The sequence below is a fragment of the Acomys minous genome (assembly GCF_964271855.1).
Source record: "Acomys minous genome assembly, chromosome: 16".
Classification (NCBI taxonomy): Eukaryota; Metazoa; Chordata; class Mammalia; order Rodentia; family Muridae; genus Acomys; species Acomys minous.
In genome coordinates, this window is record NC_140498.1 from 39,725,156 (window position 1) to 39,832,060 (window position 106,905).

At 54.9% G+C, this 106,905-nt stretch overlaps 3 protein-coding genes across 5 annotated transcripts in view; 1 reads left to right on the plus strand and 2 right to left on the minus strand.

Moving 5' to 3' along the window:
- The first annotated feature begins 35,820 nt into the window (after positions 1 to 35,820).
- On the plus strand, positions 35,821 to 95,587 carry CACNA1H (calcium voltage-gated channel subunit alpha1 H). 3 transcript variants are annotated; one of them, XM_084763137.1, is made up of 36 exons: positions 35,821 to 36,623; positions 36,906 to 37,222; positions 72,120 to 72,231; positions 72,317 to 72,450; positions 72,614 to 72,711; positions 74,672 to 74,831; positions 76,142 to 76,457; positions 76,616 to 76,708; positions 77,670 to 78,459; positions 78,755 to 79,194; positions 80,776 to 80,927; positions 81,342 to 81,527; positions 81,957 to 82,074; positions 82,229 to 82,384; positions 82,575 to 82,665; positions 82,964 to 83,172; positions 84,177 to 84,599; positions 85,074 to 85,174; positions 85,334 to 85,457; positions 85,538 to 85,606; positions 85,701 to 85,885; positions 86,081 to 86,207; positions 86,400 to 86,525; positions 86,629 to 86,718; positions 86,921 to 87,113; positions 87,453 to 87,470; positions 88,650 to 88,801; positions 89,224 to 89,333; positions 89,471 to 89,604; positions 89,826 to 89,896; positions 91,016 to 91,094; positions 91,973 to 92,094; positions 92,177 to 92,422; positions 92,506 to 92,692; positions 92,850 to 93,010; positions 93,718 to 95,587. In XM_084763137.1, the coding sequence occupies exons 2-36, from the start codon at positions 36,924 to 36,926 to the stop codon at positions 94,762 to 94,764; spliced, it is 7,119 nt and encodes a 2,372-aa protein (XP_084619263.1). In that variant the 5' UTR covers positions 35,821 to 36,623; positions 36,906 to 36,923; the 3' UTR covers positions 94,765 to 95,587. The 3 variants fall into 3 exon arrangements, with proteins under 3 accessions (XP_084619263.1, XP_084619262.1, XP_084619264.1); XM_084763136.1 differs by having other exon boundaries at positions 36,906 to 37,215; positions 72,113 to 72,231; XM_084763138.1 differs by lacking the exons at positions 35,821 to 36,623; positions 36,906 to 37,222; positions 72,120 to 72,231 and having other exon boundaries at positions 72,375 to 72,506.
- An 11-nt stretch (positions 95,588 to 95,598) lies between these two features.
- Positions 95,599 to 98,239, minus strand: TPSG1 (tryptase gamma 1). The gene is made up of 4 exons (XM_084763139.1): positions 97,288 to 98,239; positions 96,461 to 96,726; positions 96,014 to 96,159; positions 95,599 to 95,910 (listed from the first exon to the last, which is right to left on the minus strand). The coding sequence occupies exons 1-4, from the start codon at positions 97,356 to 97,358 to the stop codon at positions 95,608 to 95,610; spliced, it is 786 nt and encodes a 261-aa protein (XP_084619265.1). The 5' UTR covers positions 97,359 to 98,239; the 3' UTR covers positions 95,599 to 95,607.
- A 7,618-nt stretch (positions 98,240 to 105,857) lies between these two features.
- The window catches only part of LOC311586563 (tryptase beta-2-like), a 1,815-nt gene continuing 767 nt past the window's right edge, over positions 105,858 to 106,905 (minus strand). Inside the window, exons 4-6 of the mRNA XM_084762629.1 lie at positions 106,636 to 106,901; positions 106,350 to 106,513; positions 105,858 to 106,258 (exon numbers count right to left, since the gene is read on the minus strand). Coding sequence (XP_084618755.1) covers positions 106,094 to 106,258; positions 106,350 to 106,513; positions 106,636 to 106,901 — 595 coding nt within the window. The 3' untranslated portion in view covers positions 105,858 to 106,093. The remainder of the gene's footprint in view (positions 106,259 to 106,349; positions 106,514 to 106,635; positions 106,902 to 106,905) is intronic.

The following is a 106,905-nucleotide window of genomic DNA, read 5'->3' on the forward strand; positions in this document are numbered from 1 at the left end:
TAACTTTGTAGACCAGCCTGGCCTCGAACTCACAGCGATCTGCCTGCCTCTGCCTCTCAAGTGCTGGGATTAAAGGCATACACCACTACAGTCCGGCTAGAAAAGAAACTCTTGCCAGGTCTGATGGTGCTTGTCCAGAATTCCAGCTACTGGGAAAGATAGGGCAGGAAGGAAGATCACAAGTTCAAGTCCAGCCTGGGCAACTTAGTAAAATATGAAATGTAAAAAATAGGGTCTGGAATGTAGCCTGCTGAGCAGCTGTCCAGCATGGACAGAGAGCTGAGTTCTGCCCCTGGTACTACCAAAACAAAGTACAATCCTAATAAATGAAAATAGAGAAATGTGAACTAGAAATGATCATAATGAGTGAGTTAACCCAGAAGCAGAAAGAATCAAATGGTACATACTCACTTATATCTGGACACTAGCCCAAGGGGCATGTCCCATGAAGGTCTTCACTTATAAGGAAAGTGGGACAGAGAGGAGGACATTCTATTGGGACTCTAGGTGAGAGAAGCATGGGAGAATGGGGAAATAGAAGGATCCAGGGGGCCCTAGAAACCTACAAGAAGAACATTATGACAGGCAGATCTGAGCCCAGGGGTTCTGCTCAAACTATGGCACCAGCCAAGGACAATACGTGCAGTAAACTTCGAACCCCTACCCAGATCTAGCCAATGGACAGGACATTCTCCACAGTTGAGTGGAGAGTGGGGACTGACTTTCATATGAACTCTGGTGCCCCATATTTGACCACGTCTCCTGGATGGGGAGGCCTGGTGGCACTCAGAGGAAGGATAGCAGGCTACCAAGAAGAGACTTGATACCCTATGAGCATATACAGGGGGAGGAGGTCCCCCTCAGTCATAGTCATAGGGGAGGGGAGTACGGGGAAAATGGGAGGGAGGGAGAAATGGGAGGATACAAGGGATGGGCTAACAATTGAGATGTAATATGAATAAATTAATAAAATATATTTAAAAATAGAGAAATGAAACACAGAAGTTCAGTGAGAAGCTTTGAGCCACTTCTTTCTATGCCTTAAAATAATTACCTAAACAACTACCACCACGCTCGCCAAACAGGAGAAAATGTCAAAACATGGAAACCCAGTGTGGACAGGCTGGGGAGAGCCTTTCATGAGCATCTCAGCAGCCATCCAGCTCTTTAGGCAAGATGCACAGGTTCACCCAGCCACTGAGCAATGCTAGGCTTTGAAATACAGCCACAGGGAATGACTCCAAACCAGGGAAGGAGGTTCAAAAAGAACAGGGAACAACCATTTGCAGCAAGCTTTGTTCCAGCAACACATCTCCAGAAACAAAGCTAAAACCCACACCTAAGAGGAAGGCAACCAGACCCACAGTGAGGATTCCTTCCTCTCCAAGGACATAGAGTGTCTGTGATCAGAGACACACATTCGGAACACATGGAGAAGCCTATCTGGGAAGAGGCAGGCAGGGAGCAGGTGTCCCGGGTAAGCATTCTGTAGGAAGTGGGCCTGCCATCACAGGAGGGGCACAGACAGCTACTTATCAGGATATTGTAGACAAACCACCAGGGACAGGAGGAACAAGAGTCTAAGTTGACACCCAGGAGAGTCTGAGGTTTCAAATACCAAGCCAACAGAAGGCCTGGCCTGGCATCAGCTGTGGGTGCTAGGCAGAGGCTAGCCAGCCAGGAAAGATGCTGCCATCCTGAAGAGGAAGGTTCTTCCAGAGATGACCTGCCTGGTTTCCATGAGAAAATGGGCCTTTGGGTTGCCTGTACGACAATGAGGACTCCTGGGGACAGAGTATCACAGGACACAATTGCCCGTTCAGCCAGGAGGGGACTATGGAATGTATAGAAGCCTAGAGATGACTGGGCTGGGGGACCAGGGTCTGACCCTCATGTGCCCTCACCAGGGGGCTTCCTGTGCTGGGGAGCCTCGGGGAATACACCCCGATGGTTGTAGCCACCTCATACCCTGCAGGCCTGTGAGACAGTGCCCAGGGCCTACTGCCTTTGAGAACAGCCAAATCCCCCACGTTATCAGCTCAGCTTTATCTGCAAAACCTCCTACAATTCCCCGAGAAGAAAATTAAATAGAGGATTTAGCAGAGATTCTGAGTCGGTCCGGCCCGGGCAGAGCTGGGATGGGTTAGCTCAATGGAGGCTGCTGGGCTGGGTCCTAGCCAGTGGGCAGTCACCCCACCTGACCCTGCCTGGCCCTGCAGGCTCAGAGGCCAATGGAAAGGACAACTTCAGCCAGCACGTCACAGAGGCCACCAGCCTCTTCCCTAACCTTCCCCACCCCAAATGCCTAGATGGGGGAACAAAGGTTCTGAGAGGTACCATTAGTTTACATAGGACCTGGGTGGTCACACTCCCAGGCACCCCTAAGTGTGGCTACAGTGCCCAAGCGCTTGCCCCAGGGACAAAGTGTAAACTGTCCAGGGAGATGGGCATCATAGTCTTTCCCCAGAGGCTGGGGGTGTTCTACAAGTCCCAGGGCAGTCTCGATAGCTCTCTCATGGAGGGGAAGACTAAAGTGAATAACAGCTGGTTTCCAGCAAGGGGACACTCTCCTGTGGGCCCAGGGAACGTCTGCTTCCTGAGATTCCAGTGAGCCCTGACTCACTCTGTTGTGTTCTTCATGCAATGTTCCCCAACCTCAGCCTCTGTGACCTGCTGGAACTGTGTTTCTCAGCTGTGCAAGGGAGGGGCAGTGGTGGGGGGTGGGGAGGATACGCCCAGAGGTCAGTTCAGCAGTTGGGCCTAGTTATCATGGGTATGTGTCCCTCTAGCCTCACCACCCCCACCCAGGGCTGTAAATCAGAAGTCTGGCCACCCCACTGTCATGTCCCCCCAAGTCTCAGAATAGAAATTCTTGCCACTTGGTCACTCCTGCTGGAGGGGACTACAGATAGGCAGGGACCATGGGGACAACAAGAAGGAACTTTCTGTCCCTCCATGGTCCCCAAGGAAAATCCCTGTGCAGAGCGGGGGGAGAGCATATTGGTATGCAGTGGGTTCCCATTGGTCTTTTCAGGGCCTCAGTTTCCCCTCAAGGTAAAGATCTGTAGGTGAAGGGGCCTGGACACCCCTGTTGCAGCTCATATACAGGTCCTAGGCGGTATCTATGAAACTGCGTGTTGGTGGGGGCAGCCTTTAAAAACTCCCCAAGGGCACCAGCTCAAGATCTGAATCCACTCAGCAGAGTGGACCCATGTGGGCTGAGGGGCCTGGGTCGGGCAGGGAAGAGCCATCACTGTCAGCAGCTGGGTAAGGTGTTTGCTCCAAGAACCATCTATCCATGGTCTGGTCTGAGACAAGCCTCCCATGGGAGCATGAGAAACACACACACACATACATACACACACACACACACACACACACACACACACACACACACAGAGGCATGCATGGATTTTGCACACTTACACACACTCACACATACACAGGCATGCACGGATGTGCCCACACTCACAGAGGCATGCACGGATGTGCCCACACTCACGGAGGCATGCATGGATGTGCACATACTCACACCAGATGGCTCTGGTCCAGAAGGAGCTGACAGAGCCCTTGGAAACCTCCCAGAAGACCTATTGACCACGAAGAGCCAACGGCATGCAAAGTAAAGATTCTCTATGTTGACCAGAACTGAGTGGTCACACTCCTGTAGTGGAGACCATGCAAGATGAGCTGGGCCTCATTTTACAGATTGTCAGGTGCCTGGGTCATCCTGGGGCTTGGAGACATGGGATTTGCCAGTAGAGCTGAAAGGCTGACCTAGTCTGGAAGGCTTTGAGAGCTCGTGGCACCTTCCTAGGACAGACACTATCAGCGGGGTGTGCCCAGCAAAGTTAGAAAACGGCGCTACTTGGTGGTTAGTCCAGCCGGATGGTCTCCAGGGACCATCCTCCAAAACCGTTATGTGCTTGAGCCAGAGGGCATTGGAACAGCGACTCACGCTTCTCTGCTGCCTCCCCAACCAGATGTCCCTAGGGGCTTGTCAGATCCCAGAATCTCCCACTGTACCCTGCCCAGAGAGCTACATGGGGGTCCCCGGAGAGTGGTGGGAAAGAGGGACACACTTCTGTCCCTGGGCTTAGTAGGGAGAACTAGAATGGAACCTGTCCACAGTGGGAACCGATGGCCTCTGGCCCCCTCCATCGTCGTGGTATTAGTTTTTAGGGGTGCCCTCATCCAGGCCTCTGATCAGCCAGCCCGATGCTTCTTCCTAGCTGACTTCAGGGGCCACCACGCTGGCCAGGCATGCCTGTGGTTCCAGCAAAGGACTACAGCCCGGTGACCTTGATCGGCTCAGCTGTGGGGGATGGGGCGGCACTGGGAACTCTCAGCCCCAGCGATGCTAAGAGGCCCACATCTTTCAAAAGATGCTGCCGCAGCATAGCCGATTAGGGCTGTGCTGTGAGAGATAAGGGCCTGAGGGTCGTTTGGAGGGCAGGAACTGAGAACAGACTGGGATGGTGGGGTTCTCTCTACTGTCCTGGTCTCTCCCTGATGCCCCAGAACTTTCTTTATCCTATCCTCTGGTTCTACCCTGTGAGGAGATGGCAAGAGAAGGGCACAGTGCTACCTTGAAGTCAGGACACCCTGCCAAGAGTATCTGGGAGTGGTCAGGCCCACGAATGATGCTGGTCCAGGAGCCTAGCCCAGCTCTTTTCTGCCCACCACCCAGGGACAGAAATAGACTAGAAGGGTCTGGGCTCCACCCACCGCTTAGTCCAAAGAGCCCCTGAAAATAGACACAAAAAAATCAACTAGACTCACATGCTGTGCCCCCAAAGGTCCTCTTCGGAGCCGTGGCTGCGGCCTAGAGCCACTTAGCTGATGGAGCCAGGAGCACTCAAAGTTCAAGTCCCCACCAGGAGGGAGCAAACCACCCATTAAGTGCAGGAGGAGACAGCAGGCCACTGGAACAATCTCTGCCCTCCCGGCCAATCTGTCCACACCGCCCGGATCCCCCCGCCCCCGTTCACATTCTCACTGCCTCCTCTCCACACCAGCCTCTGGACATTTTCTGGCCTTGACCTCCACACAGGAGCCCCCTCCCTGCACTTCTTCCCTCCCACAGAGCCAGCCTCATACTCTCTTCCCTGCTCAGGTGGCTCATGTCACCCTGTACTTTCTGGATGAAGCCACAGGTTGAAGATGCTGTCCCCAGGGCTCACCTGAGGGCTGCAGAGGCCACCCTGATGCCTCTTTAGCACCTGCCTGAAATGAGGGAACACAAGACAGGAAGGAGCTCCATGCTCTCTTAGGGGGCAGGGGAGTGGTCAGCACCTCACAGGCGGCTCTACTTCTTGGCCGCTGGACCCCAAGCCAGAGCTGTAAAAGGGTAGGTCCAGATGCAATTTGCGCCCTGAGCTCTGCGTTGGAAGGGACACAGAGAGGAGACCTGTTAGTGACAGGCAGAATGAACTATTTTCCTTACATACATTTCTTGGCTGTTTTTAAGTAGAGAGCAAAGCACAATATATAATATATAATATATAATATATATGTATATTTGAGACAGGGCTTCTCTGTGTAGCCTTAGCTGTCCTAGACTCACTTTGTAGACCAGCCTGGCCTCGCACTCACAGAGATCTGCCTGCCTCTGCCTCCCTGAGTGCTGGGATTACAGGCATGCGCCACTGCGCCCAGCTGAGCACAATATTATTATTTAGGAGTTGGTCAGAGGATTAGCAAGGCCTTTCACACTGTAGTAAGGATCACACAGCCATGTAAATAGCCCTGCACATAGCTATACACTACCCTGAATGCAACCTTGAACATAGTCACGCAGACTTGTACGTGGTTATATAAATGGCTCTGCTCACAACTGTACACACAACACAATAAATGAGGGTCGCAGTGCTCCTGAAAGGAGAGGCCCAGGCAGCCAATGCTGCAGAGGAGCAGCCCACTGGAGGTTTCAGGACCTGCGGGGGCTACAGCTAAAGGAGAGAGAGGCTACAGGAGCAGGAGGGCTCAAGGCTAGGACCTGGTCACATGCTCCTACCAGGCAGACATCCAGTCCCAAGCAGGACCCTGGGAAATGACCAGGGATGTCAGGTGGCCATCCCATAATTCCTAGGCTGGCTTCCTCCTCCCCTACTGGCTCTGAGCTCATGCACATCTTCCCTCTGCAGTCTTTCAGACTTTGAGTCTGTACTTAAGATGGTCTCAGGTGTCTACTTAGCCCCAAAATGTTGGTATCCCTTCCAAACAGCAAGGTCCTGGAAAAGCAGGGAGAACTTCAGATGGAAGAGGATGAGGATGAGGATGAGGAAGAGGCCGGCTTCCAGGTGTCCGAGGAGCAGCTGCAGATGGCTACACACCAGGTGGTGAGAGATGCAGGGAGAACCCCAGCCTTGACCCCGAACTCTTTGAAGCCTGAAAAGAGGGGAATGACCACAGAAGCACACCCAGGGCCACTGAGCTTCTGACTTTCCTCCAACAAGGCCAGGCTGCCCAGTTGCCACCTCTAGATGCCCACAGCCACGCCCACCTGCTGAGACTGAAGAGCTGCCCAAGAGACAGTGGGTTTTTGCCACATCCGGGGCAATACAGCCTCCCTAAGGCCCAGCCTCAAGGCCAGGAAGGGAGCAGACCTTGCTAAGCAGTGGAGAAGCACAGAGCTTCCAGCCAATGAGCCCTTAGTAGGTCATAGCCCAGGATGGAGATGACAGTCCCGCAGCACAAAATACCTACCTGCCACTTGCACCAATTACTGGAAATAGCCAATTCTCTGACTAGATACTCACTGGGCACCAAAACTAAAGGCAGCAGTGGGCTGCCCTAACTCCCAGATCCACGCAAGACCTCACTTTCTACTTGATGTGCCCTCGAGCCATTGACTGTGGACTAGGCTGACATGCGCCCTCACAAGGGCAGGTAGGCCCCTGCGCATGGTGGTTAAATGCAGACACAGCCTCATAAGCAGCAAGTCAGGGCAGGGAGGGCCTCTCACCACCAGGGCCAGGCTAGGGTGGAGGGTGGAGCTACCACAGAGGCATGGGGGTGTGGCCTTGGCTGCTCCCCATTAACAAGAACTCCCCCCTGGAGGCCCCTGACCGGGCTTGAAATAGCCCAGCGGCAGCCGACACAAAGGGCCTGTAGAGACGCCAGGGCGGGCTGGCAGCAGACCCCTCCCTGGCGCTAATGCACTGTGCATTATTGTAAATGGAGCTTTTCTGCACAACAGTGAGGGTGCTGAGGAGCCAGCCTTGGCTGGGAATAGACTCTGTGTCCTGGCTCCAGATTCACAGGGGCTGCTGTCCTGGGGGCACCTCCAGCCACAGGGTCACCTCGTATCTGCTCTTCCCCGTCTTCCCTGTTCCAGTCTACCATGTCCCTACTGGTCTCTTCCTTGGCCATTATGACCCCGTGACTGCACCTCTGTTGGAATCAATCTCCCTCTTCTCGATCTGCAAGGACCTGCCCAGGATCCCTATGGGGGAGGGGCCCTGCACACCCCTCTACCTCCGGCCCTCCTCTACCATCCTGCCTGCCCCCGGGTTTCCCCTCCCATCCTGTATTCTAGCTCATCATGTTAAAGATCGGGGTGACAACCATTAAGGTGGCACACCAGTTCCTAGAGACATTCTAGGCCAGCCCCCACAGACTTGGGCCTTAAAACTATTGTAATAGTTGATTCTTCATGGTTCTGAAAACTTAGGTATGGCAGGGCCCTGCAGGGTACACCCTCCTATGGTAACCAGAGGACATCTTCCCTGCCCCTGTGGTTCCTGGGTGCTCCCTGCTGGCTCAGAGCTCAGTCTTGCCTGGGATGGGCTAGGGCTTTGCAAATCCATTGGGAGGGCTATGTGGATTGAAATCCAGAGGCCTGGGGCTTGCCTGAGCAGTGAGCTCTGCTTGCTGCACAGGTAAGGCAAAAGTGCTACCTGGAAATGCCTCTGATGTTCTTTTGACAAACAAGAAGAGGCTTCCCCTCCCTGAGCCAAAGCACTAGCCAGAGAGGGGACACAGAAAGCCATGGTGCACTCTGGAAATGTAGCCTGGTTCTAAGACAAAGGGCCGTCCCACCTCTGTATCTCAGTGAGAAACTGCTCACCGGGCCTGGAGAGTCTAGGGTGGAAGATCAATCTAGGCGTCCCATCGCCACTCCTCCCCAGACTCCCCAAGATCCCCCGTGTTGGGGGGCACCTTCTCCTGCATTCCACATCTACCCATGGATCTTCCGTGCCTTGGTGTCCCTCTCTGATAGTCCTGGAAACCAGAGGTCTGTCAAGGATAACAGGCACCTTCTTCAACACTGGGATCTGACTGACAGTCCCTCGCACCTCAGCCTGCTTGGACTCAAATTCTTGTCCCCATCTTCCTACTCCTTGTGAGTGGCAGGAGGCTGAGACCCCGCCCGCCCACTTTAGAAGCCCAGTAGCCCAGAGAAGAGAGCATCGAGCACACTGACTCACCTGAAGGATGCGTGTGAGGGCTGAGAAGATGCTCGGTGGGTGACGTGCTCCTACGCAAACATGAGGATGTGAGCTTGATCACTCATCTCTGCACCTGGACATGGATCGCTGCACCCACAGGCCAAGACCCAGGGTTTGGGAGTCATTTTTATTGAGTCCAATTAAACAGTTCAGCCGTCAGCTTGGTCAGGCAGCTCCTGCACTGGCCCAATCTAAGCCAGGACAGATTCTCACACCAGACACAACCAAAAGAGGAAGTCAGGGCCTGGAGAGATGGCTCAGAGGTTAAGAGCACTGGTTGCTCTTCCAAAAGTCCTGAGTTCAATTCCCAGCAACCACAGGGTGGCTCACAACCATCTATAATGAGATCTGGTGCCCTCTTCAGGCATGCCAAAACATTAAATTTACAGAACAAAGAAAAAAATACTGAAAGTTGCAAGAGAAAAAAAAAAACATCAGAAAAGCAGCTGGTTTGCCAATGGAAATTCTGAAAGCTAGAAGAGGCCAGAGTAATGCATTCCAACTTCTGAAAGCCCAAGATTGCCGGCCTAGACTACCATACCCAACAAAACTGTCCGCCATCATTGAAGGAGAAAAAAAAACTTCTTTCTTTTCCTTCCCTTTTTTTTTTTCTGTTTTTTTTTTTTTTTTTTTTTTTGGGAGGGCAGAAGTTTGGTTTTTTGAGACAGGGTTTTGCTGCAGTATTTTGTATCCGTTCGGCCTACAAAGTAAATAACTGACACAGAGAGTCTAAAACGTACTTTAAAGCTGCCAGCACTTCTCCAGACAGAGTCTGAACTGATTCTAATCTACTCGTAAACTAAACAAACTACTCTAAGCCGTATAATATACATATATTCCAAACACTTGCCACTATGACCCCTGGGCCGGTCCAAGTCTAGTTCCCACCCTCCTCCTCCAACCGTCCAAAAACCTCTTCTCTCCCCAATCATCATATGTTTCGCCTACCTTCCAGGAAGTCCCGCCTTCCACTTCCTGTCCTTCTGCCCTGCTGATTGGCTAAACAGCACTTTATTGATGGTTAATACATTCACTTAGCATTCCTCCACAGGGTCTCTCTGTGTAGTCTTGGCTGGACTCGTTCTGTAGGCCAGGCTGGCCTTGAATTCATGGAGATTCCCCTGCCCCTGCCTCTGGAGTGCTGGGATTAAAGGCGTGTGCCACCATGCCTGGTGAAAGAAGAACTTTTCATGATCCAAACATCCTTAAAAATCAATCCAACAACAGCAAAATGCTAAACAGAATACTAAATTAAGCAATATTTCAAACCAAAGAAAGGGATAAGTACGTTCAGAAGACCTCTCGAAAAAAAAAACAAATGAAGCCATAAATACAAAGCATAAGAACTCAAACAGCAAAAACCCAACAAAATGTTTGCAAGCCAACACACACCGTTTAATAACAGCATTAAATATTAATGGTCTCAGCTCTCCAATCACAAGACATAGACTAGATGGATAGATTAAGAAACAAAATCTGATGGGCTGGAGAGATGGCTCAGAGGTTAAGAGCACTGTCTGCTCTTCCAGAGGTCCTGAGTTCAAGTCCCAGCAACCACATGGAGACTCACAACCTTCTATAATGAGATCTGGTGCCCTCTTCTGGCCTGCAGGCACACATGCAGGCAGAACACTGTATACATAATAAATAAGAAACAAAATCTGTATCTCTGGAATTCATCTTAGATTTAAAAAGAGGCACTGCCTTAAAAGGAAAGGGTGGAAAAGGTACCCAAGCAAATGGGACTCAGAAGTAAGCAGGAGTTGCCATCCTAATATCTGACAAAACAGACTTCAAACTAAAAACCTGGACGAGGTGGGTGACATGCACCTATAATCCCAGTTCTGAGGAGACAGAGAGTCTACCTGAATTGATGAGTCCTATGTCCACTGAGAAACTCTGTCACAAAATACGGGGGAGAGTAACCAAGGAAGATACCAGACATTGATATCTGGCCTCCACGTGTCCACATGTGCACGCATAACTGCACACACACAACATAAACTCATACATGCATACACACACATACACACACACACACACACACACACACACACACACACAGAATGGATGTGGGGGAAGAACTCTGAAAGATGATACCCTTCCACAAGTTGGGGGCATTCAAGGGCTCTTCCTGTAACCTCCCGGGCCCTAGAACGCACAGGGGTTTCCCAAGGGACTCGGAAAGGGAAGAATCTGCTTCCCACTCTCTTGGGCAGGTCAGTGTCCCCCACGTTGGGCAATTCCCCAGTCTTCGCTAAAGGTGAGCCTCTCACACAACAGAAGGCTGATTCTCAATAGAGTACATAGCACCTGCCTTGAACTTCAGCCAACAGGATCTGTGATGAATTATTTTTAAACTCTTTAGTGGCGTGTGAGAGATCTAACGGGGCTTGTCATGGGATAACTATCACTAGGAAAGCCAAGGCTCAGTGAGGCAGCTGCCAGGCCAGCCCCCTCCTCAGTCACTGCCAGGCACAGGAGCCTTGGTGGCCAGCAAAAGTAAGGTCCGCAGTTGCTGGATTGGGAACGCACAGGATGCTTGAGGCTGTGGGACCCCAGCACAGGAGCAGGATGTGTGTCTAACAATAGTTATCACAAGGGAGGGGGTGCTGAGGGGGTGTAGGTGACCAGCGTCTGCCACCACAGAGCTTGAGGGGATGGCTAAAGAGCTCAAGCCATTGGGAGGCATTCACTCTGGCTGCAGAATGAGATCAGAGGCATAGAGTCCTGGACACAGGTCCTGGACGCAGGGGCTAGCTGGGGCCTCCACTCTATGGATAGACATCATGGCCCAGCTTGACAGTTCTGCAGGTTCACAGGACAGATCTGCACAGACACGGTACTTGAGAGTCTTACCCACGCTGTATATACAGTGAAGGGAACCCCCTAGCTTCCTGGGGAGCGTGAATCCGTGTGCATCCACACCTCTTTGTCTCCTTGTCGCTACTGAGAAAGCATGTGTGTTAGGGCTGCTCCTGAGACCCCAGTTCCCATCCTCAGAATCCTTAGGAGGCCTCAGCTGCTGATTTTAGGGTTCTCAGTCATGACAGACCATCAAAAGGGGACCTGTGACCCTAAGGACTTTAGGAGGAGAGATGAGGTGATATACCCAGCCCTCACTATCATCCCAACCAATCATCAATTGTAGACATACCTGACACCGTTGCAGCAGAGCGGGATAGCTAATGAAGCATTACATCCCCCAAAGTGACCCGTCGTCCCCAGGCTTAGGTGATGAGAAAGTCTCTCCCCTAAGCCAGGTCCATGGCTTAGACTGCAACAGAATGGTGACTTCCTCTGGTGGGGGGGGGGGGCGTGTCCAAGCCATTCGGCCCTGCTGAGACTCCGTCCTTGCTGTGGGCTGGTTCTCCAGCATGTCCCTGCCCTCCCAGAACCCTGGTGTCTCAGCAGGGCCCAGTCTGAGTATCTAGACAAAGCCGCTGGCAGTTCTGCAGACCCTCCTGAGCAGGCATCTTTCTGGGCCAGGGGCTGTAGAGATTGGAGTGGGAGGCAGGTGGGGGGCGGGGGAAGAGTTGGAGGGGGAGGGGCTTGGTTCTAGACATTGCCCCGAAATAGAATGGGTCCTGGAGTCACAGGATTTAAATGTCATAGCTGGGGATAAGGAGATGAGAAGGAAGGAGCTTTGACAATCAAGTGGAAAGAGAATCGCTGGTCACGGCTGCTCACTTCTAGCGGCAAGCAGTGTTTGCTGACCAAAGTGCCAGGGGCCTGCAGATACCCTACCCAACATAGCTTGTGCGTAGAAACCAGGGACAGCCAGGGCCTCTGGTGCACTCACTGACTTCCTTCAAGGCCAGCTCTATCCCAAGCTCCTCCTACCCACACTGAATCTCCCAGATGGGGCGTGGGGAAAGAGGCCCAGCTTTGCCCATAGGGTGTGAGGTATGTTCGAGAGGGAGCAGTGAGGGCCACAGCCCTGAGCTACACCCACACAAAGGGCCCAGCGTCTAGTTCCGGACACATGTCAGGGGGTCAACAAGACTGGAAGTGTGGGGAATTCTGGCCATCTTGGGTTGGAGAGTACACAGACAGCCTGCCTGCCCAGTCCCCGCCCCCCCTCACCCCCCAGTGATCCGCACTTCAGTTCACAGGGGTTGGGAGTCCGTTCTGTGAGTTCAGCATGCTATAATAGTCACACACCTTGACTTCTACAGCAACTAGCTGGACTCTCAACTGCCTTCCCCCTAGAAGATTTCAGATATGTTTTCTAGTCCCACATTTCTCTTATAGCTCAGGGGTTCCAAGACTGACTGACTGCCAGTCAGTCCCTGGGTTTTAGGTTACCTAGATGGTCGGAGAGCCACCAGGCCACCTTAGATGCCCTGTATACTTTGTGGAGACTGAAGCTGACAGGGGTCAGGAGCTGTAAAGTTCCATTGTAGGCTCCTCATGGCATAGTTCAACTCAAAGAACGTTTCGGGGTGTGTGTGGGGGTGCCTACAGAGCCTTGATCTCTACTCCAGGAAACCCAGGATAGGCTGGATCCCTTCTGTGTTTCTTTTCACCTTGGTCCAGGCAGAGAGACATCAACATCTGGTGTCATTCTGGGTCCGATGGAAGTCTCTGTGCCCCACCAAGGTTGGGGGTGTGAGCCATGGAGTCAGGCCATCATCCTGCCTCTGCTCCCAACTTGGAGCTGCAGCATCTGCTCAGGGAACGTGGTCCCCTCTGCTGAACTTGAGGGGAGCAGTGGGTATATCTATCGGGACATAAGACTATATATTTTTACTGTCCTCCAGGGTGGTCTTCCTGAGCACCAGAAAGCCATCAGGAATTCCTCCTGCCCCTGCTGCCCTAAGAAAAAGCAAGGCTCGGCCAGCAGCAAGGCTCCTACATTTGGTTGGAACCTGCGCTCCTCCAGGCCCTCGGTGCAGGAGACAGGCCGGATGCGCGTGGCTGTTGCCTGGCAACCCCTGCCTGTGCGCCGCAGCCCCTGCGCCCACGCAGCCATCTCTGTCTCCGCTCAGCTCAGCACTCCTGCCCATGAGCCCAGATGGCCAGACCAGGAGGGGACAGTGGAGGGAAATTGCCCTAATGTCTGCCCTGGTCAAGCCCTCAGAGTGGATTCTGAGCTGCAGGGCTCAGTGGAAGAGGGGCAGGGGATTCAGTCATGTTTGCCAGGTTGAGAAGGAGCATCTATGGCTCCATTCCCCTACACACAGCATCCTGTTCTCCCAGTATCTGCCCTGCCCCACCTAGAGCTCCTCGGGCCTCATGTATGCCTCCAAAGGAGCCCTGGGGATGGGCAGAAGCCTTTTGCCATCCTAGGTGAGGAAACTGATGCCCAGAGGCTCTGCTAGGCTAATATGCAGCTCTCTTGGCCCCAATCAGAAATTGCACAACTCTGAGAAGTGAAAACCCAATTTTAGACCGGGTGGCATGCGGTCCACCCGTGTGACAATCTAAGGATCACTGGATGGGTGTGAGGCTCCAATTAAAGACATCATGACATCACCCACTTGGGGGGCGGGTGGAGACTGCAATTGACTCTACTCCAGGAGGTGACCCCATTGCCACTTGAGGTTCCACCAACTGGCCCCAAACCAGGACCTAGTGTGACATATCTAAACCACTGTGAAAAGCTCTGGGGACAGGGGCAACCTTCTCCCTGCAGGACCCACCAGCTGGAACTCCCTCTGCCATGCTCCAGCCCTGCAGCACTCTATGACCTATGAACCCCGCTTCCCCGGCCATCTGGGAGAAAACAGTTTTACCTGCTTCCTGGCCATTTGATGCTTTTGTCACTGGAGAGGCAAAAATACTTCAGGTGACAGCACATCAATGACCACAGGAACCAGTGAGTCTCTGAGCATAGTGACAGGGAAGGTCCTAGGGGACAGGAGATTGGGGGCGGGGGGGGGGGCAGGACGTGCTGCAGTGTGGGAAAAGGTAGCAGATGCAAAGGCCCAGGGCCAGTCTACACTTCCTATGTGAGTGCATGAGAAGGACCACCATCAGGCCCAGAGAGAGAGAGAGAGAGAGAGAGAGAGAGAGAGAGAGAGAGAGAGAGAGCGAGCATCGTGGTATCAGCAGATCCCAGGAAAGCTTCCTGGGTGAGGAGGGGTCACTGTCTGAGGGACTAGCCTGCAGTGAGGGTGGAGAAATGAAGTGACTCATTACTGGCTGTGCCCACAGACTCAGGCTGCAGGTAGCAATCAGTGAGCACCTACTGTGTACAGCAGCCGTACCTACTCTTTCTTCTATAGCCTGTTCCCATGGGGGCAGGGACAGACCACAGCACCCATGAGACGGAGTCGAAGTTAACGGAGATGGAAATTCTAAGTAGCCCCTGTACCCCAGACTCTGCATCCTGGGTCCCTACTGTCAGGCTTGGGCAAAGGAGTAAGAAGATGTGAAAGGAGCCAATCCCAGGCCACTTGGCGTGGTCAGAAGTTGTGTGTCTATGTCTACCTCCACAGCCTTTTAAAGTCCTTGCCCCCATGCCCTGGACCTAGCTTCCAAGAGGCCAGAGCCAACTCTAGGCTGTGCTTTGATCTGTCTGTTCCCTGTCAGGTGACCTGGAGTAAAGAGGGCTCAGATTATGACTTCCGTCTCAGTCCTGTAAAAGGAAGCTGGGACTCCCTCCACTCCGCCATACCCTGTCCTGGGAACTTGATGCCCCTTGGGCAGACCCTTGGAAGCCCAGGCTGACCCGTGCAGATCCAGGCCTCACTGTGGTCTCCCAGGCCCCTGGTTTGTTCCCCAGGGTGGGGGGGGGTGTCACAGGTGACTCTGGGGGTGAAAGTGAAGAGGGGAGGCACCCTGATCTGCAGCTGACTCATGGGAGGCAGTGGGTGTGGCTGTCTCACCAGGGCTTCTGGGCTCCTCCAGGCAGATTGCGGATTGCCGACTGTTTTGTTGGAAACAGAACCGACATTTGCATTTCCAGGCCCGCAGCCCTGGAAACCAAACACTGTGTTCTGAGCTCAGGCTGCGCCAGGCCAAGCAACGCCTCTGCCTGTCTGGGGGGGGGGGGTGCTGGGGGGCTGGAGACCTGCTGGCATTTACCCCCATGAGAGGATGAATTATCTGTGTAGCTCTAAGGGTGCTGCAGTTTAAGGCGATATGACCTCTCTCCCAGGGGTGCAGAGAAGACAACTGGGGGCAAATTAGAGCTTTGGCCCTGTTTCTCTGCCCCAGCCATCCTGTGTCGCATGGGGATGTAGGCTCAGTAGACAGTGTACAAAGGACTATCCTGGGAGCCTGGGAGTCTCTGAGGAGCCTCTCAACCCCTGAGCTCCAGATGGTGTCAGCTTGTCCATGTCACCACTCCCCAGCAGCCAGCACAGCCTCTGGCAGACAGGGATGCAGGTCACATGTTTATGAAACGAGTGGAAGGCTCCAGAAGAATTGCTCCAGGGCACTGCTCTCAAGAGCCTTCTAAGCCGGGATGCCTTAGCATCAGAGCACAGGTTGACATGGGGACACTGCCTGCTTGGCCAGACCCTTGGGCCTGGAGCCAAAGGCTGCATGTGGAGTGGGTCCACTTCCTGCCTCCAGCCTGTGGACCTAGTGTCCTTTGTTTAAACTGGTGCCTAGCCTCTGGGCAGCAAGTCCTGGGTAGCCCTGCTCTAGCCAGCCTACTGCCTCTGTATAGTGTCAGGAGGCACTGGGCATAGCTGCCCACAAGCTGGTCATCATGGCTGTTTCCGTGGAGATCTCCCTGCCAGGCCACTCAGGCTCTGTATGTTTACAAAGAGCTAGGATGAGCCTGTGGGGGAAGATATGATTCTAAGCACCATTGTCAGACAGGCCATGCCAAGCACAGTTCTCCTGTGGTCACCAATTCACGGGGGTGATGTAAGGGGGGCAACTCTGGAAACAGAAGCACCCCAAGGTTAAATGTGAGATGCTCCCAAGATGTCTGTGTGCCTGAATAGAAACTGAAAGATCTCCAGTTTCCTAGAATCCACTTCATCACTGACCCTGTTCTGCCTATACCAAGGCAATGGCAGGGGGTGGGGGATGGTCATGGCACCCAGAGCTGGACCATGCTCCATCACTGTCCACTGAACATGATACAGGTTGGAAGCCAGAGGCTACCTCTAGCCCTGATGGATAGCCACATCGTGCACATTTACTTCCAACGAGCCTGTGAAAAGTGAGTGCTGGGATGGCAAGAGTACAGGGTGGGGGTACCAGTGGCCTCCAAAAGACATGTGTGTGGCTTGACCCCTGGGTTTGGGAATGTGATCTTATGGGAAAGGGCTCTCAGCAGATGTCATTATGCTTGAAGCTCCTAAGCCAGGATCATCCTGGATCATCACATGGATTATCTGAGTGGCCCCAAGTCCAGTGACATTGTCCTCCTAAGAGACAGGAGGCACAGGGAGGGAGGGCTGGGTATGACAACAGAGGGGGGGAAAACAGGGTCACGTGGGCACAGGTGAGGCTGGGACTCTACTTGGGCATTAATTTGTTGTGAAGACCTGCCACACCTATGCTGGACTTCTGGGTTCCAGGTGTGGGGCAGCAGGTGCCTGCAGTTCCTGCCCGTTTGTCATGGGAGCCTCAGACGTCCTGCACATTGGCCTTGGTCTAACCCAGGGACAGAGACCCCAGCTGCAGGCCTGGAGTTCCTGCCCACGGACAGGGTCAAGCCTTCTCTGGGAAGGGCCAGAGGCTGATAAGGCAAGGTAAAGGAAGAGCTGCCACAGCTGCCTCATTCCTTCAGCTCCCTAAGGCCCAACTGCAGCCCCCTCCTTAGGGCCACTTGGTAGCTTGGAAAATTTCTACTAATAGGTGGTGTTCAGGGATTCAAACCCCGCAGAAGGTGAACATGGGTGAGGCTCCTCCCTCTTGGACCCGGCATGAGTGTCTCTAGCCATGAAGGAGCCTCGCAGCTTTCAGACCTCTGTATCTGCACTAACACAGTCAATTTCAACAGGAAAGCAGCATCCCTTGGGGGACGGGTGGCATCCGTTCTCAGAACTCCAGTAGCTCCATCATATGATAATAAAACCTGAGCCCCACAGATTCCCACAGAGAACAGCCTCTCAGCCATGCCTGGCCCAGCTCTTCCCTTTCTACCTCTACCCTGGCAGCTGAGCCTGCGCAGGAGAGACAAACTAACTGCATGTGGAGTTCCTTATGAAAGCTGCGTCCTCACTGGATCGAACACCGTGAGTTAACTCAGGAACTGTGGGGGCAACAAGTGCAGACCAGCAACAGCAAGACAGGCCTTGACGCAGAGAAAGAGCTTGGTGTGGGGCTGCAAGGTGAAATGTGCACACATGTGCAGGGTCACAGCACCCACACGCTCACTGAGCATGGGCCGTGCAACACGAGCAATTCTAAGCATGCTCTAGGGGTTTACCAATGCACACATACTGTGAAGACCTCATAGCTTCCTCCTTAACCTTCTGGGGGCCATCTGAGTACCACAGTCTCTGCTTATCAGCTTTGGTTGTGACAAGGATCTACCCAGAAAAGTCCAGACTGCAGCCTGCTCGGCAGGCACCCACCATAGCCCTCTAGAAACATGGCTCAAAGCGGGCTACTGTTGTCACCAAAGCTAGTTGAGGTGTGCTGCTCACGGCCAAGCCAAGCCTTGCTATACAGCTTAGCGGACCAGCAAGTGGCTTGGGCTGACCTTTCAGTCTGTCTCATCTGGCCTTTTACTCCTGCCTTAAAAACTCAGGAAACTGCCGGGCGGTGGTGGCGCACACCTTTAATCCCAGCACTCGGGAGGCAGAAGCAGGTGGATCGCTGTGAGTTAGGGCCGGCCTGGTCTGCAAAGTTAGTCCAGGACAGCAAGGTTACACAGATAAACCCTGTCTCGAAAAACAAAAAAACAAACAAACAACAAACAACTCAGGAAACTGCCAGGTATAGTGGGAGAAAGAGGCAGGCAGATGACTGTGAGTTTGATACCAGTATGGTCTTCAAAGTGAGTTCAGGACATCCAAGATAACGTAGAGAAACCCTGTCTCAAGAAGCAAAAACAAACAAACAAACAAAACCACCTCAGGAAACTCTGATCAGTCTGTCTGTCTGTCTGTCCGTCTCTCTCTCTCTCTCTCTCTCTCTCTCTCTCTCTCTCTCTGTGTGTGTGTGTGTGTGTGTGTGTGTGTGTGTGTGTGTGTGTGTGTGTGTGTCTCAGACTTTATCCTTCACCAGGAGGGACCAGGGGCTTCGGCTCTCAGGACCACACATCTCAGCTCACAGGCCAGGCTGCCATTTGTCCCCTGTTTCCCAGCAGACAAGTTTGCTGTCTATCCTCGTTTGCCTAAATGTAACCAAGGCTGGGTATTCCCCGGGTTAGCCTACAGCCAGGGTGGCAACAATCTAGTCACTGCCCACCCATCCCATCTTCCATCCACCTGCCCATCCACACAGCGTAGTCCCACCTACTTGCCTTAGCTGGTGTCCTGTGTCTGCTGACCAGGCAAGATAGAGTAAATAAACACAGCCTGGCCATGTCCCCTAAGCAAGCTGAGGTTCAAGTCCTAGGGTACCTCCTTGCCATGAGTCACAGTCCTGCCCATGATGTTGTCCTACCTGAAGGACTCTGACTTAGTCTCCCCACCAACCCCAGTACCTCTCCTATGTGAGCCTTGGCCTCCAACTGCTTGGGCCTCACCCCATTACAGCTGACTGGACAGGTACCTTGGGGGGTGGGGGGAGGGAACAGAGCCATTCTCATGCCCGGCCAGATGGCTGCCCAGCAGATAATAGAAAAAGTCGGGTAGAGGCCTACCTGGCACCCCCTCCCCATTAGGCCCGGAGCCGGCCTCCCTCCCACCTGCCTGTGTGTGACTCTAGTCCCACCACCACCCCTTTCCTGTAGCCTCTGAGAAGGCCTAGGGCAAGACCTTGGGGCTGGGCCTTTGCTCAAAGGTCAGAGCCCAGAATGAGGACAGATATTCCATAAAAGGCACAGACCTCCAAATGCAAAGGAACCAGCTGTTGGGAGTGAAGCCGCTGGGGCGAGCAGCATGGAGGAGGAATGTGGGTCAGGCCCTTCTCCCAGATGCCCAGTGCCTTAAGGGAAGCTGGGGTGAAGGGGGGCAGGTCACAGATACCTCCCCCAACTGCCTGGCCTCCCTTCTGCCTTCCCTGACTTTGTCTTGCTTTTTGTCCATTTTTCCCTTAGCTGGAAACCCTGTGAAGATGACCAAGGCACCCTGCACATGGGCCTCCTCTACACAGGAATGACTAGCAAACCCACTTACAGTGGGAGAAAATGGAGCCTGGGTGTGAAAGTCATCTGCCGAGGTCACACAGCTAGGAGGTCCAGCGTCACGACCTGTCACCTGGGTCTGCATCCCAGGGGCCTGATATCCGCTGGGGCTCTCTCAGCTTCTTATTTCTCTCCCTGGTACTTCTTCAGCCTTGGTCATGCTCTGGGGTCTAAACCAGTACCCTCAAACCCAGGTGGCCCAGACCTAGTGTACAAGCTTTGTCTCCCCAAGACATCAAGACCGTGACCACCTGCTCACTTCCTCCTCACAGAGCTGACAGTTCACATAGGGTGTGAGGTGCCGAAGCAGCTGCCAGGGAGACCAGAGCAAACACCATAGGGCCCCACAGTCACCATGCCCAGCTGCTGGGCAAGCAAGGGGAAGTGTCCACTAGTAGGTGCTACAGAGGCCATGGTGACTTGCTAGCTCACGGGGAGCCAACCCAGTAGAGGTGGTGAGGCCCAGGAGAATCCTAAACACGTGATGGACAGCTTTCTCCACAGAGCAGGCATTGGACCTTGCAGAGTATGGGGACATGTGGCCAGGATGCTGTAGGGTCCTGTCCCGCTATGCCGTCTCTTAGGGATGTTTCTGAGATCAGGCTGTCCTTCCGAATCCAGAGGTGAAAGCATTTCCTAGTCTGTGAAAGGGAGTTTAGAGACTAACAGTGAAGTCTGGTGTTGGTCTTTTTCATAAGAGAGACGCAGACCATGGCTTGGATTATATGTATGATGAAGGTCTAGACTTCACCCAGAATAGTACTCAAACCTCCCAGCGTTCCTGGCTCCAAACTCAGGGTGCTTGCCCATCCTATGCCATCTGTCATCTCTGAGTTGAAAACCGGCACATGGGGGTCACAGACTGAATTGAAGAGGGGTCCTGTCAACTGTGCTCAGTCAGGGAGCCAAGTTAAGCTCCAGCGACTGCCTGAGTCAAGGCCAAATCACCCCTCAAAGGAACCTCAGAGAGCCTGCTGTTTACAGGGAGGCAGGGCCCTAGGATCCTTTCCAGAGAAGGGGCAAGGGGTGGGGTCACTCCAATCTCAGGACCTGTCCCCCACATCTTCCGGGCTGTCATGCTGGCTGCCAGCTTGTCCTGTTTAAATATTTAATCCAGTTAAATATTAAACCTCTTCCAAGTCCCAATTACAATTGGATCGATTCTCTGCGGCTGTGGGGACCCGGGGCTGGTGCTGGGCTCCCTTATCCAAGCCCATCAGCTTGAGTGGGTGGGGGAGGGGTAGCGGGATGGATGGAGGAGGGGCTCTCTGAGCAGGGGAGGGGTCAGCGAGGGGTGAAGCGGGTGAGGGGCCTGTAAGTGGAGGAGGGGTCTGGCACGGAGGTGGAGTCAGTGATGGGCCTGGAAGAGGAAGAGATTGGAGGCAGGGTGTTGTAGCCTCTCACAGTGCTCCCCTGGCTCTTAGGGGGTCCCCTGCCTCCCAGCGCTGCTTCCCATACTGAACAAGAGGGGAATGTCCCCTCTAGTCCTTAAAGACCTTTGTGGTGGGAACAGAAAAGAGAAGGAAGATCTGCTGCTGCTCCAGGCAGTTCTAGACTGTCCCTCAGGATGGGGGGTGGGGGTGGGGGGAGCCTGTGTTTCCTTCTATGGGCTCTGCCTACAGTGATCAGGAGGAGGGGGGTGGCAGCAGAGGACAGTAACTTCCAAACATATATTCCAAATATATGTATATATCTTACATATACTAAAAAGTGAGGAAAGGGCACCTTGCCGTCACTGCCCTTTGCAGTAACGCAGCATCCTAAGGCTGTTGGGCTGTTTGCAAACTTCTGGAACTGAGGCGCACTTGGCATACTCTCTGTGAGTTGCCACTTCAGTGTAGGTGTGAACACCATCCCAGGCAAGCATCTGCACGGGGAGCTCGCTCCGTAGCTTCAAGTGGGCCCTGAGATTTTAAACCACGTGTGCCCAATACTTGAAGGCTAGTAAGGCAGTTTGGGACGCTCTGGGTCTTAAGTCCCAACCGGGCCTGCTGAGTCTCACAGAACACCTCCCTTGACTTTTGCCCACCCCGCCCCACAGTCTGAGAGCGGGTCCTACCCCACCACGCGAGCTCTTTCTCCAACAGGTGCGCGCTCACTAACTCAAGACGCGCGATCCGCACTTGAACTGCTTCTCACCCTGCCACAAATGATGCTCATCAAACAGAGACTTCTTTCTCGACTCCAGCACTAATTGTAAGTTTGCATAACGTAATTCTTACTGGTGGCTGTGTTTAACAAGCAGCTTACTAATTTCCTGAAGGTTTACCCACCGGCTCAAAGGAACCTGCTCCCACACAGGGCTGTGTCACCTGCTTAAGCACCTGCTGAGCTGGTGGCACCTCCACTCCCCTGATCACAGTGTGGCTTCTCTACTCGGGCCATGTGCCTGGCCTGTGGAAACTGCCCTTGCTGTTGATTCTGCTGCTTGCCTTGCTCTCTGTTTTAGCTATCTCGCCTTGACCACAGAGCCTCTGACGGGAAGTCTCTTCCCTTGCTATTCTTTCTCAAAGGCTTGGCTACTCTCGGCTCTTTATTCATGCAGCTAAAATGTCCTTCCCATCTTCTCAGAGCCCAAGAAACACCTGCTGGGGATTCACTGGAAAGTGCATTGGATGTGTAAATTAACTTGGGCACAACTGTCACCAAGCCTCTGCTTCTGAGAGTGGCTTGGCTCACCGGGGCTCCAGGTCTTTCTTTGCAACTTTGAAGAACATGTTTTTTGCAGTTTCCTGGCAGTGTCGTGTGCAGCTTCTGCCTTGTGTAAGGAGTTCTTGGTTTGTGTCAAGCCTCTGGGTTGCTCCTTGCAGTTGTGTGATGCTGGCCATGCATTCACTGGCCGTTTTGTCCAGTACTGGAGACTGAACCCAGACTCCACACGTTAGGCAAGTGCTCTACCAATGAGCCGCATCCCCTGGTCCTCTTTTGTTTTATTTTTCATTTTGTTTAAGTAGGGCCTCACTAAGGTGCTCAGGCAGGCCTTAAACTCACGAGTCTCCATTTTTAGCCTCCTGAGTAGCTGGAACTTCATGACCGCAACCCCAGGCCAGGTTCACCCGCTGGTCTCCAGGCCATAGGCTTTCCTCAATACTTAGCACTCAGTTCCCTTAGAGTCCTGTAGCTCCTCTTTGTGAACCTGCATGTTTATGGTGTCTGGGACTCATTATGTGTCTCAAATCTGAAGACTCAGAGGATTCATTGATTTTTGGATAAGTCTCAGCCTTCACTTCAGCAATTGTCTCCACTGAACTCTTTTTTTTTCTTTATTAATTTATTCTTGTTACATCTCAATGGTTATCCCATCCCTTGTATCCTCCCATTCTTCCCTCCCTCCCATTTTCCCCTTATTCCCCTCCCCTATGACTGTTCTAAACCCCTACCCAGATCTAGCCAATGGACAGAACATTCTCCACAGTAGAGTGGAGAGTGGGATATGACTTTCTCACATACTCTGGTGCCTCAACTTTGACCATGTCCCCTGGAGGGGGAGACCTGGTGGCACTCAGAGGAAGGACAGCAGGTTACCAAGAGAGACTTGATATCCACTGAAATCTTTATCCTCTTTCTAGAACTTCTAGAGCAGCCCTGGAGAGGAAAAAACAAACAAACAAACAAAAACCCCAAACTTTCCCTGGAAAGATCCAGCAGAAAACTTTGCAGACTTTACGGTGTAGATGGCCTGTCACGGCTTTTCAACTCCTTTAGTTTCGTATATGCAAACCATTTTTCCTGTGAGTGGTGGAGCATGTGTGAGCAGCTGGGTGAAGATTGTCGCAGCCAAGCACTATCACATAAACATACGGTGGCCCCCAATTACCCTTTATGGTCTAGAGGCATGTGGTACCCAGTCCTCATGCCCTAGGTCTCTGTGTGTGTGTGTGTGTGTGTGTGTGTGTGTGTGTGTGTGTGTGTGTGTGTTTAATGTTCTAGCTCTCCAATGCTCTGTGGTGTGTCCAATGATTTCCTATCTTTATCTTCCAATTCACTAATTCTCTCACCAGCCGTGCTCGGTTAGCTGACTAGCCCATCTGTTAGCTTTTTTACTTCAAAGATTATAATTCAATTATCTGTAAGATCCATCCCTCTTCCCTTATGGTACTTTATTTCTGTCCTTAGTTATTTGAATTTGTGTCTTTTTCCTAATTTTCTATTTACTGCTGGGATTTCCAGACTAGCTGGCTCTTATTTATGGTGAATACGAAGGAGATGACATCAGTCCTGGCTACACAAGGAAGTCGTCTGCCACGTGCTGTGAGATCAGGCCTGGCTGAAGGGTTGTGCCTGAGAAGCCATGACATCACACCTGCCATGGCTTTAGGTATCGCTGGCTGGGACTCAATTTGGATTGAGTGGATTTCTCGATTTCTTAGCTGGAGGAGTTCCAGCCCTAGAGGTGTGAGTTCATAAGCCTTCGTGAAGTACAGGCTGACAATTTCCCAGAGCCCACATTCTCCCCCACTCGGAGTCTGAGGAAAACAGACCACGCCTAAGTGTGAACCCCTCCCCAGTCTGCCCATCACTGAGGATCCCAATTTCAGCTTTTGACTCAGGTCTACTCGGTCATCCATTGGAATAGACACCAGGCTTTCTGCCTTGTTTTGTGGAGGATATTTCCTTCTCTTTCTGATAAACCCAGCTCCTGAGCTAATGTTTAGATGCTTATCCAACATGTCAGGCATTTGGGGGGCATTTCTGGAGTAGATTTCATGGCAACCTTTTCCTGCGGTTCTGTGGTCCGTTGGGACTCCTAGACTTGTCCCCAGGTATCCCCGCAGGCCCCAGACTTGACTGGCGTTCTCCATTGAAGCCTTAAAAGTTCCAGGGGGGGACACACAGCTAGCAGCATGGCCACTCCCCCAACCCCTGGGCCAAGCACATGCCCTGTGGACACAGAGCAAGCTCGAAGCTTGTCTTGGCACGGACATTAAACATTGATGAGGCTGCTGTCCCTGTTCCAGCTAAGGCAAAATAAAAAGAGGGAGAAGACGCCAGTCCTGGCAACACAAGGAGGTCATCTGCCAGGTGGCTGCAGCAGCCGCTCAATACAGCTATAAGGAAGTGGCAACAAAGACAATCTATATACATCAAGCAAGAGCATTTCCCCGGGGAAGCCTGTGCAGCTTCCGGCCCTTCCTGAGGCCACAGACCAGACTTGTGAACCACTCTGAATGGGGCCAGACCTCCGTGGATAGCGTGGGCAAACCAGGGGTGGGAGCCTCAGGCTGGAATCGGACGGAGTAACTTCCTGATGGGGTGCTGAACTGCCACAATGCTCTGGCAAGAGTCTTAGGGAGGCTGCTTTCGAATGAATGGTGGTCCCTGAGACTCACCCCCACATGCTAGCCCTGCTAATCTACTGAGATCACTGTGTTGGACACAGGATCTGGGCATGTGTAATTAAGGTACAGATCTTTAGGTAGGGCCACCTGGGAACATCTGGGAAGGCCTTTAGCAGAGAGAAGGCCAAGTGCTAAGAAGGGAAGGCAGAGCTTGAGTCATGAAGCTTCAAGATGAGGTATACTGAGGCTAGTGGCCACACCAAAGAGGAGAGAGGCAGAAAGCATCCCTCCTGAGGCACGGTGCAGCTGACTTCTGTTGTTCTAAGTGCCCCGGTTTGTGACACTATATTACAGACACAGGACAGCCAAAGCAAGGGCTCCTGGAAGGCACCGTGGTAAATGGCAAGACGAAAAAGCTTGGTTTCACTACCTTCAGATGGGATCCTGCTAATCAAATGGTTCCATCTGCATTTCGTAAAAGGAAAACCAAGGCTCAGTACTCCTAGCCAGGTCTGGGGCCTGCTCTGAACTTGAATTTGGGTCTCTTGCATCCTTTATCTCATAGAGCAGCTGGATGATGCCTCAGCTGGGTGGAAGGAAGGAACCCTAATTTCAGGCTGGAGAAGTGTCCAGCTTCAAAAGGCAAGGTCAACCTACTGAGATGAGCACACAGATGCCACTGGCTGATGACAGGAGAGAGGAAGGGTTAGGCACCTCCCCATTTGTCCTTAGGTAAGACTGCTCCGAGATCTTCTCTGGCTGTGAAGGAAGGGCAGCACAGAGCAAGCATTGGCTAGGTGTCTCAGGCACGCTCAGCTTGCCTGCTGCCCACACCGTCTCTGGGATTAGAGGCCTCAGGCAAAGAGCAACCCTTCCCATTCAGAACATTGGTCCTCCAATCATCAGCTCACAGAATGGCCCTGGGACAGCTCCTTCTTCTCACTGGGCCTCAGTGTCCTTTTAGGGGAGCAAGAGGCTGGCGTATTACTGAAGAGTGGAGCAGGCTAGTGGGTAGGAAGAGATGGGGCTTTTGGGCGGAGGGCCAGTGGAGCTGCTGGCTCTGCCTGCAATTGCCTCCCAGGGGTGTGGCCTGTGGTGGGGATATTCTCTGGTGGCTCACACTGTCACTCTACGTAAGCCAAAGAACAAACACGAGGGACTAAGAGACACATAGAGCTTGGAGCCTCTGCCCCTAAGAGTGATGATCTGGAGTTCTGGGATTCTGTGTGGCATTGCTCAGGCCTGATGTTGCCCCCAGCACAGGCTGCGTCTTGAGTCTGCCATCAGCAGAGGGGTGAGATCCGGGAAGACAGACGACACTGTGCAATAAGAGGATGTGTGTGGTCTATGACCAAAACATCTCCAAGAACTCGCTGTGCTGATCAGGAATCCAGGGCCATGGCTCAGGCCTCTGGGGGGGGGCCCCCAGCAGAGCAGGCAGGATGGGCCTGACACATGACTCAGGACACAGGCAAGGTCAGCCCGCTCCTGGAACCTGTGTGAAATTCTTTTCTCCCATGTGATGAGCCTGAGGAAACCTCTTTTTGGACTCTCCTTAACATTGAAGAAAACTTTACATACTCAGAAATGCATGAATATAAGGCATCCAATTCTTTGAATTTGGGAAGCTATTTTTTTTTTCTTTTGTGTGTGTGTGTGTACCCAGCATCCTATACCCAGGGTCCTGCCTATGCTAGGCAAACTTCCCACCCCTAAGCAGCAATCCCAGCCCTCTATTTTTGTTTTTCTTTTTCTTTTCTTTCTTTCTTTTTTTGTTTTGTTTTGTTTTAATTTGAGACAGGGTTTCTCTGTGTAGCCTTGGCAGTCCTAGACTGGCTTTGTAGGCCAGGCTGGCCTCAAACTCACAGAGATCCACCTGCTTCTGCCTCCCAGAGTGCTGGAATTACAGGTGTGTGTCACTGTGCCCACCTGCCTCTTTCTATTTTTGATTTTAAGGTGTGTGGGGGGGGAGGGTCTCACTAAAAGTCCTAGGCTGGGCTTGAACTCCCTCTATAATGCCCACTGGCCCAGAACTTAAGATCTTCCTGCCTCAGTCTTCTAAGTAGCTGGAAAGACCAGCCTAAACCACCAAGCCTGGTGAAGGGGATTTTTTTTTTAAGCACATGTATCTTAAAGAGCTTTGCTGAGATGTAATCAAGTGCACTGTACACATGTGAAGTTTGACACGTGGGCATCTGCAAAACCATCACTTCAATCAAGATGGTGGAAACATCTGTCACTCTCGAGCTGTGATGCTTCTCTTCCTGACCCTGAAGCGGCTGTCCACCTGTTTCCTGTCACTGCGGGCCGCTTTGCAATTTCTATAATCACACAGAAGAAACTAGCACACGGTGCACTTTCTTGATTGGCTTTTTTCACTCAACACGATTGATTGCTTTGGGTGCCACCTGTGTTTTATGCCAACAGCTCAGTCAATCCTTGTGTGCTGCATTCTGTCCTGTGCCACAGAGCTGTGGCTTGTTGGGGGAAACCAGGCATTGGGCACTGACTCCCTAAGGGGCCTGCCTTGGGTATTTAGACAAGTCTTCAGGTGACACTGTGTGTCTAGGCTTGTATGGTGAGGAAGTGTTTACTATCCTAAGAAACTGCCAGATGAGTTTCCAGAGCGGCTGCAAAGTGTTGCAGACCCCGCTATGATGGTCAGATGTTTCTGTCCCTGTGGTGAATACTTAAAACGGACTAAAGGAGGGAGATCTATTCGGCTCACGGTTTCAGAGGCCTCAATCTCACACTCAGTTGATTCTGTCTCCAGAATCGACGTAAGGGAGAGTGCGATGGTGGGAGGGGATGGCAGAGCAGAGCTTTTCTCCTTAAGATGGCCAGGATGGGTGTGGGAGGGAGAGGGGAGACAGAGAGAGAGAGGACACAAGCAAGCAGGCACATCCAGAGTCACATACTTCTTCCAACCAAGCCCCTTCTAAGTTTGCCCACCTCCCAGTAAAGCCAGCCTAGTGAACCCATCGGGGGATCAACCCACTGATGACATCACAGTCCCCAGGATTTAATCTCCTACTCTAGAGACCAAGCCTTCAATATCTGGACCTTGGAAGGACACCTTAGATCCAAATCACAGCCCCTCTCGGTGTGGGGACGTTCTCCCTTGCCTCCCCTCACCCAGTGTCTCTAGCCTTTAGACACTGCTTTTTTGTTTGGACTTCTCCCAAGACCCAAGCCACACCAAGCATCCTTCATTCACCACCATTGTCCCTGATAACTAGCCTTCCAATTCTTTGGTCATTTTCAAGGTTATAACATGAATGAGGTTTTGGGTTTGTTTTTTTTGTTTTGTTTTGTTTTTGTTTTTGTTTTTGTTTTTTCACACCGTGAGTAGCAGCTGGCAGGCTGCCACTTGCCTCTGTTGGAGGGGAATCCCCAGGACAGGTTCTAGACTCTGGCTCTTCTATCAACCCTACTCAATCTGTTGGAGGAAGAGAGACCTAGCAGGGGTCCTGGCCATAGTGTGGTCACCATAGGATCCCGACACAGCTGGAACTGGGTAGCCAACACATGACATTTGTTCCTCGAACCCAGTACACCCAGGGGAAAAGCCCATTGTGCTTGTCCGCATCTGCTGTGCTGGGCACAGCTCTCTTTCGCTGAACCTACTGTCTGCATCTTACCCAAGCAGGCCGGCTGAGGAAACCAGCATTAAGTAGAATCAACAGAACATTAAACAAAGAGCAAATGATTTACAATAAATTATGTAAATGGTGTCGGAGTCCTCAAACAAGGCCAAGGAGCAGGCCTCAGCAGTGGCTGGGCCGGCACAAGATCTGCTACCACCTCCCTCTGAGGCCGCAGCTGGGTGGGTGGGGTCCCCAGGTGCTGACCTTTGTCACAACTGGATGAGGGCATCCCTAGAGAGGCTGTTCAAATATTTGACAGTTGATGACTTAACTCAGCTAACTGTAAAGAGACAAAGCATCCCTGGGGATGCCCGTATGAAAGAGAGATGAGTCAGAGGCACTCTGCCTAGACTCCCAGCTGGGCATAGTCTTTGCAGACCTGGATCCTCCTGCTAACCTCGGACTGCTCACCTGGCCTCTTAACCTGCCTATGGGGCCTCTAAATTGGTTGAGCCTCCAGATCAGTCTCTATAACAAAAGTCAAGCTATAAAGTGTTACTCAAACCCCCATGCACTTAGCCGAAGCACAAGCCTGACTCCCTACCCTTTGGTGCCCTTCCAGGAGGCCATGGGATAATGTCACCCTTTGACTGCCCCAGCTGTCCTTCCAGTATCACAGGCAGAGGTGACCCTTCTCTGTCAAGCTCTCTTCCCAAGTTTCTTGGCCCAAGTGGCTATCACTAGCCCAAGGGTCTCAGCCAGGTTGGCTATCTGACGTCAGAGGAGCTAAGAACCTAGGTCCACGTGCAGACACACATTTCAGGGATGTCTCCAGTGTGTGTGGTACCTTCTCTGGGCACTAGGCCAGTGTCTGGAGGATACGGAGCCCTTCCCAGAGCACTGGTGTCTTGAGTCTTGCAGAGGTATGGCAGTCTGTCTGACTTGTGACTGAGGGGTATGTCATGTGTACCTCTGGGCATCCCTCTGTGAAAAAGGTCCCTCTCAGGAAGAAGGAGCTCTGTAAGTGAATCTGCAAGGGCTCAACCTTCCTTTCTGCTGTGGAAAGGCTGGGCAGGGCCTGGCATCTGCCCTGTGTTTCCCTCAGGCCCTACAATGTCTGCAAGCTCACAGCCTGCGCTGAATTCCCAAGGCTCCGCCCCATTTGGCTTGCCAGATTTTTCTGCAGCTTATCTCCCAACTTTCAGAACCCCTGAGACCCCCCAAAGACCCACAGGACAGGCAGCAAAGCCTTGATCCCTTGCCCAGGATAACAGCTATTCCAAGCAACTCCCATAGAGGCTGCACCCCAGGGGCTCCAACTCACCCATGGGTACTTGAGTCCAGCCTGCCCCTTTTCCTGCTGTGCCCACAGCCTCACAGAGACAAGATGCTTTCAGAGACACAAGCTGTGGGCTTCAGCATGTTTGGTCATCATCACCCTTTTAGACCCACTTATCACTCACAAAGGGTCCCCTACCCACGGTTGGCACTCCTCCTCCTCTTTCTGGAAGCCACAGCTGACGGTGTCTCTGTCTTTACATGTTCTGATGACCTCATATACACAAAGCCATGGATGTCATCTTCTGTCTTTGGCTATTTTCTTGAGGTAGGGGAGTCATCATGAACTGTTCCATCCGTCTTAGGCTCTACCTTCTAAATAATATGTGAGCATGCAGAGAGGCCACATTCCACTTATTTCTATGTCTACTGCACATTTGGCAGTCTTTACCTCCCGGCCACTGTGAATTGTGCTGTAGTGTCTGCTCATGAGCACACTGCTGTGTGGGCATGCTGTTGTAGATCCATGCTGAACTGTTCTCAGGCCTGCCATCTTACCTCTTTACTTGTCATTTGATGTGAAAATGTTCTCCAGCGCAGTGGATTTAGTCTTCGGGTCTAAACAATTGTGCAAGGACACACAGCCAAGATGTGATAGAGCTGGGTCCAGCCCAGAGATTAACATGGCTTGCTGCTTATTCCCAAGATCCGTTCCTACAGGAAGCCCAAGCGGGCCCCCAGCACCTGGTCATCAAGCAGAGCAGTGTTGGCCCGGTTTCCTTAGAGCACCGGGCTAGGACAGACCTTTGGTGACAGTGGCCTGCCCCAAGTCCAGCTTGCAGACCAGCTAGCGGGGCAACAGGGTATCTGAGTTAGAGTTACTACTGCTGTGGTGAAATAATACCATAATCAAAAGCAACCTGGGGAGAAAAGGATTTATTCGGCTTACACTTCCACATTGCAGTAGGAAGCCAGGACAAGGAACCTGGAGGCAGGAGCTGAGGCAGAGGCCGTGGAGGGGTGCTGTTTACTGGCTTGCTACCCATGGCTTGCTCAGCCTGCTTGTTTATAGAATCTAGGACCACCAGCCCAGAAGTAGCCCTATCCACAGTGGGCTGGGATCTCCCACATCAAACACTAATTAAGAAAATGCCCTCAGGCTTGCCTATAGCCTGATCTTCTAGAAACATTTTCTCAATTGAAGTTCTCTCGTCTGATGACTATAGCTTGTGTCAAGTTGACATAAAACTAGCCAGTACAACTATCTGACCCCTTGTCAACCTGACAGACAAACATCACATTTCAATTAGAACCTTTCCTTTCTCACTTACTCCCAAGATAGCATGTTAACATTAATGTAACAATATAAAACATAAAAGTCCCACAGTTTTTAGAAATTCAAACACATCAAATGCTAAGCCTCTTTTAAGGAATCCAAAATCTCTTTTAAAAGTTCAAAATCAGCCAGGCGTGGTGGCACACGTCTTTTATCCCAGCACTTGGGAGGCAGAGGCAGGCAGATCACTATGAGTTCAAGGTCAGCCTGGTCCACAAAGCGAGTCCAGGACAGCCAAGACTAACACAGAGAGACCCTCTCCTGAAAAACCAAAAAACAAGAACAAAAAACCAAAACCAAAAGAAAAAATTTGAAGTCTTTCAGCTGTAGGCTACTGTAAAAATCAAAATAATGTGAAATACCTTTTTCAAGAGGGAGGAACCGTAGCAGTCACACCCTGAACAAGGCAAACCAAACTAACAGTAAATAACTCAATGCCCAACTATTTGAGGGGCTCACTCATGATCTTCTGGGCTCCTCTGGGTAGCTTGGGTCACTTCTCTGGCTCCGCCCTCTGCAACACATGCAGCTTGTCTTCTAGGCTCTGGCTGGCTCCACTCCACTGCTGCAGCTATGCTTGGTGGTCCAACGGTACTGGCATCTCCAAAACTGCTGGGGTCCCTTGCTGCAACGGAGCTGCACTTTCACCAACAACCTCTCTTGGGCTCTCTTCAGGGACTCCAGCCCTGCTACACAGTGCCAAGCCTCAACTGCTCTCCATGACCCCTTCATGCCTTCAAAGCCAGTTACCACCTGGGATACTCTTAACAGTACCAACCTTGGCTGCTTCTGGAACATAGCTTTTGTGTGCTATGACCCTGAGGAAACACTTCCCAGAAGACTTCACTGCAGTGCTGCTGGTCTCTTCTTAATTACAGTTGATTCTTCAGCCCCACGGACCAGCATCCACTGTGCCAGCAAAGCAAAGGTTTTTACTTCCGCGGTGCTGGTCTCTTGTTGATCACAGCCGACTCTGCAACTCCATCGGTCTAGACACTGAAGATTCTTTGCACAAATGGGCTGGTACAGTCTTCGCTCTTTCCTTCGGAAACTTCACAAGCCAGGCAGGCCTCCATCATCTGCGCTGCTCTCAACACTCTTAAGTTGCCAAGCTCTCACAAAACATCCCACTGAGCTCTCAACACTCAGGGGCTGAACTATGAGCAGGTTGGTCAGATCCTACCATCCTGGTACCAACTTGTCTTAGAGTTACTCTTGCTGTGATGAAACACCATAACCAAAGCAACTTGGGGAGGAAAGGGTTCCACATAGCACAGTTCCATATAACAGCTCAGCAAAAGCATCGAGGACAGGAAGTCACACAGGAGGCAGGAGCTGACGCAGAGGCTATGGAGGGATGCGGTTTACTGGATTGCTTCCCATGGCTTGCTCAGCCTGTTTTCTTACAGCATGCAGGACCACTAGCCCAGGAGTGGCCCCATTCATAACCCCCCAAAATTGATGTGGGTCCTCCCAAATCAATCAATGATTAATAAAAAGCCCTACAGGCTTGTCTACAGCCTGATCTTGTTTGTTTTTGTTTGTTTTGAGACAGGGTTTCTCTGTGTAGCCTTGGCTCTCCTGGACTCACTTTGTTGACCAGGCTGACCTCGAACTCACAGTGATCTGCCTGCCTCTGCCTCCCGAGTGCTGGGATTAAAGGCATGAGCCACTACACCCAGCATTACAGCCTGATCTTAAGGAGACATTTTCTCAATTGATATTCCCTCCTCTAATGATTCTAGTGTGTGCCAAGTTGACATAAAACTGGCTGATACGTCTGGGTATGGTGACGCACCCCTTTACTCCCAGCACTCAGAAGGCAGAGGTGGGTGGATCTCTGTGAGTTCGAGGCCAGCCTGGTCTACAAAGAGAGTTCCAGGGCAACTGGGACTGTTACACAGAGAAACCCTGTCTCGAAAAACCTAAATAAGTAAATAAATAAACTGGCTGATACACCAAGCCATCTCAGGGCCATGCAGAGAATATACTACCCTTAGTGCCTTGCTTTACCCCACTGTCCCAGACATCCTCCTTTCAGAATCGTAAGGAAGACAGAATCAACAGCAACCTTGAGGTGTCCACCCCCACCTTTGAGTTCAGCACTCCAGAGATGTATGGAGTTGCTTGGCATCCCTAGAAAAGGGAGGGTGTGGAATCAAGATCTTCAACTCTATTATAGCTCAATGGACACCTGTTTGAGGCTGTTCACCTCCTTGGTAATGCCACTAGCTTCTCTGAGCCCTCGGGTTGCTGTACAATCACTTACCTATGGAATAAATACCTCCTGTCCACCCACCTGGGGATAGGAGCGTGCCTGGGGTCAAAGCACAGCCTTATACATAAAAAGGCTATCACAGGACTATCACAGAGAACCTGCAGACACATCTGGCTAGTAGACATGTAGGTGACAGCTACAGGGCTGGGAGGCTGGGTGACAGAAGCTGTGCGTGGTGTAATCCAACCAAGGCCCTCTGAGTTTGAAGGACCTAACTGTAGGCGAAACCAGGGCTGGGAACTTGGAAGGGCCAATGTGGCAGGCAAAGGGTGCCTGTGGTCTGATGGAGACAGTGAAGAGAAGACTGGATACTTGGTGCCTTGGCATGGGTACCCACTCATTCATGGAGGATGTAGGACCAAACTCCAAGCTCAGATGTGATCTCAGCAGCATGGGAACCACTGGGATGCTCAGGAGGGACATGGGACATAGGACATAGGACATGGGACATGGGACATGGACATGGGTATATGGAACAGAGAAGAAAGCCACATGGAGCTAGAATGGAAGGTCTTGAGGGTCTGTAGCTGGGGCGGGGCAGGTGACCAAGAGTATCTTCTGAGCTGGATACGTGTCACAGGCTGCTCTGAAGGCACTCTTACTGCTGACTGCCCTATGGGCCCCCCTTGCCTTCAGCTGACAATGAATGGCTAGGTGGAGGGACCAGTGATCTCCAGGATCATGGCCCTGAGGTTCTCATTGGCCAAATTCCCAGGTTATTTATCCCCTTTCCAGTCCTCAGCTCTTTGTCAAACAGCAGCTCTACACACACACACACACACACACACACACAGAGAGAGAGAGAGAGAGAGAGAGAGAGAGAGAGAGAGAGAGAGAGAGAGAAGAGAAAGGAAATAGCAAAAAACAGAACCAAATTTTCCAGAGGCCTGGAGGATTTTTAAATGCATCCGAACACTCTGTACGGTTTAATTAAACAATTTTAACGCCAGCTTCCAAGTTGTCCTATGCTTGTCTCTCTCATTCTTTGCTCACCACATGGACGTATTACGTGTTCATTGTGTTGAACCTGATTTTCTCATCTCACATCTGAGTAGTGTCTGCTTTTCATTCCCTCCCCTGAAGGCAAGTCTGTGTCACGTGGGTATGCTCACCCCCTGCAGCGAAGCGGACATCATCGGGCTGATGGGTGCTCAGGTGCGGAAGGCCACCATGAGGGACCACTGCCACAGGATGCTGAGCGGCAGAGTCTCACAGCCAGGGCTGGGGAAATGGCTCAGTCATACATACAGACACAAACACACGAGTCCTTCCCACAGCAATTTGAACAGCAGTGTGTAACAGAGATGGGCGAGAGACAGCCCTCAAACCTAGGGTGTATGGAGCTCCGTCCAGGCTCCACGGCGGCGTCCAGTAGGAATCCAGCTCTGGTCCTCTCCTTCCACCTTACCGATTTGCCCCCACTTGTCTGTGCTCCTTTTGGCTGTGTTCAAAGCTCTAGGCTTCTCCGTGGTCCCTCTCCTGGGTGGCTAGGTCCTTAATTGCTCTTCCGAGGACCTTAATTATGAGCTGCAGCCACCCACTGGTAAGTAGGAGCATTAAATAGAGTAAATGTTTTCCTTTTCTTGAAAAGTTCACATATACAAGAGGAGGTGCTGCTGGGCCCAGGGACCTGCCCTGCCTGGACCAACATACAGAGCACATGGTTCTTGCTTGCCACCATCTTTCTCCAGTCTGTGCCCTTTCCAGGCCCAGCTGTGAGATCCTCCCTGAGCCCCAGAGCCATTTCTCTACAGCTCACCCTGCCAGTTGCCCATCCAGGCATTGGTTTGCTATGCAACTACGGCCCTCCAAAGAGCCCAGCTGCCCCAGAGCAAAGAGAGGGAGGCTGGTCTTTGTCTAGTACAGGAGTGGACCAATAACAGGGCCGAAGGGAAGGTGAAAGAGCTCCTTGTTGGTTGAAATTTGAGTGCACACACACCTAGGAGCTGGAATTTTATGACCCTAGAGTAGTAATTGTGAGAAAGAAAGAAAAAAATCCCTGCATACCTTCAGCGGATGGAAGAGGGGGAGCAGCCCCTCTGCTCATGCCTTCATGGGACAAGGGCCATACAACCCCTGGAGTATGAAGGGAGATTCAACGATATGCTCAGGGTATACCCTCTGTGTGCCAGCGGGTGCTGGGAGGCCCCATTCAGCTTGCACTCCCTAACCAGGTCCTTCAGTGCGCCCCAGTCTCCACGAGGGGCGGGGGGATGGGCACCGGCAAGTTTGCGGAAACTGGGGGGAGTGTGGGGGAGCTGCGTACCGGAGCACCCGGACTGCCCCAGGACAATCGGTTCTCGCGTCGTGCATCGCGCCCCATGTCGCCCACGCGCGCGCTAGGACACTGGTGCCCCGGCACACCCAAGACACACGCGGTGGGGGAAGGGCACGCGCCTCGAGGACATGATCACGGCGTGCCTCCCACGCCTGCTGAGCCCCGCCCCCCTAGGCCGACCCTAGCAGTGAAGGGAAGGGGCGGCGCGCGAGGAAAGGAGGGGGTCCCCGCCGGCTCCGCGCCCCCGCAGTGGGGGCGGGGAAGGACGTTGGCGGCGCTTCCCCCGCCCCTCGCCCGAGCATCCCTGCGAGCGCCCCCTGCTGCCGTGTTCTCCCACGAGATGGTGTGGGGCGGGAGGAGAGGTCGGGGAGGGGGGCGCGGACCGGGTTCGCCCAGTCCTGGACTTGGGGCAGGCGGGGAACCCGCACCGGAGAAGCGCAGACCACGGGGTGTCGTGAGATAGCTTGCGTCTGGGCTGGGAGCGGGCTGGGCTGATGACCCCCGCCCACTCTCTCATCCCTATCCCGGTCCCTGCGGGTCGCCCCCGTCCCGCCCCGGCTCTTCTGGCCCCGCCCCCTAGGCCGCCCCCGCCGCCCCGCCCCCCGTCCCTGCTCACTCCGAAGTTTCCTGCGCTGAGCGCGGACGGGCTCCAGGGCTCGCTCGCTCCGTCTCCGTCTCGGCCGCGCCCCCGGCCCGTGCCTGCGGTCCGCGCCCGCCCCGCCGTGCATTTAGCGGTTTTCCGCATCGGGACACCGTTGCTGCTGCTGGGCGGGCCGGAGCTAGAGCCTCCGCAAGAGCTGGTGCCGGGTGGGCCGGGGGCGCGGGCCGAGGAGGCGGTACTGGCACAGCTCTGGGCTCCGGACTGGGTCCCCAGTGACAGCGTCGCCCGGGGTATGCCCGCGGGGACGCCGCTGACCGCTGGAGCGAGGTGAGACACGGCGGGTACGCGCGCTTACTGCGCGCCTGGGACCCTTTGAACTTGAGCTCTGTGGGCGCGGAGCCCCTAGGGTTCCCGCAACCCTTCGCCTCGGCCTTGGGGGTGGGGCTGCCAGCCTTTGCCGGCGGGAGGGGGCGGGGGGCGCATTTGTCTCTAATAAGGAGAGACAAAGACATCCCGGCGTCCGCGGCTGTTCCCGTAGCTCCGCTCCGCCTGAGGCGGGGCGGGGGCGTCGTTCCTGGGCCAGGGTCACCGCCTGCCCTCTCTCCGCAGGTGCTGCCTTTTGCCACCATGACTGAGGGCACGTTGGTTGCGGACGAGGTCCGGGTGCCCCTGGGCGCTTCGCCTCCGGCCCCTGCGGCGCCGGTAAGGGCTTCCCCAGCGAGCCCTAGGGCACCAGGGCTCGAGGAGCAGCGAGGATCCGGGTCCGGCGTGTTGGCTCCGGAGAGCCCAGCGACTGAGTGTGGTGGGGATCTGGGCGCCGACGAGGAACAGCCCGTCCCATACCCGGCACTGGCGGCCACGGTCTTCTTCTGCCTCGGGCAGACCACGCGGCCGCGCAGCTGGTGTCTCCGACTGGTTTGTAACCCATATCCTTACAGGGTTGGCAGGGCGCTGGGGACTGGGGTGTGGGACTCCCTCTGCGAACCCTGGCTTGTGGGATCCGGCGCGGGCTGGGTAGGGGTGCGAGGGCAGCGTTCTTCTCCGAGATGGTTAAGGTTACGCTTCGGAACTCGCCAGTGGGATCTGGGTTCGGAGGTAGCTCGGGACGGGAGAATATGGGCAGAAGCAGTGAGGATGCCGCCGGCTTGGAAGAGAATGAAAGGTAGTTAACTCCTGCGATCCTACCGTCTGGGGATTGGGGTGGGAATCCCCGCCTTCTTAGCTTTGCAAAGGAACACCTGAGCCTGTGTGGAGACCCTCACTGGAGACGGGGAGACCGGAAGGGGAGAAAGTTTTCCACCTGCTCTGTGGGCGCCGTGTACCGGGCAGGGCTGGTCCCTGGTTGTTCTCCGCGGAGAAGCAGTGACGTTGGTTGAGAACTCACTCTTCAAGGCTGAAGTCCGTTCAGGGCCTGATTTAAGCCATGCGCAGCTGGGGGTGGGGAGGGCAGAGAGGCAGCTAGCCCCCTTCTCCACATCCACAGTTGCCTGACTAGAGAGGAAGGGATTGTCTCTCTCTCTCTCTCTCTCTCTCTCTCTCTCTCTCTCTCTCTCTCTCTCTCTCTCTCTCTCTCTCTCCCCTCTTGGCCCCAAGGCCACAGACTTTCACAGAAGCTTCCAGAACAGGCTTGGGTCAGTGCTGAAGGCATTTCTAGGGTGCAAAAGGAGACTTCTTCTCCCCATCCCCACTCCTGTAGGTGGCCTTTGGGGGACTGGCAGTCTCTGAAGAGCCGAAAAAAATGCTTGGTATTACTTGCTCCTTTCTTTCCTCCCCCCCCCCCCCAAACTCATTGGAGCTGGTCACCAGGGTAGGCTGGGCTGTGGGTGCTGCAGCTGCCTTCCTGGCCTGGGTGGGTGGAGGGCCAAGGGGAGTTGACATGGGCCCATAAACACTCTTCGGCAGAGTCCGAGGCAGAGGCAAAATGAGCAATGTGTGTATATGTTTCTCTACCTTGTGTGTTTAACTGTATAAATATTAAATACAAAAGAGAAATCTGTACCAAAAAAAGTAATAAAGCCCGTGTTTCTTTTCACTCCAATCCAAACACTGGGTGAGTCAGATTTTTCTCTGCTTATAAAGGAGGATGGTGGTCCCAGGGCTTTGGCTGTGGCCTCCTTGGAGCCAGGTTGGGCTCCAGTGCCTACCGTCTTTGTCCTCTGCAGCCAACTGTGGTGACTGTTGGTTGGTGGGCATCCTCTGGGTTGGCTGGCCCTCTGTGCAGGAGGAACAGGGTGACCTTGTATGTCAGCTGTCAGTTTGCCCCCTCTACAGGATCTAGACTGGAGGTGATGTGGCTGGGAGTGGTGGTGAGCCATTGGGTAGGGCCACTGTGGACTTTAGGAGGGGGGACAAAGGCCAGCCCCGAGTTAAGGCCTGAGTTTGTTGTTCCCAAGAGGTACAAACTAGGGGAAGAATGGAGTGGGTCTAGGCTTGCTGTCCTGGCAGCCAGGCATAGGAGGCTGAGGCTGACCCTGCTTCTCCAGCTGCTGTGTCCCTGAGGACTTCTAACAAGGTTGTTTGCGTTGCTGTGTGCAGGGAAGGGTGGGGATGAGATGGCTCCAGAAAAGTAGAGTTAGTCCTCAAGGGTCGTGGAACCAACATTGCCACCTGGCCTGAGCCAACTTTGTGACCTAAAGTGGAAAGATGCCCTTGGAGGCCTGAGAGAGACTCAGGTGTTACCAGTCCTGGAAGAGAGGGCAGGAAGGTGAGGAGAGCTCTCAGCTGGGCAGAGAATGCAAGTGGGTGCTCCCCTTCCTGCCCTCAAGTACATCCCTCCTCTCAGAGCTGCCAGCTATGCCTGCAGCCCTGCCACACCCCCCATTTTCTTGGCGTGTGTACCTCAGAACACAGCTTCATTCTCCTACCTCTGAGAACCAGGGATTCTGAGTACCCCCAAGCTAGGGAGATGCCTTGCACAAAGAGCTGGTTTCCCAGCTTATTTGGCCCTGTCAGCACTGTGCATCTGTCCAGTGGGGTGGGTTCATTAGAGCCCTGGCCACATGGAGATGGGTTTGACCCCCCAGCAGATGCCAGGCTCTGGAGTAGGGGTGTGAACCTGGGCCTCAGGGAGATCCTAAAATAAGTTGCATGCCTGGACAGGCGGGGGATCAGCTTACTGGGGAAGCCCATGTGCGCCGAGGCTTTCCAGCTCTTTGAGGCCCTTTACATTCCTGGGAGTTGGGAGGGGGTGGCTTCGTATGAGGCAGGGGGTGGGGTGGGGGTGCTGGGTGATTGGTGTGGCCAGGATTTTTACAAGGGACTGTGTAGTGTCCTGTGGCTAGAGTGTTTCCTGAGCCTCAGTTCTCCCTGTAGGTAGACAGTGTCAGCAGGACTTTTTGTCTTTCCCAGAGGGAGGAATGTCAGTCAGCTCTGCTCAGGTGAACCTTTGCTCTGAGAAGCAGCTGCTGGCTCCCCGCAAATGCCTACTAGCCATAGCTGGCCTTCCATTGGCTGTTGGAACATAGGGAAGTACCTTCTTCTTATCCGGGACTTTTCTGGAACTCTCATATGGCTAGCCGTGCTTCCCATATACACCGCAGTCCTGGTTCTGCCTGGATGGTGTCTCCCATCCGCGTGGCAAAGGAGCCTCCAAGGACAGCTTTTGTCTTTATTGATTTAGTTTGCTCTTTAAAAATACAATTGGGCTGGAACTTTTGGGGGAGAGCGCTGTTTCTCCTACACAGGCTTATTTATAGAGGAAGGTGGGTGGGACCCGTGTGTTGTAGCCTGCTCTGCTGGGTTATGTTCTGCCCCGGCTCCCCCACCCCACCCCAGGCTCCTGACCCAGAACTGCCTGCAGTGCAGTTGCCTGTCCCAGCAAGGGAAGGTGGGGCCTCTCAGGGGTATGACGCTCTGGAGTGGGCACCTGGCTATCCTGTTAGCAAAGGAAGTGAGCTATGGGTGTTTAGGGTCTAGGAGGAGATCTGAGGTATTCAGAGGTGAGAGTCTTGAGGAGGAACCCCTTTCACCTTTCCTTCCCCATTACTGACAGAGTGAAGGGCATGTCAAGGTCATGTAGTTGAAGAGGAACTGGTTGGGCCAAGCTCAGCTTGGAAGCTCACTCGTTTGCTGTACCTCTGACTTGACAAGCCTAAGTAAGTCCTTATGACATCTTTTAAAAATGAATGCTTTGAGATGTCCAAGGGCATGCTGCTCCAAGGTGCCTGCCTGCCAGGACCTGGCTCACCACTGGCATGCATGTCCCCTGTGGGGACTCTCTGGGTGCTGGTCGTGGGGGGTGGGGAGACAGGTCTTTGTCCTTGCTCTGCTTTGCCTGCACCCTGTGCTTTGAGAACGAGTCCATCTCAGTTGCTTCAGAGCATCTGACTGGCTCTCAGGGGACCCACCCATTCTTGATTGTTGGGGGTCACTGGGCCTCTAGGGGCTCTTGGGCCTGAATTCTGAGCCACGAATATTAAGTAGCACAGGTTTCTGTGGCCTTGGCTGGTACTCTGCCTGAGGAATGTTGTTGTCTCTTGGGGGGCCCTTTAAGGGTTTTCTTGGGTCCTAGGTGGGGATGGTTATTCCGCCCTTCCCTGCCCCCACCCTCTCTGTCCATAACCTGACACCTTGCTGGGCTTTTCTCTTATTGTCAACTGCCCATGACAGCTTCTTTGGACTCCGGAGACTCTGGCGGGGCAGCTGCTGTCTCCTTTAATGTCCACCAGTCTTACCCAGTTAGGATTATGGGATATGGATGAGAGGAATACTGGCTTCCTGTGTCCTGACAGGCACTCTTCTCTACCTAGGGATGCTGGCCCTGCATTTTAGGAGGCAGCCTTCCCCAAGGTCCTAGAGCTGAGCATCCAGTGTGTGCGCAGGTCATTGCTGGGAGAAGAGTCGCAGGGCACACGCCCCACACCTTGCATGCCACTCTCTAACATCTACCAAGTGGGAGTCGTGTGTTGATTGATGCCACGTCTGGGTGAGGGTGCACCATGGCTCTGGCACTCAGTTGGTACAGTGGAGGTAGTGGGATGTCGGGAAGGACCCCAGATGGATGCCTGCCAGAACGGGGTCCCCTTAAACATCAGGGAGCCGACATACCCACGATGTCACATTTCCTGTCTCATCCCTCCACGAAATGGGCCCAATGCCAGTGAGGCTGAGCATGTCCTGCTGAAGGACTGCAGGGTACAATACCCATGAGGAAGGGGGGGGGTGGGAGGCTTGGCCTAGGACAGGCTTTGCTCTGGCAGGAACTGTGCCTCCTAGACTTGCTTGTATGGCTCAGGAATGGCTGTTATCTTAGTGTATTTGGGTTGGGGCTGTGGAGAGAGCACCATACGGTGGACAGGTGGGCTGACAGTTCTGCCCTCTTAATGGAGGCATCACCTTCCTCACCCACATGCTGCCCACCTGTATACTGGCACCTAGCGGGAGGTGGCCCTAGGCTCACCTCTGTAGCCCGTGGCTGCTGGCTCCTTTTGGTAGGCCTTACCCTGCTTGTACCTAATCACTCCTGGTGTTGATCAAACCCACTGCCCCTTTCTGATAGTCTCAGCACCTCAAATGGACACAAGGGCCTGGCCACCAGCTACATGGGCACCGTGGCAAACCCCCACACACTTCTTTTCCATGTACACCTTCCCTGATTGGTATAAGGAATTGTGAAGGGATGGGGCTCCTAATACCAGTGACCTTGGCTACTTCATTAAGCAAAAGTCTCTCCAACAAAACCACCCAGGATCCAGCTATCTGTATGTCTGTGGCAGGTGGGTCCTTTAGAGGGTACAGGGTCTGGACTAGAGGCTGCTGGTACCAGGACCAGGGAGGTGGTAGCTACTTGGTGACCACTGTGTGAGCGGAAGCCAGGAGCAGGAACCAGACTGGCCAGCAAGTGCCATGGTTCTGCTCCTGGGGTATGTGGGGACCACAGTTGATCAGAAATACAGGGGAGCATGCTGTAAAGGACTCAGGCCCCCCAGGGCCTGCTGTTAGGGGTGTGGGATATGGGGTGAGATAGAGAATTGGGGTATCATAGAGGAGCGAGCAGGCCAGCCTGGAGACTCGGGGAGCGCGTGTGCTCCCTGTTATGGGCTTTGGACCGTTCCTCGGGAAGGAGGCAGTGTTGGAACCCTGCCGGATGAGAAACTGAGGTAAGGCAGGAGTGTAAGGGCACTGCCGGACAAAGAGTGAGAAGTGGGTGCCGATGTCCTCTTACTTTGGAGGCTTGGCCTGTATAGCATGCTAAGACACCCTAGCTCCATGCCAGCAGAGTAAGACACTGGTGCAGGCCGTGGGTGTCTCCGTGGCCTTCAGCAGCAGACAGGGTGGTCCGGGAGCTCCCTTTGCTTCCTCGTGTGTGCAGTGGGCCTGGCTCCCAGTGCTGCTGGCAGACGCCCCATTCAGGGTCAGGATGTGGAAGAATGCGGGGGATGGGGCAGTCTGTCAAACAGGCATGAATCCAGAGCAGCGGCCTGTGGCCAAGCCCAATCCTCGGTCTTGAGCAGTCAAGGTCAGGCGTGCAAATCCGTTACCTTTGTTTATGCAGATGTCGGCCCTGGTGCTGAGCTGAGCCTGCCGCTGAGCCTGCCGGGGGAAGGGGCAGCAGGATCCGACTCAAAAGTTCTTTTCCCTCCTAGTGAGCCTTTAACCATCTCTCTTCTCCTGGGTGGCTAGTCCTGGCCTAATTTGGAGCATCCCTAAGAAATGTTGGCCTGCGTTAAGTTTCGAAGCCTGAGATGAAAGGCAGGCCACAGAGACAAAGGCTGGGCAGAAACAAGGTGTCTTGTGGTGGTGTAGGGCTGGATCTTTGATTAGAGATAGGGGACAGATGCAGTCTGGATGCAGTCCAGGGAGCCGGGGATGCCGAAGAAAGGAACCTCCCAGACCTCGGTCCCATCCCCAGCTGAGAGTTGGCAGAAGGTCTGGGTACCACATCCCCAGAGTGTCTGGCTGGAATGACTGCTAGGCTCAATGCTCAAGCCACTCACCATTTTATCAGGAAGGGCTTTATGGATCAGGCTTGAGCCACTGCTGTTGCATCTTCTGGCTTCTTAAATCCCTGTAGGCACTGTGCCTGGCAAGAGGAGGATGTGGGCCACAGGCTGGCAGGGAAATTGGGGTTCTGGCAGCAGGGGCAGGTATCAGGGACGGCCGAGGAATACGCTGAGTTAGGTGCTGGGTTAGGGATGGCAGCCTCTGTGAGCTCATTGCTTCCACCATCGGGATGTGTGTGCCTTGGCTAGAGGGACGCTGGACAGTCCAGAGCCCGCCTTCCCTGGCCCAACACAGGCTGATCTTGGCTACAGGGGGATTTCTAGAGGACTCCTTTTTTTACACATTAGCTACCCAAGCCTTTGCCCAAGTTGGGGCCTAGGGACCTAGAAGCCTCCTCTCCCATGCTCCAAAAGTTAGCCATTACCCTAGAATCAAAGCAGTCACTCTGACTGCCCAAGTTGGGGGAGGGTCCATCTGGCTTGATGCAGGCACACCTTTCCCTGCACCCGGTCCCATCTACCACCTCCTGATCAGAGACCCATGGGCAAGACCTCAGCCCTGCCTGTCCGGCCAGGTGTCTTCACCCTTTGCTGTGTATGTCCTTTGGTACCTGTGTTCTTTTCATGAAGCAAGGAGCCATGGCACAAAAATGTGTTCCTTGTATGTGACCGTTAGGGAAAGAGTCAGTGCTTTATTCACATGGTCCCAGCATGGAACCTCAGCTGTAGCAGGCAATAGGCGGAGGCCCTGCTTAGGCCAGGGGAACAGAGCAAGCCTGTGGACCACAGCCCCTGCTGTGGCTATGTGGGAGGAGATGATTGCTGCAGCCGCCATGGCCTGACCCTGGCAGCACACAGGATGTTCCTGGCAGCCACAGCGGTTGGCTTGGTTGCTCTGTCCTCTTCCCTCTGGGACCGTGCTAGTGCTGTCCCCTCCCCAGGCTGGGCTCCAGGTTGGTGCGGCTGGGACAGTGGCCTGAGGAAGAGAGGCTTCAGCTGGTTGCTCTGCCACCCCACTTAGTTCTGGCCCCTCTCTTCTTTACCAGTCTTTACCTGGCAAAGCCCTTGGTATTGGCGGGAGGGTAACCTCTGGGCCTCTCACAGGCATGAGGACTAAGGGAGGCGCCGTGACACTGTGTTAGGGGACAGTGGCCTTTACAGTTGGGGGAGATGAAACCTCTTGGTTCCTAAGTCCCTATAGCTGAGGGTTAGCAGCCCAGTTGACTCAGGTTTGTTGTGCATAGAGTAGCTAGGGGTAGGGTGCTGACTGGGCGGGTGCAGTGGCTGGATGTGGTGTAGGGTGAGCGACTGTTAGCCAGGTCTGGTGTACGCAGGGCAGGTGTAGAAGGTGCTCAGAAGGCACTCCGGCTGGTGGGCATAGGCCCCATCCCCTGGGGCTGCTTCTAGTAACAGCTGGACTCACTGGGCCCTGTGGCATTGGCCCATACTCTAGGGTAGTCCCTATAGTGACAAAAACTGTAGGTTCAGTGGGGTTTGGGTTTTTTGTTTTGTTTCGTTTTGTTTTTTTGGAGCATAGTGAGACCTTTAGTTTAAGCAGATTTGAGGGGCCCTCTGAGGTTAGGGTAGTGGAAGAGGTACCAAAATTGCATTGTTTCTGTGGACAGATCACCTTTCGGGCCTTGGTTTTCTTCCCTGTGGCCCTCTGGCCTCCAGCTGAATGGTTAGGGAGGCCACACACACACAGTGCTTCAGTCACTGTACCAGGCTGGCCATTGTCCCCATTAAGAGTCTGTGGCCAGCAGGATGTGAGGCTGTCCCTCATTTGGCAGTGGGATATTTCCAGATGTAACTGAGCTGAGGACGGGTTGGACTAGGTTCCTCAGATCCAATGACAGGAGTCTCTGCGAGGAGAGGGTAGGCTGTGCGACAACTGTGAGAGAGAGACTGGAGCAGCATGACCACAGCTACACAACACAAGGACTGTCACTAACACCAGGAGGTGTGGAAGGCCAGCCAAAGCCTCCCCAGAGCCTTGGAGATAAGCAGTCCCTGCTGAGGCCGGGACTGGGGGATTTGTGGCCCACACTGAATAGGGGTGAGTTTGTGTTGTTCGAGGCTGCCGGCCTGTGGTGTTTTTGACAGAACCCAGCCCAGCCGGGGGCATGCTTCCCCACATGGCTGTGAGTGTTGCCCTTCTGTGCACGCACGACTGGATGAGCTTTTCCCAGATAGCATGCCCCACTCCTGGAGGGAGCTGAGCAGTTCTGCTTGGCTAGGGCAGGAGGCTGCGATGTGCTAAACGGAGGTGGCCACTTGGGATAAATCAGATGCTCAGTGTCAGGCTCTAAGACAAGGGGTGGGCCACCTAGGGGGATGAGAAAATCAGCCATGAAATCGGTCATTCTGACTGCCTGCTCTGCCAGTTAGGCCATGCATGGGCCTCCCTGCTCTGGTCAGAGGCCCCTCCCAGGGGCTGCTGCAGGTGTCTGGAGTGTTTATATGGAGATCTCCAGGGAGATCTGAACCACTCCCATCCAGCGCTGGGGCTTTCTGGAAGATGCCCCAAATGGGAGCCTCTGGTGAGTTTTTACAGCGTAGGCCACTGCCCATGACGGGGCCTGCTGATTTCTCACCCTCTCTCCACCCTGCTGGTCTCTGTCCTTGAGCAGAACAGGGGAGACAACAGATGAACCCACTTAGGCTGTGAAAGCTGCGTTCCGACTCCCAGAACTGTGGCCCCTTAAGGGCTTGGATGTTACCTGTCTCTAGCTGTTGCAACTGTCCGCAGAGGAACAGGACCATCTTCCTCTTGGTGTCCATGGAGAGGAGTGTTAGCCGCGGATGGCCAGGGAGGAGATTGCTCTGGTCTGAGGCTGCTGTGCCCTGCCCCCAGCTTCCAGCCCTAGCGCAGAGAGCGCTGAGAAGTACATTATGGCCCATTAGGTTTCTCCCGGGGCCTCCAGGCCCTGCTGTGCTAAAGCTGAACATTGGATAGTGAGGTAGGTATGAACAGGGGTGGCTGCAAGGCGTTAGCTGTGACCTGGGAGGGAGACTCTTGGGGTACTTATTCCTGTGGTTACCCTGTGAAAGTATGGTCCTGTGGTCACCTCGAAGCTGTCCTGGGGTACTTCCTGGCTAGTGGCCGTGTGCTCCTGCCTTGAGGATAACTGAACCTAAAGACTGTTGTTGTTTTGTTTTTGGGTTTTTTTGGTTTTTCGAGACGGGGTTTCTCTGTGTAGCCTTAGCTTTCCTGGACTCGCTTTGTAGACCAGGCTGGCCTTGAACTCACAGTGATCCACCTACCTCTGCCTCCCGAGTGCTGGGATTAAAGATGTGGGCCACCACGCCCGGCTCCTCAAGATTTCTTTGTTCTTGGGGTCCATGCCCAACTTTCTCTGTTCTATGCTTTAAGCAGGAGAGGTAGCCTACAAGTTGAGGGCCTGCACCCCTGTTTGGAGGAACCGCGGCCACCATCTTCACTGTGTCAGGGCCCATTCATGATTCAGAAGATGATGGGGGGCCCTGATGAGAGCCAAGGACCCTGTGGAGGACCTGGGGTTGGAGCAGTATAAGGATGCCTGGTAGGTGTCCTCTGAGGAGCAGTCCATTCTCACACAGGCATGAGAACCCCGCCCAGATGCCCAGCCACTGCTGTCAGGAAGGTACAGAGGGGCATGGGGTCCATGGGGCCCACACAGCGGTGTCCCTATCATGTCCCTTTGTCTTTGGCAGCAGACGCCAGTCCAGCCTCTGGCCGACAGAGGGTGAGTCAGCCTGCATTAGTGCCTCATTAAAATGGACAGGCTCTTTCTGGACTGCTGAGGGAAGCCCAGTCGTCTCCTGCCCTTGCCCTGGCTGTGCCTGAGGCCGGCTGAGACCTCCACTCTGACTGCTGGCACTTGCTGCAGTCCCCACTCACACCTACCACACTACGGACTCGGTGAGGCGCAGGATGCCCATAGGACACTTCCTGTAAGACACTTTCCTCCATCCATTCTGGGGTGGTGATGGCCTAGGCCTGCTGTGTCACTCTGGTGACTAGAATGCACCTGCAAGTCTCCTGCAACTGTGTGCCAGGTCTTAGGACCCTCCTGTACCATCGCTGTCACTCAGCATCATCTGCATTAGTGTGGAAGTCAGGGGCTAAGTTGGCTCCTTGCCCCACAGGGAACAGCTGTGGGTACTGAAGCCATGTGGCCATTTTCCAGGCTAGTTTCATAGCAGGAGTGTTGGGGTGGGTGCAGGCAAGCCTAGCTTCTCTAGTACTGTCTGTGGTGATACAGGCCAGCTCTGGGCTGGGGCTTGCTGCTGGAGAAAACTCAGGGTACCCTGTGACATTAGTGTTTTCGCCACAAGATGCAAATGCAACTACCCAGAAAGGAAATGAAACGGAGTAAGAGTGGTTTTTCATCTGAATTCCAGGTTTGGGGATTTGCATTATTACGTTCTGTGTACACGCATGTGTGCCACTGCGCATGTGGAGGTCAGAGGGCAACTTGTGGGAGTTGGTTCTCACCTTATATCATATGGGTCTTGGAGATCAAACTCTGCCATCAGGCTTGGTGGGACATGGGGTTGCCTGCAGAGCCATCCTAGGCATTTTGTTTTGAGACAGAATCTCATGTAGCCCAGGCTGGCTCTGGCTTTATATGCAACTGAGGACCTTGAACTTTCTATTTCCTTGCCTCCGCCTCCTGAGTGCTGGGACCATAGGTCTGTACCACTACGCCTAGTTTATGATAGCGGGGGTGGGGGGTGGGGCTCCAGCTTGGGGCTTTGTGCATGCTGGGCACGCACACTACCAACAGTTTCTAGCTCCAGCCCCTGTGTCTTTGTGGATCTTCTGAATTGGGTGACCTCACCTCATGTTAGAGGACTGTCATTACCTAGTGTGGACACAGCTGGCTTTCATTCCCCAGGGTGTGGGATCTTCCTCTCTGACAGAATCAACACTATCTGACAGTCTTGTGTGGGTATAGCTCTGGTCAGCCCTTCAGACCCCGGATCCAGGGAGGCCTCTGGTGCCGGGCCTGGTGAGATGGTACCTGCCTGATTACATCTCCAGCCCCTGTCCTGTGAGATGATGAACAGCAGGGATGTGTCCCCACCCTACCCCAGTGTGTGAAGTAGCTACCCATGCCTGCCAGGGCCTCCGTTTACTCCTCTGCAGCATGGCTTGCGTGTGGATGGTCCTTGCCAAGCTCTGTCCCTCTCCACGCCCTGGGACTGCCAGTGGCTTGTCCTACCTCACAACCCTGACACAACCAGTCCTGACTCTCACTGTGGATTGGCTGCTGCCGCCTCCCCGGAGCCTTGGTGGGACCAGCGGTTGGTGGCACACCTGCTGCGGTCCCAGGTTGGGCCTCAGTCTCCATTGTTTCTGTGTAACAGACCCTGCCAGACTTCCTTTTGTGAGATTCAGGCCTGAGTCCCCTAGAAAGGGCATGGTTGGTCTGAGGTTTGCTTGTATTGTCAGTGACTAGCTGGGGGTGGGTCACTGTAACTCAGGCCTAGGAGGCCTGGAGGCACAGAGGCTCATGGCTCCAGTTGAGTTTCTGAGTATGGGTCATTCCTGTTCCCTAGTGTTTTCCCAGCTCATGGAGGTTGATGGCTTCCTCTCCTTTCAGGGCCACCACCCTGCCCCTAAACTGTGTGTCCACCAGGAGCAGCCCTTCCTGTTCCCTAGTGTTTTCCCAGCTCATGGGGGTTGATGGCTTCCTCTCCTTTCAGGGCCACCACCCTGCCCCTAAACTGTGTATCCACCAGGAGCAGCCCTCCAGGCACTGAATCCCAGGCAGTTTGGTTCCGTGGAGGTTCTAGGATGTAAAACACACTTGTCAGTGACATGGGCATGGGTAGTGCTAACTGTTGGTGAGGAAGGGGGCCCTGAAGATTTCCTGTGGAGCAGCTTGTGGGTGCCGAAGGGAAGGCAGCTATCCAGGAGGTGAGGCCACTGCCCAAGAATCGCTCCCCATGCCACTGTGTCCCCCTGTGCCAGCGCCAAGAGGAACGTTCCCCAAGCCAGCCAGCGCCAAACAGCCAGACAGCCAGACAGGAACAAGCTTGTCAGGTGGGCCTGGGGGCAAAGGCTCACCAACCAGTAGCAGATACCAAGCCACAGTGCTTGTCTCAGAAGCTGGGCCTGCTGCCACATTCCTCCATAATATCCAGAACCTTGCGTGCTTCTCAACACTGGGATCTGGGTCACCAAGCAAATGGGCATTGCACTGTCCAACCAGCCTGAAACCACAAGGGGAGGTTGGTGTGGGCTGAGAAGGGGTAGAGAGTTTTACCTACCAAGGCCTGGTCCAGTAGAGCTTCCGGGGTGGGTGCTTGGTACCCCAACACTGGAACATCAACCTTGGCAAATTCAGAGATCCAGAGGGAGAAGCCTTCAGGCCACCCATCCCCTCCCAACCCCACGCCCCAGTCCTTGTCATCCTCCATGTGTCCCCAACTCCATCCCCAGGTGGCAGTGTGCTCCACCATTCCCAAGGTACACACTGGCTACAGCTTTGCTTGCTTCACCCTGACAGCAGGCTGGTGCCCCGCAGCCCCATCCCCCACCCTTCCCTACTGACTTTACTGTTGTCACAGAGTGTCAGGGGGAAAGCTGGTTTCTTCGCGTTTGCTGTGAAAGAATGGTCTAGGCTGTGCCCTGTGCATGGGCGGGCTCGTGGCTTCTAATTGGGAAATTGGCTGTCTGGGCCTGGCCTACTGGGCTCTTTTTACAGTGTGGGGTGGGAGCAGCTGTGTGGCGCAGGCTGCAAACGGCTCCTGACTTTTGCCTTTTAATTACACATTGCCACACCTCTGTGGCCACTCCCTTGTCATCGTGTCCCTGGTCGTGAGCTCCCACCAAGAGTTTCTCAGGGGCGGCCGCAGGGATTTCTTGTTTCCTGATGCTTTCCTGGAGCCCGGCAAGGACTAATAAAAGGAACATCAGGCCTCAGATAGCATGGAGTGGCGGGCAGTAAGAGAGTGCATTCCACCCTGCGAGGTGGTCTGGGACCCAGTGTGGAAACAGTGATTTTCATGGAGTCGGCCATGTGACCCTAAATGTTGCCGAGCTCCTGCTGGGCCAGCTTGTCCCAGAAGTCAGTGGTCTTCAGTCACCTGCCTGGCTGGCTGGCACATGACATGCCCAAGGGCCTGCATCCCGTTCACCCCTCACCAACCCCCTATGTGTTCCACCCAGGGGCTCAGTGAAGCCAGCAACTGCTACCTTGCAGGGTTTGGAAGTGGTAGGCTGACCCCCCAACACTGCATGAAGTATTTGGGTGGATCATGGGTCCCTTGAGTAACTCGTACAGTGTACAGCTCTGCATCTGTCACCCTTGTCTTACACTTGGGCATCGTGGCTGCTGCTGTATGCTTCAGAGCACTTCTCACAAGGCAGGGAGAGCACCACGCCCATGCCATCTCTGCCGGCTACCGTCTTCTCCCACACCACCCTGTTCTGTAGGTACCCGTGTACTGACGGTATCATGTGCTTGCATGTGCTGGTGACGGAGCACCGTGAACCGTCCGATTCTGAGGTCTAGTTTCACTGTAGCAGGCCCCAGTACCTGAAAATCTTCTTCTATGGGTACTATTCCAAGGTGCAGGTGGAGCTTTTGTGCTAATGGACTAACAGGTGTCCAGGCGGAGAGTGCTGTTGTGAACAGGGAAGTTCTGAATTCAGTTCCATCCCCTGGGCTTAGTCCTCCTGGGTAGATGCTGGGAACAGAATTGCTGGCTCACGTGGGAACATTGTTTGGCCACATAAGAAACTTCCAGGGGTTTTACATCCCCCACTTGCTAACCCTTTATCCCACCTATGAGCCTGGGTCCCAAGGTGTCATGTCATGATAGGACATGTGGCATCTCTGGTGTGTAGCAGCCTCTCCAGTAGGTCTGAAGTAGGGGGTCTTGGCTGTGGTCCTTGAGTTTGGCTGCCTCCTACTATGAGGAACAGTTAGGTCCTGGCTCCTAGTTGGGGTGGGGACAGGTGTCACTGTCAGGTGGCGTCTGGGCCGTGGGTAGGAGTAGCTGGCGTGTGTGTTTGCTCTGCATCCGTCCCTCCCTTCATTCTCGGGAGGATTTTAACACCCACACTTGGAATAAAAAAAAAATTATTAATGAGCTTGGTGCGGTTGCCATGGGAACCTGTTGCTAATGAATCTCTGGGGTTTCCTCTTACCTTTGCGGAGCTAGAGCAAGGCTGAGCTATGCTCAGACCAGGCATGCTTCCTTCTCTTTGGGTTGCCGTGGCAACGCCTGTCACTAATCCCCAGCCAGCTCCTGGTTTACCGGCCTGGCCCCAGGAGCCAGCTGCCCGCTTATGCTTACATAAAGCCTCTAAGTGCGATCCTAGCTGCTCCCAGCCCCACCAGGGTCCCTGGAGCACAACCCTTCCTCTGGGGCCATACATGGGATCCCCAAGATGTGGAGAACAGATACACTGTCTCAGGCTTTGCTAGGCAGAGGACTCTACATGGACAGGGTAGGTCAGGGTGCCTACTATGAAGTGCCCCAGTAGGCAAGGGTACAAGCTGGGCCTAAAATAGGACTCATGAGATGACACTTGGCATAGCCTTGCTGGCCCCTGGCTGCCGGCTGGATGGAGCCCTATGGGCCTTGGAGAAACAATAGGCCATCCTGAATCCTACTGTCCTGCCCACCAGGTGATACATGGAGAAAGGGTCTCAGGGTCTGGAGAGGTGCTGTGTGGCTTAAGCCTGCCATGGGGGAAGTGCTGAAGACCCTTGAGTTCAAGTGAGACACTGAAGTGGGTTTTCAGTAAATAGTTGAGCAGGATCCAAGAGAGGACAAAGGGAAGAAAGAGTCTGCGGCATCCCGGAGTGGACCGTTTGGCGTAAACCTCAAGCAAGGGCCTGAGATAGCCAACCTAGTGATCCCTTCCTGGGCTGACTGCTGGCCAAGGTCGGCTGGTGGATCAGGGGATGGCCCTAGTTCCCACCAGCCTGGGTTCTCAGAGCATCTTGTAGGGGCTTGTAGGGAAGGGAGGGGTCCTGTTCAAGGAGGCTGATATGAGGGCCTTGGGCAGCTGCAGGCAGAGCTCTCTCAGCTTCAGTTTGCTTGTTTATGATGTGATTGTAGAAGATGGGCATGGGGTGGGTGGGAAGGGCCAGAGAGGATGACGTGCCCACACAGTGCTAGGCCCTGTCAGGGTCCAGGAATCAGCATGTGACCCCTTTGTTGTAGGACACATCTGTGGCTCCTGCATGATGAGTCAGGTTTCTTGTTTGTTTGTTTGTTTTGTTTTGTTTTGTTTTTATCTCTGTGACAAATGGCTGAGAGAAAAAAATTTAGGGGAACGACCGGTTTTGGTTCATGGTTTCAAAAGTGTCAGCCCATGGTCCGTTGCCTTCATTACTTCCAGCTGAATATCCAGGAAGTGTGTGATGGCCCGGAAGCAGGAATAACTGTATGTCAGTGGGCTCTGTCCTCTTTCCTTTTCTTCCTTTTAGGTCCCAGGACCATGGGATGGTGCTGCCTGCACACCAGGCAATGCCCCTTCTCAGTCATCTCTGGAAACGCCCTCAGCAGTGAGCTTTATCATCTAGACACTTCTCAGTGATGCTGGCTTCTCCTCACACCTCATGTTGCAGAGCTTGGGTGGTTGGTTAATGTTTGCCTCTGTAGGTTGTAGACCCGTGAGCCTTGGAGATCTGGCTAAATGAATATGGCAGGGAGTCGGGTCGGGGGGGTAGAGTAGACTTGAGTTGCTGGTTGGCCAGGGGCCAAGCACCCACAACTTGGGGACACCAGCAGCGTCTCTCTCTTTTTAGGCCACTGCGGCAATGTGACCCCTGTGGCCGAGGCACTCACTCGGGTAGACTTTTAGTGTCTTGGTATGTTGGTGAATTTGGAGCTGCTGATGGCCATGGTGGCAGCTGATGGTGTTGGGACCAGATTTCGTACCCCTTGGTCACCTGGATTCTGAGAGTCTACCTTTGTTCCCTGGGGTAGTGGCAGAGTCCCTATTGCTAGACTGTGTGGCCCAAGGCCTGTGTCTCCTGATGTGTGCTGGTGGTCATGGGCTTGGGTTTCCGGCTTTACGTTAGAGGAAACAGCAGCCTGACAAATGGGGTGTGGTCAAAGGTCAGGCCTCTGAGACAGTGTCAGACATGACACATAGTCAGAAGATAGTAGAGTTGGTTGTCAGAGTGTTTGAGTTCATTTGCCCTCCAACTGGAAGCAATTATTCTTCACCCCCAGACCTAGAATCAACCCAGGGAGTGACCAGGCTGGTTAATCCTCTACCCCTGTGGCATCATGGGATTTGCCGGGTTGAGCCTGCTCTTCTTCCTAGCCCATAGGTAACCCCTGTGCGAAGCTCCTGTCCTTAGCCTGGAACCCAGGGACCCTGGCGGGCAGCTCTGTCCAAGCTCCATCTTAGAGCTCCCTCCCTCCAACAGTGTTGCAAGCACGGGGGTGGGTCAGGCAGGCAAGAGAGACTGTGGCGGGGGTGGGGGGGGTGGGGGGGTGGGGGTGGGGTGGGAAGAGGTGCAGAAGCTCCATCGACCACCATCTGCTCTTAACCTTGGGTTACAAACGCCACAGCCCAGGCATAAGGGTCTTGCTGTGTTCCCAGTGCTGCCCCTCTCCCACATCTGCTTAGGGTTCCTTGTGCCTGCTTGTCACCCTGTGTCTCTCCTGGAGGAGCAGGGCCAGGGCTGGCAGGGGCCCAGTCACAGGGCAGGAACGTCTCATCTCAGCCCAGGCCTCAAGCCCTGGGGCTTCCTCCTCTGGAAGCCAGGAGCTGGGCGGAAGGAGGGGGGGGTGTGGGTTTGGGATTGGCAGGAAGCCACAGAATAGTCTGTCTGCTGTGGATGTGAGGGGCTTGGGATAGTCCTGCCCAGTCTCTCCCTGGGGGAGCCTTTGTCTGTCTCCCTCTCTAGTCTGTCCCTGTCCCTAGGGTGAGCTGTCCATGTTCACATAGGGCTGTGTCCATGCAGGTATGTGTGGACACACACGTCCTTGGCTACCATCATACTGGGAAATTTAGTACTTGTAGCAGGCGTGTTTTCCTGCTCCTTTGAAATACACCCTGCCCGATGGCTGGGATTGGCTTTGGGCTGTTTTAATTCCTAATTTAGACTGTTTATGTGCTGGGCTGGAGTTTCTGCCTGCCTCTCAGTGCCTCCTTCTTAGCCACCCTCCCATTCCAGCTGTCTGGGGGGTTGCAGGGTGTCAAAGAACTACCTAGGTAGAGACTGGCCCCTAGCCCCTACCCCTGCCAGCCCTAACTATCTTCACCAGCTCTGCAGGGGTGCCCAGGGTAGTGAGCACTGTCCTCTTCCAGACCTTCTTTCTGAGGGCAGCCCCCTCCCAGCATGCTCTATGGCTCTTTGGGAAGGGGGTCAGAGGTCATGCTGTGTCCAGGCTGTCCTGCCAACCTGGCATCCTGGGTGGAGCCCACAGGACAGGGAGCAGAATCTGGCAGCAGTCCTGGGTGCATCCAGCTGTCACATAGGGAGACAGAAACGGAACACAGCAGCAGGGAACCCCTCATGGCCACCACTTTTGGCTCCTTTATGGGCTGTAAGGACCGCCTGACGATTGATGGTGGCTGCTTGGTTTTAATTAAGAAATACAATCTGCAAGGACTGGTCTGATGAGGCCCTGGGCTGCCTTCCTGGTTGCCATGTCAACAGAGTGAGGGGCTATCACCCCCACCTCTCTCTGCCCAGCTACCCAGGCTTGTGGGAGGCTACAGGGAGAGGGTAGGGGCCCTTATAAGCAGGACCCACACAACTTGATCCTCTAAGGCAGCAGGGCTTGGACCTCTCCTTCTGTGTACGCATGTGTGTCTATGGCCACAACTTGTCTAGAGGACATACAGGAGAGCCGAGAGGGATCTTGCCTGGGGACCGTAGCACTGCCTGGTGGCCCAGGAACCAAGACTCAGGTGTCCCTGACCCTGAGGAGATAGAGGCACAGACTGAGGGGCTCGTCCTGTGTCTGGCTCAGCCTCTACTGCCAAAATTCCCACAGACCCGAGCAGAGTCTTTCCCATCCTGCCTTCCTCCAGGTCTTCACCTGATCTAGCCCATCCCTGTAGTCAGGGCTGATAGTTCCTCTCTTGGTGGCATTCTGGAACCCTCTACTACCTACCCTATGGAGTATCCTTCCCCGTGTCTGTTTTTCCTTGCACAACTCAGATTCTCTCCCCTGGAAGGGTTCTTGGCCTCTATGAGGTGGGACTGGAGTAACTGGGAGAGGAGGGGGCGCCCCAGGGTCCAAGGCCAGGGGCATTTGATGGAGCAAGGTGCTGGTGAGCACCACAGCCTACCTGCTGGCTGCAGGCTCCTGGCCATAGAACCGGTGGGTTACAGAGGCCTCTCCACGGACCTTTTTAACCACTCAGCAGTGACATGGGAGCTTCTGGAACTAAAATCTGAATCTTGTGGGGAAGCAGGAAATTGGGTGTGCTCATGTTTCAGTCTCTACGAGGCTAACTCCTCATAGCCTGCAGGGACCCAGAGCCCAGGGAGCCTGTGACCTGACACCTAGCCAGTGCTTGCTTTCCCTGTCTTCCGTCCATTGAGCCCAGCTCCATAGCTGCTGGCCATCTTGGTCCACACCATCCGTTTTAAGCAGTTCTTACTCAAGGACAGGCAGAGTCTCCTGAATCTTCTCCACCTCATCCCTGTTTATTCGTCAAAATGTGGCTACCGTCCCCTTACTTCACCCTGGCCTTCATATCAGAGGAGGTGGGAAGGATGGCCCACACCTCTAGAAATTTCTCAGGCCGTTGTAGGTCCTGTGGTCAGGGAGCCAGTACCACTTCAAGGTGCCTAGGATGGGAAAGGCATCGTTGACATCTAATCATCCCCTCTCCCCGCCACTTGGTGCAGCTGCCTCAGGTCCTGCACCCCTCACACTTGCTGCTTGGCAGGTCCCCTGTCTCTGGGTACAGTTGCTGGAGATGTCACTGAGATCATGCCAGAGTAGACAGGGCTGTCTCAGTGGTAAGAGGGGCCACAGGCTAGCCCTGGGTTCTCCCTCGCCCATCTCGCCTAGTGGAGCCTAGAGCTGTGTGTAGGGCTAGGATAGCTATCTCATCTTGTGAGAGACCCCCACCCCCAGGCCATCCTCCCACTGGAGGGGTGGGGGCTCCTGCACTGGGGCTTGGCCTGCCTTTCTGCCGCATGGTGTCAGGATTATACCTGCAGTGTGTGTGTGCCGAGTCTGGAAGCATCAGCTCCTTGGTGTGTGTGGGGGGGATCCCCAAGATGTGGGAACAGCAGGTAACATCCCTCAATCCGGTGCTCCACACTGCGCTGGCTCCTCATGGGAGCCTGGGGGTTCCCTAATTAAGCAATTTATTGTTAAAGCAGCCGGCTTCCTTGGAACCTGCTTTCTACCACTGCCACAGGGACAGACAGGCGGGCATCCCACAGAGGTAGCGCTGGTGGACATACCCCACTTGGAATTCTTAGCTTGTGTAGCCCACCAGTAGCCCAGACTGATGCTCCCTGTCCCCTTGGGGTCATCTTAGAGCCCGAAGGATGTTTGTGAGACGTATCAACTTAGATCCTGGGGTTAAGCAGAGACCAGGGCCGTCAGTTCTGCCCTGGGGTGGTTTGTATAACATCCTAGGAACAGGAAGAGAGAGCCTGGGTGCTAAGTTAAGTGGTTGGTGTCTGGAGGAGGCGGAGGCCCCTGCCTAGAGCAGCATGGAGCCCCCTAGAGATGTTGGGCTGTTGAGCTGGTATAGCTACGGGGCCGCTATTCTGAATCTGTGGCTGGATGGGGTGCAGGGGCTCATAGGAACCCTGGCCAGGTGGGAAGTGGGGGATCTCTTCTGATACTGAGTGGGGTCTTCAGAAGGCCAGCCAGGCAGCTAGAGGAAATGAGAGCTCTGATACAGTGGGGGCACTCAGGTCTGAGCCTGTGTTTTCTGACGAGACTGAGCCTGCTCTCTAGCCCTATGGCTATCCTACTCAGATGTCTCAGGATCCACCCAGCCTATGCAGCTGCAGGAGGGCCTGTGAGCAGCTGGAGTGAGGTCCTGGTGGTCTATCCTAATGGTGTCTAAAAACTTGGACGCTTAAGGACTGGAGAGATGGCGCACTAACGGAGAGCATGTACCGCCCTTACAGAGGACCCAAGTTTCATGCCCATATCTGGTGCTCACAACCATGTGTAATTCCAGATCCGGTGCATAGACCTACACACAGGCACAGACACATGCTCGTACCATTTAAAAATAAATCTTAAACTGGGAAATTGAAAACTCCTGACCGGCCAGTTTGTTTCTAAACACCATTAAAAATAACACCTTGTGTGTGTTTAACACATTCTTTCATGAAAAATGGCTGGTTTTTTTCCCCAAACACAGAGATTCAGTGGGAGCAGGAACGTGTTGATCTTTGGGGGGGTCTCAGCCACCTGGCTTGATGGAGAATTGTGCCGTGTACAGGAGCAAGGCATGGGAGGAAGGATTTATGCTGTCACGCCGCAGAGAATTCTCTGGTCTTTTTGTAGACTGAGCTCCCCCATCCTCACCCACCCCCATCGCCCAGGATATGGGCCATGTCTCTGCTTCTGTGTGTTGGGCTGGCTGCCTCACCTTGGGTTTCTGAGGCCATGGAAAAGGCTGGGTACAGTTCCCTTCCACCCTTTGTTAAGTGCTGGACCCTGAGGTGCACATTGCTAACTGTGAGGTGCTGAAGAACCATGAGTAACACACTCCCACAGCCAAGTGTAAATTGAGCTTATCCTCCAATTTGCGGGTGTGTGTGTGTGTGTGTGGGTGTGTCCCTGGCTCCCAGGGAGGGGGATAGCACCAGGATTCCCCAGCTGTGGGCAGTCAGAGCCATAGGGCCGGCCAGCCTTGATGGGTTGGAAGCTGGTACGGAGCCAGCCTTAGAGGAAGAAGGGATGAGCTTTTATCAGTTCCCTTGGGAAGGCGAGGCTCTGCATAAAACCGCCCTGACCCACCTCTCCCTCCAAGGATAGCCAGCACCACCCAAAGCAACATGGCACAGCACCTCCTAGAACACGCGGAGGCAGTGCGGCTTGCCGCACTGGGAGGGGAGAGATGCCCCATTGTTAGTTTAAAAAAAAAATGACTCAGACGATTCGCAGAGCTTCCTTTTCCTGCCGGTTTCCAAGAATCCTGCTTCAACATAATGGATCGAGTTATTAGGGGATCGATTGAGACACGGGTGGTTGGACGGGAGCCAGACCCGGCAAATTGGTATGGCACTGGCCAGGAGACTCCCTGGGGTCCTGGTCTGCGGTCGGCAGGCTGCTGGTGGGCAGGCAGGCAGCCAGTGAGAGATACCTAGTTCCTGGTGGCCACAGGGGAATCGCAGTTCTGTCAGGGTGGCCAGTTCCTGCACTGGGGGCCTGCTGCTGTGGAGAGAGACGTGGGGATGGAGGGGAAGGAGGTGGTGGGGGTTGGGTTGGTGGAGAGAGGGAGAGGGTGTACTCGTACGTGCAAACACTTCCAAATAATGCCCCTTGTGGGTGGTGCTTTAAAGTGTGATCCATTTAAACCAAGGCCTATAGTCCCACGTGATGTAAGTCCCAACTGTGTGTACGGACTCCTCTGTGTGCCCCCCTCCCACTATTGGAGGAAGCAAGAATGCTCTGAGGAGGCCCAGTAGGCTCCCTCCCCCCCCCCCCACATCTGTTTATGGGTTTGTGCTGTGAAGCCCCTGTGTGGGGTGACAGCTTGGGCCCACAGAGCTCCCCACTGATGCCATCATAGGGCCGTGGCAGGTAGTGATGTCCCTGAGTGGCCTCAAGGCCCCTCCTCTCACCACTAACTCTCTGAGCCTCGTCCCACATCCGCTTGCTTATCGTGACTTTGTCCTTCACTGTCCCCTGCACCTAGCTTGATGAAGGCCAGCCTCTGTCAGCTCACTCTCAGGTCCGTGGACCTGCCGCACATCCCTGACGGGCAGTAGGGATTCTGTGATGGATTTTGCTGCTCAGTGGCAGGGAAGACGTCCTGAAATGGGCTTTTGAGGCCAAGCTTACCAAAGCAGAACTAGAAATGGGTGTTACCGAATGTAGTGGCTGACACCAGACTCAAGTCCACCGCGAGACTTCCCCACTTTCCCCCACTAGGACCCCCCCTCCCCCGCCCACCCCGGGTTCTAACCGCTCTATAGCCCAGGGATGCAAGGTGGGATCAGTCTCTCTGGTGCCAGTAGGTAGGCTGGGCTTAGCTTACTCGGCTGCCTCTCCAGCCATGAGGGCGAGCCAGTGTAAGGAAGGCTTCATGCACAGTGCTTCCCACTTCTCTGTAAATTGGCTGGCATAATGGCTCAGCTGGGTTCTGGGCTTAAAGAATTCCGTCCCATTAAACACTGATACCATGCGGTTTGAAATATTTGTGCTGGAGCTGCCCTGACTGTTCTTCAAGCGAGCCGTGTGGCGCTCTAATTAGTGCCTGGCAGGGTCGCCTCCCCTGACTTGGGGTGCACACACGTGCTATAGCGGTGATGTTTCTGTACTGTCCCACTCTGCCCATGGGTTGGACTGTCCCTTAGTCAGGCAAGTTGGTCTGGGCCTAGAAGGACAAGTGTCCCTGCAGGGCCTGGCAGGCCCGTATACTGTGAGCACAAGGGTTGTATATGACTTCATTTTCTGGGGCTGTGGACAAAGAGTGACTGATGGGGGTCACTGATGGCTGCTTAGCTAGGCCCAATTATCAGCGACCTGGCCGGTGATGTCCCCTGAGAATCAGTATTTCCAACCGGACATGTTATATCTACGGGGACTTTCACATAAATGTTGCAATGGAAGTTGTTACTTCAGGACCCCAGAAGCTGCAAGTCCAAAGATTGTTGTGGATGGGGTCTACTTCCTGTGTCCTTACACCATCACGTGATCTGTGCCCTGCTTTCTTCCCATGAGGACCTGCTGCATTGAACAAACACCCTGTCTTGTGTCCGCACGTCTCAAGTTCTTGGACCTGGAGCTAGCCCATATTGTACCTGATAGGGACTGGCCTTCCCAGGGTAACTGACCCTTAGCAGGAGGTGGCCACCTGTCATGGACTGAACGCTTGCTTTCCCTTGAATTCAGCTGTTGAAACATCCCAGTCGTGTGGTAAAACTAGACGCAGAGGCCTTTGTGGGTTACGTCACCTGATCTGTGGTGATCAGATGTGCTTGGGAGGGTAAGGGTCCCCAGAGTCAACCTGTGTACAAGATCTCTGATGTTTATGGACACGGGAAGTCAGCTGCCTGTGCCTTAAAACCTTCCTTGCCTCACCCTGATCTCAGTTTCCAGACTCCAGACTAAAAGACACGTTGTTACATGAGAGCCTCCAGTCCCAGCAGGCCTCCACATTTCCTGTTCGCTTTGTGTCAGACTGGGGCCAGGTATGCCTGCAGGCTGGCATTCTCCATAGTGTGTTCTTCACCCTCCACTGGGTCACACCTTGATTTGTTTTTGCTTGTTTGTGTGTGTGTGTGTGTGTGTGTGTGTGTGTGTGTGTGTGTTTCCGAGACAGGGTTTCTCTGTGTAGCTTTGGTTGTCCTGGACTCACTTTGTAGACCAGGCTGGCCTCGAACTCACAGCGATCCACCAGCCTCTACCTCCCAAGCGCTGGGATTAAAAAGCATATGCCACCATGCTCGGCTTTGGTCACACCTTGAAACAGGCGCAAGGGCCATCCTGGTCCAACCAACCTGGCACCTGGGCAGTAGCTTCCCAGAGTGCTCTTGAACTTTAGGGCAGAGCCGCCGCCAGCTCTGTGGTGTCTAAATGTCGTTCGGATAGCAGGTAGCAGGATGCCTGGCCTCGGGGAGGAAGCAGCAACCTTGGGAAACCAAGGTCCAGCAAACTTCACTTTGAAATGAGACTTTCCAGGGGTCTGGGCCATCTTTCTTTAAAATGCCATCGCCATTAATAACATAGTTGCTGGTGGAGGGAAGACAAGGCCAAGGCCGAAGATGGTTGGTTCATCCACAGTCTGAGCGGCCGTTGGGATATAGGCCAGGTGCTGTGGAGACTGGGCCAGTGTGGACTTAAGAAAGCTGCCTGAAGCGTGGGGGTCTGCGGTGAGCGTCAGCATAGCTGAGGCCTGCTTAAGGCAGGACGTGCCCAAAGGACCAGAGAGGAGGTTTCTAGAGATGACAGAAATGGGAGGCATGACCCAGCTTCGATATCTCCATGTGTCCATTGAGAGAGGAGGAACCGTCAGACGGATCCAGGCAGTAACAGCTCAGGCAAGGCGTTACCTTTTCACAGGTGGGCTCCAGGAGTTGGGATTCCAGGGCTGTGTGTGGCCCTGCCAGGAGGCCTGGCAGGTCGGGCCTGGGCAACATCTAACAGCCTGTGTTGAGTGTCTTTAAGCAACCAACTAGGCTTAGGGCTCCTCAGGAGAGAAGGTGCCAACCTCACTACCAGTCTCTGGGGCTTGAAGGTTCTAGATGATGTCCACTGGGGTGTAGGTAAGCCTCCAGCTAGGCCTTGGGTTCCACATCATGGTCTGGCTGTAGCCTCAGTACAGAGTTCCCAGTACGCTAGCAGCTCAAGAGGCCCCTGTTTCATCGCACACTGAGATCTGGGATCTTGTATGTAGGTGCCTACAAAGGGTGAGTGGCCAGGGCGGCCTAGGCCCAGGAGGCTTTTGAGCCTGGCAGGCTGGCAGGACCTGTGAACACGGCAACTGCTCTCCACCCTGATGTAAAGTCCAATTACTAACGTGTGGTCCACTGTTCTCCCCAGTGCTTTTAGGGTTGCAGGGAAGTGGATGATAGGGGTAGGATGGGCTTGGGGCCCAGGAAGAGGCAAAGCAGTATTTCTCTAAGGGTGTGGGAGCCCAAAACTGGAGAGGGGTTTGCTCCGGGCTGGGAGGGCAGACTCGTGGTAGGTATTGGTATGAGGTCTCCCTTTTAAATAAATACCCGGTTGCCAGGCAACGCTGGTGGGAATAGCCAGGCTTTGCATAGATGGATTGGGGCGTAGGGAGAGGACCCGGTTGGATCACAGCCTGCTGCAGGGCTCCTGGTTTCCCATGGATGCCAGCCGTCATGCCACAAGGTGCCCTACCTGTATGTCTGGGAACCCAGCACCCATGTCGTCACAGATTTGTGTCTGCAAAAGTCCACACACATACCTCAGGCCACAAGGGTAAGCTGGGTTTTCATATTAAGGTGGGCGTGATGGTGTCCCTAGCAGTATTATAGAGAAGACCGAGCGGGGACTCAGCCACCTGGCCCGGGGAGGTGAGGCCTACCCAGGGAGGCTCCTGCCCCTAGCCAGCAGAGTGGGGGGGCGAGGGGGTGTCAGGCAACTGCCCTCAAGGAACACTTAGCCTCTCTGTCTCTTGAGGAACAGATAAAAGTCTTTTTGACCCTCAGAGAGATAGAGTACAGCCTGTGTGTAAGCCTATGGTGGGGACATGAGAAGAGGCGTGGCTTAGGAGCCTTTGCTGGCAGGAATGGCTCCTCTCAGTATAACTTTCTTCATCCTCTGCGGAGCTGGGTAAGGCAGCAGGGGTACAGGATTGGAGCAGAGTCCCGGACAGGGCAACCTGGGCGGACAGGGACAAAGATGCATACCGAAGAGACATCCCGTGACCCTTTCCTCGAGCCTCTTCTCAGCCTCCAGGCCCAGACACCATAGGATTCCACAGCTACAACAGTCAGTTCTGGGTCCCAAAGAAGGGCCCCGCTCTGTACCCTCCGAGACCAGCCCCTGTCCTTAACTGCCTAGCCACGGAGAACAGAAACCACCTGGGGGCCCCATCCAGATGGGCTCGTCACAGTTCTCCTACAGAAAGGAGCCAGACTCTGGGGGTGGGGGTGGGGTGGGGGAGGGGAAGAGGACCAGGCCATGTTCCCATGGAAGGAGTGTCCAATCCCCTGGGGTCACTAATTTGAGCTGCAGGCAGCTGTGCAGCGAGGCCCAGGCAGTTATTTCTGGCCCAGAGAATTCCAGCAGAGCGGTCCCTGAAAGCCCATCCCTGTGGGCCAGCAGCCTTCTTTCCCAGGAATCACCTGGCTCTGTTTCTTTTGTCTACTTTCCATCCTTCCCTTCCAGGACCATTGGAGTGGGGTGTGCAGGATGCTTTTGGGGGCCCCAGATGGGCAGAGGTCAAGCTAGGCGCTCTCACCTCCTCCTAGGATAAAACTGGTAGCCCTGAGGGTTAGTTGGGGGGGGGGGGAGGCGGGCGGACGCAGGACTGTCAAAAGAGCAGCTGGGGGGAGGGGCAGTCACTATGACTGGTGCTCATGAGGATCAACCAGAAGAGTCTGAAAATATGGGCAACAGGCTTGGCCTGGCTCCCCTTCCAAGCAGCAGCCCCCGTGGTGTTTGTCGGGGTTGCACGCTCCCGCAAAGTTGGCTGGCAGGGTCTGGGTGAGCTTTCTCGCCTACACAGCCTGCCTTCCTGCAGGCACAGGGACTAGAGGGGTGGGATCAGGCACTTTTCCACTCAATTATCCCTTGAAAAGATCCCGAATCAAGCTCTTTATTAAGAGCTAAGCAGAGACATTAGCGCACTTTCTAATTAGCATGGCTTTAAAAACTGCACAATTAGAGCCATTGGCATGTGCTCAGCCAGGCTCCACAATGTCAGTCTCTGAGAGTAGGGGGACTTGGCCTGGGAAGACCTGAGAGTCCTGCCCTTCCTTGAATACCTCATGGGGTGTGTTTACATGTGCAGTACAAGCGCCCCTGTTATGTGTGTTTAAGACATGTGCAGTACAGTAGGACAGATAGTAGTATACATGTGGGCATATGGGTACATGGTTGGTACCCAAGCTGGGCTCTGAGCACCTTCACTGTTCCAGCTTGCCCCTGTGGCTGACCAGACACACGCTTTAGCTAGGGCCAGAGCAATGAGCTGGGGGTGGAGCTGCAGCGCGTTGCCCAGGCCTTAGGGAGCCTCAGCTCACCATGGTTGTTAATAATCAGAGTGCTTCACAGATCACAGGGGGGAGGATGAGGATGAAATAGAATGTTCTGGCTCCCCATTTGAGGGGCTATAGTGGGGAGTGGCTCCCACACCCTGGCTTCAGGACGAAACATTCTCCCACAGACAGCCTGCCCCCCCCCCTTCCCCTGGGTGACCCCGAGCCGAGCAGGCAGCCGGAGAACAAACAGCTCCATGTTTGGTCCGCTGCCCTCACTCCCCACCCCCACCCCCAGCCCCAGCTCGGCCCAGCCTGCCGTGAGTCACGCAGGCCTAGGCCCAGGCTCCCAGGCCATGTTCCCTGGGCCAGGCCATGGGGGTGGGGACAAAGGAAAAAGGGTCTAGTAGAGTGTGAACCTGAGAGCAGGTTCCATAAGGCATGGGGGAGGGGGAGACTTAGGCAGGTCAGTGATAAGAGAACAGGGCCAACATCCCACACCTCGCCCCCCACCCCCCACCAAGACCCTGAGCCCTGGATCAACTACTCCACCTATCTCCCTGTCACCTATCTCTAGGGCAAACTCTGAGCCTCCTGGAGCTAGTGTTACTTTGGGTAACTGTCACAGGCTGATGGCCAGCATTACTGAGTCCTGAGCATCTGTCGAGAGCCCACTTGCCTCAACTCTGGATGCCTTCTTGGCCTCCAGTGCTGAGGGAGGAGGGAGGGTTGAGAGACCCAGACCCTAGCTAGCTGCTGCGCTCAGCCCCCTCCCTTGGAGGAGGGGACTAGGTGGAGGTACAGTTGGTCCTGTGGTAGCTGGGACAGATCTGCACACACACTAAACAGTCCACTTCTGGAAAGCTCGGGGTCAGACCAGCTGGCCCAGGTACAGGATGTAATGAGGGGTGAGGATGTCCCTCAAGGAGGGACCAGGGAAGGGAAGCTGCCACCCATGCCAGTGTTTCTTGTGTGGGGTCACTATGACAACCCCAACAGGACCACCTTGTCCTGACCCCTTCTGTCATCCCTGTCTTTATTCCCAAATCCCAAACATTCTCCCCTCTTAAGACCGATAGCATAGTGCAGGGATGGGTGACTGAGCTGGGCCAGGGCTAATGGAAGCCTTTGGAAATGGAGCTGGGCTGGGGATCCCCTCCGCCTTTGCCCTAATTGGGTCTCCGGGTTCCTCCTCACCTTGTTATCAGCTTGTCGGCATGGCAACCGCCTCAGGGAAGAAAGAGAAACCTCCTTCAATCAGCACATCCTGCCGAGTGAGTACTCCGCCCCTAGACCTCACAGGAGACCAGGACAAATGCCCACAGAGACTCCCTGGGTACTGACTGACCTGTGAGGGGAGGGGGCGGGGCTTGGGATTTCTGCCACCTCTTCTTACCGAGGAAGGAAGGCATGCAGACCCAGAGGTCTGGGGATTGGCTTCAGTTGCCGTCCTCACACAGAGGTCATGCCTGGAGGATCTGACCACACCCAGACATCTGAAGGCCCCTTCTGCGGTTCAGGCTCCCCAAGGGAAAGAAATGGCAGGCCCCGCCTTGTCTGACTTGTGAGGTACCTAGATTATCAGGGCCAGCTTTGGAGTTCCTTCCACGGTCACATTTGACCTCAGTCACGGCGCACCTTCCAGGGAGAGCCAGCCCCTCTGTGCATCACCCTGTCACAGAGGAGCATGTAAGGGTGGCAGAACCCACTTAACCTATGTAGCTAGCGCCCTCTCATGTTCTACTTGGTGGCTGGCCGCTTGCCTGCCCTTCAGTGCATCTTCCCAGAACCTGCTGATTAGAGTGGACCCAGACAGGGCCCTGTGCATCAGTAGAGGCTCCATCCATAATAACTTGCAGAGTTCCTGGGAGGACCACCCCACAGGCTAGAGAGATCGTCGTAGGGAGTGGCAGGGGCCTGGATCCCTGGGACACCCAGGGCATTGAGGCCACACCGGGCCCCGGTTCAGATTATGTGTCCAGGGCACTGGGAAGCCGTGGCAGGGTGCTGAGCCGATGCTTTGTTTTGAAGGCAGCTCGGATTGAGGGGTGGTGTCATGGCAGGAAGACAGATCTGGGGCTCTTGGAGGGATGTTTCTGGGTTGCAGTGGACTGTGAGAGATGGCACTGTGGGTGCCCAGTTATTTGGGGCTGAAAGTGGGACGTAAGGTTTTGAGGAGTGGGTGGTGGTAGAGGCCAGTCCCTGGGGTGAAGGGCGCAGCCCAAGGAGGATGAGGAAAAGGTGCATGAATGCTTCAGTCCCCAGAATTGGAGACTCCATCAGAGTAAGGAGGCATAGCACAGTATGCATGGACAGTTGTCCTGAAGTGTGCCATCCTCTGGTGGATGACTTCTTATCTCTCTTTGGAGACTCCTAAGATCTTTGGACACCTTGCTTAAGACATGCCCACTGCCACAGAGTAGTCACTACCTAGTTAATGGCCTTCACCTGGCCAGGGGACCTATATGGCCACACCCATCCCATGTGAACCAAACACTTGGGCTGTACCTGGTCTCAGGCCGTGCTGGCTGCAAAGTGGGTGCTGGCAGGGACTGGTGGAAAACTGGCTTTCACACAGCAGTCGTGGCCCTGGCCCTCCCATACTGGCTCCCTCTCCTCCTGATACATCATCTCTGCCCAGGGGACCTGTCCCAGACCCTTCAGGGCTCACAGAGTTCTAGGAACAGAAGATCTGCCCGAGGCATAGATAATGAGGGGCCATGGAGGCCAATAAACATGGAGCCTGGAGCCCCTCACTTCTCCCAGGTATGGGAGGAGTCGGCCAGGTTGACTGGGCTGGCAGCCCAGAGCAGATGTGCCTCAGTACCCTTTTCATCTCTTTGTCTTGACAGCTCATGACCTGGCCCCTGGAGAGGCCCAGGTGAGGTCTCCTTGCCACCTGCCAACTGGAGGTTGCTGTAGCCTTCCATTTCAGGAGCCCGGCACTCCTTGTTCAAGTCCCAACATTTCCACAAGTGGAGGCAGTACCTAGGTGTGACTAGATGTGACTGTGGTCGGGCGAAGGGAGCTAAAACTGAGTGACTATTTCTGCCATCCCCCTGTCTCCCACCTTGTACCTTCCCCTTGTGCTCATGGGTGAAGGGTGGCCCCACTCTACATGCATGTAGGGGGACAGTTTTGCTTGTGACATTTTCCACAGACATGGCTGTGAGCCAGCCACAACTTGCCGTTACCCCTTCTCTGCCTGCCCCATATCGTAGTGTCCTAATTCACACAACAGCAGCATTAAAACAAACAGAAAACCAACAGTGCCATGGGCTACATACTGTGTGCATGGTGAACCATGTTCCCTTAACAGAAGTTCTGTCATTTTGGCTTCTTTTCAATACAGGAAGCCTTGGTGCTCGGGGCAGAAGCCCTTGGGCCTCTTTTAGCACTGTGGTTGTGTAGACTGCAGGGAGAGTTGCCCATCCTGATCCCATTGGCATAGAGAGAAGGGTCAGGAAGGTAGAGGCTCGGGAAGGCCACGGTGGTGGTGGGGGAGTTGGGATGTTTCTTGGGTAGCCACCTACTGTCCACTGAGTGCCGGGCATCGCAGCTTACCTGCCCAGGAGGATTACTTCATGTGGGACTTAAAGCCGGTATTCTGCCAGCAGGCAGAGGAAGACAGCTTCCACGAAGTGTATGAGGACTTGTTGGCAGACTCACCTCCTCAGGGGGCTGGGCTGGGCTGACCTATTGAGGACAGTCCTTCACCATGAATAAACATGTTCCCTTCTTCTCGAACAAATTGGAAACGTAAGGTTGAGTGCTCCTGAGAGCAGAGCGGCAGGAGGGGCAGCAGTGGGGGTGCTGTGTGGGCTTCACACTGCAGAGTGAGAGGGAGGGAAGTCCCAGGCCCCAAGGATAAGGAGGGCTCTATAAAACCGGGGTCCCTGCAGAGGGAAGCCCAGACCCCCCCCCCCGCCAAGGCAGGAAGCCTAGAGACTTGAGTGTGGCTCTGACCTCTGACCTCTCTTCCTGTAGTGGCCCTCTAGCCTTCCACCCCTCCTGCCCAGCCTCTCGCACGCACACACGCATGCACGCAAGCCAAGCTGTTCTGCATCTGGCCCTAATGGAGCTTAGCTGGCTGTGCAGATTGCTCTGGGGGCTGGCAGGCGGGGCTGGAGAAGCTCAAAGCTAATCCTCTGATCTCATGCACCGCCTAGCAGGGAGCCCTGGCTGGAATCCTGAGCCCTTGTCTTGTTTGAGGGCCACTCTGGCCAGTGGAGGCCCGGAAGCAGCCATACCTGGAAACTCCTGACCCTCACCCCAGCTAGCATGGCCACACTACCTATTTGTATGGGAGTGTGGGACTCTGGGACCTTGGCTACCTCACTGGGTTAGGTACTGCGGACCTCACTGCTGCCACTGCTCTGCCCTTTCTGTGGTGGCACCCTTCCCTGGTCCCCGTTGTGCAGGTGATAGTCAAGAGACCCTGTCCAATGGCTGAGCGCATGTCAGGACTTACAGCCCTGCTGTTGCTGTACCAGAAGGTTCTGCATATATCCAAGTCTTGTGACAGATGGAGAAACTGAGACCCAAAGAGGGGCAATCATAGTAGAATCAGGGAAGATCCTGTCCCCCCGACCTCTAGTCCAGACATGAGTGACTAGGGTGGGGTGAGGGAGACTCTTAAGTCAGCAGACATGGGGGCTGTACCAAGCTGAGCGTTAGTGAAGACTGGTGTCTGAGGGTACAGGGTCACGCTGGGTCAATACCATCCTGTGTCATGCAGTTCCACCATGAGGAGCTGTGTCCCATCTGAGGAGCCAGCTGGGACTATCACCCATGGAGAGCCAGCAGTTTGTTAGATTAACTCTTAACCTGATGGGCCTCGGTGGCGTCATAGACGTGACAGTGGCCACTCAACCAGCAGGTTCCTGTAGCTTCCTCGCCTCTGCTAGGACAAGGGATCGTAACAAGTTTGCCACCTTTCTCAACGTGCTGCTGGGTGTTGTGCGTTGTCTTCCTGGTTCCCTTTGAGTGAAGAAGGGCAGATCCAAGATGTGTTTCCGGAACAACAGCCACTCTGCTTCAGTGAGGGACACATGCCCTACCCGCCCTGTCTCCCTGTTCTGTACCCGCCTCCCCAGCCCAGCCTGATGCTCACCCTGGGACAGACCCCAAGGTGGGACAGCTGCTTCAGCACCATGGACAGCGGCCACCACCAAGGCCTCTATCAGGTTTACATTAGACTGCATTTGGGTTTGTTTTTTTTTTTTGAGGGGGGGTACATTGGAGACCACCCGGCTGTGACCTGAGGACCCTTCTGTGGACTCTGTCATAGGCCCCATGTGGGTAGCCTGTGTTCCAAGACCCCCAAGGAAGGCTATGTTCATAGCAGACAGCCTGGCGATCCTAGAGAAGGCTTCTTTGCCTAGTGTCCTGAAAGTTCCATGGCAGGCCCCTCCCTTTGCTGGATGCCGTCCGGGATGCTGGCCCCACACTGCAGTGTAGATGAGAAGGCAGTTGAGCCCTTCCAAAGTGCACAGACTCAGACAGAGGTGGCCAGGCAGAGAGTGGGGGTGTGTGTGCTTGGAATCTGGCGTGGGGGCCAACAGGGTCGTTAGTAGGTACTATGTTTCACGGTCTCTAACCACGGGGACGCTGCCATCAGAGGCGTGTTTCCTGGGACCCCCTTGCTCAGCCTCTCTCTTGGCCTGCTTCTCATATCTTTGCTGCTTGGTAAGTCTCAGAAGCTAGGTAGGTTTTTGCTGTCTGAGTGAGACACCCCCCCCCCCACACACACACCCGCCTCCACCCCGGAGGGATCCGATTAGTCCACTTGGCTGGCTTCAGGCCCTGGACTGTAGCAGCACCACCTCCTGCCCACATACCCGTTTGGTTTCCTCTAACCCCCATGGAAATTGATTCTAATTTGTAGAAGTCAGTTCAAAGCCTGCAGGAATTTTAATTAAACCCAGAAAATCTATCTGTTGTAATTAAGCCTCTGGAAGTCACCAGGCTCCACGTGACGTGACCAGTTGGGGCCTCCTGTCCTTGGTTGCCCGCAACATGGCCAGGGGGGAGTGTGACACGTGAGGTGTGTCCTTGCTGTTGTAGGAAGCTGAAAGGTTCCCCGCTTAGGGAGGCACCGGGTGTGGGCCTGGAATAGATCAACTCTGGGCTCTGGGCCTCATCTCCCCCCCTGCAAATTTCCCCTGCTCCAAAGACGCCCATGCTTGTCTCCTGTCCAGAAGCATCACTCACTCCCTCACTCACTCAGGGAGGCCACTCCGGCCTTGGTATTGGTCTTGGCAGTAGCTGTGTGGGGCCTGGGATTGCATAGTAGGTTGACCGAAGGTTCTAGAGACAATCCAGCTTCAGGAGAGTATAGCACATCTCAGTCTTTCTAGGAGGATCTGTGAGTTGGTGAGTGTGGGCTGAGCCTGAGAGAAACCAAATGCTGGGCAAAGAAGTTGAGAAGCAGTCTTCAGTCCTGGGCAGGCTTCTCAGCTGAGATTCTGGTGTCTGGTGGGGGGTGGGGGGTAGCCAGGGTGAGCTAGAAAGCCTGTTTCCACCGATGGCCTTTTCCAGGAATGGGGCAGGCAGAGCTCAGAGTGGCCCCAGGAGCAGGGTCTAGTACTTTCAAGAGAGTGACACCCAACCTCTCCACTGGTAGGCAGGCTTGGAAGGGCATGACACCTGATAGGCTCAGAATCCAGTGAGGCCTGGAGGCCATGTATGTTAATCTGGTCTGATTGTATGCCCTACTGGTGACCTTCCATGGCCAGTGTAATGGGGTGAGGGGGGGCGCCTGTCCCTCACAGCTTTGTGCTTCCTCCCCAAGCCTTCTCTCCCTAGCCCAGAGGAGTGCCTCCTCAGCTTGGAAATTAAAATCTGCAGCTCAGCTACATGAGGATGCCCACCCCGAACCACAGGAAGGCCGGCCTAAGTTACCCACCGCCCCTCACCTTTTGTCTACCCAGGTGGAGAATAGCACAGAGTGGTGTGAGTGAGCTTGACAAAGCTGGGGTGTGCAGAAGCCACTTGGAGCCACAGGCTCGTGGCCAGATGTGGACAAGCATTGGGGGGGGGGGGCGGTGAGAACGCCACAGTCTTATGGCCCAGGAGCACTGTGTTGCTGTCAGAGGCAGGCCAGTGCTGCGCTAGCAGGAGGCTGATTTCTGTTTTCCGCAGCCCCATTATGGCAGAGGCGCTTGTTACTGCTGAACCCATTAAGTGTAATTATGACGCTCTCAGCAGGAGCATGTAATTACATTGGTGGCTTGGCACCACAGAGCACACCGCCTGTGTGGGCTAGGGGGCCCAGCTCTGTAAGTACAAGAGGGGGTCAGGGTCAGGACTACAAGAAGGGCATTCAGAAAATGGCCTGGCCCGTCTTCGTCCCTTGCTCCCAGGTAGCCCCATGGGTAGTGGGTAGTACAGCCCGGCCCTTCATAAGGATGTCTCCCACCTTATTCTGTTCCTGTACCTCTGACAGGTTGCTTTGGCTGGTACTGGACCTGTGCGTTGTGGCCACAGACCCCCACCAATGTGCCAGCCTGTGTCCCCATACTGAACTGATAGTGTTATTGTTTAGGAGTGGACACATGCTGGATGGAGCTCTGCGCTCCTGTCCTCGTGGGCACCCATGCAGACTTAGAGGCGCATGACCTGCTGAAGGTCACCTTCAGGAACTTCCGTGCCTCCCTACCGTATGTTCTTAAGCGCCTGTGTCCTCCCAGCTGTCCTCGGGCCTTTCTCCCAGTATAGTTTGACCCTGACTCAGGCTGCCAGGCTCCAGTGTGTTTAATGTCCTACTCTAGGCCCTCAGGTGTGACACCACTGGCCCACTGCACTATTTCCAGGGCTGGCTCAGTATGAAGCAGGGTCAGGGGGCAGTGACTACTTGGAACTAGCTACTTGGAGCGCTAGCTAGCCATAGGGGCCAGCATGGTGCCATGGCGCCACCTGGTGGTCATGTTCTGGTGTTGTTATCTATACTGTGGACTTGGGGCTGAGCCCTGCCCCAGGCTTGGGGAAGAGCCACTCAGCTCACTGCGTACTGGTGAGAGGGAGCACCAGGGAGGAGGTAGAGTGGGGTTGTCTGCTACGCTTGGCCCTTAACGCACAGCCCGCAGGTGGTTCGAGCACATCAGCATGCTGGTCATCATGCTGAATTGCGTGACGCTCGGCATGTTCCGGCCCTGCGAGGATGTTGAGTGCCGCTCAGAACGGTGCAGCATCTTGGAGGTAGGTGTCAAGGGCTGTGAGGAGAACCAGGAGGGTACCAGGTATACCCTGGTCCCTCATGCTTGACCCCCCTCCTCCCCTCCAGGCCTTTGATGACTTCATCTTTGCCTTCTTCGCTGTGGAGATGGTAATCAAGATGGTGGCTTTGGGGCTGTTTGGGCAGAAATGCTACCTGGGTGACACCTGGAACAGGCTGGACTTCTTCATTGTCATGGCGGGGTATGCTTGAGAATCCTAGGAACCAACCTCAGGCCTGAGACCTGAGAGGGCTTCGGGTAGGATGCACATGTTGATGGCCCCTGAGGGGCGGTGGGTGACAGTGATAGGAGACATGGGCCTCTGAGCTCTACCCTCCCTGAGCATCCCTGCTCCCCCTCCCCAGCATGATGGAGTACTCCCTGGACGGACACAATGTGAGCCTCTCTGCCATCCGCACGGTGCGTGTGCTGCGGCCCCTCCGCGCCATCAACCGGGTCCCGAGTAAGTGTCACTCCTGCCCTGAATGTCCTGCTGGCCCTGCTGTTTTTACCTGCGTAGCAGCAGGCTTGGCCCTGGTAGGGTAGCCCCAGGTGGGATGTGATGGAGACTCCCAGTGCCTAGTGCTCTGAGCCTTGGACTCCTCGTTTGCATAGCATCTGGGGCGAGAGTCTGGGCTGAAAAGGTTTCCCGGCTACGTCATGGTCAGTGGGCCTGACACAGGTGGAGGCACACACATGTAAGAGCCTGGGCTTTGGGGGGTACTCTGCACCCCACTGCCCGTTCCTCCCATACAAGGGAGCTGAGCTTGGGGGCTCTGGGACAAGGCGGGACCCATTGCGTGCTCCCACTACACAGAGAGAAGACTTGCAGGAAGTCATGTGGCTGCTCTTGGGGAGTGGCCTGTTCAGATGCCAGTCATCTGTCTGTGTCTCCGGATAGTTTCAGTGTTTTCTCAGTAGCTGAATTCAGATGTCCAGTCTTGAGTGTGGAGTGTGCAACACCCATGGAACCGTGAAAAGTATGTATGCACATTTGTGAACAGATGTGGTTCCTAGGTCCACTTAGGCACACACACACACACACATACACACACACACACACACACACACACACACACACACACACACACCTTTTCAGCTGCCTCAACACTCAGCCTTCCAGCTACCTGCCTGGCCATAACTTCTGGGATCAGATAAGATTCAAATGCTGGGTGACATTGGGCAAGTTACCAAACCTCTCTGAGCTTTAGGTTCCCTTTGTAATACTGGAGGACAGCAGAGGGTGTGAGTTGAGGGGACGAATGTGTGGTTCTGATTGAGGGCTCTGCCTAGCACCCTGTGTGCTCAGTCTACCCAGCAACCCCCGTACCTGGTCGACCTGTGTGCAGGAGCAGAGATGAAACCCAGGTCTGCTCCCGTCCAAAGTATTTGCTGTTTAGGTTAAATGTCCAGGTGATTTGAATTTTTTAATGATATGGAGAGGTTTATTACATGAGCATGGGGGGAGAGAGAGAAGTGGGGCGCCTGAGAGAGAAACAGAAACAGAGGAAGAAAGAAGAAAAAGGTGAGAGAGCAAGAGAGACAGGGACATGATTTGAATTCTTTCCAGATAGGACCATGTGTTCCTCACAACAACCCTGTCTGGGGCTGCAGCCTGACTCCCTCAGGGCTGTCAGGCTGATTACCGTGGGTCTGCTCTGACCCCTAGATCATGTGACGTAGGGGTTGTGTGAGCTTATGACCCAGTTGGTTGTTGTTGGCCGTATGAGACATTTCCCCTCCAACTGGAAACGTTGTTAGTGCCTCTATCAGCTTGGACTCCCCTGTGACCTGAAAGTCCCCATTCCATGGCTGCCCCCCTTGAGAGTCCTCAAAGCTCTGGTTCCACTTCTGTCCTGTTGTGTGGCCCAGTGCTCTGCCGACAGCCTTGGCTGGCCCTGTGCAGATGGTGATGTGTGTTCTTTTAATGTCCTGAAGGGGCAGACCCAGGATGAGGCCAGGGACCCTTGGGCCTCTGTTGATCCACTTCCTAGATTTGTTCAAGTTCATGTACCACCCAGGAAAAAGGACTTCAAAGTTGCTTTGCGAGGTTGTACCCGTCCATGCCTTACCTGTAACAGGGCCCCCATGTAGATCCGCTCTTGCATTGAAAATAGAGAAAGCCCTTCCTGCAACAGAACCCCAGAGCCCAGGGTGCCAGGGTCCCCACAGAAGCTGCCTGGACCTTCTGACTGGTCCACCAAGGCCCTGGAGATGCTACGTGAGGAGGTGGAGCAGGGACAGGTTTGCCCTGGCTGTCTGGGGCTGCAGCCTGACTCATCAGGCCTTCCCTGTCCCTGGCCTCTGCACACAGATGGCCTTGATGAGGATTTGTGAGCGGTTGGGCGGGGCTTGAGGGGAGGCAGCCCCAGGACCCGCTGCCAGGCCTTAGCTGTATTGAGCACCAGCCCTGCCTTCCCCAGGCATGCGGATCCTGGTCACTCTGCTGCTGGACACACTGCCCATGCTTGGAAATGTCCTTCTGCTCTGCTTCTTCGTCTTCTTCATCTTCGGCATTGTTGGGGTCCAGCTGTGGGCTGGCCTTCTGCGGAACCGCTGCTTCCTGGACAGCACCTTCGTCAGGTGTGCAGGCCCCGCCCCTGGTGTAAGGCTCTACCCACCTAGCCAGCCACAACCCCAAGATGTTCCCTCTTGACCCTGCCCCTTCAGGCTTCACCCTCAGGGTGATGGCTCTTCCCGTCTGCAGGCCCCACCCCCAAAAGGGATCTTCCCTCCAAGACTGTTCTTCCGCCCCCACCTAGTATGAACCCCCACCCCCAACTCCCAGCCAAGGTGTTCTGTCCTCGAATTGCCCATGCAGTGAGCCTGGGTCCTAGTTTGTGGTGAGGCCCTAGGGTGCCCAGCTCTACTTGGGATAGGCCAAAGGTGCAAGTACAGTCCCCAGAGACAGGATCGAGTTGGAGGTGAAGATGTAGGCTTGGTAGTTCAGGGGCGGGCTTTAGGGGAGCCTGGGTGGAGGCAACTTCCTCTCAAGCCATTATGCTCTGTAAGTGAACGTCAGGGTTTGATACCAGGTGTCGTTAGCCCCAGAGGCATGCCTGAGAGAGGCAGCTGCCCTCACCTGCCTGCCAGTTCCTGACACGGTGTCCCTTGACACCCGCCTGACTCGAATGCTTCCTCGGTGTAGGCACCCCTGTGCCAACATGGCATTTGCTTCATGGGGATGAGGGTGTGGCCCAAGCCCCTTCATCCTGGGCCCCACTCTACAGCATCAGAAGACAGGTGACCCAAGGCTGACCTGCCAGGGTGTCGCTGGAAAGTGGCTGTGGTACTGAGGCACTCTGCTCTCCGCTAGTCCCCGCTTGTGAACTGTCTGCCCCCTCCATCTCCGCTCAGATATCTGTGCACTAAGCCTCTAGGATGGATACCCACAGGCCACAGCGTCTCCTACTCTCTTGGTCTCAGAGCTTCTGAGATGCTCATGGAGGAGACTACATGGGGATTGCGAGAGAGGAAGATGATGGGTCTGTGAGGGGTTTTCAAGGAGCCTAGAGTTGTTGGAGACACCTGCCTGGCCGTGTTGCCAGGCTCCGCTCAGGAAGAGTCACTTTTGGGTAGGATGTTGTGGGCACCGTGGGAAGGGAGTGATGATGTAGGTCCAGAGGCCTTGAGGTGCTTCAGGCATGGCCCATCGGTCACTGCAGCAGTGTTGATGCAGTGAGCTGGGTACCACCACATTGTCTACTCAGTGCCTTTTCCCTCGTCATCTCAGAGACGTGTAGTGGGAGTCACTATTTTGATGGGCATGTGGGATTCAGGCTCAGCAGCCCCGAGTGAGACTGGATGAGTGAGTGGGGGGGTGCAGGGAGGGGGGCGGGGAGCGGAGTTTGACCCAGGAACCCCTAGCCATGCCTTGACCTCCTGCGACCCAGGAACAACAACCTGACCTTCCTGCGGCCATACTACCAGACGGAGGAGGGCGAGGAGAACCCCTTCATCTGCTCCTCACGCCGTGACAACGGCATGCAGAAGTGCTCACACATCCCCAGCCGCCGTGAGCTCCGTGTGCAGTGCACGCTTGGCTGGGAGGCCTATGGGCAGCCACAGGCGGAGGATGGGGTTGCTGGTCGCAATGCTTGTATCAACTGGAACCAGTACTACAACGTGTGCCGCTCAGGGGAATTCAACCCTCACAATGGCGCCATCAACTTTGACAACATCGGCTACGCTTGGATCGCCATCTTCCAGGTGTATATATAGGCTGGGGTAGCCTGGGGATTACCTGGGGGGCGGGAGTTGTGGGGTGGTGACCCCTGAGAAAGGCACCTGCGCTGGGGTGCGGCACGCACTGCTGTCCTTGGGAGCCGGGGAGCACCGGGCCCATGTTGAGCTGCCTGCTTCCTCAGGTCATCACGCTGGAGGGCTGGGTGGACATCATGTACTACGTCATGGACGCCCACTCGTTCTACAACTTCATCTACTTCATCCTCCTCATCATTGTGAGTGTGGGCAGTGGGCGTGGCTGGCCGGTTGGCTGGTGGGCATCCCGCGTTTGATGGGAGAAGAAGTCGCATCCTGCCCCGTCTCCCCTCACTATGCTTTTTCGGACCTCCCAGAGTCCCTGAGCTCTGCAGTACAGAGGCAGCTGTGGTGATGGGCTTTGGCGGGGTGGACAGGCAGGGGCCTCTTCTCTGCCCAGCTTGCAGATGAAGGAAGCAGGCAGGATGGGAGGAGAAGCCTGTACAGCTGCGAGGCCCAAGGCCCACAATCTTTAGAGTGATCAGTCCCAGCTTTCTATGTTGTTTCTGGCCCCTCTACCACAGCTACCCACAACAAACACGCGTGATCCCCTAGCCCAGACCCCTATACTGAACGTGGATTGCTGGCAGTTTCTCGCAGCATCCGTGACCCAACACTTCTTCGGCCCATGACTTTCCCTTAGCACTCACCCTACACACAGCCCCCTGAAGCATCCATGTCTCAGATTTAGCTTCCTCTTGTCCCTCGATGTCCCCATGGTCCTCAGTTAGGACATTGTCAGTTCATCAGACAGATGATTCTGGACCACTGGGTGTGCAGGAGCTGCCTGCAGGGACCCAGCAGGGAAGGGTCCCACACAGATGCGTTCTCATACAGCCCGCATGGTAGGTGCATAGAGGAAAGCCAAGAGTGGCCCATACTAGGGATAACTTGCCCTAGGGGCTGGCTGGGAACGCCCCCACATAAAGACAGTGTGACCACGGTGGAAACTATGTAGAGGACAAACCTAAGACCAGAAAGCCATGTTGGACCCCAACGGAGGTCCCTGTCCCATTATCACACAGTTTCAAGATAATTATTGTATGCCACTCCCTGGAGTATCAGTGCTTATGGCATTGTGGCTACGCCCCAGTCCCCAGAACGGGTCCTGGCTAGGCCGGATATGGAGCTGCTGGTGGTCTCACACACACCCTGCCACAGGTGGGCTCCTTCTTCATGATCAACCTGTGCCTGGTGGTGATAGCCACGCAGTTCTCAGAGACAAAGCAGAGGGAAAACCAGCTGATGCGCGAACAGCGGGCCCGCTATCTGTCCAACGACAGCACTCTGGCCAGCTTCTCGGAGCCCGGCAGCTGCTATGAGGAGCTCCTCAAGTATGTGGGCCACATCTTCCGCAAGGTTAAGCGCCGTAGCCTGCGCCTTTATGCGCGCTGGCAGAGCCGATGGCGTAAGAAGGTGGACCCCAGCAGCACCCTTCACGGCCAAGGCCCCGGGCGGCGACCACGGCGAGCGGGCAGGCGCACAGCTTCCGTGCACCATCTGGTCTACCACCACCACCATCACCATCACCACCATTACCACTTCAGCCACAGTGGCCCACGAAGGCCGAGCCCAGAGCCAGGTGCCGGCGACACCAGGTTGGTCCGGGCCTGTGTGCCACCCTCGCCACCATCCCCAGGCCATGGGCCACCAGACTCTGAGTCTGTGCACAGTATCTACCATGCTGACTGCCATGTGGAGGGGCCACAGGAAAGAGCCCGCTTGGCACACTCCATAGCCACGGCCGCCAGCCTGAAGCTGGCCTCAGGTTTGGGCACCATGAACTACCCCACCATCCTACCTTCAGGAACAGTCAACAGTAAAGGTGGCACCAGCCCACGACCCAAAGGGCTACGGGCTGCTGGCATCCCTGGGGCTGCGGCACACAGCCCCCTGAGCCTGGGAAGCCCCAGCCCCTATGAGAAGATCCAGCACGTGGTTGGGGAACAAGGTGAGGACCCAGCCCCACCATGTAGAGGAAAGTGGGGAGGGGCTACTCAGGCAAGGCAGATCGTTGGTCCTGCGTGATCTGGGCCCATTGCTTCTGCCTGACCCTAAGAGGAACTGTAATGTCATTTCAATGTACTTGCCATATCTCTGAAAGGCTTGGGGTCCCCAGACAGCCCCCTTCTATACAGAGAAACTGAAATTGGCATTGTGTGAGAGGGGAAAATGGAGATCAGAGAGTCCCAGGGTCCTGGGTGCTGCCACAGTAACCTAAGCACCTCTGTGTCTTCGCCTCACAGGACTAGGCCGGGCCTCTAGCCACCTGTCGGGCCTGAGTGTACCTTGCCCACTGCCCAGCCCCCAGGCAGGCACGCTGACCTGTGAGCTGAAGAGCTGCCCATATTGTGCCAGCGCCCTGGAGGACCCTGAGTTTGAGTTCAGTGGCTCAGAGAGCGGGGACTCGGATGCCCATGGAGTCTATGAGTTCACACAGGATGTACGGCATGGGGATTGCCGGGACCCCGTTCAGCAGCCCAGTGAAGGGGACACACCAGGTCACGGCAACGAGCGACGGCGGACGCCACGGAGGACAGCCTCACAGCCAGGAGGGCTAGGCCGCCTCTGGGCTTCCTTCGGAGGCAAGCTGCGTCGCATCGTAGACAGCAAGTACTTCAACCGAGGCATCATGGCGGCCATTCTCGTCAACACCCTGAGCATGGGCGTTGAGTATCACGAGCAGGTGGGTGCCCTCTTCTGTGGCAGAGCAGGACCCGGCTTGCAGGATGCCGAACACCAGGTTTAGAAGCAGAAAGCAGGTTCCTGTGTCTTCCTAGAGTTCCCAGCCTCCTCCTGGGGTCTCTGAGGCTTGGCACCAGAACTGGGGCTTTTACTCAATCGGCAGTGATGGCTCCTTGAACTGAGGTTCTGTTAAGTGGGGAGCACAATGCCATTTTGGCTCTAGTTCATCAGCTCTCCTGCTGTGGGAGGGGAGGCATAGGTGGCCTGAGATCACCCCCGAGAGTGAGGGGACCCAGAAAGCACTACAAGGGTTTCTACCCAGCTGCTCCATCCCAAGGAGCAAGATTTTGCCAACTCTCTAGGGAGAGGCTCCCTAAACATCCTCAACTTCCTGGCCATGTCCTTGGGGGAACTGAGGCTAAAAGGGATCAACAGCACTGGCTGGTCCTGTGAGGAGGATTAAGGGGTGCTTGGGGCTCTACCTGCTTGGATGCTGCAGACCCCCCCCCCACACACACACACACATACACTAGGGAAAGCAAGGCAAAGACTAGCAAGAAAGGCACTCCTGGGGCCCAGGAAGCTCCTGACGCTCCACCCACTTTTAGTGAATAGAGTGATTTCCTAGGGGCTTTTCCTCTGGGCTTTCCCAGTTCCTTTTGCTTGTAGTAAGTAGAGAAAATCTACCCACTGTGGCCTTAGGCAGGCCCAGGTATCTGGTACCAGGGTGAGGATAGGTCAACCCCCTGTGTACGTGCATATGTGAAAATGTGGCACACACCAGCCTCATACACATGGATGCATACTGCACATGCATGATTCAGCTGCATGCATGATAATCATGCATATGCATGTAGACTGCACATGCTCTTTGTACATGGAGTAAGTATGTACACAGAGGCTAGTACATTTGCACTATACACACAGTTCACCTATGGACATGGAAGTCAGTTCATCTGGGATGGGGTCAGGTACATATGAACATACAGCTATGAGGATATGGACAAGTTTGCACACACCACATGTCCAGTACATGTACACAGTCATGTTTGTATTCACACTGTGCTAGAGAATACACCTATCCAACATTACAGGAGGGCACTCATTCACACACGCAGGTCACAATGGTACAGGTACAGGCAAACACACGTGTGCATACAAGACAGTCATGCAAGACAGTCAGTACGCTGGGCCTTCTGCAAAGGAAGAGGTGGGCGAGACTGTAGGTACTGTTCGCATGTTGTGCCTTCACCGCCCATCCTGAGCCCGGCACAGTGTCCCAGACCTGCCCTGTGTTTGCGGAGCCTGCAGTGGAAGGCGTGTCTCGGGAGACTTGGCAGCTTTGTGTGCTCAGGTTCTTTCCTGGAAGGTCAGGATGGGGGCTGTCTGAGCGGAAGAGCCAGACTAGATGGCTGCCAGTCTAGTAGAGATGTTCTCGTGTCCTAGTTTCCTTTTCTGAGATCCCGGGTTGCCATCAGTCCCTTGAGTTCTTAAGGCAGTGAATTTGCTTTCGCTTCTGGGTCCTGTGCTTCTAAAAGGGCAGGCACCATGATGGGCCCTGACCGCCTCTCCTGACCCGCAGCCTGAGGAGCTGACCAATGCCCTGGAGATAAGCAACATCGTGTTCACCAGCATGTTTGCCTTGGAGATGTTGCTGAAGCTGCTAGCCTGTGGCCCCCTGGGCTACATCCGGAACCCCTACAACATCTTTGACGGCATTGTTGTTGTCATCAGGTAGGGCTCGTCCCCCCCCCAGGTCAGAGGTCCAGGGAGTCCTACTGCAGAGGACAAAGTTGGTGTGGCGGGAAGGCTGAGGCTGATGATGGAATTCATAGTGGGCGGGGTATGAGGACCCTGGTCACTCACACAATAGACCATCGGGTGTAGGCCTCCACCTTGGAGCCTTGTCCTTGCTGCACAGTTGGGCAGCCATGCCTATAATGGGGTCTAGCTTATGGGAAGAGTCACACTGGTCCTGGGGTGGGGAGCCACAGCCGTGGGCCCCACTGCAGGACCTGCTCCCAGCTGCGGGGCTGAACAGAGGTTATGGCGGATCCCAGACTGGCCGTCCTGCCTACAGGAAGAGGAGATCTGAGGGTCATGGCACGGGGCCCATCCTGAGTCTCACACTATCGTCCCAACCCATAGCGTCTGGGAGATTGTGGGCCAGGCCGATGGTGGCCTGTCCGTGCTCCGCACATTCCGGCTGCTGCGGGTGCTAAAGCTGGTGCGGTTTCTGCCGGCCTTGCGACGGCAACTGGTGGTGCTCATGAGGACCATGGACAATGTGGCCACCTTCTGCATGCTGCTCATGCTCTTCATCTTCATCTTCAGGTGGGTGGGGCCCAAGCTCCTCCCTCAGGCAGCACTGACACTAGGGCACTAGGCATGAGGGGATGGGGGGGGAGGAGCTCTGCTCTGCTGGGTCCGCAGATGGAAGGGGTAAGTCAGGCCCTGGGGATTGTGCCAGGCTTCTATCATGGTATGCTTAGCACCTTCCGTGTACCAGTCTTGCCACTTGGGGAGGGAGTGGGAGAGTGAGCATCCGACAGGCTACTGAGACTGCTTGTCCTTGCCATTGTCCAAAGGCAGAATGGTGGCCTTTTGTCCACTCCATTAATGGTTAGGGCTATCTCAGCTATAGGACATTTGTTGAGCCTTAGGGGTTGGCCCTTACTGCAAAACCAGGGCGCGGTGAGGCTGGCAGCCGACTCAGGCGGAGGGGCTACTGGGCCCCTCCCGCTCAGTGCCCATCCCCCTCAGCATCCTGGGCATGCACCTGTTTGGCTGTAAGTTCAGCCTGAAGACAGACTCTGGAGACACTGTCCCCGACAGGAAGAACTTTGACTCCCTACTGTGGGCCATCGTCACTGTGTTCCAGGTACAGCCCCGGGTGTCCCTAGGAACAGCCAGAGCAAAAACCCCCAAGGAGCCAAGGCCTGTGGCTCTATCCCCTGGCTCTGTCCCCAGGGAGGTGCACAGGGTCTCCTTGTGGGACCAGAGCCGTTTCCAGCCCTGCAAACATGTCCCTCCAGATCCTGACCCAGGAAGACTGGAATGTGGTCCTCTACAACGGCATGGCGTCCACCTCCTCTTGGGCTGCCCTTTACTTTGTGGCCCTGATGACCTTTGGGAACTACGTGCTCTTCAACCTGCTGGTAGCCATCCTGGTGGAAGGCTTCCAGGCAGAGGTGAGGAGCGAAGAGGACAGAGTCTGGGCGTGGAGGTAGTCTTAGCCTCAGCAGACCCTCCACACCTTCACGCTGCAACCTCTAGGCCCGTACACCCTCCTTGTGCTCCCGAGCACGGGGCTTGGGCGGGGTACAGAGGCTCCTGCTGTGCGGGAACCTCCACACTTAACCTTGTGTTGCGCGGGTACAGGGTGATGCCACCAGATCTGACACTGACGAGGATAAGACATCTACCCACTTAGAGGAAGATTTTGATAAGCTCAGAGATCTCCGAGCCACAGGTATGTGCTTAGGTGGTATAGACCAGCGGTTCTCAACCTGTGGGGTCCAACCCCTTTAGAGCTGTCATATATCAGACATTCTGCATATCGTATATTTACATTGCAGTTCACAATAGTAGAGAAATTACAGCTACTAAGTAGCAATGAGATAATTTTATGGTGGTTAGCGGGTCACCACCCCATGAGGAACTGTATCAGGAGTATTGAGAACCACAGGTGTAGACTGAGGCAGGGTTCCCGGCAGGTAGGTTCCTACTGCTGGGACTCCTGGAGGCTCAGACGGCTCCTTTACCCCTAGAGATGAAGATGTACTCGCTGGCTGTGACCCCTAACGGGCACCTTGAGGGCCGGGGCAGCCTGCCGCCTCCGCTCATCACCCACACAGCGGCTACGCCCATGCCGACTCCTAAGAGCTCGCCACACCTGGACGTGGCCCATGCTCTCCTGGACTCACGACGCAGCAGCAGCAGCTCTGTGGACCCCCAACTGGGGGACCAGAAGTCTCTGGTAGGGACTGACCCCAACCCCTGAGATATAAGGGAAGGGTCCCTGTGACACCCCGGCCTGGTGTGGGGCCAGGAGTCAGGGCCATTCTGGTCCAGGAAGCCCGGGTGGCTGTTCCTGTGTGTAGAGCCGTGAGGGAGGCATAGACAAGTGTTAGGATCCCACCTGGTTGTAGCAGTGTGAAATCACAGGAGAAGATAAAAGCTGGCCATGTACGGGCCACACCAAAGAAACAAAGGGGCTGACAGAGACACTTGAAAGCAACCTGGGAAACAGACGAGCAGGCCAGGCTGCATGTCCATGGGTCGTGGAGGACAGAGCAGCTCGCTTCTGTTCACACGCAGAGTGCTTACTGTGCGAGGAACGGCCGTGGCTGGTCATGGCTTCCCATGGCTTCTGAGACCCAGAGAAGGGTCAAGTGAGGGTGTGCAGAGGCGTGGGCTAGACGTCATGGGAGGGGGAGGCGGGCCCTAGGGGCAGATAGGATTGGGTAGGAATCGGGATGGAGGTTGAAGGAGGCAAAGTTGTGTCTGGTGGAGCCATCAGGTGTCCCAGGGCTGAGCCACCGAGCACAGCTTGTTAGAGTCACTTGCCCTGGGGCCCTGAGAGAGAGAGGCAGGCTAGCGGGAGAGTCAGCTCAACTCCTTTGAGAGACCCTGGAGGTAAGGATGAATCTGGAGACTGAGTGCTGTGGAAAACTGGAGGGAACCTGTGCTACAGGGCCTCAGAAATCCAGAGGCTCATCAGAGAGTCTTGCTTTGCCAGCCCTGGCTGATCCTGGGCCGTTGCTCTAACTGTGTCTGGCTGAGTCAGGTTACCTGAAACCCGCATTGGTAGAGTACTTGCTGGGTGGGACCACGCATGACCAGGCATACAGCCAAGTATGTCGTGGATGCCCATGATGGCAGTTGACACTAACACCTTGGGAAAGTCCCTCCCATCCCAGAAACGGGTATGTGGTGACCCTCAGGCCTGTCCCAGTCTGCTCACTCCTTGCTACCCCTCAGGCCAGCCTCCGAAGCTCCCCTTGCACCCCATGGGGCCCCAACAGCGCTGGGAGCAGCCGGCGCTCCAGTTGGAACAGCCTGGGCCGCGCACCCAGCCTCAAACGCCGCAGCCAACGTGGGGAGCGTGAGTCCCTGCTCTCTGGTGAGGGAAAGGGCAGCACAGACGATGAGGCCGAGGATGGCAGACCAAGCACAGGAGCCCACCCAGGGGCCTCACCTGGGCCCCGAGCCACCCCACTGAGGCGTGCCGAGTCACTGGACCACCGCAGCACGCTGGACCTGTGTCCTCCGCGGCCTGCCGCCCTCCTACCCACCAAGTTCCATGACTGCAACGGGCAGATGGTGGCCCTGCCCAGCGAGTTCTTCTTGCGTATTGACAGCCACAAGGAGGATGCAACGGAGTTTGATGATGACATAGAGGATGTGAGTGGGGTGAAGTAAGGTGGACTGATCTCAGAGCCATTTCTGTTCCTGAGAGTGACAGGAGGCGAAGTGCTAACTGGACCCACAGTTATTCCTGCCCCTCTGTCAGGGCTGGTTCTTCAGAGCAGAATCTGAGGCAGGGACTCAGTGACCCAGTAGAAGGGACCAGGCCAGCCAGAGCAGGGGTCCAGCCTGAGTCTGTCCCCAGTTAGGAGCTACCTCTCATTGGGGACCAGGCCACTCAGGGTCAGGAGCTGCCTCTGTGGTTGAAGAAAGGAGGTGGTCACTACAAAAAGCAGCTCCCATTGGCCAAGGGCAGTTCTTGAGGAGCCAGCCAACCCTTCCATTCTTGCAACCTCCCAGCATGCTCACTGTCCCATTGCCCAGGTGTGGAAGGGAGTGGCCTGGGGTGGGAGGATCGGGGTGGCCATAAGAGGAGGCTGCTGTGACTCAGAACCCATTCTCTGTCCCCAGAGCTGCTGCTTCCGCCTGCACAAAGTGCTAGAACCCTATGCGCCCCAGTGGTGCCGCAGCCGGGAGTCCTGGGCCCTGTACCTCTTCCCGCCGCAGAACAGGTGAGCTGTGTTTAATACAACAGCCACGGAGGCTGCATCTTAACTGGGCAGCCTTTCCCACCCATGGCCAAGACTTTGCCTCAGGCAGCATGGACAGACACAAGAGCCTGTTGGGGGGTTGGGGGGGGGGGAGTCTTCTCACCTTGGCTGCCTCCTCAGGCTACGAGTCTCCTGTCAGAAGGTCATCGCACACAAGATGTTTGACCACGTGGTCCTTGTCTTCATCTTCCTCAACTGTATCACCATTGCCCTGGAGAGGCCAGACATTGACCCGGGCAGCACCGTGAGTCCCCGAAGGCAGCTGGCCCTCTGGGTGGGACAGGGTGAGGTGGACTTGGACCTCCCACTGGTCTCTCCCTGCAGGAGCGGGCCTTCCTCAGCGTCTCCAACTACATTTTCACAGCCATCTTCGTGGTGGAAATGATGGTGAAGGTACTGGCTTTCCCCTCTGCCCCTGGTGCCTGTCCCACACTACCATGACCTGGCAGCCTCTCCCAAGCCTATATACACAGCTGTCTTTCCCTAGGTGGTAGCCCTGGGACTGCTATGGGGCGAGCATGCCTATCTGCAGAGCAGCTGGAACGTGCTGGACGGGCTGCTTGTCCTAGTGTCTCTGGTTGACATTATCGTGGCCATGGCCTCAGCTGGTGGTGCCAAGATCCTGGGCGTCCTGCGTGTGCTGCGCCTGCTGCGGACCTTGCGGCCTCTGAGGTGGGGGTGTAGGGGCGGGGGCCACCCATAAACATCCAGAAAGGACCCAGAAGCCCACCCCCCACCTCTGCCCAGCTGTATGGCTCTCTGGCCACACATTCACATCACGTTAGGGCCTTGCATGCGCCATTGCTTCTGCCCACTGGTCGCCCTCTTAGATGCGCCCAACGGCATATCCCCTCTGCCTGGGTGCAGGGTCATCAGCCGAGCTCCGGGCCTCAAGCTGGTTGTAGAGACTCTGATATCATCGCTCAGGCCCATTGGGAACATCGTCCTCATCTGCTGCGCCTTCTTCATTATCTTTGGCATCCTCGGGGTGCAGGTGTGTGGCCCTGGCTTGTCCAGGGTCTGCCCCACCCTGGGCCTCTGCTCCCCGCTGGCGGGATGGGTCCTGCCCTCTCCGGTGGGTGGTCAGCAAGTCTAGTTTTAAAATCCAAGAGGCCTGAGGTAGGCGGCAGGTCTGTGGGCCGGTGATGGTGCCGGGCCCCCTGGAGTAACGGCCCCTTCCGGTCAGCTTTTCAAGGGCAAGTTCTACTACTGCGAGGGCACAGATACCAGGAACGTCACCACCAAGGCCGAGTGCCATGCCGCGCACTACCGCTGGGTGAGGCGCAAATACAACTTTGACAACCTGGGTCAGGTAGGTATGGGTGGTGTGCAGTGTGGCCATGAAGGTGACTAAGGGTATGGGGTGTGTGTGGCTATAATCCTACCCTGCCAGTGACCCTTACTGTGCCGCACAGGCGCTGATGTCCCTGTTCGTGCTCTCGTCCAAGGATGGCTGGGTAAACATCATGTACGATGGGCTCGATGCCGTGGGCATTGACCAGCAGGTGCGCAGCTTCCGTGGGTGACCCTGAGCAAACCCTGTACAGGTCTTTGGGATTGGGGCAGGTCCATCTCAGAAACCTCCAGGATTTCTGACTGCCATGGTGCAGCCGCTTTCCTCTGGCCCTACAAGCCAGTCCCAGGGAGGGGGTTCCCCGTGCAGGAAGGCGGATGTGGTCAGGGGACCCTCCTTTTTGTGTGCCGCAGCCCGTGCAGAACCACAACCCCTGGATGCTGCTGTACTTCATCTCCTTCCTGCTCATCGTCAGCTTCTTCGTGCTCAACATGTTTGTGGGCGTGGTGGTGGAGAATTTCCACAAGTGCCGGCAGCACCAGGAGGCCGAGGAGGCAAGGCGGCGTGAGGAGAAGCGGCTGCGGCGCCTGGAGAGGAGGCGCAGGAGTAAGGCGGCCCCCAAGGTGGAGGGTCGGTACCTGAACGCATGCTGTGTGCCACCCAGCTCTGGGCCTGCGGCACCCCCCAGCCCAGATGGCTCTGCACGTGGCCACCTTGCATGGGGGGGCCAGGCCTTGGAAGAGAGGCCAACTGGAGTGAGCAGCTGGGGTGCTTGCCAGGACAGGATGCAGGGTAACCCCTTGAGGGCAAAGGAGGTAGATGGGACACTCCCAAGCCCCTCACGAGTTGGAGAGACAGGACAGTGGGCCCTAGCGTGGGGAGCAAGGAGGGCTTCCCACACAGTGTCCCCACCACAACCGCTCAGACATGTCCTTGTTTTTCCAGGCACTTTGCCCAACCCAGGTACCTGCCCTGCTCTGCATGCTCAGCCTGCTGCTACTGCTGCTGCTGTTGCTGCTGCTGCAGTGGGAAAGACGGGTGTCATAGGCCTCCAGCGGCCACCTCAGGGTGGGGCACAAGTGCCAGGGTGCTGGGTGCCAGAGGGTGGGAGGAAGGTCAGTGGCTTGCCCACCAGTGTCCACGTTGCTGCCCCTGCCCTTGCTTGGCCCTCCTCATGGCTAGCATGTGCACAGGTCTGTTGTGCCCAGGGAACCAGGTCCATCCTTGTTCCCTGGGGCCTTAATGGCTGCTCCCCGCTGTCTCAGCTGGCTGTCGGCCCCCCCTGGCTGCTTGCACCGAGCTGAGTTTGCTGATGACTGCATGCTGGGCCGAGGAGCATGCGGGTCCAGGGTGGGATGGTTGCCCATCAGACCCTGCTCTTCTAGGCCCTGGCCTTCAGCCCCCATCCCCACCCCCAGTGTGTGGTTCTAGGCCGAGGTGGGTTCTGGGGTGCAGGGTGGCTGAAACCCTCACCAGTGGGACTCCTGAACTACACCGGGGTTCCCTAAGAGGACTGCTGCAGGCACAGCATGTAGTGTAGATAAAGCTGGTGGGGGGTGCATGGTGGCCTCCTGTCCTGACATCTGCCTCAGGCTGGCTGTGGTGCACATCCGGGCCTCAGATGGTCACTAGTGGCCCCATGGAGGCTGGGAGGAGCTAAGCCTGAAGGCCAGGCATGCCTTAGATGTCATCTCTGTCCAGTTGGAGCCAGACAGGGAGGTGACTCTACCCTGTCAGCGAGATGCCTATACCCCAGTCTCAGCACATGGTTGATGAAAAGGACAGCCCCTCCTGTTCCCCCAGATTAAGCCACAGACGAAATGGGGTCTTGGCAGGGAAGGCTTGGCTGGCTCATCCCTTCGTGGACACTGTTGGAGGCCCCAGTGCTGGTCTCTGGGTTCCATGGCCTCACAGAAAACACAAGCCTTTCTAAAAAGAACCTTCACTCCCTCTCCCCCTCTCCCCTCCAGCCTGGGGCTGGTCCCAGGGGCCACCCAGTCCAGCTGAGGTCCTGCCTGAGCCATTTCCACACACTGAGCACGCCAGGACGGACGAGGACAGGGCTTCTGTATGGGGAAAGGGGGAGGGCATAAGGCAAATCCCTCAGCATCCCGGCGGCTCAGCGGTTCCCCTTTTCCACAGAGGCCCAGCGCCGGCCCTACTACGCAGACTATTCACACACGCGCCGCTCCATCCATTCGCTGTGCACCAGCCACTACCTGGACCTCTTTATCACCTTCATCATCTGCCTCAATGTCATCACCATGTCCATGGAGCACTACAACCAGCCCAAGGTGGCCAGAGCTGGGGCTGGACTGGGAAGAGGGTCCCCAGCAGGGGCGGGAGGGACACAGCCTGTGTTCTAACATGCCTGCGAGTGTGGACACTGTTGAGGGGCTAGCCAGAGACCTCAAGCCTGAGGGCTTTGTCCTTTTCATCACCCTCCATGTATATGCAGAAGGGCTCCCCTCTGCACCGCTCGGGGGAGGGTGGGCTCTGTAGCAGAGCCTTGCGTATGGAAATACAGTCGGCCTTTCAGAAATGCCATCTTACCTGTCAGAGCTGAGGACGGGAACATCCCGGTCCTTTCCCAGAGGTCCATCAAGTGACAACCTCAGGCATGCCACAGGTGTCATGGCGTTGGCACTCCAGGAACAAGGAGACGGGGCAGCCAGGAGCCACAGGGCACCTCAGCCAGCCTCTTTTCTGCCCCCAGTCTCTGGACGAGGCCCTCAAGTACTGCAACTACGTCTTTACCATTGTCTTTGTCTTCGAGGCTGCGCTGAAGCTGGTGGCCTTTGGGTTGCGGAGGTTCTTCAAGGACAGGTGGGTGGTCTTGGAGGCAGGGCAGGTCCGGGCCGCAGGTGGTAGGGACAAGGCCCTTTTCCCTTCTGGGTGAGCTTTGGCTGAGCCGCAGCTACTCCAAGCCATGGCCACACTCAGCTTCGCCCACGGCTGGCTAGGTGGAACCAGCTAGACTTGGCCATCGTCCTCCTGTCCATCATGGGCATCGCGCTGGAGGAAATCGAGATGAACGCTGCCCTGCCCATCAACCCCACCATCATCCGCATCATGCGTGTGCTTCGCATCGCCCGTGGTAGGTGGCTCCCGTGTGCCCTGCCCAGCATCTACCCAGGCTGTCAGTAGGCCCCAGACCCAGTAAGATGGCCTACAGGCAGGCTCCATCCTTAGGTGCCTGGGATGTCTGCAGCTAGACAGAAGCCTAGTCTGTAGATAGAAAGTAAAGGGGACTGGTGTCCAGGGTCCCCTGGGCCGTTGGGTCAGGTTTGCCCTGCTGACATTTGGCTCCTGCCCTAGTGCTGAAGCTCCTGAAGATGGCCACAGGCATGCGTGCCCTGCTGGATACCGTGGTTCAAGCCCTGCCTCAGGTAGGTTGGGGTCCAGCACTCCTGAAGGCCACCACAAGCCTTCAGGGGACAGGCCTCAACGAGGGTATGGCACATGTCCTTCGCTCGCTCGATCTGTCCTGAGGCCAGGGTCATGCCTGAATGTTTGGCTCAGCTGATCCGGAAGAGGTCGGAGATGGCACCCCCCCCCCAACTTGGCCTCAGGCTCTGGGCAAGAGCATTAGTGACTGGTGCCTGCCCAGCTGGTGCACGTGGGAGGTAAGGGGCCGAAGCAAGGCCAGGAGAGTCCAAGGTGAGCTTGCCAGTGGACAGGACTCCGGTGGTGGCTTTTGAGCCAATATAGACCAGTATGCTGACTTTCTGCACCTTCAGCCCTTCCCCAGTCCTTCCTGTATCCCTGGACTGTAGGGCACATCTGCACCGTTCAGCCCTATCTGTACCGAGCGGGAGCACACTGGAAGACATGCACACATTCCGCAGTCCGTCCTGCTGCCTGGCCACCCTTGCGCCTGTGCCCGTGTCCTCCAGCCGACAGCACGTTCCTATCTACCCAGCTCCCCACTCATTTACTGAATCCACTGCCACTTCCGCCTGTCATGTTCCCTTAGGCCCATATGCCCACTCTCCAGCCCTCTGGACTGTCTCCATCTTGCCCGACATATGCTGGCCTCAGCAGCATTTCGAGCCCCATCTGAGTGACTTTGCACCATGTTTACTGTCCATGGGGTTGATGAGGGAGGCCTGGGTAGTGACTTGGATAGAGGCAGGAACAGATGCTGGGCTACGGTGTGCGCAGGTGCTAGGGCTGGCAGAGTCTCGTGGGATCCCTGCTAGTGCTCCTGTTCACTGAGCACCTGTCCGGTGTGGGGACTCTTAAGACTGAGGTGGCCTCTGCCTGATCCCTTAGGGGGACCCTCTAGGTCTTGAGGGCCAGGCAGAGGATAGAACAGCTCCCAGGGGACAATTAGGAGAACAAAAGTAGACATTGGGGACCATGGAGGGGCAGAGGATGCTGGGCCAGGACAGAGAGCCTCTGAGGGTCGGTGATGATCTGGGCCCTCTGCCCGGGGCTAGGGACGGTGGGGCAGGCCAGAGCAGGCCAGCACGGGGCTGACATTGTTCTGCTTTTCTCCTGTGTAGGTAGGGAACCTTGGTCTTCTTTTCATGCTCCTGTTTTTTATCTATGCTGCCCTGGGAGTGGAGCTGTTCGGGAGGCTAGGTAAGTGTGGTGGCTCGCTTCCCCAGGAAGGTGGCTCTTGTGTCTTCCCCCTCCCTTACAGGCTTGTGGAGGGTGCAGGGTAGACCAGATAGGCCCCGAGCCTCCTACTGTGTCCTCAGACTGCGCCTGTTCACCTTCCTCTTGCCCAGCCTGATCATTAGAGCCAGGTACACATACTTACACCTGTGTGCGCAGATACGTTCACTCAGGGCCATGTCCCCAGGTCTGTGGTGCACATGTCCACACTCAAGCCAGCCAGGCAGGGCCACGTTCCTGGGTGAATGCTGCATACACTGGAATACGTGCACACACCAGCACACACCCCGCGCCTCACCCTGAACATAGCCCCCAGGAAATGTCACCAGCCATGTGCCCTCTGTATTATCACCTAAGACAAGTCTGCAGCCTTATCCTGTCTAGGCTACGGCCTGTTGGGGACTCTGCACTCACTGCTCAGCTCCTCCACTAGCTGTGGGGATCGTCTGGGACCTTCGTGTGCCCCAGTTGGACAGGGGCCATGCAGGTTTTCCTGGCCTGTTGTCTGCCTGCCCAGTGAGCTGAGTCTAGGCATGGCTCCCAGTCAGTTGTCACACACAATCGTGACAAATACTTATAAATCCTTTCTTCTCTGCCTCCAAGTCCCCCAAGGGTAGGACTGGTATCCAGGCTTGGCAGCCAGCACCCCATTTGCTTGGAATCTACCAGCAGTGAGCAGTGTAGGACAGAGGCCTGGGCCCCAGGTTCCATGTGCACACACACACACACACACACACACACACACACGCCTCAGCCAGCCCAACATGGGATGTAGTCTGCTGACTTTTTCCCAGTCCCACTGAGGCAGCAGTGCTCTCAACGGGTGGCGACCCTCCTTTCAGAGTGCAGCGAGGACAATCCCTGTGAGGGCCTGAGCAGGCACGCTACCTTCACCAACTTCGGCATGGCCTTCCTCACGTTGTTCCGCGTGTCCACCGGCGACAACTGGAATGGGATCATGAAGGTAATTGTGGGGCTGCTTCTCGCGCCCTCTCCCCCTTCCTGCCTATGACAGAGCGCTGACCCCGCTGCCCGCCCTGCCCTAGGACACGCTGCGTGAATGCGCCCGAGAAGACAAGCACTGCCTCAGCTACCTGCCTGCGCTCTCACCTGTCTATTTTGTCACCTTCGTGCTGGTTGCCCAGTTCGTGCTGGTCAATGTGGTGGTGGCCGTGCTCATGAAGCACCTGGAAGAGAGTAACAAGGAGGCGCGGGAGGACGCGGAGATGGACGCGGAGATTGAGCTGGAGATGGCGCAGGGGTCCGCGGCCCAGCCCCCATCCACGGCACAGGTAAGGCTTCGCAGGGACCTAGGGCTGTCCCAGGGTTCCTGGGGGGTGCTGGCTGAGCTGATAACCAGCCTCCCTCACCGTAGGAAAGCCCAGGTTCCCAGCCAGACACCCCGAACCTCCTGGCCGTGCGCAAAGTGTCGGTGTCCAGGATGCTCTCGCTGCCCAACGACAGCTACATGTTCCGGCCTGTGGCTCCCGCTGCTGCTGCCCCGCACCCTCACCCGCTGCAGGAAGTGGAGATGAAGACCTACAATGGTAGCGTCCCTTTGGGTATGATGGACCCTGGCAGGGACAAGCAGGGGAACGGGGCTGGGCAGGAAGGGTGGGCAGATGGGACATCGCCCAGCATGGCAGGGAGGGTAGGAGGAAAGGTGCGGCGGGGGCCACAGGCCTCAGGCCACACAGTTCAGATGCATCCTTGCCCCAGGCCCAGCCACCTCCGCTCACTCGCCGCCCCTGGAGCCCCGTGCCTCCTTCCAGGTCCCATCAGCCGCATCCTCCCCAGCCAGGGTCAGCGACCCCCTTCGTGCCCTTTCACCCCGGGGTACGCCCCGCTCTCTGAGCCTCTCGCGGATACTCTGCAGACAGGTAAGGGGGACTGTCGTCTCACAGACCATGAGGGATCCATGGGGTTCCCCAGTTCAGAGGGTTAGCATGACTGAGGCCCAAGAGGGCGTGTGCCACATGTATACTTGGACTTGGAGTTTTCCATCTCTGTTTAGTGGGTCTCAACCAAGTGGCTCAGCATAGTCTACCAAGAGGCCAGCTGTGGTAGCAGTGCCCCTCATGGGACTCAAGTCCCTTTCTTAGGCAGAAGCCTCAAACCCAAAGTGGCTAATGTGCCTGCACCCACCCAGCTTGGTCCATAGTTTTTTTTTTTTTGCCTAACCTCCCCCCTCCCCTTGAGTTCCCACCACCTGCCACAACAGCCTCTTACTGTTAACATGGAGACCCTTTGGAACTTTCTATTCTTGGGGTATCAAGTTAGGCTGCGGGCCTCAAGCGTGAGATGACCCTTAAGTTTTTCTGGGCCCAGAAGGCTCTCTTCAGGTGCTCAGACCCCCGGGCCTCTTCTCTGTGTACCCACAGTGTAGCAGATTCATTCTTTCAAGTCTCAGAGGTTAGTGGGTAAGGCCAAAGTCAGGGGCGATAGTCTCGACAGCTCTCAGTCCCACCTAGCCCTTTGTCCCTAGCCTAGAGAGTGAGAGCCACCCTGGGGCATTGTCAGCCCTGACCTTCGCTGAGAAAGAATGTGCTAAACAGGGCCTTTAACCTGGGCCCCCATGCCATTTCAGGAGGCCATGCACACGGAGTCCCTGGAAGGGCAGGTTGATGGCGCTGGAGAAGACAGCATCCTAGACTGCACAGAGCCTGCTGAAAATACCTCCACGAGGCAGGCATCTCTGGGCTCCCTGCGGTCCCCTCCTTGCTCCCCACGACCTGCCAGTGTCCATACCCGCAAGCACACTTTCGGTCAGCGCTGCATCGCCAGCCGTCCTCCCACCCTGGGAGGGGATGAGGCCGAAGCAGCTGACCCAGCAGATGAAGAGGTCAGCCACATCACCAGCTCAGCCCACCCCTGGCCAGCCACAGAGCCCCACAGCCCAGAGGCCTCCCCAACGGCCTCCCCTGCTGCCAAAGGCGCAGTGGGCGGTGGGCGGGACCCACGCAGGTTCTGCAGTGTAGATGCTCAGAGCTTCCTGGATAAACCTGGACGGGTGGATGCACAGCGGTGGTCCTCGGTGGAACTGGATAACGGAGACAGCCACCTAGAGTCCGGGGAGATGAGGGGCCGGGCCTCAGAGCTTGAACCAGCTCTTGGGGCACGAAGGAAGAAGAAGATGAGCCCTCCCTGCATCTCTGTTGAACCTCCCACTGAGGATGAGGGCTCCTCCAGGCCCCCTGCAGCCGAAGGAGGCAACACCACCCTGAGGCGCCGAACCCCATCCTGTGAGGCTGCCCTCCACAGGGACTGCCCAGAGTCCACAGAGGGCCCAGGCACTGGAGGGGACCCTGTAGCTAAGGGTGAGCGATGGGGCCAGGCCGCCTGCCGGGCAGAGCACCTAACTGTCCCCAACTTTGCCTTCGAGCCTCTGGACATGGGTGGGCCTGGTGGAGACTGTTTCTCGGACAGTGACCAAAGTGTGACCCCAGAACCCAGAGTTTCCTCTTTGGGGGCTATAGTGCCTCTAGTACTAGAAACAGAACCTTCTGTACCCTCTGGTGACCCCCCAGAGAAGGAGCAAGGACTGTACCTCACTGTGCCCCAGACCCCCTTGAAGAAACCAGGGTCTCCCCCAGTCACCCCCCTCCCAGACGACAGTGGAGATGAGCCTGTGTAGATTGAGTTGCGTGTGCACAGGGCTTTGGCATTGGGGTTGTAGGCTCCCTGAAGAGTGGTAGCCCCAGTCAGGGTCATGAGTGGACCCTGGCTCAGGCCCCACTGAGGCAGAGGGACCTGGAGATGTCATCCCGGGAGAGGCGGCAGACATTCAGTCCCTCACTATGACACAGGAGCAGCCTCGGGCCCCACGAGCCTCCCTCGTGGTGATTCAGGTTTGGGTTTTCCTGAGTTTTAACCACCACCATCTGAAGTCGTACCAGGACCAGGTCATCAGTCTCAGGAGGAGAGGCTATGTCCCTGGGAAGGACCACAAACTCCTCATGGGCAGGAGGGAACCACAGCTCCGTCCAGACGACACACAGATTTCCAGTAGGGAGCACACGCTTTGAGCCCCTTGTGCCCTGGCGGGCAGACATTTGGTCCTGCAGCCGCCACAACCAATATCACCTTCGTTCACGGTCACATTCTTGTCCATCACTCAGCATTCTTTCCTTTCACAGCACCCCTGTCCCCATCCCATCCTCTTAGATGGTCTAGAGACTTTACAGTGACCCTGGGAAGGGCCACATCACCAAGGAGTACTGGCTCATGCAATAAGACATCCCAGTCCCTAACTGAGTGGGGCTTCCCATCCATCCCAGGCTGTTGGGCTCCACATTCATTTGACATCCATCTGCTTTATGTCATCCATTTTTACAAATTCAGGTTAAACATCGCAATAATCCGATGCAGAAAACTTGGCTTCCCAAGTCAAAAGATAAGGGGCGGGAAGGGGCAAAGCCAAGCCGAATAAACACTTAACTTATTGTTTAAGAAAGACACTTGGGTTGTGACGCCTGAGTCAGAGGTCTGAAGTTGGGTGGGGGGGAGAGCCCAGCCAGCACTTGGCCATCAGGACTCCAGAGACCAGGAGGAGGAGGAGGCTCGGCAAGAAGAGGCCAGCCAGGAGGGGAATCCACGAAGGCCCTTGCTTTCCTGAGCCCTCCAATTCTGGGACATGGCGGTGGATCCAGTATACATAGGCAGTAACTCGAGCATAGACGCCAGGGCGGTCAGGGCGGCCACAGCCCTCACCCCAGCTGACAATGCCAGCCTGCTGCCAGGTCCCAGCCACCTGGCAGACCAGTGGCCCTCCAGAGTCATCCTGCAGGACAAAAAGGTCAGAATGAGGATGGGGTACCAAAGACTTGGGGGGCCCTCACCGTGCTCCAAGCTGTGCTATTTTTCCATGTTCCCAGCCAGCTCACCTGGCAGGCGTCCCCAGGGCCCTGGGCACATAACATGTCTGGCTGGATGAGGCTGCCATTGGGGCTGCTGTAAGCTTGGCTGCAGGTCTCTGCGTCTATCACAGAGACTTCTGCCTCCTGCAGGTTATATGGGGGCTTCAAAGGCTCTGAGAGAAAAGAGGTTCGGGAGGAGGCTGAGCAACGTGCCCCACCTTTCTGGGACTGGGCAAGTGGCTGACGCATCCCCTCCTATAGTTACCAACCACGCTGGCCTTGTCAACCGCCCCCCCCCCAAGTCTATGGGTCAGATGTGTGGATCTTACTGGAGGCCAGTATGTGACCGGCTTTTAGGAGGGATTAGCGTGAGCACCAGGAGCAAGTGGTAGCACCAGTGGCTCCTGCTCCTCCCCAGGGGACCATGGCTGCCTCCTATCCCCAAGGGCGAGGATCTCAGGAAGGGCTCCTTACCTCCTTCCCTTGTATAACCCCAGCCTGTCACCCAGCACTGCATCCCAGGGTAGAAGTCTGCCGAGGCCTCTGGGAGGCACACAGGCTGGACCTGGCTGGATAGAGCCACAGGGGTGTCCAGCTGCACCAGGGCAATGTCCCCACTGGACCCTGGTGTTCCTGGGGGGCTAGAGTACAGGATGATCTGCTTGACAGTGGAGAAATGAGGAGACAGGGTGATGGTCAGCTCTCCCAAGTGCACCTGGTAATCAGATGAATTGACAGACCTGGGAGGCAGGGAGAGATGTAAGTGTCCCCGCCCAACAGTGACTGACCCACCCACCCCTGCCAATATCTAATGTCCCGCTTGCCTTCAGCTTTAGGCCCAGAAACAGCTACGGTGTACCTGAGGCCTGAACCTCACACTTCAGGGTCCCAGGTCAGCACTCTGGAGTCCTGTCACCTCTGGCTGGAATGTCTCCAATAAACTAGGGGCCAGCAACCCTCTTAAAACCAGGAAAGGCAGAGTTCTCCAGAAGTACGCAGGACAAGTTGAAGAGCTTTGGGCTGCCTAGGTTTAGGATACTTCCGGATACAAGCTGGTTAGGCAGCCAGGATCACCCTCAAGCCCAGTAAAGGTTAAGTGCACCTCCCATGGCAGATGTGAGAAAGGGGGCCCCACCCCCACTTGGGCTGCACACTGCCACTTCAGGTGGGCGGACCTTAATGTGGTTTTCTCTATTGAAGAGGGAACCTTGGACTCAAAGGTGACTCATGGGCTAAGCAAGGTCCTGTTTGCTGTCACTGCCCCATAAGCCCAGGCAGCCAGGCCTCATCAGGTCACTCACCCAGAGAAGCAGTGGGCTGCTGTGAGCACCCATTCTGGGCTGAGCAGGGACCCTCCGCACACATGCACCATCTGCAGACGGAGGCTAGCCTGCCATGGCCATGTGCCAGCTCGGGCGGCATGGCCTCCCACGATTCGACTTCCTGCATGTGAAACCTGGGGCTGGCCACACCCTGATCCAGAGGAGGCAGCGTTGCCTAGGGAATTCCAGAGACAGGCATTCTGCCCAATGCCCTTCCTCTAGGACCCCTCCATGAGTCCCACTCCTTAGCATCTTGGGGAACCCACAAGTGTGTCTGCTCCCCATCTGCTAGTCCCTCCCCAGAAGCATTATGGGTACAGGAAATAGCAGTGCCCTAAAGCAGTGGTTCTCAACCTTCCTAATGCTGCGACCCCTTAGTTGTGACCGCAACCATAAAATTTTTCGTTGCTACTTCATAGCTGTAGTTTTGCTATTATGTGCATCATAATATAAATATCTGCTATGCAGATGTCTTAGGAGACCCCTGTGAAAGAGTTATTTGTGACACCCTCCTCCTAAAGGAGTTGTGACCCACAGGCTGACAACGGCTGCCCTAGAAGCAGTACAGTCATGGATCTTGGCGTCTGAACACTGCCCCAGAGGACATAGCAGGCCGCTTAGAAAGATGGCTCGGTGGGGCTGGCCAAGCATCTCACTGCCTGGAAATAAGGGCATGAGTGACGGGAGCTTATGAGAGCCCAGGAGGCTGGGGGTGGAGGGGGATGCCTTCCTAGTGAGAATGGGGTTTCCTTTTAGAGTGATGTTTGGAACTAGACAGATGTGATATCACAAAACACTGGAAATGTGTTAAATGCCACCAAATGCTACACTGTATCGTGGCTAAATCTTATGTAAATTTCACTTCAATTTTTTTTTCCCCATAAAAATCTAGAGGCCATCCCACAGGGGAGGGCTTCCCTCTTAATGTGTAAAACAGAATGAAATTGGAAATGAAGTCCACGCTGATTTAAAAAAATAAAAAAAAAGGAAGCAATTACATCCCTCACCCTAGAATACTAGGTAAGGCCTTCCTTAGGACTCAGGCTAGCAAGCTGCCCTGGGTCTGTTTTCCTAGAGCAACATCAGCAGAAGAAAGGGGCGGGACTGCAAGGGCCAGCAGGTTGCTCAGGAGATCCAAAGTAGCTCTCAAAGATACAAAATAGCCAAAGTGGGGCAGAGGTGCAACTTCCCAGGTGATTCTGGCCGGTACCCCACCAGCCAGGGTACCAGAGATGTCTGTGGCAAGTGCATAGATGCTCCAGGCCAGGTCACTCCCCGCTCCCCCCCCCCCCCCACATAGACACTGCCTCTCTGAGGTCTGCCTGCTGGGACCTGGCGTCTAATCCTGAAGCATCTGTTGTAGACATACCTGGCTGTAGAGCTTCATGGGAGATACCTGGAGGACAGAGACAGAAGGATTAGGGGAGCTGTCTGTGGGTGTGATTCTGGTCCTATGGGCCTCAGCACTGGCCCCCTGCAAGGTCCCAAGGTGACCCTAAGGTGGATGTTCCCAACCTGAGCAGCTAAAGCTAGGATCTAGGCAGGTGGGTGGGACCCAGCCAGGTGGATGTGGCCTGGCCAGCTACTATCCCAAACCGAGGGGAGAGTGGGACCATCCATGGGCCATCAACAACAGCTGGAGGCACTGAATGCTGGCCCAGCCTCAGCCCCTCACAAGCTCTAGGTCCTCCTTGAGGAGGGTCTTACCAGGGTCTGGGCCTGTAGGTGTCCCCACCCCCACCCGCACCCCCCAGGCCTCTGTCCCCACCAATGGTGGCCAAGCTACCCAGCTGAGGGGCCCAGGCAGAGCAGAGGCCCAGCATGAAGAACTTGGCTTTTGTCCACCTAAGCCCAGACTTCAAGAGAGCCAGCTCCCTCTAAAGGGCTCCCAGCTCTCTCAGAGCTCCAGCCCAGAGTGGAAAATGACGGGAATGCAGGGAAAGCTGCAGAGAGGAAGCAGGCCCACTCCTGCTCCAGGGCAGGGTACAAACACAGTGCCACACTGACCTCAAGCCGGCTCACTCACCAGAAACAGCCAGAAGCAGGAGGAAGCCACAGGGCCCCAGAGCCATGGTGTCTGCCCATAGCAGAGACTGGACCGCCCCCTCCCCCTGCCAGTATGGCCTCACACCTGCTGTAGGGGAGCAGGGAGGAGGAGACAGGCTGGCCACCTGATCCTGTTGGATACCGCAGGGAGGGGCTGTCAACTTTATTTGTTCCACATGAAGGCAACACCCGGCCTTGGCAGCAAGGGACAAATTCAAGGATACAAACTATAACAGGAACAGAATGGAACCCAGCTTTCCCCATCACAACCTGAGCCCCGCACCACCACCCCCCATGTGGAGAGGAGGCAGTGCAGTCTTGGCTCCTGGGGATGGGGGTGGGGTGGGGTACACATCTCCCATTCTCCAGAGTCCCAGCCTCCAGGGCTCCTCAGAGGAGGACACACCCTCTTGTAATCTCCCTGTTCTCATTTCCAGCCCTAGGTCTCCTAACTCCACCTCAGATAAATGGACTCAGATCTGACTGCCTGTGCAGGGCTTCTGGTCTGGTCTGGGGCCTAATGATTACCTGACCTCAAGTCTGCCCAGGGCCAGGAACTTTTCCCAGCTACAAATCACAGGCCATGGTTGGAGGCTCCCATGGACAGTTTTGAGGTCAGGGATTCCTGTAGGCTTCAACTTTTTCCAAACCTACTTTATTTGGGGTTTTTTTTGGGGGGGGGGTTGTTGTTGTTGTTGTTTGTTTTTTGAGACAGGGTTTCTCTGTGTAATAGCTCTAGCTCTGGCTGTCCTGGACTCTATTTGTAGACCAGGCCGACCTCGAACTCACAGAGATCTGCCTGCCTTTGCCTCCCGAGTGCTGAGATAAAAGTTGTGCGCCACCACACCCGGCTAATTTGGGGTTCTTTAATGCTTATACCTCCCTTCCAACCCACCTACACTAGATAGGAGAGAAAATAGGTTAATGGGAGTGGGAGAAGTAGACCTTTTTGGACTCAGTTCCTGGGAGTGATTCCCCTGGTGTAGTTGGTAGGATTTCAGCAGACCAGCAACTCAACCAAAGTTGCTGCTAGAACCTGGAACCTTGGGCATATATATATATATGTGTGTGTGTGTGTGTGTGTGTGTGTGTGTGTGTATGTATAATATATATATATATATATATATATATATATATATATATATTATATCCTCTCAGAGTCTGTACTAAAATGTGTTTCAGCTGGCAAAAACCAAGCCCCCACATGAGGTGGTTCATCTTCTAGTGGATACACATCACCTGATCTCTCACAAGTCTGTTCCCCATCCCACACTTGAGATCAAAACAAAAACATGTTTATATCCACTACAAATCCCCCTTTCTATTAAAATAATAAACTATATACAAGAAAAATTATGAGAATTATTCAGTAAAAGTCACATTTACAAGGACCAGGCCGTTTGTATTTGACAATCTTGGAGAAGTTATCCCATTATCTATTCTATGCTACTGAGTCCTATCATAGTGTCCAGAGCTTTCCTAAATCATTTTATTATAATTTATATCTATCAACCTCTAAACATGTGTTTAGCTCTTAAACTAATGCTTATGTACCATTAATTTAGGTCTCTGATCATTAACCATTGTTTGCCTGAACACACGTCCTTCCAGTACTCCTAAATGTACCTGTTCTTTCTACAGGAGCGTCTTTGCTCTTGATGTAAGGAAACAGTAACAGCTGAGAAATTCTATCCCCACATTAATTTGCATCTCCTTCTTTACATATGCCAGGATTTTAATTCTTCCTTACAATCTCCATCTATAATACCTGGATGCACAATAAAGCCTTGAGAAATTAATTCAACTTTTTCCCAAGATTATTCCTACTGTCCCTGAAGGTAAAGGACCACAAACACCAGTGGCTATTTTGTAACATTCAACCTGTCCGGAGAGTGTAAGAGATTTATCTCAGGCCAAATCCAAAGCTGCGCTGCCTTCAGTAGGATGCATTAAATCACCAATACCTAGTCTTCGTTTTCCTGCAAGTTTGTTACCTCCTGGCGGACCAAAGAAAGATGGCTATTGTTTGCTGGGAGTCTTTGAGCTAACAGACCCCTCCTTTCATTTCCCAATGGCAAGAGATTACTTTGTGCCAGGCTCAGTGGTTCACACCTTTAATCCCAGCACTCAGGAGGCAGAGGTAGGTGGATCGCTGTGAGTTCGAGGCCAGCCTAGTCTATAAAGCGAGTCCAGGACAGCCAAGGCTACACAGAGAAACCCTGTCTCAAAAAAAAAAAAAAAAAAGAGAGCGGGGGAGGGATGGAGGGAGGGAGAGAGAGAGAGAGAGAGAGAAAGAGAGAGAGAGAGATTACCTTGTGCGTCTCTCTTGGATTGACAATCCCTAGACGAATGTTTTCCCTTCCCACAGCAGCTACAATACCTTGTCAGTCTTGGCACATCATCACCATCATGGCCAGAAGCTCCCTGTGCTCTTCTATGAGCACCATTTACTCCAAAGTTAGTGCTCCTGTTATTTTGAGGTCTGGAACTTTTAACCTTACAATTTCTTTGTAAATGGCCCAAATTTACCACAATTATGGCACCAGGTGTTTTGATATCTGAGCCCTCTAGCTATAACTTGTCCTATGGTATTGTTTTGATGCTCCTGAGAGCGAATATTAACTGTCTCTCTTACCCATTCATCCAATGGGGCTCCTCGTGCTTTTAACGGTCTAATTGCTCTCTTACATTCAGTGTTCGCATTCTCATATGCCATGATCAGTGTTGATGCCTGTCTGGTCTCAGGGTCTGGTATGGCTCTATCTGGAGCTGAACCCAATCTCTGTGAGAATTCTGTGAAGGATTCTCCAGGGCCTTGAAATACCTTAGTAAACGAAGTGGTTGTTTTCCCAGGCTCCTCAACCATGTCCCAAGCTCTTAAGGCTGCAACATGACATTGTCCAATTACTGCATCTTCAGACCGGATTTGTTCTTTTAAATCAGCATAACGCCCTTCACCAAGCAATTGATCTTTAACAACATTTATCCCCCTTGTCATAGTTTGTTGTTCTGTTCTCCTGGCTTCTTTTCTCCACCACGATAACCACTGTAACTGTGGAGCAGCTTCTGACACAGCTGGCACCAATCCCTTCCAATCTTGGGGAATAAGTCTATGCTGGGTAGCCCAGTTACTTAACATTTGTTTAACAAAAGATGAATGCATTTCATACCTCTTTAAAACGAAACAGGACAAAAACATGTCTATATCCACTACAGAGTCCCATCTTAGATGTAGGGTTGCTCAATCCTTCTTCAGGATGTGACGTCACAGGACAGTTTGCATGCTTAATGCCCACCTGTCCCACAGCTCAAGACTGCAAGCTGTTTCACCTAGTGATAGACAAGTACACTATCAGCCCAGCCTGTGTGGCTGGCCTCCGTTAGGTAGTTATACATCTGAGAGGGGACTGTTGGGAACATGGGACCTGCCTGCCAATCCATCCAGGCAGTGGAGGGAAGGAAGCCATGTGTTTTCACAAGTCACCCCAACCAACCCAAAAGCCTGATGTTGCTCAGGGTTTCATGGAGTCAGATCCTCTGAATCTCCAGGTCCCCATGGGCTCATGTCTGTCCCACCTTCTTTTGCTTTTGGTATTTGCAGACCCTGTCTCCCCACCTACACACATCCTGTTGCCTGGCTCCCTGCAAAGCCCTGAACACTCTCATCCCAGGTCTGCTCTCCAGACTACTAAACCTTCATCCATGGAAGGCAGGAGTGGCTTCTGTTTCCACCTGGCAGAAAAGCAAGAGGAGAGGCAGACTGGTCCTGGACAGGGACAGAGAGAGAGAGGGAGGGAGGGAGGGAAGGAGGGAGAGGGAGGGAGGGAGGGAGACAGAGAGACAGAGAGACAGAGAGACAGAGAGAGACAGACAGAGAGGGGGGGGGCACGGGGCACTGCCAGAGTCTCCTGTAACTCAGACCTCCCAAGGACAGCCAGAGCTTAGGGCTACGTCTGACTACCGTAGGATGCTCACCTGGGTACTGGCCTCTGCCTGGGGCAGACGGTTTGTGTCCCACCACCTGTAAGCTCTCAGCTAGGCAGGGCCCCTGCAGCCCATAGCTGAGATGAAGCCAATGATCGCTTTTATCTGTCCACTGACACTGGGCTGAGCTGAGCTTCTCTACCAGGGTCAGATAAGAAGGAAGCCCAGCAGGAGGCCAGGCTTCCCTCCCCTCCCACCTGCCCACCCACCCACCCACCCCTTTCCTCCCTGTCCCTTGCCTGTGTCCAGATGCTTCCCACTGCGTATCCTAGTCCATCTCCCACCCTGCATGGCCTCTACTAAAGGATGGCTGGATGTGCTTAGCAGAGCATCATCACCCACCAGCATCCACAGTGACCCTGAGAGAGTGAGATGGGTGGGATGGAGAGACAGGGGACCAAATTCCAGCTCCACCTTTTATTTGTGTAATGGGTATGTGTTAGGTTTTACGTTAAAAATTAAAACTAGCCAGGTGGTGGTGGCGCACGCCTTTCATCCTAGCACTCGGGAGGCAGAGGCAGGTGGATCGCTGTGAGTCTGAGGCCAGCCTGGTCTACAAAGGAATCCAGGACAGCCAAGGCCACACAGAGAAACCCTGTCTTGAAAAACCAAAATAAATAAATAAATAAATAAAGCTGTAGGGCTGGAGAGATGGCTCAGCATTTAAGAGTCACACACACACACACACACACACACACACACACACACACACACGACACCTATCACTGGATGGGACAACTGACTTCATTTCCCCATCAAGGATGATGGATCCCTCTAAGAAAGGGAAAGGTCAGCCCTCAGCAGTAGTACTAACAAAATGTAGACATCACCCTCATTAGATGCCGCCCCCAATACAGAATGGCTGACATGACACAAGGGGCACAAAGAGGCAGCATTGCTGCCACGTGACCATGAAACATAGGTGACGTTCCAGCACACAGGGGATGGCCACCCCAATGGGGCTCACTCATGGGCCACCTGCTTCCTTCAGCAGAATGTCCCAGATGTGTTTATGTATGCAAGAACAGCTGTGATCACTCAAGGCCCGAGAGCCTCAAGTGAGAACACCCCAAAGCAAAGTGCATGGTCACAGCCAGAGGTGCTGGTACACGGATTTATTTTTTAATATATTTTATTAATTTATTCATATTACATCTCAATTGTTATCCCAGCCCTTGTATCCTCCCATTCCTCCCTCCCTCCCATTTTCCCCTTACTCCTCTCCCCTATGACTGTGACTGAGGGGGACCTCCTCCCCCTGTATATGCTCATAGGGTATCAAGTCTCTTCTTGGTAACCTGCTATTCTTCCTCCGAGTGCCACGAGGCCTCCCCATCCAGGGAACGTGGTCAAATATGGGGCACCAGAGTTCGTGTGAAAGTCAGTCCCCACTCTCCACTCAGCTGTGGAGAATATCCTGTCTGTTGGCTAGATCTGGATTTATTTTTGATCTTTACTGTTTTGAGATATCCCAGGCTGGCCTCAAACTCAATATGTAGACAAGGGTGGCTTTGAACTCTTGGTCTGCTCCTACCTCTCCGCTGCTGAGATTGCAGGGGTGTACTACGGCTTAGATGGTGGGACATTTGGTACACATGGCTTATATGGTGGTAGAGATGGAACCCAAGCTTTCCTGCATGCTGGAGGAATACCTACCAGCCGAGCTACGTCCCAGAGCCACCCACATGGAATTCTGGGCAGCAGAGGCAATAGTGACCTGGGCTCTGCACACGCGTGATGAGAAGGCAAGACTGCAGGTGTGTTCCTGTCAGGGCAATCATAGAGCCATCAATGAGACGAGGAAGCTGCCATTGCAGGTAAAGATGGCAGAGCAATACTGAATGGGCACGGGGGTGTGGCTGACCGTGCTTTGTTTCTTGGCCCAGTGCCAGTGAGTCTGACTCCCCTCTGCATTGATTTTTTTTTCCTTTCGAGACAACCTTGTCTGTTCTGGACATGCTTTGTAGACCAGGATGGCTTCGAACTCACAGAGATCCACCTGCCTCTGCCTCCCTGAGTGCTGGGATTAGAGGTGTGCGCCACTTACATCCAGTTTGCACTGATCTTTTAAGGCTTCCGTGTTGTTCTTCATGTCTTAAGGACATGAAACTTCTAACGTAAAAGAAATGAGCTTTTGGGCAGGCAAGATGGCTCAGTGGGGGAAAGCTGCTGGCCATGAAAGCCTGACAACTTCAATTGGATGCCCAGAGCCCACATAAAGGTGAAAGGAGAGACCTGACTCCACAGAGCTGTCCTCCGGCCTCCGCACATGCACTGCGGCATGTACGTGTATTAAATAAGCACATGTTTAGTGTGTGTTTAAAATATAATTTTGAAAGTGAGCTTGTGTGGAAAGAGCTCAGTCTTGGGGACAAGGGGCTGGTGGGAAGGCCCCATACCACTATAGTATGCCAAGCCTTGTGGGCTAGGACCCTGCAAGCAAGGGCATCACGGCTTGCTGAGGTTCTCCATCTGCCCCCCAGTGACACCCACAATGAGAAGAACCACAGCCCCCCATAGCTGTTTTCATGTACTTTAATGAGCCACAGAAGAGGGAGAGAGTACCCTGTGCAGCTACAGGGGGCGGCAGGCAGAGGGGACAGTCATAGCCAGGGGCTCAGGTAGAACAGAGTGGGGCCTCAGAGGGGCTGGGGAGGGAGAAGGACAAGAAAGGCAAGAGTTCCACCTGGGCAGGAAGCAGCGAGTTAAAGGCAACAGGGGCCTGGCTCTTCCTCAACCCCGGAAGCAGCTCGGCTCAGGAGTGCTCAGGGACATAGCTGTGGATCCAGTCCAAGTAGTAGGTCACCCGAGTGTAGATGCCAGGGTGGTTGGCCTCTGCGCAGCCCTCACCCCAGCTGACCACACCTGCTTGCATCCAGGTATCCTTCACTTTGCAGACCAGCGGCCCCCCTGAATCGCCCTGAGGAAGACAGGGTTCAGCACTCCATATGGAGACTGGATGGGGTGGGGTGCCGGGGGTGGGGGGTAAGGGAGAAGGGCATAGGACCCACCTGGCAGGAGTCTCTCTCGGTATTTCCCGCACACAGCATGTCATCACGGACAATGAGAACATTATCTTCTGTGTAGAGGCCAGCATGGTACTTCCGGTCGCAGAGCTTGTTTTCCACAATAGGGACCTTCACTTGCTTCAGGGTGTAAGGTGGTGGGAGCGGCTCTGGGGTGAGAGAAGTACAGCCTTTGGGAAAGCTCATCAGTAACCAGCCCTGGCCAGCCCTGGGAGTCCCTGCCCGCCCTCCAGTGTTGGGGCTGGCCGAGACCTGGCTCCTTGCCACATACCATCATTATCAATGTCGCCCCAGCCTGTCACCCAGCATGATGTTCCTGAGGGGAAGGTTTCCAAGGCAGGGGGAAGGGCTATAGGGTGGACATGGCTGGACACATTCACAGGGTCCCCAAGCTCCAGCAGGGCGATGTCTGCCCCACTCTCGACCGTGTAATAGTTGGGGTTCACGATGATCCTGTTCACGGGCAGCAGCTTGTCCTCATAGTAGAGATGCTGCTCACGAAGCTGCACCTGGAAGAACTCTGGGCTTTGGATGTGCCTGG

Excerpts from the sequence above, each read along its gene's own strand:
- CACNA1H (XM_084763137.1), top strand. The coding sequence starts at position 36,924 with ATGACTGAGGGCACGTTGGTTGCGGACGAGGTCCGGGTGCCCCTGGGC. Across the intron at positions 89,897-91,015 it reads TGGTTCAAGCCCTGCCTCAG|GTAGGGAACCTTGGTCTTCT; the intron begins GTAGGTTGGGGT and ends TCTCCTGTGTAG. Across the intron at positions 92,423-92,505 it reads AGCCCCCATCCACGGCACAG|GAAAGCCCAGGTTCCCAGCC; the intron begins GTAAGGCTTCGC and ends CCCTCACCGTAG.
- TPSG1 (XM_084763139.1), bottom strand. The coding sequence starts at position 97,358 with ATGGTGCATGTGTGCGGAGGGTCCCTGCTCAGCCCAGAATGGGTGCTC. Across the intron at positions 96,727-97,287 it reads GCAGCCCACTGCTTCTCTGG|GTCTGTCAATTCATCTGATT; the intron begins GTGAGTGACCTG and ends CCTGCCTCCCAG. Across the intron at positions 96,160-96,460 it reads GGGTTATACAAGGGAAGGAG|AGCCTTTGAAGCCCCCATAT; the intron begins GTAAGGAGCCCT and ends CTTTTCTCTCAG.